At 44.5% G+C, this 139,398-nt stretch overlaps 5 protein-coding genes and 4 pseudogenes across 5 annotated transcripts; 1 reads left to right on the forward strand and 8 right to left on the reverse strand.

Moving 5' to 3' along the window:
• Nucleotides 1-2,220: 2,220 nt before the first annotated feature.
• On the forward strand, nt 2,221-7,681 carry LOC115116463 (extracellular calcium-sensing receptor-like). The gene is made up of 7 exons (XM_065000565.1): nt 2,221-2,549; nt 2,970-3,264; nt 3,794-4,083; nt 4,319-4,608; nt 4,827-5,047; nt 5,777-6,122; nt 6,391-7,681. Exons 1-7 carry the CDS (start codon nt 2,254-2,256, stop codon nt 7,305-7,307), a joined length of 2,655 nt encoding a protein of 884 aa, XP_064856637.1. The 5' UTR covers nt 2,221-2,253; the 3' UTR covers nt 7,308-7,681.
• A 24,291-nt stretch (nt 7,682-31,972) lies between these two features.
• On the reverse strand, nt 31,973-35,785 carry LOC115116469 (extracellular calcium-sensing receptor). Its single transcript, XM_029644956.2, has 6 exons — nt 35,565-35,785; nt 35,166-35,451; nt 34,115-34,939; nt 33,794-34,018; nt 33,506-33,629; nt 31,973-33,010 (listed from the first exon to the last, which is right to left on the reverse strand). The coding sequence occupies exons 1-6, from the start codon at nt 35,783-35,785 to the stop codon at nt 32,118-32,120; spliced, it is 2,574 nt and encodes an 857-aa protein (XP_029500816.2). The 3' UTR covers nt 31,973-32,117.
• Nucleotides 35,786-41,975: 6,190 nt separating this feature from the next.
• On the reverse strand, nt 41,976-46,045 carry LOC115116465 (uncharacterized). The gene is made up of 5 exons (XM_029644955.2): nt 45,832-46,045; nt 44,722-44,980; nt 44,073-44,531; nt 43,551-43,671; nt 41,976-43,167 (listed from the first exon to the last, which is right to left on the reverse strand). The coding sequence occupies exons 1-5, from the start codon at nt 46,032-46,034 to the stop codon at nt 42,527-42,529; spliced, it is 1,683 nt and encodes a 560-aa protein (XP_029500815.1). The 5' UTR covers nt 46,035-46,045; the 3' UTR covers nt 41,976-42,526.
• A 5,054-nt stretch (nt 46,046-51,099) lies between these two features.
• LOC115116470 (extracellular calcium-sensing receptor-like) lies at nt 51,100-53,760 on the reverse strand (annotated as a pseudogene).
• Nucleotides 53,761-56,567: 2,807 nt separating this feature from the next.
• LOC115116471 (extracellular calcium-sensing receptor-like) lies at nt 56,568-60,503 on the reverse strand (annotated as a pseudogene).
• A 2,658-nt stretch (nt 60,504-63,161) lies between these two features.
• Nucleotides 63,162-66,665, reverse strand: LOC115116472 (extracellular calcium-sensing receptor). Its single transcript, XM_065027232.1, is given in 6 exon segments — nt 63,162-64,075; nt 64,203-64,326; nt 64,466-64,693; nt 64,822-65,634; nt 65,860-66,154; nt 66,418-66,665. Coding segments are annotated over 6 exon segments (2,616 nt in total). The 5' UTR covers nt 66,660-66,665.
• Nucleotides 66,666-72,932: 6,267 nt separating this feature from the next.
• On the reverse strand, nt 72,933-78,338 carry LOC115116468 (extracellular calcium-sensing receptor-like; annotated as a pseudogene).
• A 736-nt stretch (nt 78,339-79,074) lies between these two features.
• Nucleotides 79,075-81,688, reverse strand: LOC115116473 (extracellular calcium-sensing receptor-like). The gene is made up of 2 exons (XM_029644959.2): nt 81,548-81,688; nt 79,075-79,806 (listed from the first exon to the last, which is right to left on the reverse strand). The coding sequence occupies exons 1-2, from the start codon at nt 81,686-81,688 to the stop codon at nt 79,075-79,077; spliced, it is 873 nt and encodes a 290-aa protein (XP_029500819.1).
• Nucleotides 81,689-83,667: 1,979 nt separating this feature from the next.
• On the reverse strand, nt 83,668-88,091 carry LOC115116476 (extracellular calcium-sensing receptor-like; annotated as a pseudogene).
• Nucleotides 88,092-139,398: the final 51,307 nt, after the last annotated feature.

Here is a 139,398-nt window from a genome sequence, read left to right on the forward strand (position 1 = left end):
AGACATACAGAGCCTGCAATAGTTAACTTTGTTCAAACTATTAAAGAACCGTCAGACCTAGAGTTCTGAAACTTTTAAACCCTGTTCTGGAGCTCAGGTCGATAGTGCGGGGGGAGTTATGTGGCTCTAGAAGGTTCTCGGACCGAGAAACAGCCTCGTACATTTGCAATGACACTACGAAAATGACGACATTTAGAAAAGTCCCAGAGTCACAGGACTAGGTGCATTGAAACCGGCTCGGCCCATAGAGATAGACCCCAACGTTTCTGTCCGATTGCTCATTCAAGGTCCCCGTAGCAAGGCATGGAAAAAAAGTGGATTTTCAGCACCAATTAAAGTCTTGCTCGGGCACCGAATGACCTATCGAGCCAAAACTTGGGATTCGGGGTCGCCTCAGCTAGGCCTACACATAATGTCAGAACTGGACCCGCAGCTAGAACGTAACTTCGTGTTTTATGTTTTTATTATGGTTTGAACAGAAGGCGATGTGAATTTTTGGCCAGCTCTGAAATATGTGATAGTTGGCTTCTAAATGAGTTGGAAAAAGTGGGTGTGGTGTCAGTTTGTATCAGTTTGGTTTCAAAATGATATCTAATTGACTGATGGACGGTGACTTGCTGGCTGACTTTTGTCCATTTGTAATATGTTTTAAACAGTTAGGTACCATCACCAAAATGACATTCTGAAATCAACACCAATGAGTGACGGAGAGGATCCAGAATCACTGCCCGGCCATCCCGAGTTCATCGGGCCAGTCAATTTCACATTCCTGCAGGATTTTTGAGCATGACAAATTCGTGATGGTAAATGCCCATTGAAACATATTGGAAATGCAGAGTGCATTTGCAATATGGTTCAACAGTGAAAAACATCACCAAATGGACATGATGAAATCAACACAACGAGCGATGGATAGGAACCACTATGACAGCCCGGCCATCCCGAGTTCATCAGGCCAGTCAATTTTGTATTTTTGCAGGATTTTTGAGCATGACAAACTCGTGATGGTAAATGCACATTGATACATACTGCAAGTGCACAGCCGTGCACCTGGTGATTGGAACGGGTTACCAGAGAGAAGTGGCTTCTTTCCTGCCCTTCTTGACCCTTGGCCACCCTCCAAAAGTCCTCGCCTCACTGTGCATGGAGATGCACTCACACCTGCTTGCTGCCATTCCTGAGCAAGCTCTGTACTGGTGGTGCCCCAATCCCGCAGCTGAATCAATATAGGAGACAGTCCTGGCGCTTGCTGGACTGTCTTGGGCGCCCTGAAGCATTCTTCACAACAATTGAACTACTCTCCTTGAATTTCTTGATGATTCCAAAAAATGTTGATTTAGGTGCAATCATACTGGCAGCAATATCCTTGCCTGTGAAGCCCTTTTTGTGCAAAGCCATGATTACGGCACGTGCTTCCCTGCAGGTAACCATGGTTGACAGAGGAAGAACAAAGATTCCAAGCACCACCCTCCTTTTGAAGCTTCCAGTCTGTTATTCAAACTTAATCAGCATGACAGAGTGATCTCCAGCCTTGTCCTCGTCAACACGCACACGTGTGTTAACTAGAGAAACACTGACATGATGTCAGCTGGTCCTTTTGTGGCAGGGCTGAAATTCAGTGGAAATGTTTTTTGGGATTCAGTTCATTTGCATGGCAAGGAGGGATTCATCTGATCACGCTTCATAAGATTCTGGAGAATATTCAAATTGCTATCATACAAACTGAGGCAGCAGACATTGTGAAAATTAATATTTGTGTCATTCTCAAAACTTTTGGCCACGACTGTATAGTATGGGGACAGTTTAGTGCCAAATATAAGGATGAAACCCCCACATGTTATAATAAAAAATGTATTAATACATTCTGATCTTTCTTATGTCTCTCAGATAAAGGACAGACACTTGAGAACAAGCTTCCTTTAGAGCCAGCGTGCCAAGAGGACAAGACTGTAGAGGAAATATAAGAGAGCCAGATGGTTATTGTGTGTTTACTGTATGTTTACGTCTATCTAAACCATTACAGTCAACGTAGGGCTGATGCTGCTGCATTTTCCCTCTATAGCTGAAAGAAGCAGGACCTGACTGGGTGAGCCTCTAACCCCTCCCTCCCTAGCATGGCTATACCCACATTGTGGCCCCTAGAGGAATCTCCACACAGGTACGGTGGGTATTTAAATGAGATTAGAGAGGTAACCTAACCTATGTGGGTCTGTGTGGCACTGTATTACTCCGTACCTTCTACACATCAGGGGAATGAGGCTGTCTCCGGCTCCTGCTCTCGATCCAAGTCTCGCTGGTAGTCTGGTTCTACTCCATCTAGCTGTGGTGGCTGGTGGGCTCGCCTTGCTCTCGTCTGCCTCTGCCTCTGCCTCTGCCTCTGCCTCTGGGATGGAGTCTGTCAGATGCAGGCTCCAAGGCACCCCTCGTCCTCCGGTGTTCTCCCAGGACGGGGACTTTGTCATCGGGGGTGTTTTCTCCATGCACTACTACATGCACACTGTGGAACACAGCTACACCAGCCTGCCTGAGCCCCTGCAGTGCACAGGGAGGTCAGTGAGCGCAAGAGGGAACAGGGGACAGGACTGCGGCTGTGTGGGGAGACAGATAAATGGTGTTTTAAATACAGAGGAACAGTGTTTTGAAGACAGATAAACAGTGTGTTTACAAACAGATAAACTATATTTTAAAGACAGATTAACAGTGTTTTAAAGACATATGAAAAGCATTTAAAGACAAATAAACAGTGTTTGTATCTGAGAGAGTAGATAAAGCCTACTGTTACAAAGGGTCACATTTTCAAAATGCAGGCAATACTACAATGCCCTCAATTACCGATAACATTAGTGTAGGCCTATAGACAGTAAAATATGGCTAGATATTAAGATGTTTGCCCTCATATATCCATATATTCTATAGGCTAGTTTACCATTTAGTCAAGAGGTGCTCACTCGCCTACCTTCTATTTACAGTTTGGATTCCCGTGAGTTACGCTTCTCGCGTACCATGGTCTTCGCAGTTGAGGAGATAAACAACAGTTCAGACCTTCTACCAGGTGTTACACTCGGTTATCAAGTGCACGACTCGTGCTCCTCGGTCCCCATGGCCGTAAAAGTGGCCTTCCAGCTGGCTAACGGCCTGGATCCCATGTTTGATACCGGAGAACAGTGCTCTGGGTCGGCTACAGTGACAGCTATCGTGGGCGAGTCTGGCTCCACGCCAACCATCAGCATGTTGCGTGTCATCGGCCCTTTCGGCATTCCTCAGGTAAACTCCTGTGGAAAGAAATCTAATATTCTTAATAATACTCTATTTCAGGAAATAAATCCTCTTTTAACTTCCTCTATTCCAACTGTATTCTCTCTTTCAGGAACATAGATTTCTGTGTGAAATTATGTTGAGAAAGTTTGGAGAACTTCTATAGGTATTTTAACATGATCTGAGGAATATGAGTCTGGAAAATGTCTGGAGGCATTTAAACATGATCTGACCTTTCATGGTCTAGGTTGTTATGGGAGACCAGGGATTGTTGTCACACCTTTTACTCATGTTTTTTTATTGCACCAGTATGTCTTATAAAACTATTATCAATATGAATAGAACGACAAAGGTCTTGGGTCGAAACGTGGTTTTCATTCTTGCAAAACGAAAAACAATAAACCGGCTTATTTTTATTATCTCCCTAACATCAAACTACAGAGCAAAAGAAAAAAAAGTAGGAAGTAACCAATAACTAAAACTTGTTTGGCCGACATGATATTCTTTCTCATGTTTTCGACTGTCTGTTTTTAACTAGGTGAGTCACTTTTCCACCTGTGCGTGTCTGAGTGATAAGAAACAGTATCCAACCTTCTTCAGAACCATCCCCAGTGATCAGTTCCAGGCTGCCGCTCTGGCCCACCTCATCAGGCACTTCGGCTGGACCTGGATTGGGGCGGTCCGTTCCGACTCTGACTACGGTAATAACGGGATGGCTGCTTTCCTTCAGGCAGCACAAGAGGAGGGTATCTGTGTGGAGTATTCTGAAGCCTTCTACCGTACCAACCCACTCAGCAGAGTGCAACGGGTGGCTGACGTGATCCGCAGGTGATCCATGATTACTTGTGAACTTTTCATTCACACAAATGCAAGACCATAATTATAAAAGATGCAATTATTAATTTCTCTCTTTTCCCAAGGCTGATCTGTGAGACCAACATGATTTGCATATCTTAAGCATGTGAAAAGTGTTAGTTAATGCTAATGTTCATGTTGACTTCACTGAGACATGCCAATTAATGACAAACATAAGCATATTTTATGATATATTCATGTTCCCCAGCTCCACAGCCCGGGTGGTGGTTGCATTTGCAGCCACTGGGGACATGAGGATCCTGCTGAGAGAGTTGGACCGCCTGCCCTCTCCGCCCCGCCAGTGGATCGGAAGCGAGACCTGGGTCACTGACCCAGATATGCTGCGCTTTGCAATGTGTGCCGGGGCCATCGGATTTGGCATCCAACGCTCTGTCATCCCCGGCCTCAGGGACTTCCTCCTGGACCTCTCCCCACAGAAGGTGTCCAACTCTCCCCTGCTCACTGAGTTCTGGGAGGGCTCCTTTGGCTGTCAGCTGGGTATCTATCTATCTATCTATCTATCTATCTATCTATCTATCTATCTATCTATCTATCTATCTATCTATCTATCTATCTATCTATCTATCTATCTATCTATCTATCTGTCTGTCTGTCTGTCTGTCTGTCTGTCTGTCTGTCTGTCTGTCTGTCTGTCTGTCCGTCCGTCTGTCTGTTGGTCTGTTGGTTTCTTGGTATCTCTCTCTGTCTGTCTGTAGGGACCTCTACAGGTGTTGGGGTTGAAGAGAAGGTGTGTGATGGCAGTGAGGATATACAGCAGCTACAGACCCCCTACACAGATACATCCCAGCTGCGTGTCACTAACATGGTGTATAAAGCTGTTTATGCCATAGCACATGCCATCCACAGCATCGTTTGTGAAGAGAGAGAAAACTCCACTGTTTACTGTGACAATCACCTCCATGTGAAGCCAACACAGGTGAATGACAAGACAATAGTATAATGTCCTGATATATATGATTATATTGACTACAAGTATGAAGGCCATGCAGTTCTCATTATACTTTACGGCTGGTTTTGAAGTAACACCTTTGAAAAATATACAAGGTAAATGAAAGTTCTGTTTCTCTCTCTCTTTCTCTCATCCCCTTACTCCATCTCTATTTTCCCTTATCTCCATCTCTCTTCCCCTCTCTCCCTCTCTTTCTCTCATTCCCTTACTCCATCTCTATTCCCCTCTCTCCTTCTCTCTCGACCCCTCTCTCTCTCTCTTTCTCTCATCCCCTTACTCCATCTCTATTCCCCTCTCTCCTTCTCTCTCGACCCCTCTCGCTCTCTCTTTCTCTCATCCCCTTACTCCATCTCTATTCCCCTCTCTCCTTCTCTCTCGACCCCTCTCTCTCTCTCTTTCTCTCATCCCCTTACTCCATCTCTATTTTCCCTTACCTCCATCTCTATTCCCCTCTCTCCTTCTATCGCTCCATCTCTCTTCCCCTCTCTCCATCTCTCTTCCCCTCTCTCCTTCTCTCTCGACCCCTCTCTCTCTCTTTCTCTCATCCCCTTACTCCATCTCTATTTTCCCTTATCTCCATCTCTATTCCCCTCTCTCCTTCTATCGCTCCATCTCTCTTCCCCTCTCTCCATCCCTCTTCCCCTCTCTCCTTCTCTCTCGTCCCCTCTCTCTCTTCCTTGCCCTTTTAACCCCCAGGTCCTGGAGAGATTGAGGAGGGTGAACTTCTCTCGTAACGGGTACCAGGTGTCTTTCGATGCTAACGGGGACCCAGTGCCCACATATGAGCTGGTCAACTGGCAGATAGGAGAGAGTGGGAAGATGGAGTTTGTGACAGTGGGGCGCTATGATGCGTCCCTGCCTCCTGACCAGATGTTTGACATGGAGAAGGAAATCACATGGGTAAAGAACAGTACACAAGTACCTGTGTCAGTGTGCAGTGAGAGCTGTCCCCCAGGCACTCGTAAGGCTGTACAGAAAGGAAAGCCTGTATGCTGTTATGACTGTATCCAATGTGCAGAGGGAGAGATCAGTAATAACACAGGTAGGACTATAGGAATAGTTAGCATACAATGTGTAGTAAATTCTATCACGGTTTACTAAGTAGTGGTTTATTCATTATACCAGCACTACAAAGGTAGTGTCTGTAAATCATGTTCCTGTTCTTATTATCTCATGTAAGCTGCACATTAATTCAACATTCTTTATTGTAAACTGAAAAAGTGCAGCATTGTGGGACATGTATTTGTAAATAAATAAAACCTGAATCTATTATTATTAACATTTGATGTCTGTTGTTTTGTCCTGGTCAGATTCTTCAGACTGTCTGATCTGTCCCGAGGAGTACTGGCCCAATGCTGAGAGAGACCTCTGTATCCTTAAGCCTGTGGAGTTCCTGTCCTTCCACGAGGTCCTCGGAATCATCCTGACCGCCTGCTCTGTGGGCGGGGCTTGTCTGGCCATCGCCACGGCAACCGTCTTCTACCACCACCGAACTTCGGCCATCGTCAGGGCCAACAACTCTGAGCTGAGCTTCCTGCTGCTCTTCTCCTTGACTCTGTGTTTTCTGTGTTCTCTTACTTTCATTGGCCGGCCCTCTGAATGGTCCTGTATGCTGCGTCACACAGCGTTTGGGATCACCTTCGTCCTCTGCATCTCTTGTGTTCTGGGGAAAACAATAGTGGTGTTGATGGCCTTCAGGGCTACACTTCCAGCCAGTAATGTCATGAAATGGTTTGGCCCTTCACAGCAGAGATTGACTGTAGTGTCCTTCACGTTTGTCCAGGCTTTGATATGCACTCTGTGGTTGGTCCTGTCCCCTCCCTTCCCCATTAAAAACCTCACTACCTACAAGGAAAAGGTCCTTCTCGAGTGTGACTTAGGCTCTGTAGGGGCATTCTGGGCTGTGTTGGGCTATATAGGTCTCCTGTCTCTCTTGTGCTTTGTGCTGGCTTTTCTGGCTCGGAAGCTACCTGATAACTTCAATGAGGCCAAATTCATCACCTTCAGCATGCTCATATTCTGTGCAGTCTGGATCACCTTTATCCCAGCTTATGTCAGCTCTCCTGGGAAGTTCACTGTAGCTGTGGAGATCTTTGCCATCATCACCTCTAGCTTTGGGTTGTTCTTTCTATTATTTGTTCCTAAATGCTTTATTATTCTGTTCAGGCCGGAGAAGAACACCAAGAAACACCTTATGGAGAAGACATCCAATGATAAACGTTATTAAGAAATGATTGAGTGGAAAACACATTGTAACGTTCAGTTATATGGTTTATCATACAGTTAGGTAGGACGACTCTGACAGAGATGAACAACAATTTAGCAGATAATCATTAGTAACATTGTAACTAGGAACATGACACAGGTTCACTTTAGATATTCCAATGTTATGTGAGATTGTTCAAATCTAGAGTGTTAAAATCTAATTAGACCAGCTACATGATGTGATTAGCAGTAGCCTACAGAGTGGAACCACTTCCATGTTGTTGGAGAAAAGCTTTATTCCTGAATGAATTGATATAACATTGAAGTGCATGTGTTCAATTGCTATTGTAGTTCATCATAGTATGTATTATAATAGTATAATATAATAAACATTTTCAGATATATTGGTGTCTTGTCAATGATTGCTTGGCCTGTCAATCCACATTTGTTCGATACCTTGTTTTTTATTTTCTTTACATTTTATTAATTACAGATCACAAATACGCCAACCTTATTCACATTATTGCAAACACTTCAACCCAGTGTCCAGTGATGGGCAGTCTTCTCATGTTTACATCACCTACTAGAGCAGTTCATTAAGACACACACTGTTCAAGAAGCCAAATAGTTTCTAGTGCAATGTAGAGTACTTCATTGCATTTAAGACCAATTCTTATTTACAATTACAGAACAGAATTATAGAAAACAAAAAACTAGAATGCCCATCCAAACCACACCCTGACCTAACCAAATAGAGAAATAAAATGGCTCTCTAAGGTCAGGGCGTGACAAATGCATTTCAATTAACAGGTGTGGCATGTTGAAAGTTAATTTGTGGAATTTCTTTCCTTCTTAATGTGTTTGAGCCAATCAATTGTGTTGTGACAAAGTAGGGGGGGTATACAGAAGGTAGCCATGTTTGGTAAAAGACCAAGTACATATTATGGCAGCTCAAATAAGCAGAGAGAAAGGGGAGGGTGAGGGGAGGAGATCATGTCGTAAAAACAAGTAACATAGAAATATTACTAAATATTACTGGAAATACATTCATAAATAATCTCACACACACACACACACACACACACACACACACACACACACACACACACACACAAAAACACTTCATAGGAGATCCTGACTCAATGTCACACTCAGATGTGATTCACCTGTCTAGTGCTTGTCTCCACCCCCCCACCAGGTGTCTCCCATTTCTACCCATTATCTCCTGTGTTTTAATACCTGCTTTTTCTGCGTGTCTGTTGCCAGTTCATCTTATCTGGTCAGTTTTTACCAGCGAGTTTCCCCATGTTCCTGTTCTCAAGTTTTGTTTCTAGTCTGCCCGGCTCTGATCTTTCTGCCTGTCCTGACCCTGAGTTTACCTGCCGCCCTGTACCTGCCTGTCCTGACCCTGAGTTTACCTGCCGCCCCGTACCTGCCTGTCCTGACCCTGAGTTTACCTGCCGCCCTGTACCTGCCTGACTCTGACCTGGATTACGATCCTCTACCTGCCCTCAACCTGCCGTTTGCCTTACCCTTTTGTTATAATAAATATTGGAGATTCAAACTATTGGTGCCCTGTGTCTGCATCTGGGTCTTATCCTGAGCCATGACACACGAGACACATTAGAATAAATTCTCTCTGTGTCACTCAGATCTTTTGAACCATATGTCAGCTGAGGATGAAGAATTAAACAGTTGGTATTGTATGTTGCTTATCCACGTTCTCAGAGAGTTTCTACATCATTTTATTTAGCACAATAAAACTAGAAGAAAGGAAGAAAAATACATCAAAATCCAGGAAATACCTGGCAGAATATTTTAAAGAGGAGAACTCACCTCAGAGAGAAACTCCAGCAGCTGGCCCTCTGTAGCGAAGGCTACCACCACGCGAGCCCTGGAGCTCTGCAGGGTGTCAGCCATGGCACGTAGCCCAGCTGGGGAGGGTGAATTGGGGATGGTAAGGTGGAACGCCAGGCAGCCTCCCTGGTCCTTCAGCTGCTGGGTAAAGGCCTGGATGCCATAGCGACTGTAGTCATCGGAGGTTCCCAGGATGCCAACCCAGCACCAGCCGAAGTGGCTCACCAACTGGACTAAACGCCGAACCTAGGATGAGATAAAGAAGGATTAGACAGAGAGCACGGCATAAGAGAAATTATGGGGCACATTTTCATAGCAGCAAAAGCAATGTGTTCAGAGAAACATTTACTATAAACCTCATTGTAATCTGGCACCGTGATTAAATTTGAATTATTTTTTTCAACAATTTGCATTGTATGGAGGTGATTATTTAACTAGAGTTTATTCAACTGAGCAATACATGAATACTTAAAAGTGTACTTAACACATTGCTTTTGCACTACTTATATCTAAAACATTCTCACCTTCCTTCACACCTGGAACAGGTCACTGGGCACAGTCAGCAGGAACGAGGGGTAGGAGAGTTTATCTGTCAGACAGGTACAGGTCGCAAAGTAGCTCACCTGTGGAGAAAAAAATATATTATACATGTTAAACTATCTATCTCTGTCTCTGTCTCTCTCAATTCAAGAGGCTTTATTAACATGGGAAACATACAGTTGAAGTCAGAAGTTTACAAACACCTTAGCTAAATACATTTAGAATCAGTTTTTCACAATTTCTGACATTTAATCCTACTGCAAATTCTCTGTCTTAGGTCAGTTAGGATCACCACTTTACTTTAAAAATGTGAAATGTCAGAATAATAGTAGAGAGGAAAACGTATTTCAGATTTGATTTCTTTCATCACATTCCCAGTGTCAGAAGTTTACATACACTCAATTAGTATTTGTTAGCATTGCCTTTAAATTGTTTAAATTGGGTCAAACGAGCTTCCCACAATAAGTTGGGTGAATTTTGGCCCATTCCTCCTGACAGAGCTGGTGTAACTGAGTAAGGATTGTAGTCCTCCTTGCTCGCGCACACTTTTTCAGTTTTGCCTATATGATTGAGTTCAGGGCTTTGTGATGGCCACTCCAATACCTTGACTTTGTTGTCCTTAAGCCATTTGGGGCTTAAGGGTCATTGCTTGGGGTCATTGTCCATTTGGAAGCACCATTTGCGACCAAGCTTTAACTTCTCACTGATGTCTTGAGTTGTTGCTTCAATATATCCACATATTTTTCCATCCTCATGATGCCATCTATTTTGTGAAGTGCACAAATCCCTCCTGCAGCAAAGCACCCCCACAGCATGATGCTGTCACCCCAGTGCTTCACGGTTGGAATAGTGTTCTTCGGCTTGCAAGCCTCCCCCTTTTCCTCCAAACATAACGATGATCATTATGGCCAAACAGTTCTATTTTTGTTTCATCAGACCAGAGTACATTTCTCCAAAAAGTACGATCTTTGTCCCCATGTGCAGTTACAAACCATAGTCTGGCTTATATATGGCGGTTTTGGAGCAGTGGCTTCATCCTTTCTGAGCGACCTTTCAGGTTATGTCGGTATAGATACTTTTGTACCTGTTTCCTCCAGCATCTTCACAAGGTCCTTTGCTGTTGTTCTGGGATTGATTTGCACTTCTCGCACCAAAGTACCTTCATCTCTAGGAGACAGAACGCGTCTCCTTCCTGAGCAGTATGACGGCTGCGTCGTCCCATGGTGTTTATACTTGCATTCTATTGCTTGTACAGATGAACGTGGTACCTTCATGCATTTGGAAATTGCTCCCAAGGATGAACCAGACTTTTGGGAGTCTACAATTTTTTTTCTGAGGTCTTGGCTGATTTCTTTTGATTTTCCCATGATGTCATGCAAAGAGGCACTGAGTTTGAAGGTAGGCCTTGAAATATATCCACAGGCGCATCTCCAATTGACTCAGAAGCTTTTAAAGCCATGACATAATTTTCTGGAATTTTCCAAGCTGTTTAAAGGCACAGTCAACTTAGTGTATGTACACTTCAGACCCACTGGAATTGTGATACAGTGAATTATGAGTGAAATAATCTGTCTGTAAACAATTTTTGGAAAAATACTTGTCTCATGCACAAAGTAGATGTCCTAACAGACTTGCCTAAACTAGAGTTTGTTAACAAGAAATTTGTGGAGTGGTTGAAAAATGAGTTTTAATGATTCCAACCTAAGTGTATGTAAACTTCAGACTTCAACTGTATGTTTACATTGACAAAGCAAGTGAAAGGGATGAACAAAAGTAAAATAAACAAATACGTTTTACACTCACAAGTTCAAAATAGTAGCGACATTTCAAATGTCAAATGTCCAATGGGTTGTAATTTACAATGGTATTTGTTCTTCACTTGTTGCCCATTTCAACAGGTCACATATTGCTGCTGTGGATGCACACTGTGGTATATAAACATTGGACTTGTTTTTGTATTCTTTGTGGGTCTGTGGAATATGAGGGAAAAATGTGTCTCTAATATGGCCATACATTTGACAGGAGGTTAGGAAGTGCAGCTCAGTTTCCACCTCATTTTGTGGACAGTGTGCACATAGCCTGTCTTCTCTTGAGAGCCTGGTTTGCCTCCGGTTGCTTTTCTCAATAGCAAGACTATTCTCACTGAGTCTGTGGATAGTCAAAGCTTTCCTTAATTTTGGGTCAATCATGGGGATCAGGCATTCTGCCATTGTGTACTCTCTGTTTAGGGCCAAATAGCATTCTAGTTTGCTTAGTTTTTTTGTTAATTCTTTCCAATGTGTCAAGTAATATATTTCTTTATCATGATTTGGTTGGGTCTAATTGTTTTGCTATACTGGTACTCTCTGGGGTCGGTTTGTGTTTGTGAACAAAGCCCCAGGACCAGATTGCTTAGGGGACTCTTCTCCAGGTTAATCTCCCTGTAGGTAATGGCTTTGTTGTGGAAGGTTTGGGAATCGCTTCCTTTTAGGTGGTTGTAGAATTTAACGGCTCTTTTCTGGATTTTGATAATTAGCGGGTATCGGCCTAATTCTGTTCTGCATGCATTATTTGGTGTTTCATGTTGTACACTGAATATTTTTTTGCAGAATTCTGCATGCAGTCTCAATTTGGTCTTGTCCTATTTTGTGAATTCTTGATTGGTGAGCGGACCCCAGACCTCACAACCAGAAGGACAATGGGTTCTATAACTGATATATTTTTAGAAAGATCCTAATTGGTATGTCAAATGTAATGTTCCATTTGATGCCATAGAAGGCCATTATTGCCTTGTCTCTGTGCTTAAACTTATAAACGTATACTTATATATACTTGTATACTGTGTAGAGCCAGCGTGCCAAGAGGACTTTACTGTAGGCAATATAATGTGCAGAGGACTAGACTGTAGTGGAAATATAAGAGAGGCAGCGTGCCAAGAGGACTACAATGTAAATATGGTGTAGAGCCAGCATGGAAAGAGGACCAGACTGTAGAGAAAAAAATAAGAGAGGCAATGTGCCAAGAGGACTAGACTGTTAGACTGCTAGATCGAAAACCAGAGCTGACGAACATCTGTCGTTCTGCCCCTGAACAAGGCAGTTAGGCCACAGTTCCTAAGCCGTCATTGTAAATAAGAATTTGTTCTTAACTGACTTGCCTAGTTAAATAAAGGTTAAATAAATAAATCAATAAATTAAATTAAAATGTTGGATAGGCTTCCATTAAAGAACACTCTCTGTGTTCTGTTAGACAGGTAACTCTTTATCCACAATATAGCAGGGGGTGTAAAGCCATAACACTCTCTGTGTTCTGTTAGACAGGTAACTCTTTATCCACAATATAGCAGGGGGTGTAAAGCCATAACACTCTCTGTGTTCTGTTAGACAGGTAACTCTTTATCCACAATATAGCAGGGGGTGTAAAGCCATAACAGATACATTTTTCCAGCAGCAGACTATGATCAATAATGTCAAAACCCTCACTGAAGTCTAAAAAAACAGTCCCCACAAACTTTTGCTCATATATTTTTCTCAGCCAAACATCAGTCTTTTGTAAAAGTGCTGTGCTTGTTGAATGTTCTTCCATATAAGCGAATAGAATAATGCCGAAAGTCTGTTGTCAATTTGTTTACTGTAAAATAGCATTGTATCTGGTCAAACAATATTTTTTCCAAAAGTTTACTAAGGGTTGGTTGCGACTTGAGCCAGTTAAGGGGGCTTTACTATTTTTAGTTAAGGGAATGACTTTTGTTTCCCTAACCCCGAGGGAACACACGCTTTCTAGTAGCCTTAAATTGAATATATGGAAAATAGGAGTGGCAATATCATCCGGTATTATCCTCAGTAATTTTCCATCCGTTGTCAGACCCCGGTAGCTTGTCATTGTTGATAGACAACAATACTTTTTTGACCTCTTCCACACTCACCTTACCGAATTCAAAATTACAATGCTTGTCTTTCATCATTTGGTCAGATATACTTGGATGTGTAGTGTCAGCGTTTGTTGCTGGCATGTCATGCTTAAGTTTGGTAATCTTGCCAATGGAAAAAATCCTTAAAGTAGTTGACAATATCAGTAGGTTTTGTAATGAATGAGCCATTTGATTCAATGGATGATGGAGCTGCCTTTTTGTCCAAAATGCCATTTAAAGTGCTCCAAAGCTTTTTACTATCATTCTTCAAGTCATGTTTCTTTGTGTCATAGTGTAGTTTCGTCTTTGTCACACTGATTTGCGTTGTTTGTTTCTATGTTTTGTTTGGTCTGGGTGTGATAGGAGTGGGCATTCTATGTTGTATGTCTAGTTTGTCTATTTCTATGTGTTTTGGCCTGATATGGTTCTCAATCAGTGGCAGGTGTACAGTCAAAAGTACATTTACAATACTTAGCAGGACAGGAATATGGTCAAATTCACAAACATCAAGAGAACATCCCTGGTCATCCCTACTGCCTCTTATCCGGTGGACTCAATAAACATACATGCTTCATTTGTAAATGATGTCTGAGTGTTAGTGTGTGCCCTGGCCGTCTTAAATAAAATAAAATAAATACAATTGTGGTGTCTGGTTTGCTTAAAATATAATGCATGTGAAATTATGTAAACTTTTTATTTTACTTTTCATACTAGGGTACATTTTAGCAATTAAATTATTTAAAACCAAATAGTTTTAGACTTTGACTCAAATAGTATTTTACTGGGTGACTTTCACTTTTACATGAGTCATTTTCTTTTAAGGTATCTTTACTTTTACTCAAGTATGACAATTGGGTCTTAAAATACGTCTGTAAAAAAGGCATTTATGTATTGCATTTTTTATACATTTGCAAAAATGTATAAAAACCTATTTTCGCTATGTGATTATGGGGTATTGTGTGTATATTGAATAAGAAAACATTTAATTTAATTAATGTTAACCTCTTAAGTCGACCCTCTACTTTTTTGAACATTCTGTTAAAAATCGCGCAACATTTCAGCGCCCTGCTACTCATGCCAGGAATATAGTATATGCATTTGCTTAGTCTGTGCGGATAGAAAACACTCAGACGTTTATAAAACTGGTTAAATCACTGCTGTGGCTTTACCAGAACGGCATTTACATCGAAAAGCACAGGAAAAACTGATCACTGAAAATGGGAAAATATATCCATGCGCTACTTGAACCCATTGATAAAGGTGAACCACAATTAATTGACTGAGGTTGCAGTACCTACAGCTTCCACACGGTGTCTAGAGTCTTGTCATTTCCCTTCGAGTTTTTTCTTGGTCAAACACATACAGGGCACCGTATCTCCTCAGGTCTAGGACCGGATATTTTCGTTGAGTTTCTAGCCGGACATTTTTCCAGACGGACAGCTAATGATCTTTACATCGCCTCCTGATGAATTTTATCGCTTATTAACGTTTACTAATACCTAAAGTTGCATTACAAATGTTTTTCGAAGTGTTTTGTGAAAGTTTATCGTCGACTTTTTGAATTTAAAAAAATGACGTTACGTTTTGAAACGATGTTTTTTTCGTTTATCACACAGTCTACATATAACGATATCTAGGCTTTATATGGACCGATTTAATCGAAATAAAGACCCAAATAGTGTTTATGGGACATCTAGGAGTGCCAACAAAGAAGATGGTGAAAGGTAATGAATGTTTTCTATTTTATTGTGCGGTTTGTGTAACGCCGAAATGCTAATTATTTTGTTTACGTCCCCTGTGGGTCTTTTGGGGTGTTACATGCTATCAGATAATAGCTTCTCATGCTTTCGCCGAAAAGCATTTTAAAAATCTGACTTGTTGCCTGGATTCACAACGAGTGTAGCTTTAATTCGATACCCTGCATGTGTATTTTAATGAACTTTTGAGTTTTAACTAATACTATTAGCATTTAGCGTAGCGCATTTGCATTTCCAGAGCTCTAGTTGGGACGCAAGCGTCCCGAGTAGAAGCAAGAGGTTAAGGCTGTAAGTAACAAAAGGTGGAATAGTGGATCTGAATCGTTTCCTGAATGCACTGTATGCACATGGGCTTTTTTCACACACTTTTCTGGAATGCTTGATTTTTTTCTATGGCTTTACTGGGAAGCTTAGCAGAGGTAGACATGCTCAAGTTATTTATGTTAGTGCAGAGTGATCTGCACACAGTGGACATCCTTCTAGAGCACACCGCCTCAGTGCTAAAAGTATAACTCTGCATACAATAGCTGTAGGATCAGCAGAGGCATTCAGGGCAGTAAGAGGGACATACAGTATATTAGGTTATCTACATTGTGTATTCCAACGCCCCTGGGATAATGTACATTTGCTGAAGAATTATGACAACTCAGCGAAACAACGTTAGGTTTGAAATTAGCTGAGCTTGGTTCATTGATAAGTCATTGTCTCAACGCAGCCTTATAATGCTGTGAAAGTATCTAGAAATCCAAATGATTTCGGGGGATCCCATCCTGTATCCTCCTTTATAAGAGCTTTGTCAATAAACTTGTCAATAAATGTTACACCAACAGAGCTGCAAGAGTCTCGTAACCAGTTATGAAGGGCTAAACTTCTGCTGAACCGTTCAATGCCACAATTTAGGGAGGGCATAGGGTCAGATATTATGTGGTGTTTGTAGGTGTCAGCTTAACACAACTCCAAAAAACAAAATATATAAAATAATCCAAGTGGGTACAAAACCCGTCGCGCACCAACACATAACTTACACATAACATACAATCAAACAATCCCTGACAAAGACATGAGGAGAAAGAGAGGGTAAATACACAATGTAATTGATGGGATTGAAACCAGGTGTATGTAAGACAAGACAAACCAATGGAAAATGAAAAATGGATCAGCGATGGCTAGAAGGTTGGGGACGTCGCCCGTCAAACGCCGCCCGAACAAGGAGAGGGACCAACTTCGGCGGAAGTCGTGACAATTGAACTTCCCAATAGAGTGGCTGGAGAAGGGAATTGAGAAATCCCCCTATTCACATTAGTTGAGGTCCAGACCTCCCACAGCAGGCAGTGCCCATTCAGATCCAGAGAGAGGGAAAGTAACCGAAATCGATGACGAAGCCGCTGCTGGAGTCAGCGTAGTTGTACCTCAGACACAGGCAGTCTCAGCGATGAATGTGCAGGTAGATCAGGCACCAGTCCAGTGCTGATTGGAACACTTCAATCTGTCATCATGTCTTTGCCGTCATTAATGCCATGACGATTATTTTATGAAATCAATTAACTACATTTCATTATTACGGGATAGGGGGCAGCATTTTCACTTTGGATGAATTGCGTGCCCACAGTGAACTGCCTCCTACTCTGTCCCATATGCTAATATATGCATAGTATTATTAATATTGGATAGAAAACACCCTGAACTTTCTAAAACTGTTTGAATTATGTCTGTGAGTATAACAGAACTCATAGGGCAGGCAAACTTCCAAACAGGAAGTGGAAATTCTGGGGCTGGTTGATTTTCAACTCATCGCCTATTCACATCCAAATAAGATATGGATCTGTTAACACTTCCACTAGATGTCAACAGTCAGGAGAATGTGGAATGAAGCCTCTAGTGTGATGTGGGACCGGATGGCAGCTATTTGAGTCACTGGTCTGGCAGAAAGCCATTTCCTGGTTATGCAGAGTAGCCATGACTCTGTAGACAAAATGAATGCTCCGGTTGGAACGTTATTGGATATATATGATAATAACATCCTGAAGATTGATTCTCTACTTAGTTTGACCAGTTTATTCGACCTGGAATATAACTTTTTGAAGTTTTCGTCCGAGTTCGCCTGAACCAGCGCCAACTTTTGGACATGTGAACTAACCGTGCTAGCAAAAGCAGCTAATTGGACACTAGTAATGGACATTATGGAACAAAACAACGATTTATTGCGGAACTAGGATTCCTTGCACTGCATTCTGATGAAAGATCATCAAAGGTAAGGGAATATTTATGATGTAATTTCGTATTTCTGTTGACTCCAACATGGCGGAGAAATATATTTACTTCTGAGCGCCGTCTCAAATTATTGCATGGTATGCTTTTTTCCTAACGTTTAAAAAAAATCTGACACAGCGGTTGCATTAAGAACCAGTGTATCTTTAATTATATGTAAAACATGTATCTTTCGTTAAAGTTAATGATGAGTATTTATGTTATCTGACGTAGCTCTCTGTAAATAATCAGGATATTTTGGAGGCATTTCTGAACATGGCGCCAATGTAAATCGAGATTTGTGGATATAAATATGCATATTATCGAACAAAACATAAATGTATTGTGTAACATGATGGCATATGAGTGTCATCTGATTGTCACGTTCTGACCTTCGTTCCTTTGGTTTTGTCTGTGTTTTAGTATGGTCAGGGCATGAGTTGGGGTGGGCAGTCTATGTTTGATTTTTTATGTTGGTTTTTGAGTTCGGCCTAGTATGGTTCTCAATCAGAGGCAACTGTCAATTGTTGTCCCTGATTGAGAATCATACTTAGGTAGCCTGGGTTTCAATTTTGGTTTGTGGGTGTTTGTTTCCGTGTGAGTGTTTGGGCCACATGGTACTGTTTCGTTTTGTTCACATCGTTAATTGTTTTGTTCCAGTGTTCAGTTTGCTTATTAAAAAGACATGAACACTTACCACCCTGCACCTTGGTCCTCCTCTCTATCTCCAGAAGACATCCGTTACAGAAACACCCACCACCAAAGGACCAAGCAGCGTGGTAAGGAGCAGCAGCAGGAGAGGCAGCGATATTTGGAGAACTGGACTTGGAAGGAGATTCTGGACTGCAAAGGACCCTGGGCACAGCCAGGGGAATATCGCCGCCCCAAATCAGAGCTAGAGGCAGCGAAAGCAGAGAGGTGCCGGTATGAGGAGGCAGCACGGCAGCGCGGCTGGAAGCCCAAGAGGCAGCCCCAAAAATGTATTGGGGGGGACACACGGGGAGTGTGGCGAAGTCAGGTAGGAGACCTGCGCCAACTCCCCGTGCTTACCGTGGAGAGAGAGGGCGTCGTACTGGTCAGGCACCGTGTTATGCGGTGGAGAGCAAGGTGTCCCCAGTACGCGTGCTTAGCCCGGTGCACTACATCCCAGCTCCCCGTACCGGCCGGGCTAGAGTGGGCATCGAGCCAGGTGCCATGAAGCCGGCTCTGCGCATCTGTTCTCCAGTGCGTCTCCTCGGGCCGGCGTACGTGACACCAGGCTTACGCATGGTGTCCCCGGTTCGCCAGCACAGCCCAGTGCCGGCTATTCCACCTCGCCGCACTGGCCTGGCTACAGGGAGCATTAAACCAGGCAAGGTTAGGCAGGCTTGGTGCTCAAGAGCTCCAGTGCGCCTTCACGGTGCGGTCTATCCGGTACCACCTCCACACACCAGCCCTCCGGTGGCAGCCCCCCGCACCAGGCTGTCTCTCCGTCTTATCCCTACAGGTGCTCCCACCTGTCCAGCGCTGCCAGAGCCTTCCTCCTGCCCAGTGCTGCCAGAGTCTCCCGTCTGTCCTGAGCCGCCAGAGTCTCCCATTTGTCCTGAGCTGCCAGAGTCTCCCGTCTGTCCTGAGCCGCCAGAATCTCCCGTCTGTCCTGAGCCGCCAGTGTCTCCCGTCTGTCCTGAGCCGCCAGAGTCTCCCGTCTGTCCTGAACCGCCAGAGCTGCCAGTCTGTCCTGAGCCGCCAGAGCTGCTAGCCAGCCAGGAGCTGCCAGAGCTGCCAGTCAGCCAGGAGCCGCCAGAGCCGTCAATCAGCCAGGAGCTTCCAGAGCCATCAGCCAGCCAGGAGCTGCCAGAGCCGTCAGTCAGCCAGGAGCCGCCAGCCAGCCAGGAGCTGCCAGAGCCGTCAGTCAGCCAGGAGTTGCCAGAGCCGTCAGCCAGCCAGGAGCTGCTAGAGCCGTCAGTCAGCCAAGTGAGGCCAGAATCGCCCTTCACTCCGGAGCTGCCGGAGTCTCCCGCCTGTCTGGCTGGCCTTCGGAAGCTTTCACTCAGGTAGATAGCAAATGTTCCTTTTTTCCCAAAATATTATTTTTGTAGGCGAAATAGCTCCCGTTTCTTCATCATGCTTGGCTGAGAAATCGACCGGAAAATGCTGCAATTATAACGTCAAACTTTTTTCTACATTTGCTCCATAATATCGACAAAAAATGCAAATTTTGGGATGAAAAACGTTCCCGTTTAAGGGATGGGTAGCGGTCAAGAAGTTTTAACCAATATACTTGAAAGATCAAAGAAACAAACATATGTGTAGGATGAAGGTTGAATGGAAAAAGGTTAAAACACTGCTGGATTCTGGCAGTACCCTGGTCCTTGCAAACCTAGTGCAAACTCATAAACGGGATACAAGTCAGGATATCAGTGTTACGTGCATTCATGTGGATACCCGTCTGTACCCCACAGGCTTAGTGAGCATACAAACCGAGGTGTGCTGGATTATGAGGTCGGCGTGATCCAGAAGATGCCATATGATGTAATACTGGGTAGATACTTTCCTAACTTTGCAAAGTTAGGCCAAAAGAACGACATACTTGAGAGGCCAACAACGCTGATCAAGCAGGAAGTAGCATGTATCCTTCAACCAAAGCCAAGAAAACGGGGCACCCAGGGGCCAACCTCACAGGTGCTAGTAGGGGAGGATGAGGAAGAAGTGGCAGACCTTGTTGATAACAAGCAGCCCGGTACTAGTGGGACTGGGGTCGATCTGAATCCAGTGGATGACTCTCTAGAACCAGTAGACCTGGCAGGGTCCCTGACCAATTTCGGAACGCCCAAAACCAGGATCCAACCCTGCAGCAAGCCAGAACAGATGTGCAGGTCGTAGATGGTACTCCCATAAATGATGGGATGATGACTAATAGTTTTCCCCACATCACAATGAAAAATGTTTTGGTGTACAGAGTCTCAAAAATAGGGGTTGATGTGGTAGAACAGGTGTTGGTCCTCACCCGGTACCGGAGGACAGTACTGGATCTAGCTCATGGGCACATTCTGGGTGGGCACCTTGGTATCGATAAAACGCGAGACCGGATTGTAAGGAAGTTTTACTGGCTAGGAATTCAGGCTGAAGTGGCTCGGCATTGTGGAGAGTGCCCGGAGTGCCAGTTAACAGCTCCCTGACCAGCTGTTAGAAGCCCGTTAGTGCCACTCCCCATAATCAAATCGCCATTTGAGAGGATAGTGACAGATATAGTGGGCCCACTACCCAAATCTGCCAGAGGGCACCAATACATTCTGGTCATTCTATATTATGCCACTCGCTATCCAGAAGCCATTCTCGGACAATGGCTTCCAAAAATATTGCCAAGGAATTAGTGCTCCTGTTCACCAGGGTAGCTGTTCCAAAGGAGATCCTTACTGACCAGGGGACCCCCTTTATGTCCCGCCTTATGTCGGACCTTTGTAAATTGTGGTAGGTGAAATAGTTGAGGACATCGGTTTACCATCCATAGACGGATGGGCTGGTTGAGAGATTCAACCATACCCTGAAGTCAATGCTCATGAAGGCAATCGATAAGGATGGGAAAAACTGGGATTGCATGTTGCCGTATCTGATTTTACATTTACATTTAAGTCATTTAGCAGACGCTCTTATCCAGAGCGACTTACAAATTGGTGCTTTCACCTTATGACATCCAGTGGAACAGCCACTTTACAATAGTGCATCTAGGTCTTTTAAGGGGGGAGGGGAGAAGGATTACTTTATCCTATCCTAGGTATTCCTTAAAGAGGTGGGGTTTCAGGTGTCTCCGGAAGGTGGTGATTGACTCCGCTGTCCTGGCGTCGTGAGGGAGTTTGTTCCACCATTGGGGGGCCAGAGCAGCGAACAGTTTTGACTGGGCTGAGCGGGAACTGTACTTCCTCAGTGGTAGGGAGGCGAGCAGGCCAGAGGTGGATGAACGCAGTGCCCTTGTTTGGGTGTAGGGCCTGATCAGAGCCTGGAGGTACTGAGGTGCCGTTCCCCTCACAGCTCCGTAGGCAAGCACCATGGTCTTGTAGCGGATGCGAGCTTCAACTGGAAGCCAGTGGAGAGAGCGGAGGAGCGGGGTGACGTGAGAGAACTTGGGAAGGTTGAACACCAGACGGGCTGCGGCGTTCTGGATGAGTTGTAGGGGTTTAATGGCGCAGGCAGGGAGCCCAGCCAACAGCGAGTTGCAGTAATCCAGACGGGAGATGACAAGTGCCTGGATTAGGACCTGCGCCGCTTCCTGTGTGAGGCAGGGTCGTACTCTGCGGATGTTGTAGAGCATGAACCTACAGGAACGGGCCACCGCCTTGATGTTATTTGAGAACGACAGGGTGTTGTCCAGGATCACGCCAAGGTTCTTAGCGCTCTGGGACGAGGACACAATGGAGTTGTCAACCGTGATGGCGAGATCATGGAACGGGCAGTCCTTCCCCGGGAGGAAGAGCAGCTCCGTCTTGCCGAGGTTCAGCTTGAGGTGATGATCCGTCATCCACACTGATATGTCTGCCAGACATGCAGAGATGCGATTCGCCACCTGGTCGTCAGAAGGGGGAAAGGAGAAGATTAATTGTGTGTCGTCTGCATAGCAATGATAGGAGAGACCATGTGAGGTTATGACAGAGCCAAGTGACTTGGTGTATAGCGAGAATAGGAGAGGGCCTAGAACAGAGCCCTGGGGGACACCAGTGGTGAGAGCACGTGGTGAGGAGACGGATTCTCGCCACGCCACCTGGTAGGAGCGACCTGTCAGGTAGGACGCAATCCAAGCGTGGGCCGCGCCGGAGATGCCCAACTCGGAGAGGGTGGAGAGGAGGATCTGATGGTTCACAGTATCGAAGGCAGCCGATAGGTCTAGAAGGATGAGAGCAGAGGAGAGAGAGTTAGCTTTAGCAGTGCGGAGCGCCTCCGTGATACAGAGAAGAGCAGTCTCAGTTGAATGACTAGTCTTGAAACCTGACTGATTTGGATCAAGAAGGTCATTCTGAGAGAGATAGCGGGAGAGCTGGCCAAGGACGGCACGTTCAAGAGTTTTGGAGAGAAAAGAAAGAAGGGATACTGGTCTGTAGTTGTTGACATCGGAGGGATCGAGTGTAGGTTTTTTCAGAAGGGGTGCAACTCTCGCTCTCTTGAAGACGGGAGGGACGTAGCCAGCGGTCAGGGATGAGTTGATGAGCGAGGTGAGGTAAGGAGAAGGTCACCGGAGATGGTCTGGAGAAGAGAGGAGGGGATAGGGTCAAGCGGGCAGGTTGTTGGGCGGCCGGCCGTCACAAGACGCGAGATGTCATCTGGAGAGAGAGGGGAGAAAGAGGTCAGAGCACAGGGTAGGGCAGTGTGAGCAGAACCAGCGGTGTCGTTTGACTTAGCAACGAGGATCGGATGTCGTCGACCTTCTTTTCAAAGTGGTTGACGAAGTCATCTGCAGAGAGGGAGGAGGGGGGGAGGGGGAGGAGGATTCAAGAGGGAGGAGAAGGTGGCAAAGAGCTTCCTAGGGTTAGAGGCAGATGCTTGGAATTTAGAGTGGTAGAAAGTGGCTTTAGCAGCAGAGACAGAGGAGGAAAATGTAGAGAGGAGGGAGTGAAAGGATGCCAGGTCTGCAGGGAGGCGAGTTTTCCTCCATTTCCGCTCGGCTGCCCGGAGCCCTGTTCTGTGAGCTCGCAATGAGTCGTCGAGCCACGGAGCGGGGAGGGAGGACCGAGCCGGCCTGGAGGATAGGGGACATAGAGAGTCAAAGGATGCAGAAAGGGAGGAGAGGAGGGTTGAGGAGGCAGAATCAGGAGATAGGTTGGAGAAGGTTTGAGCAGAGGGAAGAGATGATAGGATGGAAGAGGAGAGAGTAGCGGGGGAGAGAGAGCGAAGGTTGGGACGGCGCGATACCATCCGAGTAGGGGCAGTGTGGGAAGTGTTGGATGAGAGCGAGAGGGAAAAGGATACAAGGTAGTGGTCGGAGACTTGGAGGGGAGTTGCAATGAGGTTAGTGGAGGAACAGCATCTAGTAAAGATGAGGTCGAGCGTATTGCCTGCCTTGTGAGTAGGGGGAAGGTGAGAGGGTGAGGTCAAAAGAGGAGAGGAGTGGAAAGAAGGAGGCAGAGAGGAATGAGTCAAAGGTAGACGTGGGGAGGTTAAAGTCGCCCAGAACTGTGAGAGGTGAGCCGTCCTCAGGAAAGGAGCTTATCAAGGCATCAAGCTCATTGATGAACTCTCCGAGGAACCTGGAGGGCGATAAATGATAAGGATGTTAAGCTTGAAAGGGCTGGTAACTGTGACAGCATGGAATTCAAAGGAGGCGATAGACAGATGGGTAAGGGGAGAAAGAGAGAATGACCACTTGGGAGAGATGAGGATCCCGGTGCCACCACCCCGCTGACCAGAAGCTCTCGGGGTGTGCGAGAGCACGTGGGCGGACGAAGAGAGAGCAGTAGGAGTAGCGGTGTTGTCTGTGGTGATCCATGTTTCCGTCAGAGCCAAGAAGTCGAGGGACTGGAGGGAGACATAGGCTGAGATGAACTCTGCCTTGTTGGCCGCAGATCGGCAGTTCCAGAGGCTACCGGAGACCTGGAACTCCACGTGGGTCGTGCGCGCTGGGACCACCAGATTAGGTGGCTGCGGCCATGCGGTGTGGAGCGTTTGTATGGTCTGTGCAGAGAGGAGAGAACAGGGATAGACAGACACATAGTTGACAGGCTAGAGAAGAGGCTACGCTAATGCAGAGGAGATTGGAATGACAAGTGGACAGCACGTCTCGAATGTTCAGAAAGTTAAGCTTACGTAGCAAGAATCTAATTGACTAAAATGATTAAAATGATAGAGTACTGCTGGGGTAGGCTAGCTGCGTTGTTGACACTACCCTAATCAAGTCGTACCGTTGAGTGTGAAGTTTCTACAATGCTGCTTATCGGGAGCTAGCTGGCTAGCTAGCAGTGTTGGTTACGTTACGTTGCGTAGGAGAACGACAATAGCTGGCTAGCTAACCTAGAAAATCGCTCTAGACTACACAATTATCTTTGAAACAAAGACGGCTATGTAGCTAGCTATGTAGCTAGCTACGATCAAACAAATCACACCGTTGGGACTGTAATGAAATGAAGTGAAAAAGTGATACTACCTGTGGAGCGACGCGGAATGCGACCGGAATGCGAAAGTTCTATTCAGTAGACGTTGGCTGGCTATTGGCTAGCTAGGAGTGTCTCCTACGTTAAGGACGACAAAATAGCTGGCTAGCTAACCTCGGTGAATTTAAGATAATCACTCTAAGACTACACACTCTAAACTACACAATTATCTTGGATACGAAGACAGCAAAGACAACTATGTAGCTAACTAATACTACACTAATCAAGTCGTTCGGTTGAGTGTGATAGTTACTACAGTGCTACGGTAGCCGGTGAACGTATGCTAGCTGCTAGGCAGATAGGAGGGCGACGAAATACGATAATAACGCAATTATCACTCTAAGACTCCACACTCTAAGCTACACAATTATCTTGGATACGAAGACAGCAAAGACAACTATGTAGCTAGCTATGTAGCTAGCTAACACTACACTAATCAAGACGTTCAGTTGAGTGTGATAGTACTACAGTACTACGGTAGACGGTGAATGTGTTGGACAGATAGGAGACGACGAAATACGATAATTACGCAATTATCTTTGATACAACGACGACTATGTAGCTAGCTAAGAGGAAATTGCTAAGATTAGACAAATCAGACCGTTGTACTATAATGAAATGTAATGAGATGTAATGAAAAAGTTATACAACCTGCAGACCGAAGCGCGGATGCGACCAGATCGCTCCAACCCGGAAGCACATAATGTTTGCCATTAACCTGTTGGTAATAGGGGGCAGAATTTTCATTTTGGGAAAAAAAACGTTCCCGTTTTAAACGGTATATTTTGTCAGGACAAGATGCTAGAATATGCATATAATTGACAGCTTTGGATAGAAAACACTCTAACGTTTCCAAAACTGTAAAGATATTGTCTGTGAGTATAACAGAACTTATGTTGCAGGCGAAAGCCCCATATTTTGAAAGCGCTGTATTCCAATGAGTCCCTATTGAGCTGTGAATGTCCTTTCAACGAGCTTACGCTTTCTACATATTCCTCAAGGTGTCTACAGCATTGTGACGTAGTTTTACGCATTTATGTTGAAGAATAGCCATAGGCGGCTACATTGCGTAAGTGGTCACATGATGGCTCCCAGGGTGACTCTCGCATAAAATACAGAGGTAGCGATTACTCCAATCGGTCCTACTGAAAAACGAATTGTCCCGACAGATATATTATCAAATAGATATTAGAAAAACACCTTGAGGATTGATTATAAACAACGTTTGCCATGTTTCTGTCGATATTATGGAGCTAATTTGGAATATTTTTCGCCATTTTCGTGGCTGCAATTTCCGGACGATTTCTCAGTCAAACGTGAAGAACAAACGGAGCTATTTTGCCTAAAAAAATAATATTTTGGGAAAAAATTAATTTTGACTATCTACCTGGGAGTTTCATGAGTGAAAACATCCAAAGTTCATCAAAGGTAAACAATTTAATTTGATTGCTTTTCTGATTTTCATGACAAGGTTGCCTGCTGCTAGCAAGGCATAATGCTATGCTAGTCTATGATAAACTTACACAAATGCTTGTCTAGCTTTGGCTGTAAAGCATATTTTGAAAATCTGAGATGACAGGGTGATTAACAAAAGGCTAAGCTGTGTTCCAATATATTTCACTTGTGATTTTCATTAATAGGAAGATTTTCTAGGAAGATTTGTGTCTGATGCCTTATGCTAATTAGTGTCAGGCGATGATTACGCTCCCGGACCCTGGTTTGAGAGTCACAAGAAGTTGAGGTTCATCAAGCCTCGCTTGGGTTTTCCCCCTTTGAGCTGGTATATGGGAGGCACCCACAAGGAATCTTAGACATCGCCCGCAAAATCTGGGAGCACCAATCCCCCCGTATACTAGTGTCGTAGAGCACGTCACAGCAATGCAAGACAGGATAGCCACAGTCATGCCCATCGTCAGAGAGCACATGAGACAAGCTCAAGAGCACCAGTGGCACACACCAGCGGCACATCCAGAAAAATAGAGATGTGTTTTCAGAGGGACCTGGCCGAACTGAGGTTACGGCTCATGATATCGTTTCCCTACCAGGGAGAAAAGTGAGCATGAGGCCATATTGGCTACCTGAGGCTCGACAGGCTCGACAAGCCGCAATTAGAGCAGTGATGGAGAAAATGTTGGTAGCTGGAGTGATCGAAGATTCACATAGTGAGTGGTCTAGCCGAATTGTGATGGTCTCCAAGCCCGATGGGTCTTTGCGGCTCTGTAACGACTTTCGGAAGGTAAATGAACTCTCCAAGTTTGATGCCTACCCCATGCCCCTAGTAGATGAAATACTGAGAAAATTGGTTGGTACATTACGACCTTGGACCTAACCAAAGGGTACTGGCAAATTCCTCTGACCCCCAGAGCCTAAGAAAAGGCAGCCTTTGCTACCCCTGATGGTTTGTGTCAGGACACCGTCATGCCATTCGGCTTACACGGGGCCCCAGCCACGTTTCAACTGCTAGTGGACAAGGTCCTAAAACCGCACCAAGCGTACGCCGCAGCTTATTTAGATGATGTGGGGATCTACAGCCCAGATTGGGAATCCCACTTACCCCAGGTAAAGGCAGTGTTAGATGCACTTAGGAAGGCAGGGCTCACGGCAAACTCTGCCAAGTGTTAGGTGGGGTTAGAGGAAACAGAGTATTTGGGATACACCGCGGGAAGAAGGTTAATTAAGGAGAATTGTGTGTGAAGTTCCATGTATAATAGTCATATCTTTATCAATGTTTATTATGAGTATTTCTGTAAACTGATGTGGCTCTCTGTAATATCATCGCATGTTTTAGAACTACTGAACATAATGGGCCATGTAAACTCAGGTTTTTGATATAAATATGCACTTTATCAAACAACACATACATGTATTGTGTAACATTAAGTCCTATGAGTGTCATCTGATGAAGATCATCAAAGGTTAGTGATTAATTTTATCTCTATTTCTGCTTTTTGTGACTCCTCTCTTTGGCTGGAAAAAAATGGCTGTGTTTTTCTGTGGCTTGGTGGTGACCTACCCAAAGAGGGCAATGCCATGACAGAACGACAACACCTTTTCCCCCTCAGGAGACTGAAAAGATTTGGCATGAGTCCCCAGATCCTCAAAAAGTTCTACAGCTGCACCATCGAGAGCATGATGACCTGTTGCATCATCGCCTGGTATGGCAACTGCTTGGCATCTGACCTTAAGGCGCTACAAAGGGTAGGGCGTACGGCCTAATACTAAACATAACTGGGGCCAAGCTTCCTGCCATCCAGGACCTATATAATAGGCACTGTCAGAGGAAAGTCTAGAGGTGAAAAAAACGCACATCTATTTAGGCAAGGTGCTGGCTAGCGTAGTGGAACACTTAAAAACATAAAGGAGAGCCGCGCACTCTAGGAGCTCGGATGCAAAAATGTTTATGTCCAATGTTTCGACAAGAAAGTTGTCTTCATCGGGGTATAATGACAAACACTGTGAGATGACTCATTTATATAGTGTCAAAAGACACACAGGTGTCTGTAATCATGGCTGGGTGTGGCCTGATATCTTTGGTTGATTCTCATATATTAAAATAGCATTAAAAAAACATAAATGGATAGCGTACGATCATAGATTCAATTTGGCTACGTCAGAGGAAAGCCCATCAAATTGTCAGAGACTCCAGTCACCAAAGTTATAGACTGTTTTCTCTGCTACCAGACTCTGCTACCAGACCCACGATGCGTTCGGAAGTCAATGATCAGAATACTATGATCAGAATACAAAGATCAGAATATTAAAGCTGCATGAACTGTCAAGTCTCGACTAACTTGAATCAGATTAATGAATCAGTTGATTGCAAAGGATGACACATTGCTATGCAATGATTCCTTATCAGTATGTATAATCAATATACACTACATGACCAAAAGTATGTGGACACCTGCTTGTCGAAACATCTCGTTCCAAAATCATTGGCTTTAATATGGAGTTGGTCTCCACTTTGCTTCTGTAACAGCCTCCACTCTTCTAGGAAGGCTTTCCACTAGATGTTGGAACAATGCTTCCACTCTTCTAGGAAGGCTTTCCACTAGATGTTGGAACATTGCTGCAGGGACTCGCTTCCATTCAGCCACAAGAGCCTTACACAAACCCAAACCGAAGACCATTAGTGTTGGGCGATTAGACCTGGCTCGCAGTCAGCGTTCCAGTTCATCCCAAAGGTGTTCGATGGGGTTGAGGTCAGGACTCTATGTAGGCCAGTCAAGTTCTTCCTTACCGATCTCGACAAACCATTTCTGTATGGACCTCGCTTTTTGTCATGCTGAAACAGGAAAAGGATTTCCCCAAACTGTTACCACAAAGTTGGAAGCACAGAATCATCAGACGGTGAAGCGTGATTCATCACTCCAGAGAACACGTTTCCACTGTTCCAGAGTCCAATGGCGGCGAGCTTTACACCACTCCAGCCGACACTTGGCATTGTGCATGGTGATCTTAGGTTTGTGTGCGGCTGCTCGGCCATGGAAACCCATTTCATAAAGCTTTCGACAAAAGTTATTGTGCTGACATTACTTCAAGAGGCAGTGTGGAACTCAGAACTAGGTAGTGAGATTTTTAAGCGCTTAAGCACTCGGTGGTCCCTGTGAGCTTGTGTGACCTACCACTTCACGGCTGAGCTATTGTTGCTCCTAGACTTTTCCACTTCAATAACAGCACTTACAGTTGACCAGGGCATCTCTAGCAGTGCATATGTATGACAAATTGACTTGTTGGAATGGTGTCATCCTATGACGGTGCCACATTGAAAGTCACTGTGCTCTTCAGTAAGGCCATTCTACTGCCAATGTTTGTCTATGGAGATTGCATGACTGTGTGCTCGATTTTATACACCTGTCAGCAATGGGTGTGGCTGAAATATATCTGAATCCACTAATTTGAAGGGGTGTCTACATACTTTTGTATATATAGTTTATTTTATTAGTAATAACGTTTGTAATACATTCTCCACTGAGTTATGAGCAATATTGACCATGTACCATATGTTAAATATTTATCTAAGGTTAGGAAGAAGTTATTCTGAAATAAAACAGGACAATCTTCATGAGATTTTATGATGAGTTACTGTATGTATAAACATTTGACTTATCTGCACACATCTTGGTAAAACAAGTATATACTGTAATTAAACAAGCAGTACACAGAAGGCTGAGTAGTACTTTCCCTTTGCTCAGCAGCAGCAGGGGGGATGAAAAATGATACGTTATACAGTATTTGACAAGTAGTGTAGTACAGAAAATACATATTTTTCAAACGTGAATATTTAGCACTCAGCAATCTGCGAAGACATTTCTTTAATAACCTCTTAAGTCGACCCTCTACTTTTTTGAACAATCTGTTAAAAATCGCGAAACATTTCAGCGCCCTGCTACTCATGCCAGGAATATAGTATATGCATTTGCTTAGTCTGTGTGGATAGAAAACACTCAGACGTTTAAAAAACTGGTTAAATCACTGCTGTGGCTTTACCAGAACGGCATTTACATCGAAAAGCACAGGAAAAACTGATCACTGAAAATGGGAAAATATATCCATGCGCTACTTGAACCCATTGATAAACGTGAACCACAATTAATTGACTGAGGTTGCAGTACGTACAGCTTCCACACGGTGTCTAGAGTCTTGTCATTTCCCTTCGAGTTTTTTCTTGGTCAAACACATACAGGACACCGTATCTCCTCCGGTCTAGGACCGGATATTTTCGTTGAGTTTCTAGCCGGACATTTTTCCAGACAGACAGCTAATGATCTTTACATCGCCTCCTGATGAATTTTATCGCTTATTAACGTTTACTAATACCTAAAGTTGCATTACAAACGTATTTCGAAGTGTTTTGTGAAAGTTTATCGTCGACTTTTTGAATTTAAAAAAATGACGTTTGTAAAAAAATGAACAAAGAAGATGGTGAAAGGTAATGAATGTTTTCTATTTTATTGTGCGGTTTGTGTAACGCCGAAATGCTAATTATTTTGTTTACGTCCCCTGTGGGTCTTTTGGGGTGTTGCATGCTATCAGATAATAGCTTCTCATGCTTTCGCCGAAAAGCATTTTAAAAATCTGACTTGTTGCCTGGATTCACAACGAGTGTAGCTTTAATTCGATACCCTGCATGTGTATTTTAACCTGTTGCTTCTACTCGGGACGCTTGCGTCCCAACTAGAGCTCTGGAAATGCAAATGCGCTACGCTAAATGCTAATAGTATTAGTTAAAACTCAAAAGTTCATTAAAATACACATGCAGGGTATCGAATTCCAGCAATTGTTAACAGTGAGCCGAATTAGATAAGACCGAGCATTCAACTCCCACAGCATCCCCATGTTGTCTAGAGTCTTGTGAATGGAATCCTCTTTGATTCTTGGTTGAACCGAAAGAGGGGCACGACTTACCTCCGGTCTCCGCCCAGATCATTCCGGAAGAGCTCTCTCCTGAAATTTTTTCCAAGACGACAGCTAATGATATTTACATCGCCTACGGATGATTTTTATCGCTTATTAACGTTTACTAATACCTAAAGTAGCATTACAAACGTATTTCGAAGTGTTTTGTGAAAGTTTATCGTCTACTTTTAGAATTTTAAAAAATGACGTTACGTTGTGAAATCGCTGTTTTTTTCGTTTATCACACAGTCTACATATAACGATATCTTGGCTTTATATGGCCCGATTTAATCGAAATAAAGACCCAATAGTGTTTATGGGACATCTAGGAGTGCCAACAAAGAAGATGGTGAAAGGTAATGACTGTTTTCTATTTTATTGTGCGGTTTGTGTAACGCCGAAATGCTAATTATTTTGTTTACGTCCCCTGCTGTGCTTTTCTGTTGTAGTGTATTGGTGCATGCTATCAGATAATAGCTTCTCATGCTGTCACCGAAAAGCATTTTAAAAATCGGACTTGTTGCCTGGATTCACAACGAGTGTAGCTTTAATTTGATACCCTGCATGTGTATTTTAATGAACTTTTGAGTTTTAACTAATACTATTAGCATTTAGCGTAGCGCATTTGCATTTCCAGAGCTCTAGTTGGGACGCAAGCGTCCCAAGTAGAGGCAACAGGTTAACCAGTTTTTTAAACGTCTGAGTGTTTTCTATCCACACAGACTAAGCAAATGCATATACTATATTCCTGGCATGAGTAGCAGGGCGCTGAAATGTTGCGCGATTTTTAACAGAATGTTCAAAAAAGTAGAGGGTCGACTTAAGAGGTTAATGAACTTTTGAGTTTTAACTAATACTATTAGCATTTAGCGTAGCGCATTTTGCATTTCCAGAGCTCTAGTTGGGACGCAAGCGTCCCGAGTAGAAGCAACAGGTTAAAGTGCTAGCTACACGAAAGAAAAGCTCATTTAATAATCAAGTCATACATCCTTTAATAGCCACAGCTGAGCACGGCACAAGTGTTTGTTTCAATTCCTCCCCATGACATGTTTCTTGGTATTTTTCTCTGGTTTTATAAAAAGTATATAACATTTTGGAGCAAAAATACAAATCAATAATCCAAAGGCGGAAGACAGAATAGCAAAGATCTCCACAGCTACAGTGAACTTCCCAGGAGAGCTGACATAAGCTGGGATAAAGGTGATCCAGACTGCACAGAATATGAGCATGCTGAAGGTGATGAATTTGGCCTCATTGAAGTTGTCAGGCAGCTTCCGAGCCAGAAAAGCCAGAACCAAGCATATCCCTGCAAGAATACCTATATATCCCAACACTGCATAGAATGCAGTCTCAGAACCAGTATTACATTCTAGAACTATCTTCCTATGACTATATCTGAAGTCCCTGTAAGGTGGGTTCAGGTTTAGCCAGAGCACACAGATAAATATCTGAACCACGGTGCAGGAGCACACGATGATCCTCTGCTGGGAGGGCCCAAACTTCCCCGCCACGCTGTTGCCGGGAAGGGTAGCCCTGAAGGCTGTTACCACCACGATAGTCTTGCCCAGCATGCAGGAGATGCAGAGGGCAAAGGTCACCCCGAAGGCGGTGTGGCGCAGCATGCAGGTCCAGGCGGTGGGCCTGCCGATGAAGGTGAGGGGACAGAGGAAGCACAGGAAGAGAGAGAACAGCAGTAGAGAGCTCAGCTCAGAGTTACTGGCCTTGACCACTGGTGTGTCCTTATAGTGGATGAACACCAGCATGGTGGCAAACGACAGGCAGGCCCCAAGCAGGGACACCATAGTAAGAGCGATTCCCATTGGTTCGTGGTAAGACAGGAACTCGACTGTTTTCAGGATGCATTGGTCCCTCCCGTCGTTGGACCAGTACTCCTGTGGACAGGGGCTACAGTCCGCTGCTCCTGAATAACTCACACACAACACCAGCTTATAGTTCATTAACAGCACAAATTAGTTTTCATTTTGACTGTTGATACCTGTTGATATTGCAGTGTGTTGACTGTAAACCTACCTGTTGACATTGCAGTGTGTTAACTGTAAACCTACCTGTTGATATTGCAGTGTGTTGACTGTAAACCTACCTGTTGATATTGCTGTGTGTTGACTGTAAACCTACCTGTTGATATTGCCGTGTGTTGACTGTAAACCTACCTGTTGATATTGCTGTGTGTTGACTGTAAACCTACCTGTTGATATTGCCGTGTATTGACTGTAAACCTACCTGTTGATATTGCCGTGTGTTGACTATAAACCTACCTGTTGATATTGCTGTGTGTTGACTGTAAACCTACCTGTTGATATTGCCGTGTATTGACTGTAAACCTACCTGTTGATATTGCCGTGTATTGACTGTAAACCTACCTGTTGATATTGCCGTGTATTGACTGCTGGCTTACCCGTTGCATTGGCTATTGTCCCATCAGCACAGGGGATGCAATCAAAACAGCAGACAGATTTTCCTTTGATTTGGGCTTTTCTGGTTCCAACAGGGCAGATTTGAGAGCACACTGCTACAGGAATCTAATGAGGAAGGTAAATATGTATAGTAGTGGTATTATATTATATTGTTATTAGTCGTAGTAGTATACATGTTCGCAATTTTCCATGCAAATACTGTAAATAAATAAATTATTGTAATGTATCTTTCTACCCTAAATATTTTGTAAAAGGTGTGTTGCTATAGCTACCAGTTTCCCTGTCCTCCAGACTATGCTATCTTCCTGGATGCTGAGCTCGTAGGCCTGGTTAGCAGCTAAGCCAAACTGGCCCACAGTCACATGCTGCACCTGCCCTGCCCTCAGCTGCCAGTTGATGACGTCATACGAGGCAGGTGGGTCTCCATTTTCGTCAAAGAACACAGCCTCACCGAATTGATTTATGAAATGCACAGTCTTCAGTTGATCACTGACCTATCGATTAGAAGAAGGAGATAGATGAATGTTTTTGTATGAATAGTAGTAGGACAAGAAAAAAGCCAATGCTTTTTATCCCCCTCCTCAGCTCACCTCGTTAGGCTGTATCTGTGATAGATTTACACATGATCTCATCGTGCCTTCCCTTTCTTTTTTGCAAAATATTAAGTGATGAAGGGCGTGTGCAACAGCATACACTGCCTTATACACATTATAAGACACTCTCAGCTGTGTGACATTGAAGAACAGATCCTGTGAGTCCACAAGTGTCTCCGCTCCAGTACACGTCTTACTGCTCCTCTCAGAGACTGAGGGCTCACTGGCTGAGAGAGGCCGACAACCCACCATCTTCTCCCAGAAATCACTCACAAAGGCAGCCTTTCGATCTGTGTATGGACTGATGCCCATGAGAAAGTGTCGTAGCTTTGGGATGGCCATCTTTCGCACCACAAATCCTATGGCACCACCGAAGGAGCTATATATTTCAGGGGTGGAGGGCCGGGCTGCTGTGATCCAAGCCTCGCTGGCGATCCACTGAATGTGCGTTATGTTCTGCCTCACCACCTCCCTCATCAGAGGGTAAAGGTCACCCTCAGGAACAAATGACAGGATGACTTGGACTGTTGATTGTTTGATCATGTCCACCACATCAAGGATTTTACTGCTTGGGTAGGTTCGTAACACGGTCCCAACGAACGCAATGCAAACCCCAAGTTTTTTAACCTCTTCAGTGAAGGCTTGGACCCCATTCCGGCCATAGTCATTATCGGACTGTATCGCCCCAATCCAAGTCCAGCCAAAGTGCTTGACCAGGGCTGCTAAAGCCTTTGCCTGATGGTAGTCGCTGGGGATGGTGCGGAAGAATGTGGGGTATTTACCTTTATCACTCAGACATGCACATGTAGAGAAGTAACTGACCTGATAAAATGCAGAAAAAAATCAAATAATAATAGGACGAAGAAGAAAGTCAATGAAAAGCTTTCTATCTTTACTCTAAGTATTATTTTTGATTTAAAAGCTTTACAATTATGCGAACACATCACACACCTGACATGCAAACATTACAGGATATCAAGTACATCGGTATTGTACACCTTTTCAATATAGCTAGACACCCGTCATAAATGAAGCATGTGGCTCTTACCATTGGCACTCTGAATGGTCCCAGTGTTCCAGCCACAGCCAGGGACTGAGAGGAGCCTGATTCAGCTATTAGGGCAGATATAGTAGGTAGGCATGGGGCAGTGGGCTCGATCTCCTCTGGACTGCTAACCAACGTCAGAGCAGCCCGTAACGTATTGGTGGGAGATGCACACGAGTCAAGGATCCGGTAGCCTAGGGAGACGTTGGGTAGTAGACTACTGTCTTTGTTTATTTCATCAATCGCAAACATCATCACTTGGGTCCAGCGAAAGGCCCGCAAGTCAAATCTGCCAGAGCAGGTTTTCAGGAGAAGAAAAGGGTAAAAAAAAGAGTTAATAATCCGAATGAACAGACATACACACAACTGTTATCTCATGGTACAGAAGAGAGACACACTTACCCAGCACACTTCACTTTATCAGGCTCCTTCACAAAAGAGGCACTGCTGTCCTCTTGTTTGTTGAATACAGGGAAAATGCCCCCTATCATGACATCCCCTGCTTTGAACAAACTAGGCATGTCAAACCGGCCCAATAGTTCACAGGCAAACACTGTGTGGATGCAAAGCAATGGCAATGAGCCGAGCATGACCCTCTTAGTCCACACATGATCGCTCAGCATCTTGTGACCGGGTTCCGTTCTATGTCTGGGCTTTATATACACCTCTGTTCCTGTTGGGGATGTGTGTGTGTTGGGGACAGGCAGGAGGTGTGCCCACTGGAAAACGTCCTTAGTGATGCTTCTCCCAGAGGGTTCAGCACTGGCATTCTTGGATTGGCACCACTTGGCAAAAATCGTGGGTACAACAATATGATATACACATGGCTTAAAAGGGACTATAGAACAATAGAGAATAAAGAACCTATCTATTTCTATTGTAGAGGGGGACTAGAACCTTCAAAAACACGGAATTCTCGATAAAAACATTTTAACGGCTTTATGGAACAAAAACATGGTAGTAACACTTTACAGTAAGGATTTTTAAATAGCTACCACACATTTACAGTAAGGATCTTTAAATAGCTACCACACATTTACAGTAAGGATCTTTAAATAGCTACCACACATTTAAGCTAACTTTACTGGACTTGACTTGGCAAAATGTATCTGAAGTTTATTTTAGGAAAAGCGAAGAATAGATTACAGTTTGTCCTGGCACTCAGGGCGAGGAACCATCTACCATCTATTAGAAAGGGAACGAGGCATCATGGCCGTGTTTGTAATATATAGCAGTACCGGTGTGGCCAGAAGAGGGCGCCACATGCCTGTTTCTAATGTGAGGTTGCTTGAAATCCTCTTGATAAGACAAATATATTACTAATATCATCAATATCAATACATCATAGGACGTTTTTGTGCTCATTCACTAGTTCTTACATGATTAAGTAGAATCCTGTTGAGTAAGTATGCTAAAGGGTTACATTTTGACAATGTGGCCCTTTATGTTTATAGCACCACAGTATCTCTACTTGCACATTCATCTTCTGCACATCTATCACTCCAGTGTTTAATTGCTACATTGTAATTACTTCCCCACTACGACCTATTTATTGCCTTACCTGCCTAATCTTACCTCATTTGCACACACTGTATATAGATTTTTTCTATTGTGTTATTGTACCAGGTAGGCAAGTTGAGAACAAGTTCTCATTTACAACTGCGACCTGGCCAAGATAAAGCATAGCAGTTCGACCCATATAACAACACAGAGTTACACATGGAGTAAAACAAACATACAGTCAATAATACAGTAGAAAAATAAGTATATATATACAATATATACAATATATACAATATATACAATATACAATGACACTTTTATAGGATTTGATGTCCCATTACAGACAGGTGCATATAACAAAACATATGATATTGTGATAACTATAAACGTTTATACTAACATCACAGATCTGAGGTCAAAAGGATGTGTATTTCCTGTAATTCTTGTGAAAACGTTAAATGTAGTAGCACATTCTGTCCACCATAAGTAAATTAGCTTCAAATAAATCATTCCCAATGTCAAATGTAGAACGTTCAAAATGTTGAACATAAAACCCCAACAATGATATATATATTTCTTACTACTTTAACCATGGAGAGGGTTTAAAAATTCTTGCAATCAGGGGCGAGTGGGGTACGGAAGCAATCTTTCCTCATTGAAAACCATGCTGCCAAGCCTGATTTCAGGCATTAACGACACACATAAAGAGTTGCTTTGTCGTTGAGATTTTTCCTGCATGCAAACTTGTAGTGTATTCAAGGTTTAAAAAGGCTTCTAACGTTTGTAATTTCAGACTTGTATGTACTGTATAAATAAATACAATATAAATATATAATATTTATATATAATATGTATAATATATATAATATATATAATATTTATATATAATATGTATAATATATATAATATAAACATGTCCAACCGGCTTCACAACAGCAGAACACATGTAACCACGCCAGCCCAGGACCTCCACGTCCAGGTTCTTCACCTGCGGGATTATCTGAGCCCAGCCACCCAGACAGCTGATAAAATTGTGGGTTTGCACAACCAAAGAATTTCTGCACAAACTGTCAGAAACCGTCTCAACCCACCAGATACAATCCTAAATCCGTAAACACGGGCACCCTCATGGATATTATCCTGACCAGCTTGCCCTCCAAATACACCTCTGCTGTTTTCAATCAGGATGTCAGCATTCACTGCCTCATTGCCTGCATCCACTATGGGTCCGCGGTCAAACGACCACCCCTCATCACGGTCAGACTTTCCCTAAAACACTTCTGCGAGCTGGCCTTTCTAATCGACCTGGCCCGGGTATCCTGGAAGGAGATTGACCTCATCCCGTCAGTCGAGGATGCCTGGTCGTTCTTTAAAGGTAATTTTCCCACCATCTTAAATAACCATGCCCCTTTCAAAACAAAAATAGAACATAGAACAGATATAGCCCTTGGTTCACTCCAGACCTGACTGCCCTTGACCAGCACAACAACATGCTGTGGCGGACTGCAATAGCATCGAATCGTCCCCGCGACATGTAACTGTTCAGGGAAGTCAGGAACCAATACACGCAATCAGTCAGGAAAGCAAAGGCTATCATTTTCAAACAGAAATTTGCATCCTGTAGCTCTAACTCAAAAAAGCTTTTGGACACTGTAAAGTCCATGGAGAACAATAGCACCTCCTCCCAGCTGCCCACTGATAAATCCATGATAATCGAAAATTTCAATAAGCATTTCTCTACGGCTTGCCGTGCTTTCCTCCTGGCTACCCCGACCCCGGCCAACAGCTCTGCACCCCCCGCAGCTACTTGCCTGAGCCTCCCCAGCTTCTCCTTCACCCAAATCCAGATAGAATATGTTCTGAAAGAGCTGCAAAACCTGGCCAGTACAAATCAGCTGGGCTAGACAATCTGGACCATCTCTTTCTAAAACTATCTGCCACCATTGTTGCAACTCCTAACCCCTGAGATCACTAAAGATTGGAAAGCTGCTGCGGTCATCCCCTTCTTCAAAGGGACACTCTAGGCCCAAACTGTTTTATACCTACCTATATCCATCCTGCCCTGCCTTTCTAAAGTCTTCAAAAGCCAAGTTAATAAACAGATCACAGACCATTTCGAATCCCACCGTACCTCGGCTGTGCAATCTGGTTTCAGAGCTGGTCTCTGAATGAGTGGACACTGCAGTGTCCCAGAGCTTTTTCATGCGCCGTGACCGAGAGCGGGCCTTTCTTGTTTTCCTTTTATATTGACAAAGCTTTTATCCGGTTGAAATATTATTGATTATTATGACTAAAAACAACCTGAGGATTGATTATAAACATCGTATGACATGTTTCTGCAAACTTTACTGATACATTTCAGATTTTCCGTCTGCCTGTTGTGAATGCCTTTGATACTGTGGATTACAGAACAAAACGTGAGAACAAAACAGAGTTTTTTTGGATATAAAGAGGGACTTTAACAAAACAAACATTAATTTAGTAAATGGGAGTCTTGGGATTGCAACCATATGAAGATCATCAAAGGTAAGTGATTAATTTTATCGCTATTTCTGACTTTTGTAACTCCTCTAATTGGCTGGTTACTGTTTGTAATTATTTATCTGCTGGGCGCTGTTCTCAGATAATCGCATGGTTTGCTTTCGCCATAAAGCCTTTTTGAAATCCGACACATCGGTTGGATTAACAAGAAGTTAATCTTTAAGCCGATGTATAACACTTGCGGATGTTTTATGAATTTATATAATGTTTTTGAATTTGGCGCACCACAATTTCACTGGATGCTGGCCAGGTGGGACGCTAGCGTCCCACAGACCCTAGAGAAGTTAACTAACCTCCGAACGAGTTTCAATGCCATACAACACTCCTTCCGTGGCCTCCAACTGCTATTAAACGCTAGTAAAACCAAATGCATGCTTTTCAACCGTTCGTTGCCCGCACCTGCCCGCCCGACTAGCATCACTACTCTGGACAGCTCTGACCTAGAATATGTGGACAACTACAAATACGTAGGTGTCTGGCTAGACTGTAAGCTCTCCTTCCAGACTCATATCAAACATCTCCAATCCTAAATCAAATCTGGTATCGGCTTTCTATTTTGCAACGAAGCCTCCTTCACTCACGCCGCCAAACTTACCCTAGTAAAACGAACTATCCTACCAATCCTCGACTTTGGCGATGTCATCAACAACATAGCTTCCAATACTCTACTCAGCAAACTGGATGCAGTCTATCACAGTGCCATCCATTTTGTTACCAAAACCACCCACCACTGCGACCTGTATGTCCCGCGAGACATATTCATCGCCAGACCCACTGGCTCCAGGTCATCTATAAGTCTATGCTAGGTAAAGCTCTGCCTTATCTCAGTTCGCTGGTCACGATAACAACACCCACACGTAGCACGCGCTCCAGCAGGTATATCTCACTGGTCATCCCTAAAGCCAACACCTCTTTGGCCGCCTTTCCTTCCAGTTCTCTGTTGCCAGTGACTGGAACGAATTGCAAAAATCGCTGAAGCTGGAGACTTATAATTCCCTCACTAACTTTAAACATCAGCTATCTGAGCAGCTAACCGATCGCTGCAGCTGTATATAGTCCATCTGTAAATAGCCCTCCTAATCTACCTACCTCATCCCCATATTGTTTTTATTTACTTTTCTGCTCTTTTGCACACCAGTATCACTACTTGCACACCATCATCTGCTCATTTATCACTCCAGTGTTAATCTGTTAAATTGTAATGACTTCGCTATTATGGCCTATTTATTGCCTTACCTCCTCACTCCTTTTGCACACACTGTATATAGACTCTTTTTTTTCTATTGTGTTATCACCGCCTGGTATGGCAACTGCTCAGCTTCCGCCATTGCCACCCCGACTATTTACATTAGTTGGCTATCTGGATATGACGCTAGACAGTTAGCCATCACGAAGCTACCCTTAGTTACTGTATGTCAGAGAATGGTGCATTATTGGTAATTCCTGAGATGCCTGGAATAATGGATAATGTTGAAAGTCTTCTGTACTTCTGTATATGTAAAGTGTAATATCGGGATGTAAACTCACAATGTAACATGTTCTAACTGTATATCTGACATAGTACAGGTGTCCTCTTTATTTTAAGCCAATAACCATGTGTGTGAGGTGTACACTTTTGTTTCAAAGTAGATTGGTTTGAGACAACCCAGAAACAGTCTGCGTGACTGATTTAGCCCACTGCTATATGTTTAGAATTATAATGATAGGACCATACTGTACCTAGTGTGCTGATCACACCCCTATTTCAGTCTACTTGTTGGAGACCTGAATCAAATTTCAATATAATGGACGCAGCTGGCTGATGAATGTCGTCTGTTGTGTGTGAGCTCTTTGTAATAATGAAAAGGGAGTTTAGGCCTCTGATTCTCACAATGGGCAGTACTACTACTATGTGCTCCATTCACTGCTATGTCAGTGGGGAGCCCAGCAGGCCTACAGCTCAAGCAGGTAACATATAGATGTAGGATCTTAATTTGATCACTCTTTTGTTGTAGAGAAAAGGCAAACTTATAGTGTATTTAAGCAAAAGGCCAGAGGGGGTGTGGTATATGGCCAATATACCACGGCTAAGGGCTGTTCTTATTACGCAAAGCGGAGTGCCTGGACACAGCCCTTAGCCGTGGTATATTGGCCATATAACACAAACCCCTGAGGTGCCTTATTGCTATTATAAACTGGTTACCAACGTAATTAGAGCAGTAAAAAGAGGGTTTTGTCATACCCGTGGTATACATTCTGATATACCACATATTTCAGCCAATCAGCATTCAGGGCTTGAACCACCCAGTTTATAATTTAGTTTTAAACAGGCTCCTAAAGTTTGTAATTTTCACTTTGACATTTCAGACTTGAATTTGCCCTAACGAAAAATGTATCAACCTCAGCAAAATGTCCATTCATTATAATCCACATAATAATTCACATTTCCTGTTGCTGCAAGATTATTTTCCTGCTGTAGCAAACTGGCTCAAATTAAGATGCTACATCTGTAGTGTTGACACCTACAAACAACTCTATTCACCAGAGGTTCAGATACCTTATCATATGGTATAATGTCCTCTAAGGGTTAAAATATGTACTTCTCAGTTTCATTGATTTGATTGTGGTATTATGTTATGATCACCAGTTTGTTAATCAGAGTTGAGTGTAATGATACTATTGTGTATTTTTGTATTTATTATGGATCCCAATTAGCTCCTGCCAATGTATGTTGTATTGCTCTTAAGGATGCTTTATGCACAGTTGTAGGAAACAGTCACATAATTTTTTAAATTTTTATTGTTGCTTTATTAAGATGACATTAGATACATTTCTTAGGGGCGGCAGGTAGCCTAGTGGTTAGAGCGTTGGACTAGTAACTAAAAGTGGCAAGATCGAATCCCAGAGCTGACAAGGTAAAAATCTGTCATTCTGCACCTGAACAAGGCAGTTAACCCACTGTTCCTAGGCCATCAAAAAAAATAAGAATTTGTTCTTAACTGACTTGCCTAGTTAAGTAAAATTATTGTGGTTACAAAGCTATTTTATAACTATGGATAATATTAACAAGTGATTAGAAAACAATGAATTTATGTACAACCGGGATGGGCAACTCCAGTCCTCGTCGGAGCCTGATTGGTGTCACTCTTTCCCCCCATCCCTAGCTAACACACCTGATGAAACGGATTGCATTCTAAACCGAACATCATGATTAGTTGAACATTGGAGTCAGGTGTGTTAACTGAGACTGGGGCAAAAGTGTGACACCAATTAGGCCCTTGAGGACTGGAGTTGCCCATCCCTCGTGTACAACCTTTCAGTTTCTAGGTTTAGACATCTAGCTATATTGAATGTATCTCAATGACCAGTTTATACCTTGTTGGTGCCCTGGAGGTTTGCAGCCATACTGCTAATTGTACATGTATAAGAACAGTCAATAGAATGAACTTAGCTTGCATAGAAGGTAGCTTATTGACCAGAGAGACCAGAACAAAGCACACGAAGGCTAGGAGCCCTATGTAGGGGAACGGAGGGGAGACTGTTAACCAAAGCACACAGATCGAGACCTGTATGAGAGTGAAAGCCAGAACGATGAGTCTCTGCTGTGGAGGACCAAACCATTTCATGACTTTACTGGCTGGAAGTGTAGCCCTGAAGGCCATCAACACCACTATTGTTTTCCCCAGAACACAAGAGATGCAGAGGACGAAGGTGATCCCAAACGCTGTGTGACGCAGCATACAGGACCATTCAGAGGGCCGGCCAATGGCGGTGAGAGGTGAGAGAGAACACAGAGTCTGTGTGATGAGCAGCAGGAAGCTCAGCTTTCTGTTGGCTCTGAGGACAGGGGTGTCTCTGTGAGATCTACTGGTGTAGATCATAAGCCAGAACAGAGCCGTCACCACAAGTCCTTCTTCCACCCAGCCATAAGAGACACACTGATGGCTGCTCTGCAGGATATGTGGGATATAGTTACTAGCATCTGGTAAAGAAACACAGCGTTTAGAACAATGCCAGGATTTTACACTGTCAATAAGCAAAACATCAAAAAGGCCACGTTGTAGCCTGAATAGATCATTGATTATCTTTAATATGATTTGTGGTATTTAGGGTAATATTACACTGACTTAAAATGCAGCACAATTCATTTTAGAACTTGGCTTTCGGGTCCTGATATACATTTTTTTAATTTCAGCGTGATTTTCACACTAAATGTTAGGTTGAATCAAATGCTTGATCAGACGTTTTATTCAAACAGATTATTTACATACAATTTGCGGTTCATGATTTGTTACAAAAACACAACTATAGAGGAGGAAGAGGAAGTCAACATTATATCAGTCACAAGTGGATTTTTTTCCTCACCATTTTTCTGGCAATGTTCTCTGTCTGTCGTCACTTTTAGGTTGAAACAACGTGATACTACTGTGTTAGCATCACTCCATCTGCCCAGCGGAGATATATTTATGCACGCCGCCTTTGGTAGCTGTCAGTGGAACACTACAATAGTTACTACAACATAGACACACAATGCACTTAGACATACAATCTGTATGTATATGGGGAGGAAGGTAGGAAGCCTAGTGGTTAGAGCGTTGGACTTGTAACCAAAAGGTTGCTAGATTGAATCCCAGAACTGACAAGGTACAAATCTGTTGTTCTGCCCCTGAACAAGGGAGTTCACCCACTGCTCCCCGGTAGGCCGTCATTGAAAATAAGAATTTGTTCTTAATTAACTGACTTGCCTAGTTAAATAAATGTAATACAAAAATATGAGAGAATTTTTTTTTTTGGGGGGGGGGGGAATCTGCCACTTTTCATTTTCCCCTTATTGCATCAGCCTTCATAAATAGTACAATAATCACAAAATTACAAGTAAACAAGTACCTGGTTTGGTGTCAATACAGCATATTTTATACAGTCAGACTCAGTATGACTGTCGCTGCATTGCTTTCTCATGTCAGCTGCCGTTGTCAATGCACACGTGACCCTATGGACCTGGAACCATGCTCGGCCCTCAGGTAGAGGAGAGCACAGCCACTGCTGAGCAGCCAGGCTCCAGTCACAGATAAAGGAACTCTGTGATCCATCCGAGGGTATCAGATGTAGTAAGAACTCAGTCAGGCCGGGGAGAACAAACCCCTTCACTTCATGTAAGGGAGCCTGAGTCTCAGCTTTACCCTCCGGTATGCATGTCCCACAGACAACATCCACTCTGCTCCAGCATGTCAGGGGCAGCATCGGGGCTAGGTTCTGGTCACAGTGACTGGACTCTGCTCTGAGGAGAATGGCTCTGGGGTTAACATCTCTGTCTCTCAGACATGCACAAGTACATATGTGGATCATCTATGCACAAGGACAGAAAGGAGAACAACACACATATATTATATCATTATTGAGCACACTTACTTGACTAATGTCGGAATCAACAAGATTTTATTCAATTTTAAAACTTGCATTACTCAACAAATCATTCTGTAGGAGGTAGGGCTGCACAATATGTACTGCTGGGTATCACGCTCCCTGTCAGTCTCACCTGTAGCCAGTGTGAGGAGCTGCCGAGACCAGAGGAGGAGTGTCCCACCAGCGCCAGCACCCTGCTGCGGCTCCAGCTCCGCAGTCCTGTCGGCTCTCTCTGCTCCCCTCCTTTCAATGCCTCCAGAACGGCTCGCAGCAGGTTGTTGCTCCCACAGATGGAATAGACGTTGTAGCCCAGAGTCACAGCCGGTAGAAGTTCAGAGTTTCTGTTGATCTTCTCTCTAGTGAATAGCACCATCCAGTCCTCTTGAATTGTGCTGGAGAATAAGAAGATATTTTCACATGGCTGTACATAAACCCCCTACTCCCCCTTCAAAATCTTTTGAACAATTTGGAAGACAGTAAGATCCTCCTCCAAAAACCTACATTTAGCAAATCAATATGAATGTCTGGTGCTACATCTGTTCATTTAATACAGCTGTAACCTGCGTATAACAATTCAAGATGAGTGCAGTTTATTTGTGTACATTTAGTCCTCAACGACAGAGAGAGAGAGAGAGAGAGAGAGAGAGAGAGAGGTAGAGGGATAGAGAGAGAGAGAGAGGGGGATAGAGGGATAGAGAGAGAGAGAGAGAGAGAGAGAGAGAGAGAGAGAGAGAGAGAGAGAAAGCGAGAGAGAGGTAGAGAGAGAGGTAGAGAGAGGTAGAGAGAGAGAGAGAGGGGGATAGAGAGAGAGAGAGAGAGATATCTGGAGTGACTTCGGGAGAAACTAGTACATTGCTCCGGCATCCTGTTGAGTTCCCATCAGGTTGTTTAATTGCCTTTTAAATGTCCCATGATATGTCATTTAGAGTCCAATCATTTGATCTCAGTTTCCCACAGAGACAATTAAAACAATTACAAAATCAGTGCTGATTAAACAACCAAGAGTGACATTTAAATCCAGGTTCTCCATATCTTACAATATAATGTTATAATAAGAAGTTATATATGTGTATTACGGACAAAAATACATTGTATTTAGGAATCGTCAATACATTTAATTAATGTTCCTAGAGAGAGAAATTGTTAGTGCTGTAAAGAGATGGTCGAATTTGCAAAATAAAATGACATTAGTAAAAAAAAGAAAAAAATTCTCCAATAATTACAATTCCATTTGTATACTCACCGTTCATATTTCAGAAACGGATTCATTCTACAGTGAGTGAGAGCGTCTCCAGCGGAGTTGTTTAAAGTGGAACCTCTTGTCTCCCCATCCTCTCTAGTGTGTGGTAGCTCAGTGCTCGGGTCCAGAGTCAGACAGAGTCTTCTGCAGTAGGGAGTCACTGCCCCGGTGAACAGAGCTAACAAGACAAGTGTGACTGGTCTCATCTCAGAGCCTCGCCTTGGCACAGTCACCATCCTGGAGAGTCTCTGTGTTTTATAGCCTCCTGTCCCCTACCCAGCTGTAAGGGGCTATTCAATTGGGGACAGACTGACAAGCAAACACAATTGTTGCGTAAGGCATCCAGAACTTAGGAGAGCAAACAACATGACATCTGATTCCTTGGTCAACCAATGGTAATTTCCGTTTATTTACCACAGTAATTGTTTATCTCTTTCAAGAGAAGTTTTCCCATTCCCACTCTCACTGCGTGGCCTAATATAACAGCCCTTTCCATTCTAGTGTACACAGTACGATGAGTTATTATCTAAGTAATTTGTTATTAGATTACCTTTAATTTATTTCAACATCTATCTGAAATGGGTTACACTGGTTTCCAGTTACAGATAGATATCATTCACAAAGCCTAGCATGTCAGCTGCAAAAATAGACCCTGATTCTATGAAATCTATCTATCATATTATGACATCTATCTGCCATATTATGACATCTATCTGCCATATTATGACATCTATCTATCATATTATGACATCTATCTGCCAAATTATGACATCTATCTGCCATATTATGTATCTATCTGCCAAATTATGACATCTATCTGCCAAATTATGTATCTATCTGCCGTATTATGACATCTATCTACCACATAATGACATCTATCTGCCATATTATGACATCTATCTGCCGTATCATGACATTTATCTGCCATATTATGAATTCTATCTACCACATTATGACATCTATCTGCCATATTATGACATCTATCTGCCGTATTATGACATCTATCTGCCGTATTATGACATCTATCTACCACATAATGACATCTATCTGCCATATTATGACATCTATGTACCACATGATGACATCTATCTGCCGTATTATGACATCTATCTGCCACATTATGACATCTATCTGCCACATTATGACATCTATCTGCCATATTATGACATCTATCTGCCACATTATGACATCTATCTACCACATTATGACATCTATCTGCCACATTATGACATCTATCTGCCATATTATGACATCTATCTGCCACATTATGACATCTATCTGCCACATTATGACATCTATCTGCCACATTATGACATCTATGTACCACATGATGACATCTATCTGCCGTATTATGACATCTATCTACCACATTATGACATCTGTCTACCACATTATGACATCTATCTACCACACTATGACATCTATCTACCACATTATGACATCTATCTACCACACTAAGACATCTATCTACCACACTATGACATCTATCTACCATATTATGACATCTATCTGCCGTATTATGACATATATCTGCCATATTATGACATCTATCTTCAACATTATGACATCTATCTGCCATATTATGACATCTATCTACCACATTATGACATCTATCTACCACATAATGACATATATCTGCCACATTATGACATCTATCTACCACACTATGACATCTATCTACCACATTATGACATTCAACTGCCGTATTATGACATCTATCTGCCATATTATGACATCTATCTACCACATTATGACATCTGTCTACCACATTATGACATCTATCTACCACATAATGACATCTATCTGCCATATTATGACATCTATCTGCCGTATTATGACATCTATCTGCCATATTATGACATCTATCTACCACATTATGACATCTATCTGCTGTATTATGACATCTATCTACCACATTATGACATCTATCTGCCATATTATGACATCTATCTACCACATTATGACATCTATCTACCACATAATGACATATATCTGCCACATTATGACATCTATCTACCACACTATGACATCTATCTACCACATTATGACATTCAACTGCCGTATTATGACATCTATCTGCCATATTATGACATCTATCTACCACATTATGACATCTGTCTACCACATTATGACATCTATCTACCACATAATGACATCTATCTACCACATTATGACATCTATCTGCTGTATTATGACATCTATCTACCACATTATGACATGCGCGTTACAAGTAGTGTATAATAGGCATCTTGTGATCAGCATAGCTTGCTTCCTCTTTGTTATCTATGTTCTGTCTGGGGGAATCTGGTGTTAGAGTTCTTAGTTCCGGTGTGGGGGTTCTCTGTGGTGCAGGAGGTGGAGGGCCTAGGCGCCAGGTCTTGAGGCCTTAACTAAGATGACACTAATAGGCCTGTGGTAGGAGTTAGCCTACTGCCTGACTCAGTGACACATCCTCCAAAGTGTGACATCACGCTGGCACCCTCCATTAGCAGAGGAAGGGGTACTGCTGGGAATGAATATACTGTAGAGACTGTTGCTGCATTATGGAGGCAACTCGTCATAATGATGATGACACATCAGTTGTCTGTTACAGGAAGCTCACAGCTATGCCCGGTGAATGGCTGGACATTCAAATGCTCTTGACACTTATGCGTCTTATACAGAGGTCTGACTACTTAATTGAAACTATAACAAAACGGCATCCTCGCCTCTGTTTTGGAAAAAAAGCTAAGGGAAGGACCTGGAGAATTGTAACCACTCTCAAATTCATGGACAGAGCTATGGATGCAAGGACTGACCATCCATGATATCAACATTATACACTGCTCAAAAAAATAATGGGAACACTTAAACAACACAATGTAACTCCAAGTCAATCACACTTCTGTGAAATCAAACTTTCCACATAGGAAGCAACACCGATTGACAATAAATTTCACATGCTGTTGTGCAAATGGAATAGACAACAGGTGGAAATTATAGGCAATTAGAAAGACACCCCCAATAAAGGAGTGGTTCTGCAGGTGGCAACCACGACCACTCCTCAGTTCCTATGCTTCCTGGCTGATGTTTTGGTCACTTTTGAATGCGTGCAGTGCTTTCACTCTAGTGGTAGCATGAGACGGAGTCTACAACCCACACAAGTGGCTCAGGTAGTGCAGCTCATCCAGGATGGGACATCAATGCGAGCTGTGGCAAGAAGGTTTGCTGTGTCTGTCGGCGTAGTGTCCAGAGCATGGAGGCGCTACCAGGAGACAGGCCAGTACATCAGGAGACATGGAGGAGGTCGTAGGAGGGCAAAAACCCAGCAGCAGGACCGCTACTTCCGCCTTTGTGCAAGGAGGAGCAGGAGGAGCACTGCCAGAGCCCTGCAAAATGACCAGCAGGCCACAAATGTGCATGTGTCTGCTCAAACGGTCAGAGACAGACTCCATGAGGGTGATATGAGGGCCCGACGTCCACAGGTGGAGGTTGTGCTTACAGCATTTGCCAGAGAACACCAATATTGGCAAATTCGCCACTGGCGCCCTGTGCTCTTCACAGATGAAAGCAGGTTCACACTGGGCACATGTGACAGACGTGACAGAGTCTGGAGACGCCATGGAGAACGTTCTGCTGCCTGCAACATCCTCCAGCATGACCGGTTTGGCAGTGGGTCAGTCATGGTGTGGGGTGGCATTTCTTTGGGGGGCCGCACAGCCCTCCACGTGCTCGCCAGAGGTAGCCTGACTGCCATTAGGTACCGAGATGAGATCCTCAGACCCCTTGTGAGACCATATGCTGGTGCAGTTGGCCCTGGGTTCCTCCTAATGCAAGACAATGCTAGACCTCATGTGGCTGGAGTGTGTCAGCAGTTCCTGCAAGAGGAAGGCATTGATGCTATGGACTGGCCCGCCCGTTCCCCAGACCTGAATCCAATTGAGCACATCTGGGACATCATGTCTCGCTCCATCCACCACAGACTGTCCAGGAGTTGGCGGATGCTTTAGTCCAGGTCTGGGAGGAGATCCCTCAGGAGACCATCCGCCACCTCATCAGGAGCATGCCCAGGCGTTGTAGGGAGGTCATACAGGCACGTGGAGGCCACACACACCACTGAGCCTCATTTTGACTTGTTTTAAGGACATTACATCAAAGTTGGATCAGCCCGTAGTGTGGTTTTCCACTTTTATTTTGAGTGTGACTCCCATTGATCATTTTTGTGTGATTTTTAATAAGAATATTTCATTCATTCAGATCTAGGATGTGATATGTTAGTGTTCCCTTTATTTCTTTGTGCAGTGTATTATTTTACCATGCTATGATGCTATACAGTGTTGGTTTAACATTTACTTTGTTTACAAAAATTGGAATAAAACAACCTCATATTTTGGGTTCTGATGGGGTACGACAGTTGAACTAAGCTCATGAGGAATTTATAAGTTATATTCCTCAAGAATCAATGGCTAAACACTGTATATCATTTATTTATTTTACATTTTAAGTCGAAAAAAGGATGTTGCAATTAAAGATTCTAGCTTTAATCTAATTTAAGGACGTTTCATATGTTTTATTGGGAATTCAAAAAATATATATATTAGATTTGTTTCAAAATATATCTCATGAATAACGATCTTTATAAGTAAATGATTATGGATAAGTTTCTTTCAAATTTGATGAATATGTGAGATATGCATTAGAAGTGTATTTTTTTTATTGGACACAGAGAGAATATATCAAATTCAGCCAAGGCTATGCATGTCTGTAGACTTTAAAGATGGCAATGAATGAGATGTAGTTATACTTCAAACTTAAATCCACTAGAGGGTAGACCATTTTCTTTGCCAACCCTTCAGCATTGTCAGTATATAGTACTGTACATCTTTCCTCAGGTGCACTGGGCTGCTGCTGTACGCGTTATACTGTTGGATATATATTGAAAGGTGTTTGTTTTTAAGCATTATGTGGGGCAGATGGGTTACGGCTTGAATTCTAATAAAACAGCAAACATACAGTACCCAGACAATTGTACATTTTAAATCAACAATAAATTATCAGAATACATTGACATTTTACATTGAATTGTTTTTGCATAAAGATGACCTGAAATTTAGTCATGTATATCATTGGTCTTCTACCCCATGAGAATGTTTTTTTGTGTTTTCCTCTGGCTTTTTAGAAGAAAGATACAAAATAGCATTCCATAACTAAAAGCTAGAATAGCAAAGATCTGTTGTGGAAATTCTACACAGGGACACTCAAAGTCAATCTTTAATGAATCATCCTTTATTATTAGTGCTCTGGAGAGATTTCGACAAACTCAATGCACCAAGTACACATGTTGATCAGGAGCTCTATCGGGGCAGTCCCGTTAGTTCTCTTATAGACTTCAGACAAGTTATATTTGCTTGATTTAGCTGATTCATAATTCATAATTAATTCATCATTAGCGTTTGCTTCATTCATGTGACCGACCAATACTGGTTCATGCATGTGACAGACTAATACCTCACGAGGCTTCTTCTCTCTAAGCTGAAACTGAGATATTTCTCATTCCCAAAAACAAGGGTCTGGGCATACTGCCAAATTGCAGATACTGAAAGTGAGGATTCACTCAATAAGTCACTTTCATGAACACAGAAATTGGTTATTAGAAAAGCACAAACATTACATTTTCCTCACAGATCTCCACAGCTATAGTGAACTTCACAGGAGAGCTGACATAAGCTGAATACAGTATGAGCATGCTGAAGGTGATGCATTTGGCCTCGTTGAAGTTGTGAGGAAGCTTTTAAGACAGAAAAGGCAGCACAAAGCACAAGAGAGACAGGAGTCCTATATAGCCCAACACAGCCCAGAAACCAATAGCTGAACCCACATCACACTCTAGAATGATCTTTTCCTGATATGTTTTCATATTCTTGTAGGGGAGAGGAGGGGAGACTGTTAACCAAAGAGCACAGATCAGGACCTGTGTGAGAGTGAAAGCCAGAACACTGAGTCTCTGCTGTGGAGGGCTAAACCATTTCATGGCATTACTGGCTGGAAGTGTAGCCCTGAAGGCCATCAACACCACTATTGTTTTCCCCAGAACACAAGAGATGCAGAGGACGAAGGTGATCCCAAACGCTGTGTGACGCAGCATACAGGACCATTCAGAGGGCCGGCCAATGAAAGTAAGAGAACACAGAAAACACAGAGTCAAGGAGAAGAGCAGCAGGAAGCTCAGCTCAGAGTTGTTGGCCCTGACGATGGGAGTCTCTCTGAATTGGAATAAAATTGTTGCTATCATAATAGTTCAACAAACCAATCAAATATACCAAAAACAAAATGACCCTCATGACCTCAGAGTAGGACAGGAATTCAATCTATCCCCTCTCCCATTGGATCAGTACTGGACTGGGCACTTCATGCACTCGGCTGAATCTGTTTAGAGAAAAAACCCACAATAAAACACGACATTAATGATTCAGGAAAACAAACAGACTCACATAAGTGTCCAAGGAGAGTGTGTGTATTCATGTTCACTCATGTGCATATCAATCATCAATGCTTGTACACTGTAGAGTGTGTGTTACTTGACTTGTCTCAATACTTTACTGGGGCAGCAGGGTAGCCTAGTGGTTAGAGTGTTGGACTAGTAACCGAAAGGTTGCAAGTTCAAATCCCCAAGCTGACAAGGTACAAATCTGTCGCTCTGCCGCTGAACTGTTCCTAGGCTGTCACTGATAATAAGAATTTGTTCTTAACTGACTTGCCTAGTTAAATAAAGGTAAAATAAATTTAAAAAAACATACCAACAGTGGCTGAGCTTCAGTGTAATTGTTGTGTTATTGAATATCATGCAGGATAGCATACTGACTCCCCAACCAGAGATATGAGACAATATGACAATGTACTGGTTCTCTACGTCCTCCCCAGATAATGCTGGAAACCACTTCCATGGTCCCGATGTAGCACTATGTAAGCTACATATCTGGCTGGGGAATCTCCATTGCTGCCTCTCTTCCCATTGTGAAATGTACTATCTGTAAGTAGTGCAAATGCTAAAGAGGAAAATGTTAGAGGGAAAATCATTTTTCTTTATGTAGCTTTTGCATTCATCGTTCTGTTGCTGTATTATCAGACTACAGTGAAATCATTTATTTTACTTTCAATGATTTGCAATAGATAAAGGTCACATTTATAGAGCGGTATATAGGAAATAAACCTCAGATGTACAGTAGATTAAAAGATCACTCATAATATTGAAAACAATACAACTCAGAATTTTCTAGTCACCTGAAACAGGATACTCACTTCTTACACCTTGGTAGATCTGGTAAACTCTGGAGGTTTTGTACCCTGCTGTCGTACTCCGTCTGGAACGAGAAGATGCCTCCGATGACGAGATCCCCGTCCTTGGCCATGTCTGGCAGCTCTGCCCTGCCCTGCAGCCTGCACACAGGCTCTCCCTCCCCCATCACCACCAGCAGCACCAACAGGACCAGCTCCAGCAGTGGAACGGCTCCGGGCTCCGTAGTGTAGTCTAGAGCTAGGGATGGATCTGTAGTGCAGTCTAGAGATAGGGCTGGCTCCGTAGTGTAGTCTAGAGCTAGGGATGGATCTGTAGTGCAGTCTAGAGATAGGGCTGGCTCCGTAGTGTAGTCTAGAGCTAGGTATGGATCTGTAGTGCAGTCTAGAGATAGGGCTGGCCCCGTAGTGCAGTCTGGATCTAGGGCTGGCTCCGTAGTGCAGTCTAGAGATAGGGCTGGCCCCGTAGTGCAGTCTGGATCTAGGGCTGGCTCCGTAGTGCAGTCTAGAGCTAGGGATGGCTCCGTAGTGCAGTCTAGAGATAGGGCTGGCTCCGTAGTGCAGTCTGGATCTAGTGCTGGCTCCGTAGTGCAGTCTGGAGCTAGGGCTTGCTCCGTAGTGCAGTCTGGAGCTATGGCTGGCTCCGTAGTGCAGTCTGGAGCTAGGGCTGGCGCCGTGGTTCGTACTCCTCACAGCTCCTCTTTTTATACTCTCTGAACCCTGCGTCTGTCTCAGAGCCTTACCACAGAGGCCCTGTCTGTCGGTGCTCCCGCCCCTTACTCCTGTCCCCGTCCACATCCTGCCCACACACCCCTCAACCTGGCATGTAGGAGGTGTGACACGTCTCTGAGGTATCGAGAGCATGACATAGGGGTGTTAAGAGAGCATAGGAGAGCCAGCCAGCGCCGGGCTACCCAGGTCCTCACAGTGAGGAAGCATGCGCCCTGCATGATTTAGGCTGTAGATCTCTCTAACTACTGTACCATAGGTAGTACCGTAGTGTCCACAGTCTAATGGAACACTGGAAAGATGTGGCACATACATATCCGGGCACGTTGCTGCTATTTGACGTGCTCCAAAGCTCTGTTACAGCCGTTTAAATTCACAGATGTAAAAAGGTGTGGCGGCTGCAGTCTGTGAGATGTACAGAAAAGAAATCAGGGGGTTTATGCAATCGACCTTTACTTGCCGAAACCATTTGCAAAAGAAACACACAAAAAAACAACAACATGAAACTGGACTCATTGAGGGTATAAATGTGTAACCATAACTAGATCTCCTTTCTTCACCAGCTGGGGTTGTTGAGGTTTTCAGTCTGCAAAGGTCAACTGTCCTTTTAGAAGAGCTTTATCAGCAACCAGGAGAGGATGAGGCACCACCATGGACTCTCAACCAGGAGAGGATGAGGCACCACCATGGACTCTCAACCAGGAGAGGATGAGGCACCCCCACGGACTCTCAACCAGGAGAGGATGAGGCACCACCATGGACTCTCAACCAGGAGAGGATGAGGCACCGCCATGGACTCTCAACCAGGAGAGGATGAGGCACCACCATGGACTCTCAACCAGGAGAGGATGAGGCACCACCATGGACTCTCAACCAGGAGAGGATGAGGCACCACCATGGACTCTCAACCAGGAGAGGATGAGGCACCACCATGGACTCTCAACCAGGGAGAGGATGATGAGGCACCACCATGGACTCTCAACCAGGAGAGGATGAGGCACCACCATGGACTCTCAACCAGGAGAGGATGAGGCACCACCATGGACTCTCAACCAGGAGAGGATGAGGCACCACCATGGACTCTCAACCAGGAGAGGATGAGGCACTACCATGGACTCTCAATGGCACCTGTCCAACCCCAGTTATCCCAGTAGGTCCCTTTGTATTACAATGGTTGGGATAAAGTGACAGGCTGATATCTGGGTACATGGTTCATTTGATAGTATAGTGTATTTTTTGTAGTATAATTGCTAAAGAGCAGGTTTAAAGAGATTCGGTCAAATAGATTACCCTGCCCTGGTTTAGGCCTCTTCGTATGTAAAGAGAGGGCAGCATTTTCTTGTGTTTATCTACAAAGCACTCATGCAACAAAACAAAACGTCCTATGTATCTGTCATCATTAATTCAATTTAGACTTACAAATGAACAAACCTGGTCTCAGGATTTGATTTACACTGGAGGCCCCTTCGGTCTCCACAGAGTTGTGTTTTTGCATCATTTATGTGGAACAACTTACAGAGCTCTCTGAAATGAGATGTTCTGATCCCCCCCGTGGTCAATTCAGAGACATGATCAGAGACCTCTATGTTAATAATGAATGTGTCTGCTTTTCTGAATGTGTTTTGTAATTTTATATATTGTATGTTGTGTGTGTTTGATGTATTTATGCAGGACTCATCTGTAACAGAGAGCCTAGTCTTAGTATGACTTCGCTTTAAAAACATTTAAATAAAAAAAGACATTTAAAAATAGAAAAAGAGGCACGTTGCACTATAAAATGGAGTGCAATGGATCATAATGTTCTGTTTTTGTTTTCAAAATTGATTGAAGACTATTGTTAACCCTGTAGGCACCTTGCACCTAACCAGAGGTCAGTTACATTACAACGTAATGGATTATCATTGCCCCCAACCAAATGAATTAGGACTTTTTCATTGTTTTTCATTTTTTCAAATTCTTGATCCTGTGCAGTTTTAAATCAAATGTAAACACCAAAACATACATTTCAATTTACTTTATAAGAAATAGCGAATCATGCAAAGGTGGTCACTATTTGACAGAATCTGTATATTACAGTATACTGTGTCTTTGGGTGGGAAGCTGCTACTGTTGTTGTTGTGTTAAAGGATGAGCTAGGGGCCTTGAGGTGTTTACCCCCCCGGGACTGTGCTCTGTGGCATTAGCAGCAGCTCCTCTGTACCTGGAGAGACACATCCCACTGTACGTGTGTGTGTCAAAGGGACTGCTTGTCTGTACCAGATGGTTACCTGTCTGTCTGTCTGTCTGTCTGTCTGTCTGTCTGTCTGTCTGTCTGTCTGTCTGTCTGTCTGTCTGTCTGTCTGTCTGTCTGTCTGTCTGTCTGTCTGTCTGGTTGACTGCATGTCTGTCTGTCTGTCTGTCTGTCTGTCTGTCTGTCTGTCTGTCTGTCTGTCTGTCTGTCTGTCTGTCTGTCTGTCTGTCTGTCTGTCTGTCTGTCTGTCTGTCTGTCTGTCTGTCTGTCACAGACAATAACTTATGGAGACAGCCTGTCTATCTTTGACAATGTCCTAATGTTCATGTTTCAATATCTATTATTTCACAAAAGGTTTTTGTTGATTGTGATTTATTTAAATACACACAACACTAAAAGCACTAAACACAAAACAGTTAGTGACTTATATTATTTTAACAAGGTTCAAAGAGGCAGCAGTTGTTGTCCTCACAGTTTACTCCAGAACATTTGACAAACAGTATATCAATTAGTAGGCCCCAACATTTTCTAAAATATGTTAATGACGTATATCATTGGATGTCTTCCCCATCATATGTTTCTTGGTGTTCTTCTCTGGCCTCAGCAATATAATGAAACATTTAGGAGCAAATATACAGAAAAGTAAACCAAAACTAGAGGCCAGAATAGCAAAGATTTCCACAGCTACAGTGAACTTCCCAGGAGAGCTGACATAAGCTGGGATAAAGGTGATCCAGACTGCACAGAATATGAGCATGCTGAAGGTGATGAATTTGGCCTCATTGAAGTTATCAGGCAGCTTCCGAGCCAGAAAAGCCAGCACAAAGCACAAGAGAGACAGGAGTCCTATATAGCCCAACACAGCCCAGAAACCAATAGCTGAACCCACATCACACTCTAGAATGATCTTTTCCTGATATGTTTTCATATTCTTGTAGGGGAAAGGAGGGGAGACTGTTAACCAAAGAGCACAGATCAGGACCTGTATTAGAGTGAAAGCCAGAACACTGAGTCTCTGCTGTGGAGGACCAAACCATTTCATGACATTACTGGCTGGAAGTGTAGCCCTGAAGGCCATCAACACCACTATTGTTTTCCCCAGAACACAAGAGATGCAGAGGACGAAGGTGATCCCAAACGCTGTGTGACGCAGCATACAGGACCATTCAGAGGGCCGGCCAATGAAAGTAAGAGAACACAGAAAACACAGAGTCAAGGAGAAGAGCAGCAGGAAGCTCAGCTCAGAGTTGTTGGCCCTGACGATGGGGGTCTCTCTGTAACAGTAGAAAATGAATGATGTCATCACAGTAAGAAACACCCCTAGCAATGAAAACAAGGCCAGCAGTGTCCCCATCATTTCCTCATAAGATAAGAACTCAACTTCTTTCGGGCGGCAGGAATCTCTGTACTTGTTGGACCAGTATTCCAGCTGGCACCTCATACATTCGATGGAATCTGAGGTTAGATGGGAAAAAACAACAGTCAGACTCCACTTTTACAATCGTAAAGCAATTACATACTAAGATCGATGTCTGAAATATGACATCATTTAAAATGTTTTTTAGTTTTTTTTTAGGAGCGTGCCTCTGGGACCTGTGTCGATTTCTGAGTGACTGTTTCAGTGAGCCGTAATGCTGTGTGTTTGCTCATCACCTGTAGCGTTGCTGATCTCTCCGTCTGAACATGGCACACAGTCAAAACAGCATACGGGCTTTCCTTTCTGCACAGCCTTACGAGTGCCTGGGGGACAACTCTCACTGCACACTGACACAGGTATCTTTAGGGGACAGAGAGCATACATGGTTTAACTGTAAATGTTACATGTTTTACTCCAGCAGGGTCTGTTACAGTTTTCACTGAACACTGACACAGGCACCTGATACACAGAAAACAGCGAAAACAACCACAACAACTCAATCAAAAGCAGTGTAATGACAGAATCATGTTTATAATATACTTGTGTACACTTAGATCCTAAAATGTATTTTGACCTAGAATATGAAGAATACAGATAGTTTTGTATTCACTGTAGAATATATATATAGAGAGAGAGATGTTTGAGTGACTAAGAGCCGCACCTTTTTACTACGTCCTCTCCATATGACACTGACGTTATTCATCATGAACTGGTGGCCTTTTGGCAGTGCGGCATCATAGGTACCGACGGTGACTCCATCCATGGTGCCTGGGTTAGTGGTTTGTAAGTTAACCAGTTCGTATCTAGCCGGTGAGTCTCCATTACCGTCGAAAAACACTCTCTCCCCCTCCTCTGTTGTGAAATTCACTGTTTGAAGGTAATACAAAACCTTTTGTGGTTTTGGGGGGAGGGAGAAATTACAAAAATAGTTCAGCTACTAAAGAAAAAGAAAGAAAAAAAAACGCATGTTCTCTCACCAGTGTATTTGTTTGTGTGACAATGAAAACTAGTGAATTCTCTTGACTGGTTCCTGCTCACCTGCCAGGGCTCTATGCGTGTGGGTTGAGCACAGCTCCCGTTAGAGAAGGGTCCCCGGCTCTCCTCACATGTCAACAGGTTGTGGAGGGCGTGAGCTACAGCGTACACAGACTTATACACGTTATTAGTGAATGTGAACTCGGACACATCTGTGAACGTGTTCTGCACGTCTCTTAAACTCTCAGAGCCGTTGCATGGCTTCCTCTTAGGTTCTGTAGTCATATTGAGTGAGCAGTCGAACACAATCTCCCAGAAATCCCTGAGAAACATGCTGTCGGGGAAGTGAGAAGGGTGGACGTCCTTCAGATGCTCTCCCAGCCCAGGGATGTGAGCCCTGGTCACCGTGAAGCCTATGGCGCCCAGCAGGGCGCTGTGTCCCTCGATGGCAGTGAGAGAAGGATCTGTGATCCAGGCATCGCTGCCGATCCACTGCAGTCCTGTGATATTGTGCCTGTAGAGCTCACTCACCAGAACCTTGATCTCCCTGTGGGTCATGAAGGCCATGATGACCTTTGAACTGGACTGTTTAATAATCTCCACTATCCTGAGAATCTCATGGCGCGGACCTGTCTGCTCAAATGCCTCAGAGTATTCTATACACACTCCCTCCTCCTGTGCAGCTAGCATGAAGGTGGCTAGGCCTCTATTCCCGTAGTCATTATCACTGCTTATAGCCCCCACCCAGCTCCAGCCAAAGTGCTTGACCAGTTGGGCCAAGGCTCTGCTCTGGTAGAAGTCACTGGGGATGGTTCTGAAGAAGGAAGGGAACTCCTTTCTGTTACTCAGACACCCACAGGTGGCGAAGTGGCTGATCTGTTTTAAGTGAGGGTCACAAAAGACAGTTTGTGACATTAGTGACAAAATATCACACCACTTCTGAAAATGACAGCACATCTTATCACAGCACTTCTGAATATGACAGCACTTCTGAATATCACAACACTTCTGAATATCACAACACTTCTGAATATCACAGCACTTCTGAATATCACAACACTTCTGAATATCACAGCACTTCTGAATATCACAGCACTTCTGAATATGGCAGCACTTCTGAATATGACAGCACTTCTAAATATGGCAGCACTTCTGAATATCACAGCACTTCTGAATATGGCAGCACTTCTGAATATCACAGCACTTCTGAATATGGCAGCACTTCTGAATATCACAACACTTCTGAATATCACAGCACTTCTGAATATCACAGCACTTCTGAATATGACAGCACTTCTGAATATGACAGCACTTCTGAATATCACAGAATAGATTATACTGTAGATACTTGTGCATTTGATTTAAAAGCTATGTGAAGTAGTAATTTGTTCAAGCTGACATTGTATTTACTAGGCAGTTTATGTTGTTCAATTTCTGTTCATTTTGTATCTTACCACTGGTATTTGAAACCTCCCAACCATCTGTGCCATTCCGATAGTAGGTGTTGATCCAGAATGCCCAAGGATGGCCTGGACTGTGTCCGATTCAGTGCAGTTGTTGTCATTGATTATGCTCTTCTGTCCGTTCACCAGAGCCATCGCAGCTCTCAGTATATCCATAGTGCCACAGTGATTGTAGATTTTGTATCCAAGCTTAATGCCTGGAAGAATTTCATAGTTTCTGTTGATCTCCTCAATTGCAAAGATCATTGTTTGAGCAAACTGGAATTCTCTGAAATTATAACTAAAAAAAATGTGTAGTTAGAAATGATTTCATACACTTTAAACTTCAAATAACAAAAAACAACAACGTTTGAATCAAATAAACATGATGAATATACCTACTTTATGCATCTACGAATTTTAGGGATTGTCTGAAATGTGTCTATGACCCCATCTTGTTCGGTGCGGAACGAGAAGATGCCTCCGATGACAAGGTCCCCGTCCTTGGCCATGTCTGGCAGCTCTGCCCTGCTCTGCAGCCTGCACACAGGCTCTCCCTCCCCCATCACCACCAGCAGCACCGACAGGACCAGCTCCAGCTGTGGCATGGCTACTGGCTCTGTAGTGCAGTCAGGGCTCTTAGACTCTACAGCTCCCGTCCTCAGCCCATATATAGCCCCTGGCCCCCCGCCCCTGTAGCAGGGTTAGCTGCTATGGCTCCATGCCTGGTGTGGCTCCTGGAGGAGGAAGGTCTCAGGAGACCAGGGGACACTCAACCAAACAATAAATCAAAGACATGTTGAGATTCTGTCTCATTGTGATCAGGATGTTGTTTTTGGTACTCTCTCTGGTTGTTGGGAAGGTGGCATGGTACTCTGGTTGTTGGGAAGGTGGCATGGTACTCTCTCTGGTTGTTGGGAAGGTGGCATGGTAATCTGGTTGTTGGGAAGGTGGCATGTTACTCTCTCTGGTTGTTGGGAAGGTGGCATGGTACTCTGGTTGTTGGGAAGGTGGCATGGTACTCTCTCTGGTTGTTGGGAAGGTGGCATGGTAATCTGGTTGTTGGGAAGGTGGCATGGTACTATGGTTGTTGGGAAGGTGGCATGGTACTCTCTCTGGTTGTTGGATAGGTGGCATGGTACTCTGGTTGTTGGGAAGGTGGCATGGTACTCTCTCTGGTTGTTGGGAAGGTGGCATGGTACTCTCTCTGGTTGTTGGGAAGGTGACATGGTACTTTCTCTGGTTGTTGGGAAGGTGGCATGGCACTCTCTCTGGTTGTTGGGAAGGTGGCATGGTACTCTATCTGGTTGTTGGGAAGGTGGCATGGTACTCTCTCTGGTTGTTGGGAAGGTGGCATGGTACTCTGGTTGTTGGGAAAGTGGCATGGTACTCTCTCTGGTTGTTGGGAAGGTGGCATGGTAATCTGGTTGTTGGGAAGGTGGCATGGTACTCTCTCTTGTTGTTGGGAAGGTGGCATGGTACTATTGTTGTTGGGAATGTGGCATGGTACTCTGGTTGTTGGGAAGGTGGCATGGTACTCTCTCTGGTTGTTGGGAAGGTGGCATGGTACTCTCTCTGGTTGTTGGGAAGGTGGCATGGTACTCTGGTTGTTGAGAAGGTGGCATGGTACTCTGGTTGTTGGGAAGTTGGCATGGACCTCTGGTTGTTGGGAAAGTGGCATGGTACTCTCTCTGGTTGTTGGGAAGGTGGCATGGTAATCTGGTTGTTGGGAAGGTGGCATGGTACTCTCTCTTGTTGTTGGGAAGGTGGCATGGTGCTCTTGTTGTTGGGAAGGTGGCATGATACTCTGGTTGTTGGGAAGGTGGCATGGTACTCTCTCTGGTTGTAGGGAAGGTGGCATGGTAATCTGGTTGTTGGGAAGGTGGCATGGTACTCTCTCTGGTTTTTGGGAAGGTGGCATTGTACTCTGGTTGTTGGGAAGGTGGCATGGTACTCTGGTTGTTGGGAAGTTGGCATGGACCTCTGGTTGTTGGGAAAGTGGCATGGTACTCTCTCTGGTTGTTGGGAAGGTGGCATGGTAATCTGGTTGTTGGGAAGGTGGCATGGTACTCTCTCTTGTTGTTGGGAAGGTGGCATGGTACTCTTGTTGTTGGGAAGGTGGCATGATACTCTGGTTGTTGGGAAGGTGGCATGGTACTCTCTCTGGTTGTAGGGAAGGTGGCATGGTAATCTGGTTGTTGGGAAGGTGGCATGGTACTCTCTCTGGTTTTTGGGAAGGTGGCATTGTACTCTGGTTGTTGGGAAGGTGGCATGGTACTCTGGTTGTTGGGAAGGTGGCATGGTACTCTCTCTGGTTGTTGGGAAGGTGGCATGGTAATCTGGTTGTTGGGAAGGTGGCATGGTACTCTCTCTGGTTGTTGGGAAGGTGGCATGGTAATCTGGTTGTTGGGAAGGTGGCATGAAACAGTCTCTGATTGTTGGGAAGGTGGCATGGTACTCTGGTTGTTGGGAAGGTGGCATGGTACTCTCTCTGGTTGTTGGGAAGGTGGCATGGTACTCTCTCTGGTTGTTGGAAAGGTGGCATTGTACTCTGGTTGTTGGGAAGGTGGCATGGCACTCTCTCTGGTTGTTGGGAAGGTGTCATGGTGCTCTGGCTGTTGGGAAGGTGGCATGGTACTCCCTCTTGGTGTTGGGAAGGTGGCATGGTACTCTCTCTGGTTGTTGGGAAGATGGCATGGTACTCTCTCTGGTTGTTGGGAAGGTGGCATGGTACTCTCTCTGGTTGTTGGGAAGATGGCATGGTACTCTGGTTGTTGGGAAGGTGGCATGGTACTCTGGTTTGTGGAGATGGTGGCATGGTACTCTAGTTGCATGGTACTCTGGTTGTTGGGAAGGTGGCATGGTACTCTCTCTGGTTGTTGGGAAGGTGGCATGACACTCTCTCTGGTTGTTGGGAAGGTGGCATTGTACTCGCTCTGGTTGTTGGGAAGGTGGCATGGTACTCTGGTTGTTGGGAAGCTGGCATGGTACTTTCTCTTGTTGTTGAGATGGTTAGCATGGTACTTTCTCTTGTTGTTGAGAAGGTTAGCATGGTATTCAGGTTATATACCTCATTCACTACCTTTTAGCCATACTCTGACAATAAAAACAAATTCTTTTGAATTGGACTTAGTTCATAATCAAAAAATCAACTAATTCAATTTCTAGTTATGCATGGTTTATTTTCACCATTTAAACATTCAAACCTGAAATCCTTAAAATGTCAAATTAAGTACATTATCATGAGAAACATGACTAATATATGCGTTCATGCTGATTTTGTTTACATTTTTCCCATCATCAACTTTTTAGTGTTTTTCTCTGGTTTCATTAAAATTATATAACATTTAGGTGCAAATATACAGAAAAGTAAACCAAAACTAGAGGCCAGAATAGCAAAGATCTCCACAGCTACAGTGAACTTCCCAGGAGAGCTGACATAAGCTGGGATAAAGGTGATCCAGACTGCACAGAATATGAGCATGCTGAAGGTGATGAATTTGGCCTCATTGAAGTTATCAGGCAGCTTCCGAGCCAGAAAAGCCAGCACAAAGCACAAGAGAGACAGGAGTCCTATATAGCCCAACACAGCCCAGAAACCAATAGCTGAACCCACATCACACTCTAGAATGATCTTTTCCTTGTAGGTAGTGAGGTTTTTAATGGGGAAGGGAGGGGACAGGACCAACCACAGAGTGCATATCAAAGCCTGGACAAACGTGAAGGACACTACAGTCAATCTCTGCTGTGGAGGACCAAACCATTTCATGACATTACTGGCTGGAAGCGTAGCCCTGAAGGCCATCAACACCACTATTGTTTTCCCCAGAACACAAGAGATGCAGAGGACGAAGGTGATCCCAAACGCTGTGTGACGCAGCATACAGGACCATTCAGAGGGCCGGCCAATGAAAGTAAGAGAACACAGAAAACACAGAGTCAAGGAGAAGAGCAGCAGGAAGCTCAGCTCAGAGTTGTTGGCCCTGACGATGGGGGTTTTCTTGTATCTGAAGAAAATAAATGCCACAATACTCGTCATACATGTTCCTAGCAGGGAGATAGCAGTCAGCAACACTCCCATGATTTCTTCATAGGAGAGAAATTCTATTTCCTTCTTTTCACACATATCCCTCTTCTTATTGGTCCAAAACTCAGGATGACATTGATCACAGGTGACAGAATCTATAAAAACAAAAACAAAAGGAATGTAATTAGTTTTATAAAGACGACACACAAACTCTTTTTCATTCCAGGACAACTGTGTAGGTCGTTTTTTTTCTCTTATCACTGTTTGACTGATTGTTCCTACCTGTGTTATTGCTGATTTCTCCCTCTGCACATTGGATACAGTCATAACAGCATACAGGCTTTCCTTTCTGTACAGCCTTACGAGTGCCTGGGGGACAGCTGTCACTGCACACTGACACAGGCACCTGTAAAAAAAAAAGTTTAAAATAAAAAGCAGTGGTGTTTTATATTAGAGAACATGGTGACACAATCCACTACTCTGTGTACAGTTACAAATGATAGCCTGCAACACATAGCGTGTATTTGACATTCAATTAGTCGCACCAGCTTTGCATTCTGTGTCCACACTAAGGAGCTGTTGTTGATGGTGAGTTGCCTGTCTGCAGGTAGGGAGGCATCGTAAAGACCCACGGTAACAAACTCCACACTGCCGTCCTCTTTCGGCTGCCAGTTGATGATGTCATACTTGGCAGTAACGTCCCCTTTCTCGTTGAAATACACCTCCTCCCCTTCCTTTGTCTTGAAACGCACGTTTTTTATGTGCTCGAGAATCTAAGGAGACATAACAATAACAGTAATAATATTAACATAGCAGGAATGCTTTTTTTTGTAGTTTGAACTGAAATGTCTGACATATGAAAATCTGAGTTACACTTCCTATTGTGTGCTTATCAACTCACTGTCTGTGGATCAGGCTGTGTCTTGTTGCCACACGTCTCCCCACAGCCCCAAACATTATGGAGGGCATGGGCCACAGCCAGAACACCTTTATAGACATTATTAAAGATAGCCATTAGAGACAGATCCGTGAAGATGTTCTGCAACCCAGACAGATTCTCCCTGCCTGTACACTCTCGCTGAGACTGACCCGTCTCGGACTCTGAGCTCTCACCCTGCCTGAAGCGACAGTCAAACAGAGCCTCCCAGAACTCAGTGAACATGCTGCTGTCAATGCCGGCGGAGTTAAGCGGCCTCACGTCCAGGATGAACTCTCCCAGCCCTGTGACATGGGCTTTGGCGATGGACAGGCCTATGGCTCCATTTAGGACGTGGTGGGCATCCACCCTGGCGATGTAGGAGTCAATGATCCATCCCTCGGAGCCCACCCACTGGTAGCCTGTCAGATTGTGGAGGGCAAATTGCCTCACCAGCAAGTCTAGGTCCAGGAAGGAGAGGAAGGCAACAATGACCTTGGATTTGGACGTCTTGATGCTCTCTATGACCCTCTGCAGCTTCTCCTCAGGGTCTGTCCTGAAGAAGGCCACAGAGTACTCCAGACAGATCCCCAGCTGCTCTGCCGTCTCAATGAACGTGGCCATGCCGTTATTTCCATAGTCGTCGTTGGTTCGGATGGCGCCCACCCAAGTCCATCCAAAGTGCTTGACCAGCTGGGCCAGGGCTCTGCTCTGGTAGCGGTCACTGGGGATGGTTCTGAAGAAGGAGGGGTACTTGACTTTATCACTCAGACACCCACATGTGGCAAAGTGGCTGATCTGAGGAAATAAATTGTACAGGAGTCACAATAGACAACCAATTAGGACATACAACTATCTATCAACAGTATAAGAATAGACAACACATCCAAATACTACTATTTAGGGGGGTAAGCATTTTTCAAAAAGTTTTCAATGACTACCAATGAGCATGTTTGGAGTTAATGTATAGAACATCTTAATTCACTGATACCCTCTTGACTCCTAACCCTGCCCTCTGCCTACCATCGGGATATGGAAGGGACCGAGGACGGTAGCAGTGGCCATGCTGGGTGAGGAGGAGTCCTCCCCCATGATGGCCTGAACCTGGGCTGGTCTGGAGCAACCTGAACCCTCTGTGGCTGTCTCCTGGTTCCCGTTAGCCAGCGCCAGGGCCACCCTCACCCCTCTGGCTATGGAGCCACATGAGTCATAGATCTTATAGCCTAGAGAGACACCGGGCAACAGGGATGTGCTGTTGTTGATCTCCTCTATGGCAAACAGCATAGCCTGGGTAAACTGGAACGCTCTGAAATTCAGACTGGTTCCAACACGACAGTTGTTAATGTCAGGGTTTGGGGTTCAAATGTTCCCTGACTAAAAATGCACAATATTTTCTAAAAAAAATATATTTTGTAAGAAATTATTCTAGAGATACATTATTGAAACCGATAATTGTTGATACCATAGTAAAAAAATAAGGAATTAGCTGTTTTTTTAATATGTATGGTGTTCTTAAAACTTACCATAGTATTTTCTCAGATTTTCAATATTATGCCAACCTTATTCCTGCCAGTAGTTTACCTGGTGCACTGCAGAGGTGGTGGGCTATGTGTGTAGTTCAGCTCTCTGTTCTGCCAGCTGCTGTGGAATGAGAAGATGCCTCCCAGAATGATGTCTCCATCCTTGGCCAGCTGTGGGTACTCTGGACCTCCTCTCCGCCTGCACATCACCAGGCCCTCTGGCTCTGCCTTGGATAGAGCAGCCACCAGAACCAGCTGTAGCATCGCCCAGCCCTGCTCTGGCCACCTATGTGTGGACAGCATACCTGACACTGCTAGGCTTCTGTAGTATGCTAGGCTGCCTTTACAAAGGGATGGCAGTGCTGAAACGGATATTTATACGCTGTCACACTCCACCAGGGAACGAGCACCATTAGGCATCAGTGAGGGAGGTGCTACATTGGGCATCAGTGAGGGAGGTGCTACATTGGGCATCAGTGAGGGAGGTGCTACATTGTGTCATGATAACAACACATTATTGATTACCGGAAAATGACTGGCATGTTTAGTGTGGAGATGTTTTAAGAAGGTCATACCAAGGATCATTTTGCTATTTGATTTTCAATTTTAAGACCCCTTGAAGTATCAAAAAAAATTCCCCCCAAAATATTTGATGAAACATTGAATTTGGCCTTACTGCTAGTAGCCCATACAAACGCATTGAATAACATATTCACTACATGGAACAATAGATAGTCCCCCCCAAAAAATCTAAAGGAATTTTATTCTGAAGTGTCTTATATCTGACAGATATGAGAAAGATCAGGAAATGGTCTCCATGTAACAACAAAATGTGAATAAAGTCAAGGGGTCTGAATACTTTCCGAATGCATTGAATTTGGAAATGATTCAGACCCCTTGAATTTTTCCACATTTTGTTACGTTACAGCCTAATTCTAAAATGGATGAAATCGTTTTTTTCCCCCTCATCAATCTACACAATACCCCATATCGACAAAGCAAAAAAAAGAAACATTTTTTGTTGTTGAAATTTCTTACAAAAAAATGATAATAATATCACATTTACATAAGTATTCAAACCCTTTACTCGGTACCTTGGCAGTGATTACAGCCTTGAGTCCTCTTGGGTATGAGGCTACAAGCTTGGTACACCTGTATTTGGGGAGTTTATCCCATTCTTCTCTCATGCTCTGTCAGATTGGATGGGGAGCATTGCAGCACAGGTATTTTCAGAGATGTTCGATTGTGTTCAAGTCCTGGCTCTGGTTAGGGCATTCAAGGACATTCAGAGGCTTGTCCCGAAGCCACTCCTGCGTTGTATTGGCTGTGTGCTTAGGATTGTTGTCCTGTTGGAAGGTGAACCTTTGCCCCAGTCTGGAGTCCTGAGTGCTCTGGCCAGGTTTACATCAAGGATCTTTCTGTACTTTGCTCTGTTCATCTTTCCCTCAGTCGTGACTAGTCACCCAGTCCCTGCCGCTGAAAAACATCCCCACAGCATGATGCTGCCACCACCATGCTTCACTGTAGGGATGGTGCCAGGTTTCCTCTTCGACATGAGTCTGACACCTGGCTTTCAGGTCAAAGAGTTCAATCTTGGTTTCATCAGACCAGAGAATCTTGTTTCTCATGGTCTGAAAGTCCTTTAGGTGCCTTTTGGCAAACTCCAAGTGGGCTGTGATGTGCCTTTAACTGAAGAGTGGCTTCCGTCTGGCAACTCTACCATAAAGGCCTGATTGGTGGAGTGCTGCAGAGATGATTGTCCTTCTGGAAGGTTCACCAATCTCCACAGAGGAACTCTGGAGCTCTGTCATAGTGACCATCGGGTTCTTAGTCACCTCTCTGACCAAGGCCCTTCTCCCACGATTGCTCAGTTTGGCCAGGAGGCCAGCTCTAGGAAGAGTCTTGGTGGTTCAAAACTTCTTCAATTTAAGAATGATGGAGGTCACTGTGTTATTGGGGACCTTCAATGCTGCAGAAATGTTTTGGTGCCCTTCCCCATATCCGTGCCTCGACACAATCCTGTCTCAGAGCTCTATGTATAATGCCTTCGACTTCATGGCTTGGTTTTTGTTATGAATTTTTATTTTTATTTTTTTTATTCACCTTTATTTAACTTATTTGGAACTGGGGGCAGTATTGAGTAGCTTGGATGAATAAGGTGCCCAGAGTAAACTGCCTGCTACTCAGGCCCAGTTGCTAATATATGCATATTATTATGGATGAAACTCTGACGTTTCTAAAACTGCTTGAACGATGTCTGTCAGTATAACAGAACTCATACGGCAGGCAAAAACCTGAGAAAAAATCCAACCAGGAAGTGGGAAATATGAGGTTTGTAGTTTTTCAAGTCATTGCCTATCGAATATACAGTGTCTATGGGGTGATATGTTGCACTTCCAAAGGCTTCCACTACATGTCAACAGTCTTTAGAACCTTGTTTGATGCTTCTACTGTGAAGGAGGGGGGAATAAGAGCTGATTGAGTCAGGTCACTGCCAGAGTGCCATGAGCTGATCATGTGCGCTCACGTGGGAGCGACCTGCGTTCCATCACATTTCTACAGACAAAGGAATTCTCCGGTGGGAACATTATTGAAGATTTATGTTAAACACATCCTAAATATTGATTCTGTACATCGTTTGACATGTTTCTACGAACTGTAATATGACTTTTCGTCTGAACTTTCGCCTGGACTTGCCCGAGCCTCGTGAGTTTGTATTGTGTACTAAACATGCGAACAAAAAGGAGGTATTTGGACATAAATGACTTTTTCAAACAAATCAAACATTTATTGTGGAACTGGGATTCCTGGGAGTGCATTCTGATGAAGATCATCAAAGGTAAGTGAATGTTTATAATGCTATTTCTGACTTCTGTTGACTCCACAACATGGCGGATATCTGTATGGCTTGTTTTGTTGTCTGAGTGCCGTACTCAGATTATTGCATGGTGTGCTTTTTCGGTAAAGCTTTTTTGAAATCAGACACAGAGGTTGCATTAAGGAGATGTTTATCTAAACTTCTATGCATAACACTTTTCATCAACATTTATAATGAGTATTTCTGTAAATTGATCTGGCTCTCTGCAAAATCACTGGATGTTTTGGAAACAAAACATTACTGAACGTAACGCGCCAATGTAAACTGAGATTTTTGGATATAAATATGAACTTTATCAAACAAAACATACATGTATTGTGTACCATGAAGTCCTATGAGTGTCATCTGATGAAGATCATCAAAGGTTAGTGATGAATTTTATCTCTATTTGTGCTTTTTGTGACTCCTCTCTTTGGCTGGAAAAATGGCTGTGTTTTTCTGTGACTAGGTAGTGACCTAACATAATTGCTTGCCATGCTGTCGTCGTGAATTATTTTTGGAATTGGATACTGTGGCTGGATACTGTGGCTGAGTTTATCTTTAAAATGGTGTAAAATACTTCTATGTTTGAGGACTTTTAATTATGGGATTTCTGTTGTTTTGAATTTGGCGCCCTGCAATTTCACTGGCTGTTGGCGAGGTGGGACACTACCATCCCACATATCCCTGAGAGGTTTATTTAACCAGGTAGGCTAGTTGAGAACAAGTTCTCATTTACAACTGCGACCTGGCCAAGATAAAGCAAAGCAGTATGACAAAGACAACAACACAGATAGACTATGTGATAGACTGCATCCAGTTTGCTGAGTAGATTATTGGAAGCTATTTTGTAGATGTCATCGCCGAAGTCGAGGATCTGTAGCATAGTCAGTTTTACTAGGGTAAGTTTGGTGTAAGTAAGGCTTTGTTGCGAAATAGAAAGCCGATTCTAGATTTTGTTTTGGATTGGAGATGTTTAATATGAGTCTGGAAGGAGAGTTTACAGTATAACCAGACACCTAGGTATTTATAGTTATCTACATATTCTAGGTCGGAACCGTCCAGGGTGGTGATGCTAGTCGGGCGGGCGAACGGTTGAAAAGAATGCATTTGGTTTTACTACCTTTTAAAAGCAGTTGGAGGCCACGGAAGGAGTGTTGTATGGCATTGAAGCTCGTTTGGAGGTTAGTTAGCACAGTGTCCAAGGAAGGGCCAGAAGTATACAGAATGGTGTCGTCTGCGTAGAGGTTGATCAGGGAATCTCCTGCAGCAAGAGCGACATCATTGATATATATAGAGAAAAGAGTTGGCCTGAGAATTGAACCCTGTGGTACCCCAATAGAGACTGCCAGAGGTCCGGACAACATGCCCTCCGATTTGACACACCGAAGCCTGTCTGCAAAGTAGTTGGTGAACCAGGCAAGGCAGTCATTAGAAAAACCAAGGATTTTGATTCTGCAGACTAGAATTTGGTGATTGACAGAGTCGAAAGCCTTGGCCATGTCGATGAAAATGGCTGCACAGTTCTGTCTTTTATCGATGGCAGTTAATATATCGTTTAGTACCTTGAGCGTGGCGGAGGTGCACCCGTGATCGGCCCGGACACCGGATTGCACAGCCGAGAAGGTAAGGTGGGATTCTAAATGGTCAGTGATCTGTTAATTAACTTGGCTTTAAAAGACCTTAGATAGGCAGGGCAGGATGGATATAGGTCTGTAACAGTTTGGGTCTAGGGTGTCACCCCCTTTGAAGAGGGGGATGACCGCGGCAGCTTTCCAATCTTTAGGGAACTCGGACGATACGAAAGAGAGGTTGCACAAGCTGGTAATAGGGGTTGCAACAATGGCGGCGGATAGTTTTTGAAAGAGAGGGTCCAGATTGTCTAGCCTAGCTAATTTGTTCTAGTCCAGGTTTTGCAGCTCTTTCAGGACATCACCTATCTGGATTTGGGTGAAGGAGAAGCTGGGGAGGCTTGGGCGAGTAGCTGCAGGGGGGCAGAGCTGTTGCCCGGGGTTGGATGTAGCCAGGAGGAAGGCATGGCCAGCTGTAGAGAAATGCTTATTGAAATTTTTGATTTTCATGGATTTATCGGTGGTGACCGTGTTACCTAGCCCTAATATCCTTCCAGGATATTTCTGCTCTCCTGCGTCTGACTTCACTGCCACCAGTTCCGCAAACCTTACAGTGGAAGGCTACCTGAAATGTTTGACCCAAGTTAAATAATTTATAGGCAATGCTACCAACTACTAATTGAGTGTATGTCAACTTCTGAACCACTGGGAATGTTATGAAAGAAATAAAAGCTGAAATAAATAATTCTCTCTACTATTAGTCTGACATTTCACATTCTTAAACTAAAGTGGTGATCCTAACTGACCTAAGGCAGGGATTTTTTTGTAGGATTAAGTGTCAGGAATTGTGAAAAACTGAGTTTAAATTTATTCAGCTAAGGTGTATGTAAACTTCCGACTTCAACTGTATCCATGTTTAAAATCGAATTAAACATCACTATTATTTTGTAAGAAATGTAAGGTATTTTTGACATGTTTCAATAAAGTTGTCTGAAGTAGAAGCTCATCTTTTGTAGGTATTTTCACTTGGTAATGAGTAATAAGTAATTAAATAGAAGAGAAAGCCTGTGTAACACCTAGTAATTACATTGTACTTATGCAGATATTACATTTATTATGTGGTGTAGTTGTGGGTATATTCTCTCACTTGGTTGGCAAGGAGGTTCAGCTTGTCATAATGGGTAACATTAATTGTAAGGAAAAACTATTATAATCTGGGATGACATCCATACGGTAGACCCTAGTCAGTAAGGTGGGTCTATATCCAATCTGTTTTAGTAAACCCAGGTGGTACACCTTTTTTTTGGGGGGGGGGGGGGGGAATTGCTGTCAACAACATTGAGTGGATATTTTGAAGAGTTGGCATTCACAGGTAGGTAATGAGGGCCTATTGATCCTTCAACATTTGTAATCTCGGACACCCAGCGCATTTGTCCACAAGATATTACAACCGTGTGACAATTATTCCTGAATAGGATGCAGCTGAGAAGAAACTACACACTAAATTGGTCAATTAAATGGAAACTTGCCCATTTGTAATATGCATGGTAACAAGCTTTTGTTGTTACACCTCCGTAATTACAAACTGCAGTTACCACCAGTTAAATAGGGTTATTTCAGTGTAACTATACAATTAACCACATTACTTGTTACAGCGTAATTACACATAAGGACCCCTTAAAATGAAGTGTCAATAGGCCCTCATTACCTACCCTCATTACCTACCTGTGAATGCGCTGGGTGTCCGAGATTACAAATTAACCACATTACTTGTTACAGCGTAATTACACATAAGGACCCCTTAAAATGAAGTGTTGGCAAAAAATATGCAGCATGATCATTGTTTTGGTGTAGTGGTTTTACCTTTTAAAATAACTGGCAGAAGGGATTTAAACATTTTATTCGTTTCACTGAGTTTCAATGGTTATTATCACAGTTGAGAAGAAATCTCTGAGAAGTTGGCAGAGAAACCATTATCAGCCATAGTTTCTTGCATATTACACAGATAAGGAAAGATAAAGATATGAGATGAAACTTATAAAAAAAACTTTATTAATGTTTATAAACTTTATAAAAAAACTTCTAAAAACATTACATTAAACAAATACTTTATAAATATCTAACATCAAAACATTTTAAAGTCAGTAATATATTCAAAAGGTGTTGTAACAAAGTCAAAGTGTTTTTGATGACGTTTTACCCATCAAATGTTTTTTGGTGTTTTTCTCTGGTTTACATAAAATGATGTAGCATTTGGGGAGAAATATACAAAAGAGCATTCCATAACTAGAGGCCAGAATAGCAAATATTTCCACAGCTACAGTGAACTTCCCAGGAGTGCTGACATAAGCTGGGATAAAGGTGATCCAGACTGCACAGAATATGAGCATGCTGAAGGTGATGAATTTGGCCTCATTGAAGTTATCAGGCAGCTTCCGAGCCAGAAAAGCCAGCACAAAGCACAAGAGAGACAGGAGTCCTATATAGCCTAACACAGCCCAGAAACCAATAGCTGAACCTACATCACACTCTAGAATGATCTTGTCCTTATATGTCTTCATATTGTTGTATGGGAAAGGAGGGGAGACTGTTAACCAAAGAGCACAGATCAGGACCTGTATGAGAGTGAAAGCCAGAACACTGAGTCTCTGCTGTGGAAGCCCAAACCATTTCATGACATTACTGGCTGGAAGCGTAGCCCTGAAAGCCATCAACACCACTATTGTTTTCCCCAGAACACAAGAGATGCAGAGGACGAAGGTGATCCCAAACGCTGTGTGACGCAGCATACAGGACCATTCAGAGGGCCGGCCAATGAAAGTAAGAGAACACAGAAAACACAGAGTCAAGGAGAAGAGCAGCAGGAAGCTCAGCTCAGAGTTGTTGGCCCTGACGATGGGAGTCTTTCTGTAGTTGAAGAATATCAGTGCTATTGTCATTGTCAGACACCCACCAAACACAGAGAAGGCTACCAGCAGTATACCCATGAGTTCCTTGAAGGTGAGGTATTCAATGCCTTTCAAATGACAGTTATTCCTCTCTTCATTTGACTTGTACTCGGGGGGGCATGTTGTACATGTCACTGCATCTGAAAGCATAAACAGTTTCATCATGTACAGCGAGTACATCTTTAGATAGACCAGTAAAGTGCTGGCTGAGATTTTTCCCAAAAAGAACAGGATGAAGGCTAGTGTAAAGGCTACGAGTCCTGAGGTCTCACTTGTGGTGTTGCTGAACTCCCCGTCTGCACAGGCGATGCAGTCAAAGCAACAGAAAGGTTTCCCCTTAACGAAGGCCCGGCGTGTCCCTGGCAGACAGCTCTCACTGCAGATAGACCTGGGTACCTGGAACACACAGATACCCTTTACGCCGCTCATATTTAAACACACACAAGTTCACAGTATACTTTAATGCAAAACTCTTGAAGGAACACATTCACAGTTGTGTTGAATGATTAATAGATGCTTCCCCCCAACAAGTCTTCACCTCAGGCTGATTGTCTGCCCAGACAGCACTCACACCTTCCTTCATCTCAAACCTCTGGCCCTCTGGTTGTGAGGCATCATAGTAGCCGATGGTCTCAAACAAGATGTACCCTGTGTTATCCATCTGCCAGTTGACCAGGGCGTAGCGTGCCGATGGGTCCCCCTGATCATCAAAGAACACCCTCTCACCATGCTTAGTGGTGAAATTCACCTGGGTCAGGTAATGTAACACCTGGAGGAAGGAAATCAAATGAGGGTTGTTGATTTTTTTGCTTTTTACCCCTTTCCCCCCAAAATTTTTTTTTGTTGTATCTAATTGGTAGTTACAGTCCTTGTCTCATCGCTGCAATTCCCGTACGGACTCGGGAGAGGCGAAGGTTGAGAGCAATGCGTCCTCCCCTAACCAAGCTGCACTGCTTCTTGACACACTGCTCGCTTAACCCAGAAGCCAGCCACACCAATGTGTCGGAGGAAATACAGTACACCTGGTGACCGTGTCAGCGTGCGTGCGCCCGGCATGGCACAGGAGTCTCTAGACCGCGATGGGACAAGGACATACCTGCCAGCAAAACCCTCCCTTAACCCAAACAATTCTGGGCCAATTGTAGGCCGTCCCATGGTTTTGCCGGTCCCGGCCGAGACAGAGCCTGGACTCAAACCCAGAATTTCTATTGGCACATCTAGCAACTGCAATGCAGTGCCTTAGACCACTGCGTTACTAGGGAGGCCCGGTGGTATTTTTTTTAACACAGTCTTACGTTCTCCACCCGATCTCGTGTCATAGTGTCAACAGGTGTTATTTGTTAGCTTAGTAAAGCCACATAGTTACAGGCTACAGGTGTTATTTGTTAGCTTTATTAAAGCCACATAGTTGCAGGCTACAGGTGTTATTTGTTAGCTTAGTAAAGCCACATAGTTACAGGCTACAGGTGTTATTTGTTAGCTTTATTAAAGCCACATAGTTGCAGGCTACAGGTGTTATTTGTTAGCTTAGTAAAGCCACATAGTTACAGGCTACAGGTGTTATTTGTTAGCTTTATTAAAGCCACATAGTTGCAGGCTACAGGTGTTATTTGTTAGCTTAGTAAAGCCACATAGTTACAGGCTACAGGTGTTATTTGTTAGCTTTATTAAAGCCACATAGTTGCAGGCTACAGGTGTTATTTGTTAGCTTAGTAAAGCCACATAGTTACAGGCTACAGGTGTTATTTGTTAGCTTAGTAAAGCCACATAGTTACAGGCTACAGGTGTTATTTGTTAGCTTAGTAAAGCCACATAGTTACAGGCTACAGGTGTTATTTGTTAGCTTTATTAAAGCCACATAGTTGCAGGCTACAGGTGTTATTTGTTAGCTTAGTAAAGCCACATAGTTACAGGCTACAGGTGTTATTTGTTAGCTTTATTAAAGCCACATAGTTGCAGGCTACAGGTGTTATTTGTTAGCTTAGTAAAGCCACATAGTTACAGGCTACAGGTGTTATTTGTTAGCTTAGTAAAGCCACATAGTTACAGGCTACAGGTGTTATTTGTTAGCTTAGTAAAGCCACATAGTTACAGGCTACAGGTGTTATTTGTTAGCTTTATTAAAGCCACATAGTTGCAGGCTACAGGTGTTATTTGTTAGCTTAGTAAAGCCACAAAGTTACTTTACCTGCCACGGCTCTATTTTATCCCTGGCTGCACATGTGTTATCTTGAAAAGGCCCCTTCCCACTCTGACAGGTAGTGAGCAGGTGTAGCGCGTGAGCCACAGCATACACAGCCTTGTAGATGTTGTTGAGCAGACTAGCATCTGACACGTCTGTGTAGCGGGATCCAGTGTCTCTCAGGGATTCCCTCCCTGTGCAGGCTCTGACCGGGGAGCCAGGAGTCATGCTGCAGCTGAACACGCTCTCCCACAACTCCACCAGACCCCTGTCCCCCAGCTGAGTGGAAGGCCGCCTGTTGGCCAAGAACTCCCCCAGGCCGGGGATGACCGCGTTGGGCACAGCGAAGCCCACCGCCCCCTGGACCACGGCGTAGTTGACGTGGGAGGCGATGTAACGGTAGGTGATCCATCCCTCGCTACCCACCCACTGCAACCCAGTCACGTTCTGCAGGTGCAGCTCTTTTATCAGGATTTCCAGGTCTGTGCCGTCTGCAAACGCCACGATCACCTTGGAGGTGGACTGTTTAATGATGTCCACCACCTTTAGGAACCACTCTCTGGGGTCGGTCCTGTAGATTGCCACTGAGTAGTCGACACACACCCCTTCACTGGAAGCTGCTTTCAGGAAGGTGGCCATGCCATTGTTACCATAGTCACTGTTGGTTCTGATGGCCCCCACCCAAGTCCAGCCAAAGTGTTTGAGCAGCTGGGCCAGGGCTCTGCTCTGGTAGTGGTCACTGGGGATGGTTCTGAAGAAGGAAGGGTATTGCCTTCTGTTACTCAGACAAGCACAGGTGGCTGAATGACTGAGCTGGAAAGACAAAGACAGACGTTTCTAACACACTGCTCAAACGTTGCCGTTCTGTTGAAAGTAGCACATTGGGCCACAGCAGTATTTTCACATAGCATCGTATCTGCCTTTCACTCTCTCAATACATACAGACATACACTCCCTGACTCACCACTGGTATGTGGAAGGGCCCCATGGTGCGCGCCATGGCTATAGTGGAGGTGGACGTGGTCTCCCCTATGACAGCATGCACGGTGGAGGGCTTGGTGCAGCTCTGTGGCTCCTCCTCATATCCGTTCATCAGAGCCAGGGACGCCCGCACAGACAGGGGGATGCTGGGGCACGAGTCAAAGATCCTGTAGCCCAGAGACAGGCCTGGCAGCAGCTCAGAGCTGTTATTGATCTCCTCTATGGCAAAGATCATAGTTTGGGCATACTGGAGCTCACCTGGGTCCAGCCTGCAGAGAGGACTTCTAGAACTGTCACTTCAGTTTTAGTCAGTGAAATCCCAGCCAGAAACAGACCTATAAAGCGTTTAGTCAGTGAAATCCCAGCCAGACACCTATAAAGCATTTAGTCCGTGAAAACCCACCCAGACACCTATAAAGCATTTAGTCAGTGAAATCCCAGCCAGAGACAGACCTATAAAGCATTTAGTCAGTGAAAACCCATCCAGAGACAGACCTATAAAGCATTTAGTCAGTGAAAACCCATCCAGAGACAGACCTATAAAGCATTTAGTCAGTGAAAACCCATCCACAGACCTATAAAGCAGTTAGTCAGTGAAAACCCCAGCCAGACACCTATAAAGCATTTAGTCAGTGAAAACCCCAGCCAGAGACAGACCTATAAAGCATTTAGTCCGTGAAAACCCACCCAGACACCTATAAAGCATTTAGTCAGTGAAAACCCATCCAGAGATCTATAAAGCATTTAGTCAGTGAAAACCCCAGCCAGAGATCTATAAAGCATTTAGTCCGTGAAAACCCATCCAGAGATCTATAAAGCATTTAGTCAGTGAAAACCCATCCAGAGATCTATAAAGCATTTAGTCAGTGAAAACCCCAGCCGGAGACAGACAGTTTTCATCACTTTTTGAATATAATTTCTCTTACACACCTGTGATCATACATGTTTGTCCACGTGAACAGAGACATAAGCGTTATGATTCACATCAAACAATTCAACATTTACTTACCCTTCACACTGAATGCTTCCTGGGTTGACCTGCAGAGTTGGATTCACACTGACTGGGTTTTGGTGAAAGGAGAAAATACCTCCTAAGTTGATGTCTCCCTCCTTTGAGAACTGTGACAGTTCTTTTGTTCCATAAGATCTGCACACAGGCTGCCCAGCCTTAGCTGTCACTGTCAGTAGAGTGATCACCAGGAGGTCTGCTAGCTGCAGCATAGCTTTTCACCGAGTCTCTCACCTCTCACCGTCCTGACAATGCTCCATCTGGGCTCCTTTATACGTTACCATTAATGATGGGTATGATGCTATAGGAGCTTAGAACTGTTTCAATGTCTTAGTTTCGACCAATGATGACACTCACTGTGTGATTGACAAAACAGTTGGCCTATTAGGTGTTAAAAGGGATCCCTAAGAGGTTTTAAGTAAGAGTAGTGCAGTCCCGTGTGTCTTTCCCAGAACCAATGGCTCAGTCACTTCGGAATATAGATTCTAGAAGATGAGTACTCTGAAGAATACTTTCTTTTTTTTACATGGAGAGCGTTTTGGGAAATCAGAAAATTTCCGGTGAAACTGTAATTCAGGCAGAAATACAAGAAAGTTGTTTTTGGATTATTAGTGAATGCTTTAGCATTATTGTTTTTCTAGTCAGAATTTGTCCCTGGGAAATAACTTATTTCAATCAGTCAACATGTACTGTAGGTTATTTATAATAAGTGGGACCTGGAGAAAATCTGACCTGCAATTTAAAATCGATGGCTCTCCCTTCAGGAAAAGCATAAACTCTCCATGAAAGTTTAAAAAAACAAAAAAAACAAGTGACCCTCCCCTAAACCCAAAATAATAATGAAAAGATAAAGTGGATAGCAGAAAACCTGCCTACCATTGATCCTCACAGGGCCCGGTTTCTCATTAGCAACTGTTTTAACGATGCATCTTTCCTAAAACAGCCGAAGACTTTAACATGCGTTTCCCCAAACATTACGCAGAGAGAACGGTCGCTAAGTGTGTCGTTGGAGAGCGTGTCGATATTGATATCATCGAAAGAAACACAGCGCTGCTCTCGGATCAGCATCCTCCATTCAAACATTTCCTTAACTTTAGAATTATTTCACAATACTGACCATTTTGGGGGAGGGGGAACAACCAGTGCACCTGTCTAACGCCCACAACCTCCCTAACCCCTCTCAATACTAAAGTGTGTATAAAGTTTAAGTAATATGATATAAGACTTGGGAGCAAATATACAGAAAAGTAAACCAAAACTAGAGGCCAGAATAGCAAAGATCTCCACAGCTACAGTGAACTTCCCAGGAGAGCTGACATAAGCTGGGATAAAGGTGATCCAGACTGCACAGAATATGAGCATGCTGAAGGTGATGAATTTGGCCTCATTGAAGTTATCAGGCAGCTTCCGAGCCAGAAAAGCCAGCACAAAGCACAAGAGAGACAGGAGTCCTATATAGCCTAACACAGCCCAGAAACCAATAGCTGAACCCACATCACACTCTAGAATGATCTTTTCCTGATATGTTTTCATATTCTTGTAGGGGAAAGGAGGGGAGACTGTTAACCAAAGAGCACAGATCAGGACCTGTATGAGAGTGAAAGCCAGAACACTGAGTCTCTGCTGTGGAAGCCCAAAACATTTCATGACATTACTGGCTGGAAGTGTAGCCCTTAAGGTCATCAACACCACTATTGTTTTCCTCAGGAAGCTCAGCTCAGAGTTGTTGGCCCTGTCAATGGGAGTCTTTTTGAAGTGAATGAAGACCAATGACACCACTGTGGTTATTAAACACGCGCCGACCAATGAGATTGCAGCCAGGAGGATTCCCATGGTTTCAAATGAGAGAAATGACACCTCCTTTGGGACACAGCGACTCTTGTCTCCGTTTGACCAGTATTCCTGGGAACGTACAAGGAACGTACAAGGAAAACGCTATAATCTAGTAGTGTATTATAATAGGCAGCTGTTCCCAGAGCCGGTTGCTTTTCTAGTTAGATCCTAATGTTACCCAGCTAACTAACATTGAACCTGGCTGATTAGCTCCAGCACTGTGGTATTATTGGCACTGTGTTCATTGTTGTTTAACTAGCTAATGTTACCTGGCCCGTTAGCTGACGTTACGTGACGTGTGTACAACACACGTTGAATATGGCCGGTGTCAGTAAACGTCTAGAATAAAGCGCAATAAAAAAAATTACAGCTATGTTGGTTTGGCTGTTTTCATGTTGTCGGGAGGTAAACAAATCATCGGCCAGAGTGTCAGGTATGCGCTCTGAGAGCGAAACGAGATGGGTGGGGCTAAAGCATAAGAGGGTGTGAACGATGCTGAATGAGTGTTGACAACGACGAGTTCTTCACTCGATACCAAAACATTCAAAGGCAATTTTTCTCAACAGTGAGTTTACAAACTGATCAACATTCAAAGCAGAATTATCCTCCAGTATGTATGCTTCAGTAGTTTACGTGTCGGGGGGCTAGGGTCAATCTGTTATATCTGGAGTATTTCTCCTGTCTTATGTCATTTGTCCTGTGTGAATTTTAAGTATGCTCTCTCAAATTCTCTCTTTCTCTCTTTCTTTATTTCTCTCTCTCGGAGGACCTGAGCCCTAGGACCATGCCTCAGGACTACCTGGCATGATGACTCCTTGTTGTCCCCAGTCCACCTGGCCGTGCTGCTGCTCCAGTTTCAACTGTTCTGCCTGCGGCTATGGAACCATGATTACAATTATTTGACCATGCTGGTCATTTATGAACATTTGAATATCTTGGCCATGTTCTGTTATCTCCACCTGGCACAGCCAGAAGAGGACTGGCCACCCCTCATAGCCTGGTTCTAGGGAGTTTATCCTAGCCACCGTGCTTCTACACCTGCATTGCTTGCTGTTTTGGGGGTTTAGGCTGAGTTTCTGTACAGCACTTTGATATATAAGCTGATGTTAGAAGGGCTATATAAACACATTTGATTTGATTTGAAATTACTTTCCCATTGTTTCCTCAAATGCAGTGTATAATATACAATTTTGTAGCTCTGAGTCTCTACTTTATCCAATGTAAAAATAAAAAACATTTCAAATTTTGCTACATAAGACCGAATCCAGGTAGTGAGTCACATATTCTAAAAGTTAACACATGCTCCACAGTTAATCTATCTTTTCGGTCAGTAGATTTGGTTTGTATCAGTCAGAGCCCAGCCCTATCCACTAAGAGACATAAGGGGCCGCTATGGGTCCCCCGGACCAAAAATAAATACATTTAACTGAAGGCCTCCAAAAGGCTAAGGGTCGGCTGTGGTATCAGTTTTCTCACCTATTAGGTTGCTGATCTCCCCAGCAGCACAGAGGGGATACAGGACAAACAACAGATTGGTATTGTTTTTGATCGCTGCCTGGAGGAACCCTGGGAAGCAGCTGTCACTACACACAGACCGAGGCCTCTGAAACACAACACCTGCTCACTCCCTCTAACCTGTCTGTCTCGCTTTAATCCTTATTAATCCCCCTTGGTCACAGTCATTCAATTCATTCCCGCCTACACGTTGTATGTGTCATCTCCGACAAATGTAAATACCTTTATTCTGATTGTCTATGTTTTATGAAAGTACCTGAAACTGCTACCATGTGTTTTCTGTGTAACTGTGTACCTTTAAGGGATTGCCAGCCCATTCTATCTTTATCCCATTCATGGCAAACTGCTCTCCATTAGCGAGAGAGGCATCGTAATTCCTCACAGTAACAAACACTGTCTCTGCTGCCTGGTCTCTCTGCCAGTTCCACACCTCCATTTTTTTTAAAACTCTCCCCAGACTTCATGGTGAAGTTTACGTCTCGCAGGTATCTCAACACCTGCATGAGTTAAAATAATCACCATATACTGATGTACACTGTCCCAGTAGGATAACACCTTTTGGTTCCTAATAAAACCATGTTTGGTTCCCATGTAGAACCCTCTGTGGAAAGGGTTTAACACGGAATCCAAAAAGATTCTACCTGGAACCAAAAAGGGTTCTTCAAAGGGTTCTCCTAAGGGGACAGCCGAAGAACCCTTTTAGGTTCTAGATAGCACCTTTTTTTTAAGAGTGTATAATTAATGCACTTTAGAAGTAAAATCATGTTGTGATTGTAAATATTTGTCATTTTCATTAAACCAGTCAGTCAATTATCAAATCAGTTGAACAAAATGAAAATGATCTGTTGGCCATAAAGGTAGCCGCTCACCTATGCTGGCTTGATGCAGTCTCACCTGTCCTGGCTCGATGCTGTCTCTCCTATCCTGGCTCGATGCTGTCTCTCCTGTCCTGGCTCGATGCTGTCTCTGCTGTCCTGGCTAGATGCTGTCTCTCCTATTCTGGCTCGATGCTGTCTCACCTGTCCTGTCTCAATGCTGTCTCTCCTGTCCTGGCTCGATGCTGTCTCTCCTGTCCTGGCTCGATGCTCTCTCTCCTGTCCTGGCTCGATGCTGTCTCTCCTATCCTGGCTCGATGCTGTCTCACCTGTCCTGGCTCGATGTTGTCTCTCCTATCCTGGCTCGATGCTGTCTCTCCTGTCCTGGCTCAAAGCTGTCTCTCCTGTCCTGCCTAGATGCTGTATCTCCTATCCTGGCTAGATGCTGTCTCTCCTATCCTGGATCGATGCTGTCTCTTTGTGCACAGTTCCTATTCACACCTTGGCCTTTACTGTGCCTGCTGGTCAACAGGTCATGTATGGAGTGGGCTACATCATACACTGCTTTATACACATTATTAGAGAAGCTCAGCTCGGACATGTCAGTAAACGGGTTACTGATTAAAAAATATATACGATGAAACTATTCATTTTTGAAACTTTTGTGGAACATCTGTTAGTCAAATCACAGTGTAAAAGCAGCTGGGTCGACTCTTGGTCATTTTCTTGTTTTGTGGTGGAAAGCTGAGTGGATCGACTCTTGGCCATTTTCTTGTTTTGTGGTGGAAAGCTGAGGCGGATCGAACATAACACGTCAACCCTGTTACCCATAAATAGACAGGCTAGAAATGCTTAAAGAACTCTTTTAAGCATCGTCCCCTTTTTTTTCATTTTTCGCCTGAAATGACATACTCAAACTTAACTGCCTGTAGCTCAGGACCTGAAGCAAGGATATGGTATTGGTACCATTTGAAAGGAAACACTTTGAAGTTTGTGCAAATGTGAAAGGAATGTAGGAGAATATAACACAATAGATCTGGTAAAACATAATACAAATGAAAAAGAAAAATACAAATAAATAAATGCAAGAGAAAGACCATAATGTATTATTCCAGCCCAGGTGCAATATACATTTTGGCCACTAGATGGCGGCAGTGTATGTGCAAAGTTTTAGACTGATCAAATGAACTATTGCATTTCTGTACAAGACTTTGCATCAAGACTGCCCAAATATGCCTAATTTGTTTATTAATAACTGTCTATGTTAAAAAGTGTGCACTCTCCTCAAACAACAGCATGTTATTCTTTCATAGTAATAGCTACTGTAAATTGGACAGTGCGATTAGATGAACAAGAATATAAGCTTTCTGCCAATATCAGATATGTCTGTGTCCTGGGAAATATTCTTGTTACTTAAAACCTCACGCATAATCACATTAGCCTACGTTAGCTCAACCGTCCCGTGGAAAGGACACTGATCCTGAAGAAGTTTTTTAAACAGTTTTTGACCAAAACTGATGTAGGGTGTTGGCTTTAGTATCGTTTCAATTAAGGACTGTAACTTTCAAAGGCACTAACAAAATATATATATTTAAACCTCTTGAGATGAGAAAACATGTTTTTATTCAGTTAAACATGTCCTCTTCATGACAGAATATTAAAATCAGGTGAAATCAACCTTATTTTTTCCCACCAAGTTACACTAGCCAAAATGGACTCATTTCGTGGAAAGACCCAAAGCGTATTTGTCAGAATAAGGACATGCCATTTGCTTGTGTGTCTTTCACTAGCAGTGGGGGGGGGGGGGGGGTGCATGTACTGTATGTTGACAGAATAGCATTGAAGCTTAACACATTTCCAATGACATGTTTTATGTGTTCCAGCAGAGCAGCACATGGAAAGATTTTAGTGTAAGTTTTCATTTCATTTCATTTTCCCCATAATATGTTTCTTGGTATTTAGCTCAGGTTTAAACAGAATTATATAACATTTAGGTGCAAATATACAGAAGAGCATTCCATAACTAGAGGCCAGAATAGCAAAGATCTCCACAGCTACAGTGAACTTCCCAGGAGAGCTGACATAAGCTGGGATAAAGGTGATCCAGACTGCACAGAATATGAGCATGCTGAAGGTGATGAATTTGGCCTCGTTGAAGTTATCAGGCAGCTTCCGAGCCAGAAATGCCAGCACAAAGCACAAGAGAGACAGGAGTCCTATATAGCCCAACACAACCCAGAAACCAATAGCTGATCCCACATTACACTCTAGAATGATCTTTTCCTTGTAGGTTTTCATATTCTTGTAGGGGAAAGGAGGGAGACTGTTAACCAAAGAGCACAGATCAGGACCTGTATGAGAGTGAAAGCCAGAACACTGAGTCTCTGCTGTGGAGGACCAAACCATTTCATGGCATTACTGGCTGGAAGTGTAGCCCTGAAGGCCATCAACACCACTATTGTTTTCCCCAGAACACAAGAGATGCAGAGGACGAAGGTGATCCCAAACGCTGTGTGACGCAGCATACAGGACCATTCAGAGGGCCGGCCAATGAAAGTAAGAGAACACAGAAAACACAGAGTCAAGGAGAAGAGCAGCAGGAAGCTCAGCTCAGAGTTGTTGGCCCTGACGATGGGAGTGTCTTTCTTTATCAAGTAGAGAATAGCCACAAGCACAGTTAGAAACACTCCAAACAAGGAGAAAAGCATAAGTACAATCCCCATGACCTCAGTAAAGGTCAGGAACTCAATAGCCTTAAATATACATTTGTCTCTGCCAAGATTGGACCAGTACTCATCAGGGCAGTCTATGCAGCCATTAGAATCTGAAAGGAAATCATGATTAGTATGATTAGTAATAAAGTAGAACACATGATGTCATAATCTAGACATTACATTGACCAATGACTGAACTCTGAAAAAGTGGATTAGGACACACATCGCACAACTTGTGTAAGTTCTGTGCAGAATGAATGTTGGGCTTGTGGTACCTGTAGCGTTGCTGATCTCTCCCTCTGAACATGGGACACAGTCATAACAGCATACGGGCTTTCCTTTCTGTACAGCCTTACGAGTGCCTAGGGGACAGCTCTCACTGCACACTGACACAGGCATCTTTAGGGGACAGAGAGCATACATATTACTGCACACTGACACAGGCATCTTTAGGGGACAGAGAGCAGACATATTACTGCACACTGACACAGGCATCTTTAGGGGACAGAGAGCAGACATATTACTGCACACTGACACAGGCATCTTTAGGGGACAGAGAGCAGACATATTACTGCACACTGACACAGGCATCTTTAGGGGACGGAGAGCAGACATATTACTGCACACTGACACAGGCATCTTTAGGGGACAGAGAGCAGACATATTACTGCACACTGACACAGGCATCTTTAGGGGACAGAGAGCAGACATATTACTGCACACTGACACAGGCATCTTTAGGGGACAGAGAGCAGACACGGTTTAACTGTAAATGTTACATGTTTTACTCCAGCAGGGTCTGTCACATAAATGTTTTAAATTGTAATAATGAGTCACACAATAAGGAAGGAAATGATGTTTTATTGTCACACACACCGGGTAGGTGGAGTGAAATGTGTTGTTTAACAGGGTCAGTCATAGTAATACAGAGCCCCTGGAGCAAATTAGGGTTAAATGCCTTGCTCGTGGGCACATCGACAGATATTTTAACCTTGTACGCTTGGGTTTTTGAACCAGCAACCTTTCGGTTACTGGCCCAACGCTCTAACCGCTAAGCTTCTGTTATTCAGAAACGTTGTGTTTGTAAACAGTTAGTTTTTAATCTGTTGGCACCTATTTACTGTACCTGTTGGAGCTCCCCAGGCCACATGATGTCCTCTGTCCTGAGGACGAACTGTTGTCCCGGGGGTAGGGAGGCATCATAGTAGCCCACTGGTTTAAACTGGACCCCTCCGTCTGGCCCACGCTGCCAGTTCACCACCTCGTACCTGGCTGCTGCAGCACCTGTACTGTCAAACCACACCTGGTCCCCTGTCTTTATGGTGAAATTCACCTGCTTCAGAGACTCCACTACCTGGGGAAAAAAGGAACAAGTATCAGTTTTTTTTATTTATTTTGAGATATACTGTCAGTGAGGAATAGAGAATGGATGTTTTTAGTTGCTGTTACCTGCCAAGGTTCAGTTCTCACATTTTGATCACATCCGAGTCCGTCTTTGCACTTTAGCAAGCTGTGCAGCGAGTGGGCCACTGCATATATGGCTTTATAGATATTACTAGAGTATCTGAGCTCATCCACATCTGCATTATAATCTCTCAGCTCTATCAGATCCTGACTCTCACTACAAGGACTACTCACACTCTCCTGGTGGCTTGTCTCTGTGCATTGAAATGCCGTGTCCCAGAACTGCTTAATCACAAAGTCAGAGAAGCCGCTGATGTTGGCCTTCTGGACAGCGAACCCCAGTGAACCCCCCAGCACACTGTAGCTAGTAGGGGTGACCAGGCTATCTGCAGTGATCCAGGCCTCCACACCAATAAACTGTAGGCCGGTGATGTTCTGCAGACTGAGCTCCTCCAGCAGGTTGTTCATCTCCACGTGGGCCAGAAAGCCTACGATCACCCTGGCCGTCCCACCTCGGATCACATTAACAACCTTTAACAGCTTCTCTGGCTCCGTCCGGCTGAACTTCTCTGAGTATTCCACACAGACACCCTCCTCCTGGGCTGCAGCCAGGAAGATAGCCATGCCGTTGTTGCCATAGTCACTATCACTGTTGACCGCTCCCACCCAGCTCCAGCCGAAGTACTTGACCAGCTGGGCCAACGCTCTGCTCTGATAGAGGTCACTGGCGATGGTTCGGAAGAAAGAAGGGTACTCCTTTCTGCTGCTAAGGCACTCACATGTGGCAGAGTGGCTGATCTACAGAACAGAGAGAGGACGAGAAAGACATGGAGAGAGAGACAGAGGGAGACAGAGAGAGAGAGAGAGAGAGAGAGAGAGAGAGAGAGAGAGAGAGAGAGAAAGGGAGAGAGACAGGGATTGGGAGAGAGAGAGGACGAGAGAGACATGGAGAGAGAGAGAGAGAGAGAGAGAGAGAAAGGGAGAGAGAGAGAGAAAGGGAGAGAGAGAGAGAGAAGACGAGAGAGACATGGAGAAAGAGAGAGAAAGGGAGAGAGAGCGAGAAAGAGAGAGAGACAGGGAGAGACAGGGATTGGGAGAGAAAGAGAAATGGAGAGACAGAGGGAGAGAGAAAGAGACGGAACTGAATACACTAAAACAAGATTGACTTAAAATCTTGTATAATTGCTTGTCCTATAGGGCCTCTTACCACAGGTATTTGGAATGGACCGGTGGTGCGTGACATCACTATAGTGGAGGAGGACTCTGACTCTCCGATGATGGCGTGAACTGCTGTTTGGCCAAAGCAGGCCTTTCCCACCGTCCTCTCCTGACCGTTCATCAGGGCCATGGCCGCACGCATAGAGTACAGAGTCGAGCCGCAGTTGTCATAAATACGATATCCAATAGAGACATTCGGAAGCAGAATGTCACTCTTGTTGATCTCTTCGATGGCGAAGATCATGGTCTGAGCAAATCGGAACTCTCTGAGGTTTACACTAGAGGAAAGGTAAAGAAAGATATAAGCTTATATAAGTTTTACAAATCATGAGCATACACAACCACAAAAGTTGTGTTTAATTTGATTTTTTTTTTACTTATAATATTAAAATAGCCAAATATTCAATAAACGGTAACCAAGGAGGAGCTTACTTGGGGAATTTGAGAGGTGGTGTCGGTGAAGGAGCTTACCTGGAGCAGGTGAGAGGGGGTGGTGTTTCTGTGAAGGAGAGCAGGGGCTGTGTGGTTTTGCTGTGGATGGAGAAGGCTCCTCCTATAGTCACGTATCCTTCCTTGGACAGCAGAGGGAACTCTGGGCTCCCCAGCATCTGACAGACAGCCTCCATTCCCTCTGCCCCAAAGACTCCTAACAACCCCACCACTACCACCCACAGCAGCTGCATCACACTCTGAACGGGTTTCACTCCCTGACCTGAGACCTGAGCAGACTCCTACACTGAGTTTTATACTCACAAAGACAGCTGCAGGGCATGGTGGACTAGAGTTATCCAATCAGAGACAGGCGTAATGGGACGGTCTCTACGGGCCACTGTGGATATTATTGCCTCTATTGAAATAACGTATCATCACTGCGCTGCTTTAAAGACAGGATAGCAGGATGACATTTCACTCTGCTGCTTTAAAGACAGGATAGCAGGATGACATTTCACTGCGCTGCTTTAAAGACAGGATAGCAGGATGACATTTCACTGCGCTGCTTTAAAGACAGGATAACATTATGACATTTCACTGCGCTGCTTTAAAGACAGGATAGCAGGAAGACATTTCACTGTGCTGCTTTAAAGACAGGATAGCAGGAAGACATTTCACTGTGCTGCTTTAAAGACAGGATAGCAGGATGACATTTCACTGCGCTGCTTTAAAGACAGGATAGCATGATGACATTTCACTGCGCTGCTTTAAAGACAGGATAGCAGGATGACATTTCACTGTGCTGCTTTAAAGACAGGATAGCAGGATGACATTTCACTGCGCTGCTTTAAAGACAGGATAGCAGGAAAACATTTCACTGTGCTGCTTTAAAGACAGGATAGCAGGATGACACTTTAGTGCATTAGGGACATCATCAGTGATCATCCACTTTCTAAGGTTGGGGGGGTGAAATGTATTCTATTCAAATACACTATCCTGTAGGTCAATAGCATCATGAAGGGGAATGTCCTGTCTCCCAGTGGTAGAGCTCCATGACTTCAGCTGAGAGGCAGAGCTCCATGACTTCAGCTGAGAGGTAGAGGTCCATGACTTCAGCTGTGTAGTAGAGCTCTATCCATAATTGAGTGACCTCTGGTGGCAGATCATTCCATGATGACATGGCTCTATACATAACTGAGTAATTAGTCCCTCCTGCAAAAAAAGCACTCCCACAACATGATGCTGCCACTCCCGTGCTTCACGGTTGGGATGGTATTCTTCGGCTTGCAAGCCTCCCCCTTTTTCCTCCAAACATAATGATGGTCATTATGGTAAAAACAGTTATATTTTTCAGACCAGAGGACAATTCTCAAAAAAGTGTGATCTATGATCGCAGCGGTATGACAGCTGCGTGGTCCCATGGTGTTTATACTTGCGTACTATTGTTTGTACAAACGAACGTGGTACATTCAGATGTTTGGAAATTGCTCCCAAGGATGAACCAGACTTGTGGAGGTCTACAATTATTTGTAGCCTGAGGTCTTGGCTGATTTCATTTGATTTTCCCATGATGTCAAGCAAGGCGGCACTGAGTTTGAAGGTAGGCCTTGAGGCCTTGACAGGTACACCTCCAATTGATTCAAATGATGTCAATTAGCCTCTCAGAAGCTTCTAAAGCCATGACATATTTTTCCGGAATTTTCCAAGCTGTTTAAAAGCACAGTCAACTTAGTGTATGTAAACTTCTGACCTGCTGGAATTGTGATACAGTGAATTATAAGTTAAATAATCTCTAAACAATTGTTGGAAAAATTACTTGTGTCATGCACAATATAGATGTCCTAACCAACTTGCCAAAACTATAGTTTGTCAATAAGACATTTGTGGTGTGGTTGAGAATTGAGTTTTAATGACTCCAACCTAAGTGTTTGTAAACTTCTGACTTCGATTGAATGGGGACAGACATTGCATCTGCATTGTTTGCTGTTTGGTGTTTTAGGCTGGGTTTCTGTGTAGCACTGTGACATCAGCATTGCTTGCTGTTTGGGGTTATAGGCTGGGTTTCTGTGTAGCACTGTGACATCAGCATTGCTTGCTGTTTGGTGGTTTTAGGCTGGGTTTCTGTGTAGCACTGTGACATCAGCATTGTTTGCTGTTTGGCGTTTTAGGCTGGGTTTCTGTGTAGCACTGTGACATCAGCATTGCTTGCTGTTTGGCGTTTTAGGCTGGGTTTCTGTGTAGCACTGTGACATCAGCATTGCTTGGTGTTTGGGGTTATAGGCTGGGTTTCTGTGTAGCACTGTGACATCAGCATTGCTTGCTGTTTGGTGGTTTTAGGCTGGGTTTCTGTGTAGCACTGTGACATCTGCATTGCTTGCTGTTTGGTGGTTTTAGGCTGGGTTTCTGTGTAGCACTGTGACATCAGCATTGCTTGGTGTTTGGGGTTATAGGCTGGGTTTCTGTGTAGCACTGTGACATCTGCATTGCTTGCTGTTTGGTGGTTTTAGGCTGGGTTTCTGTGTAGCACTGTGACATCTGCATTGCTTGGTGTTTGGGGTTTTAGGCTGGGTTTCTGTGTAGCACTGTGACATCAGCATTGCTTGCTGTTTGGTGGTTTTAGGCTGGGTTTCTGTGTAGCACTGTGACATCAGCATTGCTTGCTGTTTGGTGGTTTTAGGCTGGGTTTCTGTGTAGCACTGTGACATCTGCATTGCTTGCTGTTTGGTGGTTTTAGGCTGGGTTTCTGTGTAGCACTGTGACATCGGCTGATGTAAAAAAAGGCTTTATTTATTTGATTGAATTTGATTGATAATAGAAAGATCAAGAAACATTTGTTATTTTTTTGTACATGTATTTAACCCCTTATTTGTGTCTCTTAACAGTCTCCATATATCCAGTACTTCCCATAATGTTTTTCAACTGGAACCAGGGGACCTTCAGACAAGTCTGGTGAGGCCTCCGGACATCATAGAGCAAAACAATGTACGTGTTTGTGAGTGTCTCACCTTTCCACGGAGGGGTTATAGTGTTAGCCCAAACTATTGGGAAGTTTGACTTCGACCTTAGGAGGTTAACCCTCCTCTTACAAAATGTTGACAAGGTTATAAACAATGATTTTTAATTAAAATAATAATTGTGTCCTTCAAACTTTGCTTTTGTCAAAGAATCCTCCATTTGCAGAAATTACAGCTTTGCATACCTTTGGCAGTCTAGTTGTCAATTTGTTGAGGTAATCTGAAGAGATTTCACCCCATGCTTCCTGAAGCACCTCCCAAAGGTTGGATTGGGTTGATGAGCACTTGTTACGTATCATAGGGTCAAGCTGGTCCTACAACAGCTCAATAGGGTTGTGATCCGATGACTGTGCTGGCCACTTTATTATAGACAGAATACCAGCTGACTGCTTCTTCCCTAAATAGTGGGAAAGGGTTAACTGCCTTGTTCAGGAACTGAATGATATATTTTTACCTTGTCAGCTTGGGGATTATATTATAGCAATCTTCCAGTTATTAGTCCAACACTCTAACCACTAGGCTACCTGCCGCCTACCTGCCGCCTACCTGCCGCCTACCTGCCGCCGCCTACCTGCTGCCTACCTGCCACCTACCTGCTGCCTACCTGCCACCTACCTGCTGCCCCCATGTCTGTGTTATTTTGCCCATCTTAATCTTTACATTTTATTGGCCAGTCTGAAATATGGCTTTGCAACTCTGCCTAGAAGTCCAGCATTCTGGAGTCGCCTCCTCACTGTTGACGTTGAGCCTGGTGTTTTGTGGGTACTCTTTAATGAAGCTGCCAGTTGAGGACTTGTGAGGCGTCTGGTTCTCAAACTGGACACTCTAATGTACTTGTCCTCTTGCTCAGTTGTGCACCGGGGCTTCCCACTCCTCTTTCTATTCCTTGTTGGAGCCAGTTTGCACTGTTCTGTGAAGGGAGTAGTACACAGACAAAATAAAGTTTGGTATGTTTTTACTTGCTTCTTTGACTGTCTTGAGTCGTGTTTTAAACTGTGTGGGTCAATCTGGCCCATATCACAATGGACATAATTGTTCAGCAAAGCACAAGGGTTAAAGGTGAGTCTAGACTGACTGATCTACAAATCACCTTGCGTCATGAATGACTATTGAATAGTATGTGTAGAACAGTCAGGCAGTCACAATTGACCCATGATACATCACGGTTTTTATTGCTCTTGAACAGAGCCACTGTGTGTGAGTCTGTGTGTGAGTCTGTGTGTGAGTCTGTGCGTGGGTCTGTGCGTGAGTCTGTGTGTGAGTCTGTGTGTGAGTCTGTGTGTGAGTCTGTATGTGAGTACTTGTGTGAGTCTGTGTGTGAGTACTTGTGTGAGTCTGTGTGTGAGTCTGTGTGTGAGTCTGTGCGTGAGTCTGTGCGTGAGTCTGTGCGTGAGTCTGTGTGTGAGTCTGTGTGTGAGTACTTGTGTGAGTCTGTGTGTGAGTCTGTGTGTGAGTCTGTGTGTGAGTCTGTGTGTGAGTACTTGTGTGAGTCTGTGCGTGAGTCTGTGCGTGAGTCTGTGCGTGAGTCTGTGCGTGAGTCTGTGCGTGAGTCTGTGTGTGAGTACTTGTGTGAGTCTGTGTGTGAGTCTGTGCGTGAGTCTGTGCGTGAGTCTGTGCGTGAGTCTGTGTGTGAGTCTGTGCGTGAGTCTGTGCGTGAGTCTGTGTGTGAGTACTTGTGTGAGTCTGTGTGTGAGTCTGTGTGTGAGTCTGTGTGTGAGTACTTGTGTGAGTCTGTGCGTGAGTCTGTGCGTGAGTCTGTGCGTGAGTACTTGTGTGAGTCTGTGTGTGAGTCTGTGCGTGAGTCTGTGCGTGAGTCTGTGCGTGAGTCTGTGCGTGAGTCTGTGTGTGCACATGTTTGGCCGACAGCTTATTTGTTTATTTTTGTGTAATTTTGATTTGATGTATTCACTTCCGTCATCTATCTTTACTTCACCTCATTCTTCTGCAATTTAGGCCCATCATAATCATCTAGATGTGGGTATTAAGATCAAACTTTTTGATAGTCACTCCCCCATGTAAACAATTCATTCAGTGTGCCTCATTTAGTGAGGCATTGGCCATGTGTTGTTATTGTGTTTCCCAGACCTGCAGGTGTTTAATGATCTTCTGATGTTTCATTAAAACCTGGGTTGTTTGTGTTGTGTGTTTGTGCAGACGCCTGTCAGATCGTTTTCCAGGCGAGTGATCGTCTGAGGGCCATCCATAGGGGAGTTAGATCTGAGCTCAGGAACACGTGTTGAGCTGGAGGAGCCTGAGGCCTGCCCCTTGGACTCCCGTGGTTCTTCCTGGTTTACCTTTGTGTCTTGCACCATGCTAACCTTATGGCTCTGAGCTGAGGAAAGCATGGTCTGCCCCTTGGACTCCTGTGGTTCTTCCTGGTTTCCCCCTGTGTCTTGCACCATGATAACCTTATGGCTCTGAGCTGAGGAAAGCATGGCCTGCCCCGTGGACTCCCGTGGCGTTGAAAGTGGTCAACACAACCTGGCCAATAAAGAACGGACAGAGGAACAGCACTTTATAATCACAAATGCAATGTTAACTTTCAAACGTTCAGCATCCCTGCAAAATAACACTGAGATTTCAGCCTCCCTGCTAAATTAAATTGAGCTTCAGCCTCCCTGCTAATTAACACTTGCATCTAATCAAATGGCTACTCAGATTATTTGCCATACCCCCCCTTTACACCGCTGCTACTACTCTCTGTTTATTATCTATGATTATCTATGCTATCTACATCTACCTCAATTACGTTGACTAACCGGTTCCAATTATGTCTACTAACATTGACTCTGCACCAGTAACCCCCTGTATATAGTCTCGCTATTGTTATTTTACTGCTGCTCTTTAAATACTTGTTACTTTAATTTCTTAATCTTATTCATATTTGTTCTTCTTCTTTTTTTATAAACTGCTTTGTTGGTTAAGGGCTCGTAAGTAAACATTTCACTGTTCACCTGTTGTATTCGGCGCATGTGACTAATAACATTTGATTTGATTTGAATACATAGAGTTTCAATACATAGAGTTGCAATACATAGAGTTGTGATACCTACCAAAAGGTAGGATACCTATCCACAAGCATGTACTGTAGCTATGTCATTGATTCAATTATGGTTAATTTGGGATAGTGAGCAGATATCCTATTGGTACAGTCTTGGACTGCTGTAAAACAATGGAACAGTCTTGGACTGCAGTAAAACAATGGAACAGTCTTGGACTGCAGTAAAACAATGGAACAGTCTTGGACTGATGTAAGACAATGGGACAGTCTTGGATTGATGTAAGACAATGGGACAGTCTTGGATTGATGTAAGACAATGGGACAGTCTTGGACTGCTCTAAGACAATGGGACAGTCTTGGACTGATGTAAGACAATGGAACAGTGTTGAACTGCTCTAAGACAATGGGACAGTCTTGGACTGCTCTAAGACAATGGGACAGTCTTGGACTGATGTAAGACAATGGAACAGTGTTGAACTGCTCTAAGACAATGGGACAGTCTTGGACTGCTCTAAGACAATGGGACAGTCTTGGACTGATGTAAGACAATGGAACAGTGTTGAACTGCTCTAAGACAATGGGACAGTCTTGGACTGCTCTAAGACAATGGGACAGTCTTGGATTGATGTAAGACAATGGGACAGTCTTGGACTGCTCTAAGACAATGGGACAGTCTTGGACTGATGTAAGACAATGGGACAGTCTTGGACTGCTCTAAGACAATGGGACAGTCTTGGACTGATGTAAAACAATGGAACAGTCTTGGACTGCAGTAAAACAATGGTACAGTCTTGGACTGCTCTAAGACAATGGGACAGTCTTGGACTGCTCTAAGACAATGGGACAGTCTTGGACTGCTCTAAGACAATGGGACAGTCTTGGACTGCTCTAAGACAATGGGACAGTCTTGGACTGCTCTAAGACAATGGGACAGTCTTGGACTGATGTAAGACAATGGAACAGTGTTGAACTGCTCTAAGACAATGGGACAGTCTTGGACTGCTCTAAGACAATGGGACAGTCTTGGACTGATGTAAGACAATGGAACAGTGTTGAACTGCTCTAAGACAATGGGACAGTCTTGGACTGCTCTAAGACAATGGGACAGTCTTGGACTGCTCTAAGACAATGGGACAGTCTTGGACTGATGTAAGACAATGGTACAGTGTTGAACTGCTCTAAGACAATGGGACAGTCTTGGACTGCTCTAAGACAATGGGACAGTCTTGGACTGCTCTAAGACAATGAGACAGTCTTGGACTGATGTAAGACAATGGGACAGTCTTGGACTGCTGTAAAACAATGAGACAGTCTTGGACTGATGTAAGACAATGGTACAGTGTTGGAATGCTCTAAGACAATGGGACAGTCTTGGATTGATGTAAGACAATGGGACAGTCTTGGACTGATGTAAGACAATGGGACAGTCTTGGACTGATGTAAGACAATGATACAGTCTTGGACTGATGTAAGACAATGGTACAGTGTTGGAATGCTCTAAGACAATGGGACAGTCTTGGACTGCTCTAAGACAATGGGACAGTCTTGGACTGATGTAAGACAATGAGACAGTCTTGGACTGCTGTAAAACAATGAGACAGTCTTGGACTGCTGTAAAACAATGAGACAGTCTTGGACTGATGTAAGACAATGGGACAGTCTTGGACTGCTCTAAGACGATGGGACAGTCTTGGACTGCTCTAAGACAATGGGACAGTCTTGGACTGCTCTAAGACAATGAGACAGTCTTGGACTGATGTAAGACAATGGGACAGTCTTGGACTGCTGTAAAACAATGAGACAGTCTTGGACTGATGTAAGACAATGGTACAGTGTTGGAATGCTCTAAGACAATGGGACAGTCTTGGATTGATGTAAGACAATGGGACAGTCTTGGACTGATGTAAGACAATGGGACAGTCTTGGACTGATGTAAGACAATGAGACAGTCTTGGACTGATGTAAGACAATGGTACAGTGTTGGAATGCTCTAAGACAATGGGACAGTCTTGGACTGATGTAAGACAATGGGACAGTCTTGGACTGCTCTATGACAATGGGACAGTCTTGGACTGCTCTATGACAATGGGAAATTCTTGGACTGATGTAAGACAATGGAACAGTCGTGGACTGCTGTGAGACAATGAGACAGTCTTGGACTGATGTAAGAAAATGGTACAGTGTTGGAATGCTCTAAGACAATGGGACAGTCTTGGACTGCTCTATGACAATGGAACCGTTGTGGACTGCTGTGAGACAATGGGACAGTCTTGGACTGCTCTAAGACAATGGAACGGTGTTGGACTGCTGTGAGACAATGAGACAGTCTTGGAATGATGTAAGACAACGGGACAGTCTTGGACTGATGTAAGACAATGGGACAGTCTTGGACTGATGTAAGACAATGGGACAGTCTTGGACTGATGTAAGACAATGGGACAGTCTTGGACTGATGTAAGACAATGGGACAGTCTTGGACTGATGTAAGACAATGGGACAGTCTTGGACTGATGTAAGACAATGGGACAGTCTTGGACTGATGTAAGACAATGGGACAGTCTTGGACTGCTCTAAGACAATGGGACAGTCTTGGACTGCTCTAAGACAATGGGACAGTCTTGGACTGATGTAAGACAATGGGACAGTCTTGGACTGATGTAAGACAATGGGACAGTCTTGGACTGATGTAAGACAATGGGACAGTCTTAGACTGATGTAAGACAATGGAACAGTGTTGGACTGCTCTAAGACAATGGAACAGTGTTGGACTGCTCTAAGACAATGGGACAGTCTTGGACTGATGTAAGACAATGGGACAGTCTTGGACTGATGTAAGACAATGGGACAGTCTTAGACTGATGTAAGACAATGGAACAGTGTTGGACTGCTCTAAGACAATGGGACAGTCTTGGACTGATGTAAGACAATGGGACAGTCTTGGACTGATGTAAGACAATGGTACAGTGTTGGAATGCTCTAAGACAATGGGACAGTCTTGGATTGATGTAAGACAATGGGACAGTCTTGGACTGATGTAAGACAATGGGACAGTCTTGGACTGATGTAAGACAATGAGACAGTCTTGGACTGATGTAAGACAATGGTACAGTGTTGGAATGCTCTAAGACAATGGGACAGTCTTGGACTGATGTAAGACAATGGGACAGTCTTGGACTGCTCTATGACAATGGGACAGTCTTGGACTGCTCTATGACAATGGGAAATTCTTGGACTGATGTAAGACAATGGAACAGTCGTGGACTGCTGTGAGACAATGAGACAGTCTTGGACTGATGTAAGAAAATGGTACAGTGTTGGACTGCTCTATGACAATGGGACAGTCTTGGACTGCTCTATGACAATGGAACAGTGTTGGACTGCTGTGAGACAATGAGACAGTCTTGGACAGATGTAAGAAAATGGTACAGTGTTGGAATGCTCTAAGACAATGGGAAAGTCTTGGACTAATCTAAGACAATGGGACAGTCTTGGACGCTCTATGACAATGGGACAGTCTTGGACTGATGTAAGACAATGGAACAGTCGTGGACTGCTGTGAGACAATGAGACAGTCTTGGACTGATGTAAGAAAATGGTACAGTGTTGGAATGCTCTAAGACAATGGGAAAGTCTTGGACTAATCTAAGACAATGGGACAGTCTTGGACGCTCTATGACAATGGGACAGTCTTGGACTGCTCTATGACAATGGAACCGTCGTGGACTGCTCTATGACAATGGGACAGTCTTGGACTGCTCTAAGACAATGGAACGGTGTTGGACTGCTGTGAGACAATGAGACAGTCTTGGAATGATGTAAGAGAACGGTACAGTGTTGGAATGCTCTAAGACAATGGGACAGTCTTGGACTGATGTAAGACAATGGAACAGTGTTCGACTGATGTAAGACAATGGGACAGTCTTGGACTGCTCTATGAAAATGGGACAGTCCTGGACTGCTCTATGACAATGGTACAGTCTTGGACTGATGTAAGACAATGGAGACAGTCTTGGACTGATGTAAGACAATGGTACAGTGTTGGAATGCTCTAAGACAATGGAACAGTCGTGGACTGCTCTATGACAATGGGACAGACTTGGACTGCTGTGAGGCAATGAGACAGTCTTGGACTGATGTAAGACAATGGTACAGTATTGGACTGCTCTATGACAATGGGACAGTCTTGGACTGATGTAAGACAATGGGACAGTCTTGGACTGGTGTGAGACAATGAGACAGTCTTGGACTGCTCTGAGACAATGAGACAGTCTTGGACTGCTGTGAAACAACGAGACAATCTTTGACTACTGCAAGTCAATGGTACAGTCCTGGACTGATGTAAGACAATTGAATAGTCTTTAACTGCTCTAAGCAATTGGACAGTCATGGACTGCTCTAAAACAATAGTACACTCTTGGAATGCAGTAAGACAATGGGACAGTATTGGACTGCTCTAAGACAATAGGACAGTCTTGGACTGCTCTCAGACAATAGGACAGTCTTGGACTGCTCTGGGACAATGGGACAGTCTTGGACTGCTCACAGACAATTGGACAGTCTTTGACTGCTGTGAGACAATGAGACAGTCTTGGACTGATGTAAGACAATGGGACAGTCTTGAAATGCTCTAAGACAATGGGACAGTCTTGGACTGCTCTATTAGCAATAAAATGCTAATTATTTACGTAAAAATCATACAATGTGATTTTATGGACTTTTTGTTTTAGATTCCGTCTCTCACAGTTGAAGTGTACCTATGATAAAAATTACAGACCTCGACATGCTTTGTAAGTAGGAAAACCTGCAAAATCGTCAGTGTATCAAATACTTGTTCTCCTCACTGTATTGCTCGCAGTGTGACTCCCTTTTAAAATGAAGGTTAAATAAACATTTTAAAAAAACTCCTACCACCCCTACCACCCCTACCACCCCTACCACACCTACCACCCCTACCACCCCTACCACACCTACCCTCCCTACCACACCTACCACCCCTACCACCCTTTTCCCCCCTAGCACACCTACCCCCCCTACCACCCCTACCACACCTACCACCCCTACCACTATCCCTGGACCATATGAAAGGAAAATAGATGGTATAAACAACAGGAAATAAGGCCAGATGGAGATTACACGACATTACTTATACCGAACCCATCCTTTCATGTGTCCATTCTGACATGGGCTAAGGGTTAGGTGTTGCTTTCAGAGTATGTGTCTCTCTGCCCAGACACAGGTGTTGACTACTAACTATCTCAGTGAGACAGAGAGGCACAGAGGGCCATATCATGGACTCTGTCTCCCTCCACTGACTGTGTTGACTGAGAGCAGCCTCGCTAGATCACAAATAGTGAATGACAACATGCAGAAGCATCCCCTCTGTCAACACGATGTTGACTGCAGTATTATGTGGCATGTTATTCATCAGGGGTTGTATAGTTTCCTGATAGTGTGAGAAATATATATTTTTTATCACCATCATTAACTTGACTATTACAACAAATTATTATGTTCTCCCAATGCTGTAGCTTCGCTAGATGGACTCTCATGTGTGCACCAGCATTCTCAACATTATTTGCCAAATCTTGTTCATTAAAGGGGAAATCTGCATTTGAAAAGTCAATTTTTGAAATCATAATAATTGGAAATATTTGTATGTATGTATGATTCACCTATACGCATTGGTCCCTGGTTCAAATGTTAAGATATGAGTGCATTGGGTCTGGGGGATCCCAAACTAATCCAAATGAAGCATGAATCGATCAGAAAACCTATTCAAACGTTAAAAATGGCTCACTATTGTTTTTTTTAAACTTATTTGTTTTATACCTCTGTTGAAATGATGCGTTCTCTCCTTCAGTTCATTAGCCTATCGAACGTTTATGCTTGTAACTGCATATGACTGTCAGATACCAGGTGTGCGGGACACACAGCTGCTGGCGCCAAAGACAGGTATCACTGTTCTTCTACTAGGCTAGTCATAAATCTGGCGCCTTCAAAATTCAGATGCTGCAAAATGGATTTTGCGATGTCAATTCATAGTCTTTATTAGTTGAGTGACAACCAATGTAATTTGCTGGGTCATTGTTACCAAATGCGCTGTAGAAAAGTATGTTTAACAGGAGTTATGTAGCCTACCAGAGTGGACACAACTCACATTTTCAGTCATGCAAATTTTATTACGATTTTACAGGTTCACCGTAATAAATATTTTGGCTACTTGTTCTTTACACAGTCAGTGTATTTGGTCATTTTTTGATGAACAGGGTAACAGGGACAGCCATCATTTCGTATTTATTGGTCAGAGTGGAGCTTCTTAAATTCCAAATGGGCTTAACCACTTGCTTTCGAGGGGGGTAAAATTCTGAGCATGGCATTATATATTAATTGGCTAAATGCCATTGCTAATTTCTAAATATAAATTGTTACAGAGTACTTGCTCAAAACATTTTCAAATGTCCAGAAATGACCAGTTAATCAGTGGGTAACCTCTGCTGAGTCCCCAACAATGGGATGGTCAAGTGTTGAAGGGAAATGGGAAGAGAGCTTGTGACGAGACATTAATAAGGCCACACTCCATCTTAACTCCTCCTCCACATCTACTGGATTGGTTGAACAATAATTTTTTTTCATTCTCGTCAAGACCAGTATGTTGAGGATCTAGTTTCAGGCCTTTCTTTTACACCTGCTACGATAGGTTAATCAGTTGGTGATGGGGATTTCAGATAATATAAAGTTGGGGGGGGGGGAGCATACATTTCTCTCCCACCCTAGTCTGATAGTGGGGTGGTAGATTCTCAGGTAGCTGGTCTCAGTGCAGGAGCCTACACTCCATTTGAAAATAAAGGAGAGCCGCACACTCAAGGAGCTCAGATGCAAAAATGTAATACCAACGTTTCGACAGCCAAGCTGTCTTCATCAGGGTATAATCACAAACACTGCGGGATGACTCATTTATATAGTGTCAAAAGACACAGGTGTCTGTAGTCATGGCCAAGAGTGGGCTAATACCATTGGTTAATAATCAAATATTAAAATGTCATACAAAGAACAGCATACAAACAAATGGATAGCATACGATCATAGATTAATTTAACTACACAAGTTTACACACAATTACAATGGCAAAGCCACAATAATCACAATGGCTTCAGATCAAAGTCTACGTTGAGACCGAAGGGCGCAAGGGTCTTTAAATTAAAGATCCAGGCAGCCTCTCGTTTTAACAATAAATGATCAAGGTCACCCCCTCTCCTAGGGAGGGTGACATGTTCGATGCCGATATAACGCAGAGACGAAATCGAGTGGCCTGCCTCCAAGAAGTGGGCCGCAACTGGATAAGTAAAGTTTTTACACCTAATGGTGCTACGATGCTCTGAGATACGTACTCTTTAATTGAAAGAACCTTGCGCCCTTCGGTCTCAACGCCAGCTCCTGGCTGGCTGACGGCTCTGGAAGCTGCTGGCTGGCTGACGGCTCTGGCAGCTCCTGGCTGGTTGACGGCTCTGGCAGCTCCTGGCTGGCTGGCGGCTCTGGCAGCTCCTGGCTGGCTGGCAGCTCTGGCAACTCCTGGCTGGCTGGCGGCTCTGGCTGCTCCTGGCTGGCTGGCGGCTCTGGCAGCTCTAGGCTGGCTGGCGGCTCTGGAAACTCCTGGCTGGCTGGCGGCTCTGTCTGCTCCTGGCTGACTGGTGGCTCTGGCGGCTTCTGGCTGGCTAGCGGCTCTGGCGGCTCCTGGCTTACTGGCGGCTCTGGCGGCTCCTGGCTGACTTGCGGCTCTGGCGGCTCCTGACAGATTGGCGGCTCTGGCAGCTCAGGACAGACGGGAGTCTCTGGCGGCTCAAGACAGATGGGAGACTCTGGGGGCTCAAGACAGACGGGACACTCTGGCGGCTCAGGACAGATGGGAGACTCTGGCGGCTCAGGACAGACGGGACACTCTGGCGGATCAGGACAGACCGGAGAGTCTGGCGGCTCAGGACAGATGGGAGACTCTGGCGGCTCAGGACAGACCGGAGAGTCTGGCGGCTCAGGACAGATGGGAGACTCTGGCGGCTTAGGACAGACGGAGACTCTGGCGGCTCAGGACAGACGGGAGACTCTGGCGGCTCAGGACAGACGGGAGACTCTGGCGGCTCAGGACAGACGGGACACTCTGGCGGCTCAGGACAGACGGGAGACTCTGGCGGCTTAGTACAGACGGAGACTCTGGCGGCTCAGGACAGACGGGAGACTCTGGCGGCTCAGGACAGACGGGAGACTCTGGCGGCTCAGGACCGACGGGACACTCTGGCGGCTCAGGACAGACGGGAGACTCTGGCGGTTCAGGACAGACGGGAGACTCTGGCAGCTCAGGACAGACGGGAGACTCTGGCGGCTTAGGACAGACGGGCGACTCTGGCGGCTCAGGACAGACGGGAGACTCTGGCGGCTCAGGACAGACGGGACACTCTGGCGGCTCAGGACAGACGGGAGACTCTGGCGGCTCAGGACAGACGGGACACTCTGGCGGCTCAGGACAGACGGGAGTCTCTGGCGGCTCAGGACAGCCGGGAGACTCTGGCGGCTCAGGACAGACGGGAGACTCTAGCAGCTCTGGACAGACGGGAGACTCTAGTAGCTCTGGACAGACGGGAGACTCTAGCAGCTCTGGACAGTCGGGAGACTCTAGCAGATCTGGACAGACGGGAGACTCTAGCAGCTCAGGACAGGAGGAAGGCTCTAGCAGTGCTGGACAGGCGGGAGACTCTGGCAGCTCTGGACAGACGGGAGCACCTGGCAAAAGACATAGATACAGCCTGGTGCGCTGGGCTGCCACCAGAGGGCAGGTGCGTGGAGGTGGCACTGGAAAGACCGGACCGTGAAGGGGCACTGGAGATCTTGAGAGCAGGGCTGGCACCATCCGCCCTGGCGGAATCTTCACCCTAGCCCGGCAGATGTGGGGAGCTGGGATGTAGCACACCGGGCTAAGCCCGCGTACTGGGGACACCATGCGTTCCACCGCATAACACGGTGCCTGACCAGTACAACGCCCGCCACGGTTAGCACGGCTAGGAGCGCTGTAGCGCGGAGCTGGCACAGGACATGCAGGGCTAGGGAGGTGCACAGGAGGCCTGGTGCGTGAGGCTGGCACAGTCTTCACCAGACGACTAGCACGCACCTCAGGACGAGTATGGAGAGCTGACCCAGGTGACATTAACCCCCCGACACGCTCCGTCGGGTGGATGCCGTGCCTCATGCACCAACACAGCAACTCCCTCATAACTCTTTCCTCCAATTTCTCCATTAATTCTTTCACTGTCTCTGCTTCGCTCACCTCCAACACCGCCCTGACCGGCTCTGGTTTCCTCCTTGGCTCCTTACGGTAAACAGGGGGAGTTGGCTCAGGTCTGACTCCTGACTCCGCCACACTATCCCTGTGCCCCCCCAGATACATTTCTGGGGCTGCCTCTCAGGCTTCCATCCGCGCTGCCGTGCTAGCTCCTCGTAATGCCGCCTCTCTGCTTTCGCTGCCTCCAGCTCTGCTTTGGGGCGGCGATATTCCCCTGACTGCTCCCAGGGTCCTTTGCCCTCCAAAATCTCCTCCCATGTCCAGGAGTCTTGTGATGCTGGCCGCTGCTGCTGCTGCTGCCCGTTACCACGCCGCTTGGTCCTTGGTTGGTGGGTGATTCTGTCACGATCGTCGTCCTCCTCGTCTGAGGAGGAGTAGTTGGAAGGATCGGAGGACCAAAATGCAGCGTTGAATGTGCTCATCGTGAATTTAATGAACAGAGAACACTTGAACAAACTATACAAAACAATAAACTAATAACGACCGTGAAGCTATAATAAGAACTGTTCTGACACAAGCAACTAACATAGACAATCACCCACAACCCACAATGAGAAAACAGGCTACCTAAATATGGTTCCCAATCAGAGACAACGATTGAGAATCATATCAGGCCAAACACAGAAACAGACAAACTAGACATCCAACATAGAATGCCCACTCAGATCACACCCTGACCAAACAAAACATAGAAACATACAAAGCAAACTATGGTCAGGGCGTGACACACACACACACACACAAACAAACACAAACAGAGGGCCACTCAGTTTAGAGAAGTCATCTCAGACAGACAAAACTCAGAGAGGTCCAGCTCCTGAGCTCCCATCAGCAGCAGAAATGTTTTTGAAATGGAAAATTAACCTGTTAATTCCAAAGAAATCGTATCGAACCGAATCGCGTCAATTTGTTCCCTATTCAAATCGAATCACATCAAATCGTTTCAAACTAAAACTTATCATTCCAGAATCATGTCGGAGACCATGCATCTAGATTCATATGTTGAACTTTCATGAAAGGAGAGACGCTAACATCACTAATACCCATTGTTTCTTGAAGAATATAACTTCATGAACTCAGTTCAACTGTCACACTCCATCAGAACCCAAAATATAAGCTTGTTTTACTCCAATGTTTGTTAACAAAGTCAATGTTAAACAAACACTGTATAGCCTTAAAAATGGTTTGAACTAATATGTTTATATCAGGGATGGTCAGTCCTTTGCATCCATATCATCTCGGTCCAAGAATTTGAGAGTGGTTACATTTCTCCAGTCCTATCCCTCAACTTTTTACCAAAACAGAGGCGGGGTTCCCGCTTTGTTATTGCTTTAACTGCGGATTAGCCCTTTTAAGATAGAATGGGCCAATTCCTAACTAGATAAATTAGTGAGTAAATCATGTACTGATGTCAATGGTAGATTTGTGTTAAACGTTGAGCTGTGTGCTTATACAGCAGGCTACGTCAGACCGTGTTGATTGTCCTGGATCCTGGAAAGACCCTGTCATACCTGTTACACAGGCCCCATCTGTACATCAGCCTAGCACAGTCATTGTGATCTGTCATTACACATCTGTGACTGTCATCTTCACACTATTGTTCTATTAACGTTCAACATGTAAAGAGTAAAGGTTATAATATTATAATATAATGGAAAGGCTAAGATTTCAATTCATCTCTCCATTTCAACAGCACATATAACATTGTTTATTGTATAAATAGGTCTACTCCTGTGGTCTGCAGTGTGCGCAGCCCTTCCCAGCCTATAGTTAATAAGTGTTTTTTGATCATTGAACAGAGCCACAGTTTACCCCTCTGAGTGCACCTTGCCAGCCTGTTGCATCTCCTAATGCATGTCCTAATCACGTCCCCTTATCCTTCTGTCAGACCTGGAGACTAATTATGTTTCCACGCCACACCTGGTGAACCCTCGCCTCATCGCCCCCGGGTCCTGATGTCATCACCTGTGTATGAAACACCTACCTGCCCCCGCCTGCCCGCCCGGCCTCTCCGTTCCTCCTGTACCCCCAGGGCTTCCCGTAAATTGGCAGGTCTGGGGCAAGGTCTCCTAAACGTTGCCCGTCCCTAAGCGTCACGTTTAACCGGTTCAGCGAGTCTTTGTCATGCTTCGTTACATCTGGCCTAAGATGGCTCGTTAAAACAGAGCTCCAGGCAAGGCTGGGACGTTGCGCAGGTGATTTTCCGGTGCTCTAAGTTCACAACAACCCTCCGTCTCTCTCCGGGGAAGCCTCTGTGTAATTGTTTTTCTTCGCCAGTCTGCTACAGTTAGTGGTGTTTTCCACTTCGAGGCACCTCAGGTGAAACTATGGGAGCTCAGGGAGAGAAAATCTTATGTTTGGCGTCTCCACCCACATGCTTTTCATTAAACAGTAGGGGTGGGGGGGGGGGGGGTTGAACATTAAAATGAATAATAGCTCATCCATAAAATAAGTTGGGGCCTGTTTGGCTACTTGTACTCTAGAGCTAAAGTATTCAGCAGTATATGTACAATGTGACAGCACAGTCTGAAATAACTCCATATACACAAAGAACATGACTACCTTAAGAATCTCTCTCTCTCTCTCTCTCTCTCTACCTCTCTCTCTCTCTGCCATGCCATCACCTTTCATACATTAGATTCATATCTCTCAGATCCCCATCTCTGTCACAGGACAAGAAGTGAAGTGCTCTCATGTTATGGGACCTCTACACCAGGCAGTGTCAGAGGAAGGCCCATTTTTTCAAACAGAGTTGTGTTTCAAGCAAACTGAATTGTTGTGGATAAAAGGCTGTGTGTGATGTAGTGCACGTGACGTAGTGCACATACAAATTGCCCACTCACTGAATAAAATACATAGGTTAAACTGGGTTTCCATTGCATTTTCAATTCCACCAACGGTTTAGTCACAGACTGTTGCGATAAATAGCAAACTTACCCTATCTGGTTTACACCCGTGCTCTCTAGACAAGAGTTCGATGATAAAGTGGACAGGGGGTTAAATGATGAGATATGGATGAGAGCAATAACCAATCATCATGTCACCAGCTTTCAAATAATAGTCTATCCTCAATATTTAGTCTATTGGAGACCTGCATGACCACCATGTGAAGTTTTTTTTATTTCATCTGTCTATAAACCTTCCATGTTATTCCACATCGTGGTGGTAGGCCTACAACATAACATATTATCATGTGACTACACGTTTACTTCGATATGATGGTTATTATATCTACAGTGGGGCAAAAAAGTATTTAGTCAGCCACCAATTGTGCAAGTTCTTCCACTTAAAAAAGATGAGAGAGGCCTGTAATTTTCAACGTAGGCACACTTCAACTATGACAGACAAAATGAGAAGAAAAATCCAGAAAATCACATTGTAGGATTTTTAATGAATTTATTTGCAAATTATGGTGGAAAATAAGTATTTGGTCAAAAAGTGTCTCAATACTTTGTTATATACCCTTTGTTGGCAATTTACAGAGGTCAAACGTTTTCTGTAAGTCTTCACGAGGTTTTCACACACTGTTGCTGGTATTTTGGCCCATTCCTCCATGCAGATCAACTCCCTCCAAAGATTTTCTATGGGGTTGAGATCTGGAGACTGGCTAGGCCACTCCAGGACCTTGAAATACTTCTTACGAAGCCACTCCTTCAAATCAAATCAAATGTTATTTGTCACATACACATGGTTAGCAGATGTTAATGCGAGTGTAGCGAAATGCTTGTGCTTCTAGTTCCGACAATGCAGTAATAACCAACAAGTAATCTAACTAACAATTCCAAAACTACTGTCTTATACACAGTGTAAGGGGATAAAGAATATGTACATAAAGATATATTACATTTACATTTAAGTCATTTAGCAGACGCTCTTATCCAGAGCGACTTACAAATTGGTGCTTTCACCTTATGACATCCAGTGGAACAGCCACTTTACAATAGTGCATCTAGGTCTTTTAAGGGGGGGGAGGGGAGAAGGATTACTTTATCCTATCCTAGGTATTCCTTAAAGAGGTGGGGTTTCAGGTGTCTCCGGAAGGTGGTGGGAACACCCCCCTATCCACATCGATGGAACAGAGCAGAGTGATGAGTGATGGTACAGAGCAGCATAGGCAAGATACAGTAGATGGTATCGAGTACAGTATATACATATGAGATGAGTATGTAAACAAAGTGGCATAGTTAAAGTGGCTAGTGATACATGTATTACATAAGGATGCAGTAGATGATATAGAGTACAGTATATAAGTATACATATGAGATGAATAATGTAGGGTATGTAAACATTATATTAGGTAGTATTGTTTAAAGTGGCTAGTGATATATTTTACATCATTTCCCATCAATTCCCATTATTAAAGTGGCTGGAGTTGAGTCAGTGTGTTGGCAGCAGCCACTCAATGTTAGTGGGGGCTGTTTAACAGTCTGATGGCCTTGAGATAGAAGCTGTTTTTCAGTCTCTCGGTCCCAGCTTTGATGCACCTGTACTGACCTCGCCTTCTGGATGATAGCGGGGTGAACAGGCAGTGGCTCGGGTGGTTGATGTCCTTGATGATCTTTATGGCCTTCCTGTAACATCGGGTGGTGTAGGTGTCCTAGAGGGCAGGTAGTTTGCCCCCGGTGATGCGTTGTGCAGACCTCACTACCCTCTGGAGAACCTTACGGTTGAGGGCGGAGCAGTTGCCGTACCAGGCGGTGATACAGCCCGCCAGAATGCTCTCGATTGTGCATCTGTAGAAGTTTGTGAGTGCTTTTGGTGACAAGCCAAATTTCTTCAGCCTCCTGAGGTTGAAGAGGCGCTGCTGCGCCTTCTTCACGATGCTGTCTGTGTGAGTGGACCAGTTCAGTTTGTCTGTGATGTGTATGCCGAGGAACTTAAAACTTGCTACCCTCTCCACTACTGTTCCATCGATGTGGATAGGGGGGTGTTCCCTCTGCTGTTTCCTGAAGTCCACAATCATCTCCTTAGTTTTGTTGACGTTGAGTGTGAGGTTATTTTTCTGACACCACACTCCGAGTGCCCTCACCTCCTCCCTGTAGGCCGTCTCGTCGTTGTTGGTAATCAAGCCTACCACTGTTGTGTCGTCCGCAAACTTGATGATTGAGTTGGAGGCGTGCGTGGCCACGCAGTCGTGGGTGAATAGGGAGTTAGGAGAGGGCTCAGAACGCACCCTTGTGGGGTACCCAGTGTTGAGGATCAGCGGGGAGGAAATGTTGTTGCCTACCCTCACCACCTGGGGGCGGCCCGTCAGGAAGTCCAGTACCCAGTTGCACAGGGCGGGGTCGAGACCCAGGGTCTCGAGCTTGATGACGAGCTTGGAGGGTACTATGGTGTTGAATGCCGAGCTGTAGTCGATGAACAGCATTCTCACATAGGTATTCCTCTTGTCCAGATGGGTTAGGGCAGTGTGCAGTGTGGTTGAGATTGCATCGTCTGTGGACCTATTTGGACGGTAAGCAAATTGGAGTGGGTCTAGGGTGTCAGGTAGGGTGGAGGTGATATAGTCCTTGACTAGTCTCTCAAAGCACTTCATGATGACGGAAGTGAGTGCTACGGGGCGGTAGTCAGTTAGCTCAGTTACCTTAGCTTTCTTGGGAACAGGAACAATGGTGGCCCTCTTGAAGCATGTGGGAACAGCAGACTGGTATAGGGATTGATTGAATATGTCCATAAACACACCGGCCAGGTGGTCTGCGCATGCTCTGAGGGTGCGGCTGGGGATGCCGTCTGGGCCTGCAGCCTTGCGAGGGTTAACACGTTTAAATGTCTTACTCACCTCGGCTGCAGTGAAGGAGAGACCGCATGTTTTTGTTGCAGGCCGTGTCAGTGGCACTGTATTGTCCTCAAAGCGGGCAAAAAAGTTATTTAGTCTGCCTGGGAGCAAGACATCCTGGTCCGTGACTGGGCTGGATTTCTTCTTGTAGTCCGTGATTGACTGTAGGCCCTGCCACATGCCTCTTGTGTCTGAGCCGTTGAATTGAGATTCTACTTTGTCTCTGTACTGACGCTTAGCTTGTTTGATAGCCTTGCGGAGGGAATAGCTGCACTGTTTGTATTCGGTCATGTTACCAGACACCTTGCCCTGATTAAAAGCAGTGGTTTGCGCTTTCAGTTTCGTTTCTGGTTAGGGAATGTTTTAATCGTTGCTATGGGAACGACATCTTCAACGCACGTTCTAATGAACTCGCACACCGAATCAGCGTATTCGTCAATATTGTTATCTGACGCAATTCGAAACATATCCCAGTCCACGTGATGGAAGCAGTCTTGGAGTGTGGAGTCAGCTTGGTCGGACCAGCGTTGGACAGACCTCAGCGTGGGAGCCTCTTGTTTTAGTTTCTGTCTGTAGGCAGGGATCAACAAAATGGAGTCGTGGTCAGCTTTTCTGAAAGGGGGGCGGGGCAGGGCCTTATATGCGTCGCGGAAGTTAGAGTAACAATGATCCAAGGTTTTTCCACCCCTGGTTGCGCAATCGATATGCTGATAAAATTTAGGGAGTCTTGTTTTCAGATTAGCCTTGTTAAAATCCCCAGCTACAATGAATGCAGCCTCCGGATAAATGGTTTCAAGTTTGCAAAGAGTTAAATAAAGTTTGTTCAGAGCCATTGATGTGTCTGCTTGGGGGGTATATACGGCTGTGATTATAATCGAAGAGAATTCTCTTGGTAGATAATGCGGTCTACATTTGATTGTGAGGAATTCTAAATCAGGTGAACAGAAGGATTTGAGTTCCTATATGTTTCTTTACATTTACATTTACATTTAAGTCATTTAGCAGACGCTCTTATCCAGAGCGACTTACAAATTGGTGCATTCATCTTATGACATCCAGTGGAACAGCCACTTTACAATAGTGCATCTAAATCTTTTAAGGGGGTGAGAAGGATTACGTTATCCTATCCTAGGTATTCCTTAAAGAGGTGGGGTTTCAGGTGTCTCCGGAAGGTGGTGATTGACTCCGCTGTCCTGGCGTCGTGAGGGAGTTTGTTCCACCATTGGGGGGCCAGAGCAGCGAACAGTTTTGACTGGGCTGAGCGGGAACTGTACTTCCTCAGTGGTAGGGAGGCGAGCAGGCCAGAGGTGGATGAACGCAGTGCCCTTGTTTGGGTGTAGGGCCTGATCAGAGCCTGGAGGTACTGAGGTGCCGTTCCCCTCACAGCTCCGTAGGCAAGCACCATGGTCTTGTAGCGGATGCGAGCTTCAACTGGAAGCCAGTGGAGAGAGCGGAGGAGCGGGGTGACGTGAGAGAACTTGGGAAGGTTGAACACCAGACGGGCTGCGGCGTTCTGGATGAGTTGTAGGGGTTTAATGGCACAGGCAGGGAGCCCAGCCAACAGCGAGTTGCAGTAATCCAGACGGGAGATGACAAGTGCCTGGATTAGGACCTGCGCCGCTTCCTGTGTGAGGCAGGGTCGTACTCTGCGGATGTTGTAGAGCATGAACCTACAGGAACGGGCCACCGCCTTGATGTTAGTTGAGAACGACAGGGTGTTGTCCAGGATCACGCCAAGGTTCTTAGCGCTCTGGGAGGAGGACACAATGGAGTTGTCAACCGTGATGGCGAGATCATGGAACGGGCAGTCCTTCCCCGGGAGGAAGAGCAGCTCCGTCTTGCCGAGGTTCAGCTTGAGGTGGTCATCCGTCATCCACACTGATATGTCTGCCAGACATGCAGAGATGCGATTCGCCACCTGGTCATCAGAAGGGGGAATGGAGAAGATTAATTGTGTGTCGTCTGCATAGCAATGATAGGAGAGACCATGTGAGGTTATGACAGAGCCAAGTGGCTTGGTGTATAGCGAGAATAGGAGAGGGCCTAGAACAGAGCCCTGGAGGACACCAGTGGTGAGAGCACGTGGTGAGGAGACAGATTCTCGCCACGCCACCTGGTAGGAGTGACCTGTCAGGTAGGACGCAATCCAAGCGTGGGCCGCGCCGGAGACGCCCAACTCAGAGAGGGTGGAGAGGAGGATCTGATGGTTCACAGTATCGAAGGCAGCCGATAGGTCTAGAAGGATGAGAGCAGAGGAGAGAGAGTTAGCTTTAGCAGTGCGGAGCGCCTCCATGATACAGAGAAGAGCAGTCTCAGTTGAATGACTAGTCTTGAAACCTGACTGATTTGGATCAAGAAGGTCATTCTGAGAGAGATAGCGGGAGAGCTGGCCAAGGACGGCACGTTCAAGAGTTTTGGAGAGAAAAGAAAGAAGGGATACTGGTCTGTAGTTGTTGACATCGGAGGGATCGAGTGTAGGTTTTTTCAGAAGGGGTGCAACTCTCGCTCTCTTGAAGACGGAAGGGACGTAGCCAGCGGTCAGGGATGAGTTGATGAGCGAGGTGAGGTAAGGGAGAAGGTCTCCGGAAATGGTCTGGAGAAGAGAGGAGGGGATAGGGTCAAGCGGGCAGGTTGTTGGGCGGCCGGCCGTCACAAGACGCGAGATTTCATCTGGAGAGAGAGGGGAGAAAGAGGTCAGAGCACAGGGTAGGGCAGTGTGAGCAGAACCAGCGGTGTCGTTTGACTTAGCAAACGAGGATCGGATGTCGTCGACCTTCTTTTCAAAATGGTTGACGAAGTCATCTGCAGAGAGGGAGGAGGGGGAGGATTCAGGAGGGAGGAGAAGGTGGCAAAGAGCTTCCTAGGGTTAGAGGCAGATGCTTGGAATTTAGAGTGGTAGAAAGTGGCTTTAGCAGCAGAGACAGAGGAGGAAAATGTAGAGAGGAGGGAGTGAAAGGATGCCAGGTCCGCAGGGAGGCGAGTTTTCCTCCATTTCCGCTCGGCTGCCCGGAGCCCTGTTCTGTGAGCTCGCAATGAGTCGTCGAGCCACGGAGCGGGACGGGAGGACCGAGCCGGCCTGGAGGATAGGGGACATAGAGAGTCAAAGGATGCAGAAAGGGAGGAGAGGAGGGTTGAGGAGGCAGAATCAGGAGATAGGTTGGAGAAGGTTTGAGCAGAGGGAAGAGATGATAGGATGGAAGAGGAGAGAGTAGCGGGGAGAGAGAGCGAAGGTTGGGACGGCGCGATACCATCCGAGTAGGGGCAGTGTGGGAAGTGTTGGATGAGAGCGAGAGGGAAAAGGATACAAGGTAGTGGTCGGAGACTTGGAGGGGAGTTGTAATGAGGTTAGTGGAAGAACAGCATCTAGTAAAGATGAGGTCGAGCGTAGTGCCTGCCTTGTGAGTAGGGGGGGAAGGTGAGAGGGTGAGGTCAAAAGAGGAGAGGAGTGGAAAAAAGGAGGCAGAGAGGAATGAGTCAAAGGTAGACGTGGGGAGGTTAAAGTCGCCCAGAACTGTGAGAGGTGAGCCGTCCTCAGGAAAGGAGCTTATCAAGGCATCAAGCTCATTGATGAACTCTCTTTCATCACACCATGTCTCGTTCGCCATAAGGCATACGCCCCCGCCCCTCTTCTTACCAGAAAGATGTTTATTTCTGTCGGCGCGATGCGTGGAGAAACCCGTTGGCTGCACCGCCTCGGATAGCGTCTCTCCAGTGAGCCATGTTTCCGTGAAGCAAAGAACGTTACAGTCTCTGATGTCCCTCTGGAATGCTACCCTTGCTCGGATTTCATCAACCTTGTTGTCAAGAGACTGGACATTGGCAAGAAGAATGCTAGGGAGTGGTGCACGGTGTGCCCGTCTCCGGAGTCTGACCAGAAGACCGCCTTGTTTCCCTCTTTTTCGGAGTCGTTTTATTGGGTCGCTGCATGGGATCCATTCCGTTGTCCTGTTTGAAATGCAGAACACAGGATCCGCGTCGCGAAAAACATATTCTTGGTCGTACTGATGGTGAGTTGACGCTGATCTTATATTCAGTAGTTCTTCTCAACTGTATGTAATGAAACCTAAGATGACCTGGGGTACTAATGTAAGAAATAACACGTAAAAAACAAAAAACTGCATAGTTTCCTAGGAACGCGGAACGCGAAGCGAGTCGGCCATCTCTGTCGGCGCCGGAAGTACAACTCCTTCGTTGCCCGGGTGGTGTGTTTGGGATCATTGTCATGCTGAAAGATCCAGCCACGTTTCATCTTCAATGCCCTTGCTGATGGAAGGAGGTTTTCACTCAAAATCTCACGATACATGGCCCCATTCATTCTTTCCTTTTACACGGATCAGTTGTCCTGGTTCCTTTGCAGAAATCAGCCCCAAAGCATGATGTTTTCACCCCCATGCTTCACAGTAGGTATGGTGTTCTTTGGATGCAACTCAGCATTCTTTGTCCTCCAAACACAATGAGTTGAGTTTTTACCAAAAAATTATATTTTGGTTTCATCTGACCATATGACATTCTCCCAATCTTCTTCTGGATCATCCAAATGCTCTCTAGCAAACTTCAGACGGGCCTGAACATGTACTGGCTTAAGCAGGGGGACACGTCTGGCACTGCAGGATTTGAGTCCCTGGCAGTGTAGTGTGTTACTGATGGTAGGCTTTGTTACTTTGGCCCCAGCTCTCTGCAGGTCATTCAGGTCTGGGTCTGGGATTTTTGTTCACTGTTCTTGTGATCATTTTGACCCCACGGGGTGAGATCTTGCGTGGAGCCCCAGATCGAGGGAGATCACCAGTGGTCTTGTATGTCTTCCATTTCCTAATAATTGCTCCCACAGTTGATTTCTTCAAACCAAGCTGCTTACCTATTGCAGAATCAGTCTTCCCAGCCTGGTGCAGGTCTACAATTTTGTTTCTGGTGTCCTTTGACAGCTCTTTGGTCTTGGCCATAGTGGAGTTTGGAGTGTGACTGTTTGAGGTTGTGGACAGGTGTCTTTTATACTGATAACAAGTTCAAACAGGTGCCATTAATACAGGTAACGAGTGGAGAAGCCTTCTTCTCTTAAAGAAGAAGTTACAGGTCTGTGAGAGCCAGAAATCTTGCTTGTTTGTAGGTGACCAAATACTTATTTTCCACCATAATTTGCAAATAAATTCATAAAAAATCCTACAATGTGATTTTCTGGATTTTTTCCTTTCTCATTTTGTCTGTCATAGTTGAAGTGTACCTATGATGAAAATTACAGGCCTCTCTACTCTTTTTAAGTGGGAGAACTTGCACAATTGGTGGCTGACTAAATACTTTTTTGCCCCACTGTATATTTGCGCATTAAGGCAGTTTCCACCAACATGTCTCGCTGTAAGGACCGACGCTGGAGTCGAGAAGCAGGTAAGGGGAGTCAAACATTTAATGATGAACAGACAAGAAACAAGACAGGAACAGCGTCAGAACACAGGTAACAAAAACAACATACAACCGTTAATGTCGACACGGGGAACAGAGCTGGGCGACAGATAGATATAGGGAAGGAAATAACAGGTAATTGAGCATCCCGTGGGGAGAACAAGTATTTGATACACTATCGATTTTGCAGGATTTCCTAATTACAATGCATGTAGAGGTCTGTAATTCTTATCATAGGTACACTTCAACTGTGAGAGACGGAACCTAAAACAAAAATCCAGAAAATCACATTGTATGATTTTTAAGTAATTCATTTGCATTTTATTGCATGACATAAGTATTTGATACATCAGAAAAGCAGAACTTAATTTTTGGTACAGAAACCTTTGTTTGCAATTACAGAGATCCTACGTTTCTTGTAGTTCTTGACCAGGTTTGCACACACTGCAGCAGGGATTTTGGCCCACTCCTCCATACAGACCTTCTCCAGATCCTTCAGGTTTCGGGGCTGTCGCTGGGCAAAACGGACTTTCAGCTCCCTCCAAAGATTTTCTATTGGGTTCAGGTCTGGAGACTGGCTAGGCCACTTCAGGACTTTGAGATGCTTCTTACTGAGCCACTCCTTAGTTGCCCTGGCTGTGTGTTTCGGGTCATTGTCATGCTGGAGGACCCAGCCACGACCCATCATCAATGCTCTTACTGAGGGAAGGAGGTTGTTGGCCAAGAGATCTTGCATGGATCCCCAGACCGAGGGTGATTGACCGTCATCTTGAACTTCTTCAATTTTCTAATAATTGCGCCAACAGTTGTTGCCTTCTCACCAAGCTGCTTGCCTATTGTCCTGTAGCCCATCCCAGCCTTGTGCAGGTCTACAATTTTATCCCTGATGTCCTTACACAGCTCGCTGGTCTTAGCCATTGTGGAGAGGTTGGAGTCTGTTTGATTGAGTGTGTGGACAGGTGTCTTTTATACAGATATCGAGTTCAAACAGGTGCAGTTAATACAGGTAATGAGTGGAGAACAGGAGGGCTTCTTAAAGAAAAACTAACAGGTCTGTGAGAGCCGGAATTCTTACTGGTTGGTAGCTGATTAAATACTTATGTCATGCAATAAAATGCAAATGAATTACTTAAAAATCATACAATGTGATTTTCTGGATTTTTGATTCCGTCTCTCACAGTTGAAGTGTACCTATGATAAAAATTACAGACCTCTACATGCTTTGTAAGTAGGAAAACCTGCAAAATCGTCAGTGTATCAAATTCTTGTTCTCCCCACTGTAGGTGAGTCCAAATGATCACTGATGTGGGTGACGAGGGCAGCAGGTGTGCATAACGATGGTGGCAGGAGTGCGTAATGCTGAGGAAATTGGCGCCCTTGAATGCCAGGGGGGAAGAGCGGGAGCAGACGTGACGGTACCTGCCCCTCTAGGGGCACCACCTGCATCCCACCTGGGCGAGCCTGATGGGCCGGGTAGAGGCACGGGCACTGGACAAGCCGGCTGGGCGTAAAATCAGGACAAACTTGCAGAGGCGTCAGAGCCTGGCAAGCCGGCTGAGGCATGAAAGCCTGCTGATCATGCCGGAACAATGGAGCCTGATGAGCCGGCTGAAGCGCAGACGCCTGGCGAGACGGCTGTGGTGTAAAACCCTGGCAATCCGGCTGAGGCCTGATGTAGGATGGGCTCCTGCCTAGCCAACTGGGGCAAGGAAACATCTCGAGCCAGCTAGGGCGTGGAAGCCCGACGAACTGGCTTAGGCACCCCCGGCTCCATCTGCGGCGGCACCCGGACCCAACTTCACCAGCACCTGAAATGCCAGCACTCCCCAATGCTTCTTTTGATGGCTTCCATATTCTGTAAGGACTGACGCTGGAGTCTAGAAGCAGGTACGGGGAGTCAAACATTTAATGAGGAACAGTCAAGAAACAAGACAGGAACAGCATCAGCACACATGTAGCAAAAACTGCATACGAATGTTAATTCTTGACGCACCCATCCCTGTAGCGGGATCATTTTCGTCAGCAACCGCTGAATAGCATAGCGCAACAGTCAAATAATATTACTAACAAATATACATATTCATGAAATCACAAGTGCAATATTGCGAAACACAGCTTAGCCTTTTGTTAATCATCCTGTCGTCTCAGATTTTGATATTATGCTTTACAGTGAAAGCAATCCAAGCGTTTGTGTAAGTTTATTGATAACCTAGCATAGCATTATGTACACTTAGCATCAGGAAGCTTGGTCACGAAAATCAGAAAAGCAAACAAATTAACCGTTTACCTTTGATGAGGGTGCCCAATACGGAGACCCCCGTCACCGACCCCGGACTGGGCACCCTCGTTGCGGACCCCGGACTGGGCACCCTCGCTACAGGCCCCGTATTGGGCACCCTCGCTGCGAGCCCTGGACTGGGCACCCTCGCTGCGAGCCCTGGACTGGGCACCCTCGCTGCGGACCCCGGACTGGGGACCCTCATTGCAGTCCCTGGACTGGGGACCCCCATTGCGGGCCCCGGACTGGGCACCCTCGCTGCGGGCCCCGGACTGGGGGCCCCGGACTGGGATCCCTCGTTGCGGGCCCCGGACTGTGGATCCTCACTGATGGGAGGAGAATTATAGACAGCCTGGAGACACATGGCACAGAGGCGCATAACCTGGTGCCTGACTATTTACTCTCTCCCCACGGTAAGCACGTGGAGTTGGCTCAGGTCTATAACCTGACTCCGCCAATCCCCCCGTGTGCCTCCCCCATTTAAAAAAAAATCAAAGACCCCAGTCATAGACTGTTCTCTCTACTACCGCACTCCAAACCATAAGACTCCTGAACAGGTAATCAAATGGCTTCCTGGAATATTTGCATTGTGTGCCACTTCCCAACCCCACCAGCTTTTTTTCCATTTTGTGTTTGTGGGAAGTTATCTTTGTTAGTGGCACTTTGCCCTGTATGCTTCACTGTCATTTTGTATTGTTTATTGTTTTTGTTGGCAACATTATCCCCCAAAAAAGTAATGTACGCTCACCACCCTGCGCTTTGGTCTTCCTTCAGCGACGGCCGTGATTGGCGGTAATGTACGCTCACCACCCTGCGCTTTGGTCTTCCTTCAGCGACGGCCGTGACAGGTCCGGATTATTGTCTGAGTTGTTGTCACTCGTGCTGAATGTTATGGGTTATTCTCATGTCTATGATTGACCCCAGACTGGAGGTACAAGGTTTCCATCTAACAAGGTTTCCATCCAACCATTTCATGCAGATAACTTACACAATAAAAAAGTAATGACATGGCTGCTGGAAACACGAAATCCCAGTACAATTTCATGAATGTCGAACAGACAATTTCTGCGTTGGACAAGGTGGGGTGTTTTTGAGTCTGTAAAATTAATTTGGCGAGTGTCACGCCTGCTCCCGCTCTTCCCCCCTGGTGCTCGAGGGCGCCGGGATCACCAGCATTACTCACTCCCTCCACCATCATTACGCACACCTGCTTCCCTCATCACGCGCATCAGCAATCATTTGGACTCACCTGGATTCAATCACCTGTTATTTCCTTCCCTATATCTGTATGTCGTCCAGCTCTGTTCCCCACTTCTGCGTTAACATTCATATGCTGTTTTTGTTACATGTGTTCTGAAGCTGTTCCTGTCTTGTTTCTTGACTGTTCATCATTCGCCAGGCATCTCGCCAGGCATCTGCGCTTCAGCCGGCTCATCAGGCTCCATTGTTCCGGCGTGATCAGCAGGCTTTCATGCCTCAGCCGGCTCGCCAGGCTCTGATGCCTCTGCCAGTTTGTTGGGATTTTATGCCCAGCCGGCTTGTCCAGGGCCCGTGCCTCTACCCGGCCCATCAGGCTCGCCCAGGTGGGATGCGGGTGGTGCCCCTAGAGGGGGAGGTACCGTCACGTCTGCTCCCACTCTTCCCCCTGGCATTAACCTCTTCAGTCGACCCTCTACTTTTTTGAACATTTTGTTAAAAATCGCGCAACATTTCAGCGCCCTGCTACTCATGCCAGGAATATAGTACGTTCATATGGTTAGAATGTGTGTATAGGAAACCCTCGGACGTTTTTAAAACTGGTTAAATCACGACTGTGGCTATTACATAACGTGCGTTACATCGGAAAGCGCAGGAAAACCTGAGCACAGAAAATGGAAATAAATATCCTTGCGCCACTACCGCAATTGTTAACAGTGAGCCGAATTAGATAAGACCGAGCATTCAACTCCCACAGCATCCCCATGTTGTCGAGTATCTTGTGAATTTAATCATCTTTGATTCTTGGTTGAACCGAAAGAGGGGCACCGCTTACCTCCGGTCTCCGCCCAGATCATTCCGGAAGAGCTCTCTCCTGAAATTTTTTCCAAGACGACAGCTAATGATATCTACATCGCCTACGGATGATTTTTATCGCTTATTAACGTTTACTAATACCTAAAGTAGCATTACAAACGTATTTCGAAGTGTTTTGTGAAAGTTTATCGTCTACTTTTTGAATTTTAAAAAATGACGTTACGTTGTGAAATCGCTGTTTTTTTCGTTTATCACACAGTCTACATATAACGATATCTTGGCTTTATATGGCCCGATTTAATCGAAATAAAGACCCAATAGTGTTTATGGGACATCTAGGAGTGCCAACAAAGAAGATGGTGAAAGGTAATGACTGTTTTCTATTTTATTGTGCGGTTTGTGTAACGCCGAAATGCTAATTATTTTGTTTACGTCCCCTGCTGTGCTTTTCTGTTGTAGTGTATTGGTGCATGCTATCAGATAATAGCTTCTCATGCTGTCGCCGAAAAGCATTTTAAAAATCTGACTTGTTGCCTGGATTCACAACGAGTGTAGCTTTAATTTGATACCCTGCATGTGTATTTTAATGAACTTTTGAGTTTGAACTAATACTATTAGCATTTAGCGTAGCGCATTTGCATTTCCAGAGCTCTAGTTGGGACGCAAGCGTCCCAGGTAGAGGTAAGAGGTTAAGGGCGCCTATTTCCTCAGCATTGCGCGCACCTGCTTCCCTCGTCACCCACATCAGCGATCATTTGGACTCACCTATACTCAATCACCTGTTATTTCCTTCCCTATATCTATCTGTCGCCCAGCTCTGTTCCCCGCATCCACATTAACGGTCGTATGCTGTTTTCGTTACCTGTGTTCTGACGCTGTTCCTGTCTTCTTTCTTGTCTGTTCATCATTAAATGTCTGACTCCCCTTACCTGCTTCTCGACTCCAGCGTCGGTCCTTACAGCGAGAAATGTTGGTGGAAACTGCCTTTATGTGCAAATATAGATATATTAATCATCATATCAAAGTGAACGTGTATTCACATCATGATATGTTACGTTGTAGGCCTACCACCACGATGTGGAATAACATGAAAAGTTTATAGGCAGATTAAATTTAAAAAACTTCACATGGTGGTCATGCAGGTCTCCAATAGACTAAATATTGAGGATAGACTATTATTTGAAAGCTGGTGACATGATGATTGGTTATTGCTCTCATCCATATCTCATCATTTAACCCCCTGTCCACTTTATCATCGAACTCTTGTCTAGAGAGCACGGGTGTAAACCAGATAGGGTACGTTTGCTATTTATCTTAACAGTCTTTGTGACTAAACCGTTGGTGGAGTTGAAAATGCAATGGAAACCCAGTTAACCTATGTATTTTATTCAGTGAGTGGGCAATTTTTATGTGCACTACGTCACGTGCACTACATCACACATAGCCTTTTATCCTCAACAAGTCAGTTTGCTTGAAACACAACTCCATTTCAAAAATGTGCATCTTGTTTTCATGCATATTTTAGAATAATCTCCCTCCTTCCTACAAACCGCTGGGGCTGGTGTTTACAGAACGTTTGGCTTCCTACAAACCTTTGGGGCTGGTGTTTACAAAATATTTGGTTTGGCTTCCTACAAACCTCTGGTGCTGGTGTTTACAAAATATTTGGTTCGGCTTCCTACACACCTCTGGGGCTGGTGTTTACAGAATATTTTGTTTGGCTTCCTACAATCCTCTGGTGCTGGTGTTTACAGAATGTGTGGCTTCCTACAATCCTCTGGGGCTGGTGTTTACAGAACATTTGGTTTGGCTTCCTACAATACTCTGGGGATGGTGTTTACAGAATGTTTGGCTTCCTACAATCCTCTGGGGCTGGTGTTTACAGAATGTTTGGCTTCCTACAATCCTCTGGGGATGGTGTTTACAGAACATTTTGTTCGGCTTCCTACAATCCTCTGGTGCTGGTGTTAACAGAACATTTTGTTTGGCTTCCTACAATACTCTGGGGATGGTGTTTACAGAATGTTTGGCTTCCTACAATCCTCTGCGGCTGGTGTTTACAGAATGTTTGGCTTCCTACAATCCTCTGGGGCTGGTGTTTACAGAACATTTGGTTTGGCTTCCTACACACCTCTGGGGCTGGTGTTTACAGAACATTTGGTTTGGCGTCCTACACACCTCTGGGGCTGGTGTTTACAGAACATTTGGTTTGGCTTCCTACACACCTCTGGGGCTGGTGTTTACAGAACATTTGGTTTGGCTTCCTACACACCTCTGGGGCTGGTGTTTACAGAACATTTGGTTTGGCTTCCTACACACCTCTGGGGCTGGTGTTTACAGAACATTTGGTTTGGCTTCCTACACACCTCTGGGGCTGGTGTTTACAGAACATTTGGTTTGGCTTCCTACACACCTCTGGGGCTGGTGTTTACAGAACATTTGGTTTGGCTTCCTACACACCTCTGGGGCTGGTGTTTACAGAACATTTGGTTTGGCTTCCAACACACCTCTGGGGCTGGTGTTTACAGAACATTTTGTTTGGCTTCCTACAATCCTCTGGGGATGGTGTTTACAGAACATTTTGTTCGGCTTCCTACAATCCTCTGGGGATGGTGTTTACAGAACATTTTGTTCGGCTTCCTACAATCCTCTGGTGCTGGTGTTTACAGAACATTTGGCTTCCTACAAACCTCTGGTGCTGGTGTTTACAGAACATTTGGTTTGGCTTCCTACAATCCTCTGCGGCTGGTGTTCACAGAACATTTGGTTTGGCTTCCTACAAACCTCTGGTGCTGGTGTTTACAGACCATTTGGTTTGGCTTCCTACAATCCTCTGCGGCTGGTGTTTACAGAACATTTGGTTTGGCTTCCTACAATCCTCTGGGGCTGGTGTTTACAGAACATTTGGTTTGGCGTCCTACAAACCTCTGAGGCTGGTGTTAACAGAACATTTGGTGTCTGATCCGGATATTAAGGGCCTCCAGTTAGACATGTTTTCAAGGTGATTTTGATGTATTCTATATGCCTAGTCCATATCAGTGTTCTGTTGATAATATGAGAGTCATGGCATCTGATCAAGTCAAGTTCAGTGTTAGCTACCAAACTTTTTTATCATTATTCTGGGTTTAGACACAAAAACATTGGCACACTTGCACTTTACAAATGAGTGCAATGAAGTATAATGTTACGCTTTTTCTATTTAAAACTGGTTGAATGACTATTTTTGTCTGCACCTGCAACTTACTACAGGTGAGTTACACAGAAAATTATAATCATTACCTCCAACCAAATTAATTTGAATTTGGAATAATTTAGTCCAGGCCAATTTAATTCAGTTTTAAAAAATTGTATTGGTCCTTTGCAGTTCTAAATCAAACAAATACATGTGTAAACACCACATGTTATTTTTTCAATTTCAAAATTAGAAGAAATAGTGAATCATGCAAGAGTGCCAATACACATGTATTTGATCGCATTTGTACACTGCGGGATTAAATCTCTCCGCTCTGTGCCTCCTGTCTCTTCCCTAGAGGAGCTTATTGACACTGTAACTGTCTCAGTGTTGTTCTCTCTCATCATGTTGTCTTCATTATCACCTGAACAGGTCCTCCTCTGAGAGAGGTGCACCCTGGGACATCTTGTTATGACCCTACTTACTAAGCAGAGGTAGTCTCAGGGATGTATTAGAGGAGAGGAGAGGAAACGGTTGCCTGGAGCGCCACAACACACCTCTTTACCTCTTTATTGCTCTCCACCACCCCCTCCCTCCCTCCCTCCATCCCTCCCCTTCCCTTTCCCACAAGGGGAGATATTAGTTAAGAGGAGACAAACTATAGCCTGGGGCAACATAACACTCATTCTGTTTTCCCTCTCTCTCTCTCTCTCTCTCTCTCTCTCTCTCTCTCTCTCTCTCCCTCTCTCTATGTCTCTCTCTCTCTCTCTATGTCTCTCTCTCTATGTCTCTCTCTCTCTCTTTCTCTCTCTCTCTCTCCCTCTCTCTGTCTCTCTCTCTCTCTCTCTCTCTCTCTCTCTCTCTCTCTCTCCCTCTCTCTATGTCTCTCTCTCTCTCTCTCTCTATGTCTCTCTCTCTATGTCTCTCTCTCTCTCTCTCTCTCTCTCTCCTCTCTCTCTCTCTGTCTCTCCTGTCTCTGTCTCTGTCTCTGTCTCTGTCTCTCTCTCTCTCTCTCTCTCTCTGTCTCTGTCTCTCTCTCTCTCTCTCTCTCTCTCTCTCTCTCTCCCTCTCTCTATGTCTCTGTCTCTCTGTCTCTCTCTCTCTCTCTCTCTCTCTCTCTCTCTCTCTCTCTCTCTCTCTCTACTCTCTCTCTCTCTCTCTCTCTATGTCCTTCACTCTGTATAATATAGCCTGCAGCGTTCCCCAATGGCACGGCAGGTTATCACACAAAGTGGGCCTTTATGAGTCATTACTCCATAGGTTTACAGTAGTCATGTGTCTAGAGAGTTGAAGGACACTACAATATTCTATGGCAGCCAGGCTAGCTCCCCATTATAACACTACACGGGGAATATTTCAACAATCTATTTTTAACGGAATGTCTAGAAAAATAAACCATATTTAAAATTCTAAAAGTTGTCTCAACTCTGTAAATATGTGATTACAGCTGCATTACTCCACAAAGACACAGAGATCTGGCATGCAGGGAAAAGAGCAGTACGGTGCCCTGAATGAATCCCCTACACATGTATATATTAAAACGTCTATACTGTACATCACATGGAAGACTTAGCTCTATACTGACCATTATGCTCATATTCTGCCACGACAACAGCTTCCTTGAGGAGTGTGTAGATTAGAGGTCTGAGATTTACAGCAGGTACCTGTCTGCAAGGAGTTGAGGTGAGCCCTCTGCCTCTTCACATCCCTGTAGGATACATTGGTGCTCCACTCAGGCAGAGTGGTGAACGGTGTTTGTCTCCTGTCTCACTCCATTATGGTCCACTGTGCATGGCAGTTGTGCGTTGTTGTCACTGCCTGCTGTGAAACTGGCAGATGCTCTCGCTATTCCATTGACCGGTATCCCGTGGGGAGATCGGACCTATCGGACAGGAGGTGATCTGAGAGGGTGGTCAGTCAGCTAGACAGCATATAAAGAGGCCTCTTGCCGTGTGAGTGTCTACATGCCCTACTGTCTTTGAGGTTTCAGCATGGATGGAACTCTTTGGCAGGTGGACAGATGTATTCTGGGATGAGGGCTTCATGAGGATATGGATTATGGTATAGTTCAGTAGGGTGTGATTTCTAAAACTAGAGGAAACTCTCCTTACTGGAACTTGAGGCAACATGCAGGGTGTTGTAATGTGTTATTGTTACGCCCCTGAAAACAGGGGAGAAATAATCACGAGAGTGATACGGTGTTGTATTCTCAAGTCAACATTTAGTTCAATCATTTCACAAAAGTAACACATTACATAACAGAAAACCCATTATACAAATAACACAGCAAAATATCTTATTAACAACACGCACGTTCATTCACAATCGACATAAAATGGCAGCTACTCTCAGTACGATGCTATCCTTCACTTCAACCGAGCAGGGCTAATATTACTCTCTTCAAACTTAACTCTAACTTCCTCAAGACGTTACTAAAACACACCTTAAACACTCTTGACATGTTCGCTAGTTATAACATTTAAATTACTATTTTTATCATCAATAAAATACCTGAAAACAGGGGAGAAATAATCACGAGAGTGATACGGTGTTGTATTCTCAAGTCAACATTTAGTTCAATGAGAAAAAGACCGCGAATTTCCCCAGGAATATGGGTGGAGACCAGAGCAATCGATCTCCGGCTCATAGATTAAAAGCATTTCGTAGATCACAGATTAACACTTTTAGGCACCACAAAATAAAGTAATCAATATAACGTTTACACATTACTCTCACAATTCGTACCCTTTGACAGATTTGAACTTTAACACAATTATATGAATGTTATCAATCTCTATCAACTAATACTGAATGCATATTTTAACCTTAGATGTTTTAAGATCCTCACATACTATGAACTTACTAATACTTTTCAATGTATAACAGGCTATGAATATGTCCTTTAACCTGTCACACTCTCCCCGACAAAATAAATGTTGTCCCAACATTACCAACATTGTCTTCTTCAACAGTTCGTATGCACTGGACCTAGAAAATCCTCTTCTGTAAGGTAGTTCTTGAGCAGAAGTCACGGGTCACAGTTCAAATATAACTAACAAGTTATATTCACAGTCCATATCTGTTGACCAGCTATATAACATAAGCAGTATTTTCTCATACTATTGATCAACAGTCCATCAATTTTAATGATCTATATGCATAGTCTGTAAATTGTCTCTTTTGACAGTCTGTGAAATCTGACAGTAGTCCATGGTCAAACATGTCAACTCTGTAGCCTCATGTTTGCTGAAGCCCATACATGTAAGGTGGCTGAAAGTAACATTGCTGTAGTGATGGCAGCCATGGAACCAGTCCTGGTGCAGAGTAGACAGGGAACAACTGTGGCTGTGGCTGTATACTGTAGCAGGAAGGGATACCAAGCTGATCATAGGTGATACGTCTTGGAGGGTGTCTCTCTCTTTGTGGCAGCTGGTAGGCTGGTTCCTCAGGTTCAGAAGCATCAGTATATGAAGGAAAGGCACTTGGTGGACGATCATCAGGCAAATTTTCAGCAGGCAAGTTACTCTCCTCAGCAGGCAGGTCTTTAACTGTTGTTGTCTCCTCCAGCCGCTTTTCAACAAGAGGCTGTGCTGGTAGCGTATCAGGGACTGGCACTGCAACTGTCCGTTTCACTGTTGGGGGCCTGTGTTCCCACTCTCTCGCTGGTTCAGCATTCCTCTCCTCAGGTACTGTAGGAGATGTGGGAACCTGTAGCGGCTCATGATGAAGGTCATATTCATCCCCACTGTCTTCATCAGAATCTAGAGTCTGTGATGCAGGCTGGTGTCTCCTCCTTTTGTCCACTTTGGTCATTTCTGGTTGTGTCTCAAAAGGTAAGTGGTCACAGGACATGAGCAGATTTCTGTGCAGGACCCTGGAGCGTCCCCTACCCTTTTCTGGTCTCAATTCATAAATCGGCAGGTCTGAACCCATTTGTCTCACCACTGTGTGAATTGTATCTTCCCAATAGTTACGGAGTTTTCCTGGTCCTCCTCTTGGTGTCAGGTTTTTAATCAGAACTCGCTCGCCAGGCTGTAGCACTGAACTCCTAACTTTAGTGTCATAGTACTTCTTACTTCTTTCAGCGGCTTTCTGAGCATTTTCATTTGCAATGGCGTATGCTTCTTCCATCCCTCGTTTCCAGTTCTCCACGTATTCTCGCTGGTTACTGGAACCTGCCTCTGTGCACAATCCAAAGAGCATATCAACTGGAAGCCTGGGTGATCTCCCAAACAGAAGATAAAATGGTGAATAGCCAGTCACTTCGCAACGGGTGCAGTTATAGGCATAAACCAGTTTGTTCAGAGACTCCTTCCAATTTGACTTTTGTGTCTCAGTTAGTGTCTTTAACATTTGCAACAATGTTCTGTTCATGCGTTCCGCTTGACCGTTTCCCATCGGGTGATAGGGTGTTGTCCTGGACCCCGCCATGCCACTGAGTTTCTTTAACTGATGGAACAACTGATTTTCAAATTCTCCCCTTGGTCATGGTGGATGCGGGACGGGAACCCAAACTTCAGGGCAAAATCATTGAAGATGAGATTTGCAGCAGTTTTACCTGACTTTGATGTGGTGGCGTAGGCTTGAGTGAAACGTGTAAAATGATCAACAATCACGAGGATGTACTCATATCCTCCTTTGCATCTGTCGAGATGAAGGAAGTCTATACATACCAGTTCAAATGGCTGTGTTGTCACAATGTTTGTCAGAGGAGCTCTTGTTGCATGGGCTGGCCTTTTCTGCTTGACATAGCTACAAGTTTTAGTCACATAGTGCTCGATGTCAGATTGCATATATGGCCAGAAGAAGCGGTCACGTACTAGTGATACAGTGCGGTCAGTACCTTGGTGTCCCATGTTATTGTGCAACTCTTCCATCACTTTACCTTTGTACTGCTCTGGTAGAACTAACTGCTTGCGGGCTGTAGTGATTCTGTACAAAATGCCATCACTGTCTATTGTCAATTTGTCCCATTCTCTGAATAGGCATTTTGTCTTTGGACTGAATTTCTTTTGCTCTTTAACTGGCGGTTTGGAACCCGACAGTTTGAAATTGAGCACAGGACGGATGACTGGATCAGATTTTTGTGCTTCTCTAATCCCATCTTTTGGGATCGAGCTGGTTGTTGCAGTGGTTGTCTCACCTTCAGCTGATACTGACATAGATGCAGCTGAAAATGACCAAGGTACAACAGCCTCTTTCTGTACCTCAACTGCTTGTATCGTGGCGGCGATGGTGTCTGGTGGAAGCTCCTCAGAACATTCTCTCATCAGTGACTCTACATCCAGTGGCATCCTTGACAAAGCATCTGCATCACCGTTCTCTCTGCCTGGCCTGTACTTTATTGTAAAGTGGAAATCAGCCAAGTCTGCAACCCACCTGGAAGTGGTTGCGTTCAGTTTTGCAGTAGACAGAATGTAGCAGAGCGGGTTGTTATCGCTGTATACAGTGAAGGTGGGAGCATAGTACAAATAGTCATGGAACTTATCAGTGATTGCCCATTTTAGAGCTAGAAATTCTAGCTTGCTCGAGTGGTAGTGATAGTTCTTCTCAGCTGCTGTTAAGGTTCGAGAGCCATAAGCAATGACCCTAAGCTTCCCCTCTTGCTTTTGATAAAGAACTGCTCCCAAGCCTTGGTGTGACGCATCAGTGTGTACAACAAATGGCTGAGTGAAATCAGGGAAACCTAAAACTGGTGGGTGAAGCAAACACTCAATCAGCTGTTCAAGTGCCTGTTGATGCTGGTCAGTCCACAGGATTGGCTTGTTTGAGGGCACCATATGACTTACTTTCTTTGTTTTTGTTTTCCGTGGGTGGTCAGGTAATTTCTCTGAATCTGCTTTCAGGAGGTCATACAGGCAGCTGGCAGTCTTTGATGTACTGTCTGTAGTACGTGAGTAAACCAAGCATTTTTCTGAGCTGGCCCACAGTCTCTGGTCTGATTTCTTTCAATGCTCTTACTGCTTCAAAATCGGCTGGGTCAACTCGGCTGCCCTCTGCAGACACTATTCTGCCCAAATAACGGACCTGGGGTTTAAAGAGATCACACTTACTTGGTTTGAGTTTAATGCCATACTCTCTGAGACGCTGCAAAACTTTTCGCACATCATTCACATGGCTGTTGAATGTTTTACTGAAAACTAGTGTGTCGTCCAGATAAGGAATGCAGATGTTATCCCGGAGCCCTTCCAAACACTCCTCCATACACCGCTGAAAAGCTGCAGGAGCGTTCATGAGGCCGAATGGCATACGTATCCACTCATAGAGTCCCCACGGTGTCACAAATGCTGTCAGTGGTCTGCTTTCTTCAGAGATGAACCCCTGGTGATACGCTTTCCCCTGATCTAAGAGGGAGAACCAGGAATTACCACCTAAACTGTCCATGATGTCTTGGACCCGAGGGATGGGCTGGCGGTCGGGATGTGTCTTTCTGTTCAGGTCTCTGTAATCTATACACAACCGGAGGGTCCCGTCCTTCTTACGAACGCACACGACAGGTGAAGAATATGAAGAGTTTGACTTCCAAACCCAGCCCTGGACTATGAGGTCATAAATGTAACCCTTCATCTCCTGATACAGTGGCCTGGGCACTGACATGTATGTGCGCTTTACTGGTTCAGAGTCCTTTAGAGAAATAGTCATTTTCAAGCGTTCAATGCAGCCAATGTCATTGCCTGATCTGGAGAAGGAGTGACACTCTTCTCTAAGCATTTTCCTAACAACCTCTCTCTGTTCTTCGGTTAGGTGAGTTAAACCTACTGGTGGATCCCACTGTTCAGTAGCAGTACATGGGGTTCGAACGCTGGTGTGATTCACTGTGGCTGAGGTGACAGTTTTTTCAAAGACTTGGGCAGGTAACACAGTCATAATGGTTTGTACTGTACCGATTATTGTGCGTCCTAGCAGGGCAATGTCGTGGTCAGTGGGGTTAGAGACATCAAGCAGGATAACTGGAAAAACACCTTTACTGACTCTGACTAGTGTGTCAAAGAACTCAAGGTCATCTGGCCACTGCGGGTTCAGGTCTGGCTGGAAAAGCATTGTCATGTCATCTTTGAAAGGCTGGGAAGCTACATGGCACTCAATCTGAATGCTACTGTGTTTTGGTACAGCAACCTTCTCTTTCTTGGTTTTCACTGCGTATTCATCTGTCTGTTCTGCGCTAACAGCCTGTATAAAAGCTCTCACCTTGTTTCTTTTGAGGCTTGGGAAAGCTGTTTTTACTGTACTGTATCGTTTAGTCTTTTCGGTCATTGTCAGGATGTGCTCGATAACATTGAAACCTATGATGGGATGAGATAGGTGACAGCCTTTCATTACCAGCACTGGGATGATCAGTTCCTTTGTTTGGTCAGTTTCAGAGGCTAGACGAAAAGTTGTTTCAATCCATCCCAGGTACGGCATTTCAGTCCCATTTGCTGCAGTCAACCTTAGATCATCAGGTGAGTCCAGGATTTCTGAAACATCTCTCAGCCTTGCGTTTGGGAGAGATTCCTCTTTCCATCGTTCATCAATGACCGATACCTGAGAGCCTGTGTCCCATAAAGCTTGGAGTGTGGTGGCGATTCAGGTGACACTCAATAAGGCACTGTCTGCCGACTAGCGAGGTGACCTTACGGGGTGGCAACCTTGAGCTAGGGATGGTAAGGAGTGGGCATTTTCCTCTGTGCAGGAAAACCTTTCACTGGTAGAGTCACTTTTCAGGTGAGTGCATTTTTCCTTATGTTTAGTCCAATGTTGGTTTTGACATACTTTGGAACAGTACAGTGTCTCTTTACATGATGAACATTGTTTCAGGTTCTCAAATGACTCTTCTCTGGCACAATTTGCACATTTCTGGGACTTTTTGGTAGCTACGGTTAACACTCGTCCCTCAGCGGTAACCCGTTTCCGTTTAAAGGGGCCTCCCTTGATGGTCTGGCTCCCGGATTTTACATCCAGCTTGAAAATGTTCTCCACTCCCACATCGGAAGCAGTGTGTGCAGCGTGCATCTGTTCTGGCCTGCTGGCAGACAAAACACCTCCTTGGAGCTTGAGCAGAGTGGTTGGTATACCGGTTAGGTGCATATTGATGCTGTGCAGGGTCAAGTGCTTGGGACCGACTGTAGTTGCTGTAATACTGCTGCTGGGAAACAGGTGGCTGGGGGTCCCTATCTGGCCTCCTAACTGGGGGTGGGGCATAGGCACAAGGCTGTGACTGAAACATAGGCTGCTGTAATGTCTCCTTAATCTGAGCAATCTCTGCACTGAGACCTTTTAGAGAAGCTACACCTGTCTTAAGTTCAGCTAACTCTGTTAACAGTTCTGCGGGTATCGTAGCTTTGGCTTCCTTCACAAAACACTTTGCAGATGGCATATCCTCTAACTGGACTACACTTACAGTTGTAGCAGGCTGTGGGGCATTAAAACGCTTTTTGTTTCGTCTTTCTCTCTCATTAGCACAAGCAATGTTAAGCTTCTCTAGCAAAACCTCATCTGATGTTTCGCTCTCTAGCAGGAGAGGCTGCATGTCTATCCTGATACTGTCACTCTGGAGACCCGTAAGGACTGTGTGAAAACACATGCTCTGGACTAGAGCAGGGTCATACTTAAGCCCTGATTCTGACTCCTGGGATGCAAACAGTACTTTTTGCCTCAAATCTAAAACACGCACCAGGAAGCTTTGAGGGGTCTCCTTGCTATGCTGTGCTTCTGAAGCTAGCTGTTTGTAAAGCTCTGTTGCACTCTTCTCTTGGAAGTGGGAACGCAGGATACATCTAAGTGTGGGAAGAGTTAGCTGGGGTTTACCTTCCAAGTAGCTGCGTAGCTGTGAGCCTGGAGAAATAGCCCTGACTACTGCGTCTACTATTTCTACCTCAGGATATCCTCTGTTAAGTCCATTTTCAATCTGATGGGCCAGGCTGGAAAAAATCAGTTTTTCTTTTTGGCCCGGTTCACCTATCTGACCAGAAATTTTAAACTCTTTGCGCCAGTATGAGCTGGGCTGTGCATTGGGTGAGAGCGGCACGCTCCCCTGAAGATTGGCATGGTGTTGGGGCTGACGCAGAGAATCACTGGCTTTGGCTGCAGTAATCTGCTCAGTTCCCACCCCTTGTTGTGGGGTTACAGTTCTCAGTTCCTCTATTCTGTGATGTGTTCCAGCTGGTTCAATATCATGGTCAATTTGCCCTGTTTTGTTATCTCTGCCACTGATCATCTCTGTCATTTCGTCTCTAAGTAGCAACAATTCCGACATGCCGCCATCTTCTAACTCTGTGACTTCCTCTCTTCCAAGGAACATCATAATGCGAGTCATTAATGATATGCGGGATTTATCTTTAACATCTCTTCTCTGTTCGCCTGATATTTCAAGGAAATCACATATCTCTAGTAATTTGTCTTTAGTCAGGGTGTGCAATTCTCCTACTACCTCTTCCTGTAGTTCTTCCAAGGCGCTTGTCATGTTGACAGAACAGGAGGAACTTTTACTGTGCAGGAGTTGACTCTGAATTAGATGGTCCTTACTGTCTCTGATGGTCGATCAATGGCTTCAGTTGACACGTACTTAACCACTAACTTCCAACTTCCTCCAAACAGCAACACTTTCCTCACTGCAGCCTGCCTGAGTTGTTATGTGGAGATTTAGCTGGCTCGGAATTCAGCGACCAGGATGTGGAAACTGGACATCTGAGCAGCTATCTCAGCGGAGCCTCCAAAAATGTTACGCCCCTGAAAACAGGGGAGAAATAATCACGAGAGTGATACGGTGTTGTATTCTCAAGTCAACATTTAGTTCAATCATTTCACAAAAGTAACACATTACATAACAGAAAACCCATTATACAAATAACACAGCAAAATATCTTATTAACAACACGCACGTTCATTCACAATCGACATAAAATGGCAGCTACTCTCAGTACGATGCTATCCTTCACTTCAACCGAGCAGGGCTAATATTACTCTCTTCAAACTTAACTCTAACTTCCTCAAGACGTTACTAAAACACACCTTAAACACTCTTGACATGTTCGCTATTTATAACATTTAAATTACTATTTTTATCATCAATAAAATACCTGAAAACAGGGGAGAAATAATCACGAGAGTGATACGGTGTTGTATTCTCAAGTCAACATTTAGTTCAATGAGAAAAAGACCGCAAATTTCCCCAGGAATATGGGTGGAGACCAGAGCAATCGATCTCCGGCTCATAGATTAAAAGCATTTCGTAGATCACAGATTAACACTTTTAGGCACCACAAAATAAAGTAATCAATATAACGTTTACACATTACTCTCACAATTCGTACCCTTTGACAGATTTGAACTTTAACACAATTATATGAATGTTATCAATCTCTATCAACTAATACTGAATGCATATTTTAACCTTAGATGTTTTAAGATCCTCACATACTATGAACTTACTAATACTTTTCAATGTATAACAGGCTATGAATATGTCCTTTAACCTGTCACATTAACATGCAGGGTGGTGTAGTGTGTTAACAACATGCAGGGTGGTGTAGTGTGTTAACAACATGAAGGGTGGTGTAGTGTGTTAACATGCAGGGTGGTGTAGTGTGTTAACATGCAGGGTGGTGTAGTGTGTTAACAAAATGCAGGGTGGTGTAGTGTGTTAACATGCAGGGTGGTGTAGTGTGTTAACAACATGCAGGGTGGTGTAGTGTGTTAACATGCAGGGTGGTGTAATGTGTTAACATGCAGGGTGGTGTAGTGTGTTAACAACATGCAGGGTGGTGTAGTGTGTTAACATGCAGGGTGGTGTAGTGTGTTAACATGCAGGGTGGTGTAGTGTGTTAACAACATGCAGGGTGGTGTAGTGTGTTAACATGCAGGGTGGTGTAGTGTGTTATCAACATGCAGGGTGGTGTAGTGTGTTAACAACATGCAGGGTGGTGTAGTGTGTTAACAACATGCAGGGTGGTGTTAAGCAGTCAAATTTGCGCTGTCTTTCTGTTTTCAACCTATAATACCAGAAAAAGGACATTAACTCAAAGAGCATTGAGGCTTCGACACCATCTTGCTTCTGGGCTAAAAGTACATTTGGCCAAACCTGTGCCCACCGAGTTCCGTCTTTGAAGTCTTTTCCATGTATGAGAAATGGACATGTCCATTTGGTGATGTTTTGTCCATTTACCATAAGCAGCCACTTGCCATCTTGTGGAATTTTCTGGTACAGCAGAAAAATGTCCTAAAATGTATAACACGGAAACCAAATGTCCATGAGACTTTATTTGATGACTTCCTGGAAGAACGGGCCCCTGGGGGACAACCTGAGGCTGTCGAACTATTTGATTAACACCCGCGGACCTCAAGCAACCATACATTTGCTGTGCAGAGGAGTCAAATGTTAATGTATAACTCATCATAAAATCTCATGAAGATTGTCTGGTTTTATTTCAGAATAAAGAGTAACATGTACATGTATTCAGTTTCATATATTGTTATGCAACTTCTTCCTAACCTTAGATAAATATATAACATATGATACATGGTCAATATTGCACATAACTCAGTGGCAAATGTATGATAATCTTGTATCATTTTTATTACTAATAAAATAAACCATATATTAAAGAAGGATTTTTAATTGAGACATGGATTGTGTATGTTAGCCCTTCAGAGGGTAAATTGGCAAGACAATATATTTAAGTTCCTTTGAACAGGGTATGGTTGTAGGTGCCAGGCACACTGGTTTCAGTGTGTCAAGGACTGCAATGCTGCTGGGTTTTTCATGCTCAACAGTTTCCTTTGTGTATCAAGAATGGTCTACCACCTAATGGACCTTCCGCCAACTTGACAGTCAACATGGGCCATCATCCCTGTGGAACACTCCACCTTAGTCTTGGCCCACTCTGGATTGGCTACCCTTACCGCCGACCCCGACCTGGGGACCCTTACCGCGGGCCCCGAATAGGAGGCAGACTCTGGCAGCGCCGGAGTGAAGGGCGACTCTGGCGGCTCCGGAATGAAGGGCCACTCTGGCGGCTCCGGAGTGAAGGACGGCTCTGGCGGCTCCGGAGTGAAGGGCGGCTCTTGCGGCTCCAGAGTGAAGGGCGGCTCTTGCGGCTCTGGACTGACGTCCAGCACTGGCGGCTCCGGACAGACGGGCGGCTCTGGCAGCTCCGGACAGACGGGCGGCTCTGGCAGCTCCGGACTGACGGGCGGCTCTGGCAGCTCCGGACAGACGAGCGGCTCTGGCAGCTCCGGACTGACGGGCGGCACTGGCAGCTCCGGACAGACGGGCGGCTCTGGCAGCTCCGGACAGACGGGCGGCTCTGGCAGTTCCGGACAGACGGGCGGCTCTGGCAGCTCCGGACAGACGGGCGGCTCTGGCAGCTCCGGACAGACGGGAGACAACCGTTACATTATGATTCAAAAAGGATTCCCTCAGACTGCTCTGATGTCCAAAAGATTTCAAATCGAAATTTCTTGATGTGAAACTTTTAAGTTGCATCCATTTGAAAATATCTACATTTGTCAGTCCAAAATTACTTTTTATTTCTGTCATGGAAATACATATATTTATTGTCACCAAATCATTTACGATTTCTATGCCTTTAGTTTTCCATTTGGACCAATGTATCGGTGATTGGTGAATTCGGAAAAAGCTAATCTAGGATTGTTCTATAGGGTTGTGTTTTTAGGGAGTGATATTGGTTTGTGCAGAATACGTTAATTTACTTCAATATTGTTATAGTATTCTTAACTATGAAGTTGTTCATGTTTTGACCTTTAGCCTTAGAAAATAGACACGTAAAAATATTCTGGAGATGAACATGCGCATCTCCAATGTGTACCCATTCCTCGTTAGTGCATTTAACTATATGTCATAAGTAAAAGCCCTGGTTGGCGAGTTGATACAATTCCAAGTCTGGAAGGGCAAAACCACCCTGTGACTTAACTCAAACGTTCATTAAAACACACATGCAGGGTACTGAATTAAAGCTACACTCGTTGTGAATCTAGCCAACAAGTCAGATTTTTAAAATGCTTTTCGGCGAAAGCATGAGAAGCTATTATCTGATAGCATGCAACACCCCGAAATACCTGAAGGGGACGTAAACAAAATAATTAGCATAGCCGGCGCTACACAAAACGCAGAAATAAAATATAAAACATTCATTACCTTTGACGAGCTTCTTTGTTGGCACTCCTATATGTCCCATAAACATCACTATTGGTTTTTTTTCCCTATTAAATCGGTCCATATATACCCAAAATATCAATCTATGAAAAGTGTGTGATCCAGAAAAAAACTGCGTTTTAAAACGCAATGTCTTTTTTTTTAATTAAAAAAGTCAATGATAAACTTTCACAAAACACTTCGAAATACTTTTGTAATCCAACTTTAGGTATTAGTAAACGTTAATAATCTATCAAATTGATCACAGGGCGATGTGTATTCAATAGCTCCACGTCTTCAAATCATGGTCGGAAATCTCTCTTCCAAAACATCCTGTCGGAGACCGGAAGGAATGGTGTCTCTCTTACTCGTTTGACCAAGAAACAACCCCCAGGTAATTGACAAGACTGGCGACATCGTGTGGAATCTGTAGGACTTGCAATCTCGGCCCCATCTAATTTGCTGTCCCATAGACAATACATGCAAGTGGCGCATTGATATTTTTTCCAGTTTTTGGTGATCAGTTTTCCTTGCACTTTTCGACAAAACACACGTTCTGTTATAGTCACAGCCGTGATTTAACCAGTTTTAGAAACGTCAGAGTGTTTTCTATCCACACATACTAATCATATGCATATACTATATTCCTGGCATGAGTAGCAGGACGCTGAAATGTTGCGCGAGTTTTAACAGAATGTTCGAAAAAGTAAGCCCTAAGCTTAAGTTTAAGCATCCTAAGTGTGGTCCACTTTAACAATGAGGATTTCTATCAGCCTAGTCAAGGTGTAAATTACATCTCACATTCCAGTGTTCTAACTTGTAAACAAGGCTGCGTGGGATTTATGTTAATGATACTCTGTGCAGCCAATGGCAATGTCTACTTAGGTATAATGCCAGGATTTGACAGCTCTAAAACAGTTCCACCTCCGACTGCCAAAACAACCACTATGCGTATGCAGATCTGATTGAACAGATTTTGAGCCCTAACAGTATACATACAAACAGATACTCTGCAAAGGGACGTTAAACTTTCAAACCAAACTTTGAAGCCACAAACAAGGCACAGATGTGTCGCTCCACACAACCCAGACCAGGTCTTTAACAACTGATCCAAGCATGTCAGCTAACACAACCTTCGACACAGAAACAATCTTCTTAAAGAATATTCCAGTATATAATATCCCAGCCTGCAAAGGAGATATCTAAACTACCAAGTATGTAACCTACACCTAGTATCTTGGTGTATCGGTATATAACTTGATATGAACTAAGTATCTAACAGAATAACTCCGCTCGAATAACTCCGCTAGAGAGTTACGAGCCCTCTAAAGCATTAGCCCCCACCCAAACTCAGAACTAGCCCTCTAAAGCATTAGCCCCCACCCAAACTCAGAACGAGCCCTCTAAAGCATTAGCCCCCACCCAAACACAGAACGAGCCCTGTAAAGCTTTAGCCCCACCCAAACTCTGACCATTTTACTAGCCCTATGTTAGGCTGTTTTTATGTTATCCAGAGCATTGGTGATTGCAACTGTACTGCTGGTAACAATTTAATGACGCCTTTTTGCCAACGTTTACTGACAATGGCCATATTCAACAGGTGTTCAGCGTTTGTAAATTTGTCCGTTTTTCTGCGCTCTGGCACACTCAGACGAGTGCTCTAAAGTCAGAGATAATTGCATAGTGGATTATTTTGTTTAGACATGTAGCTAGCTATTTATCTAAACAATTAACAGTAAGCCTGACTCATAACGTTACTACCCTGCATTAATCTGCAGATAGCTAACCAATCAGGTTCAATGTTAGCTAGCTAGATAACATTAGGCTATAACTAGCAATGCAAATGGCGCTGAGATAATAATAATAATAATAATAATAATAATATCACAACACAGATCATACACGTAACGTTAGCTAGCGAGCCAGCCAGCTAATGTTAGCTAGCTGGCTAACCGGACACTTTAACTTGAAATTAAAACAACTTTCGGACAAAATTAGAAATGTGTAATATCTGAAAATGAATCTAGACTATTTTACCCATATACATGGATGGACGCTTCTCCCACTTTGCGCTTAGTTTAAAGAGGTAATCCAGAAACAGGTGTTTATACAACAGCCTTCTGTGTGTTCTCTTATTAACTCTCTGCATATTTGCAGTAAAATGCCAGATTTTGGCTAGCGGGAAGATTCCTGTCTTTTTCTGTGGCTAAACCAACTAGGCTCATAATTTAACAATTGTATTATTATTTACAGATGGCATACAGATTTTTTTCTATTAAGGCACATGAAAGTTCACATGTTCCAGAAGGCATTTCTGACAAAAAGTTTATGTTCAAATGGGTCTCCTGTGAAGTAGTGACAAGCGATATATGCCTAGTTTCCTGAAATGAGTCACATTTACATAAGAATTCAGACTTTTTACTCAGTACTTTGTTGAAGCACCTTTGGCTGCGATTTACAGCCTTGAGTCTTCTTGGGTTTGACACTACAAATGTGGCACACCTGTATTTGTGGAGTTTCTCCCATTCTTCTCTGCAGATTCACTCAAGATCTCTCATGTTGGATGTGGAGCGTTGCTGCACAGCTATTTTCAGATCTCTACAGAGATTTTCAAGTCCGGACTCTGGCAGGGTCACTCAAGAACATTATGAGACTTTTCTCAAAGCCTTGTCTTGGCTGTGTGCTTAGGGTTGTTGTCCTGTTGGAAGGTGAACCTTCCTCCAGTCTGAGGTCCTGAGAGCTCTGGAGCAGGTTTTCATCAAAGATCTCTCTGTCCTTTGCTCCATTCATCTTTCCCTCAATCCTGACTAGTCTCCCAGTCCCTACCTCTGGAAAACATGATGTTGCCACGCCCATGCTTCACCATAGGGACGGTGCCAGGTTTCCTCCAGACGTGATGCTTAGCATTCAGGTCAGAGAGTTCCATCTTGGTTTCATGAGACAAGAGAATCTTGTTTCTCATGGTCTGAGAGTCCTTTAACTAACTGACTGACTTTAAGTGCGTACACATCTATGTGTCCTTTGACATTTAGGTCTGAAGTCATGGACATTAAACATTCTTGTGCATTATCCTACTTACTACTGACAGAGCTACCCCTCACAGGGACATTGCAGTCAACTCAGAGGCTACCGCTGAGGAAACAAATGCATAGCAGAAGTCCAGCTACAGCAGAGCCATCAACAGACAAATAGATAATAACGGAATAAGGTGGAATCCTATTATATCAACAAAAACATCTAAACAAAACGTGTTTAATTCAAGGAAGATCGGTTGAAATTGGAATTTGTTCTAAAACAATTTGTTCTAGAACACTAAAATGTTTTGCATGTGAGGTGGGCAAAATGTCCTTCTGTGGGGAGGCGGGGGGCATTTTCATGAATATTCACGAGTCTAGACATAGAACATGACGGATGATTGGTTGAGCCTTTTTGAATGCGTGATGTCACTTTGAGCCCTTACCAAAACAAAAGGTCGGACAATATCTCTAATAGTAACCAACAACTTCAATGACAGTTAATATAAAATGTAAATACTAATCGGACATTCCCCAAAAACAATGTCGCCGAGGAGTTTGCTACCGTGTTCAAACAGCTCAGCTAGCAAGCAAAATGTAAATTCCTGACGCTAGCTAGCTAGCGTTAGCTAGCCTCGGGAGCTCATGGGGACATAAGCTTCAGGAACGATGGTAGCTATCTTATAAATGCATTGGTCACAGGAAAAACTATCCATGAGTTGAGCATATTGGCTGGAAACGAACCAGTAGCAAGTTTTTATGTTGGAATCATATCATAACCCACTGTTAGATATGATTCCACCACAAAACGGGCTACTGTATGTGTGATGTCATGCACTCAAGAAGGCTCAACCAGATTAATGAATATTCGGGAACCCTCCCCACCCCCAACTAATTTAGTGCGAGGTGGGGGGGCTCCCTCCAAAACAATCTTGCTTAGGGCCCCCAAAAGGCTAGAGCAGGCCCTGCATATGTGTGTATAATGTACAATCAGTTAGTGAGAGAGAGACAATAATATCATATTGATTTGTATGTCCACTGTATACTTGAATCACGGCATACTGGTTCCTGTTTCAGTCATGTCTTTGGTCAGGTTCACGTGGGTCAAACTAAACAAACAGTGATTGGTTGACGATAGAACCTCCCACTATGCAGGTGAAGGCTGCAGCATGACGTTGGTGAAGAGCAACTGCAGAAACTTGCAGATGACTACAGTAAATACCTTTGATTACGTGATTTTTGTCAAATTCATGTTGTCAACAAAAATGTTAATTTAATGCCTCTGTCTCTGTCTCTCTCTCTCTCTCTCTCTCTCTCTCTCTCTCTCTCTCTCTCTCTCTCTCTCTCTGTGTCTCTGTCTCTGTCTCCATCTCTCTGTCTCTGTCTCTCTCTCTCTCTCTCTCTCTGTCTCTCTGTCTCTCTGTCTCTCTCTCTGTCTCTC

Source organism: Oncorhynchus nerka, linkage group LG14 (assembly GCF_034236695.1).
Source record: "Oncorhynchus nerka isolate Pitt River linkage group LG14, Oner_Uvic_2.0, whole genome shotgun sequence".
NCBI classification, from domain to species: Eukaryota; Metazoa; Chordata; class Actinopteri; order Salmoniformes; family Salmonidae; genus Oncorhynchus; species Oncorhynchus nerka.

Coding starts and splice junctions, on each gene's coding strand:
- LOC115116463 (XM_065000565.1), top strand. CDS start 2,254: ATGAGGCTGTCTCCGGCTCCTGCTCTCGATCCAAGTCTCGCTGGTAGT. Junction 4,084..4,318: donor GTGGCTGACGTGATCCGCAG/GTGATCCATGAT, acceptor CATGTTCCCCAG/CTCCACAGCCCGGGTGGTGG. Junction 5,048..5,776: donor TCCATGTGAAGCCAACACAG/GTGAATGACAAG, acceptor TTTAACCCCCAG/GTCCTGGAGAGATTGAGGAG.
- LOC115116469 (XM_029644956.2), bottom strand. CDS start 35,785: ATGCTGAGCGATCATGTGTGGACTAAGAGGGTCATGCTCGGCTCATTG. Junction 35,452..35,564: donor GATAAAGTGAAGTGTGCTGG/GTAAGTGTGTCT, acceptor CTGCTCTGGCAG/ATTTGACTTGCGGGCCTTTC. Junction 34,019..34,114: donor CACAGATACAGCCTAACGAG/GTGAGCTGAGGA, acceptor TCTAATCGATAG/GTCAGTGATCAACTGAAGAC.
- LOC115116465 (XM_029644955.2), bottom strand. CDS start 46,034: ATGAGACCAGTCACACTTGTCTTGTTAGCTCTGTTCACCGGGGCAGTG. Junction 44,532..44,721: donor GCTCCTCACACTGGCTACAG/GTGAGACTGACA, acceptor CCTTGTGCATAG/ATGATCCACATATGTACTTG. Junction 43,672..44,072: donor CTGTATTGACACCAAACCAG/GTACTTGTTTAC, acceptor TTCCACTGACAG/CTACCAAAGGCGGCGTGCAT.
- LOC115116473 (XM_029644959.2), bottom strand. CDS start 81,688: ATGGAGGTGTGGAACTGGCAGAGAGACCAGGCAGCAGAGACAGTGTTT. Junction 79,807..81,547: donor GGGCTGGCAATCCCTTAAAG/GTACACAGTTAC, acceptor GTACGTTCCCAG/GAATACTGGTCAAACGGAGA.